A 144,179-nucleotide genomic window follows, 5' to 3' on the forward strand; every position below is an offset into this window, starting at 1 on the left:
CTGCCTTCACACATAAAAAGACATAATTTAAAATAGGAAGCTGTATATCTGTTGACAGCGAAAAGAAACTAGACTTTTGTGGCAAAGGTTTTTTGTACTCTACATATGACATTTAAACCATAGTGGAGGACTATATAACATTACATTTATTATAATACACCACTAAAAAGAACTCAAAGGTCAAAATATTGTATTTTAAAACAAAGTTAAATGCAAATATTTAAATCTGAATTTACACATCAAGGCATTGCAGGTGCATCACATGTGACAATTATTTCTTTAAATTATAAATGCAGAATTATGTGCTGAAGAAAATCCTAATTGTGCTCTTACATCAAGAAAATTGTAAATTGAACTAATAAAGTTTGACTAGTTTAATGTCAGATTTTTATATGTAATTTTGTTTTGGTTCTACATGCTAATGCTTTGATTTTAACAAATGTTTCTTTATAGTTATTTTTAGTAATAGTTTGGTTACGTGTAGAAGACAAAATATTACAGATGGTCATCATAGAGTGAGTTGCACTTCCATGCTTGCAGAGTGAAAGTCCTCTGGATATGTGTGGATATTAAACACAACACTACTGTTGTATTTAGTGTCTACAACATTAGTGGATATTGTATATCTTTCACAACTGTTGTGAAGTTTACTCCTATTTTCTCAGCTGAACCAGACACATGTTCTATGTGAACAGGCTGCAAGCTCTGCAATCTGCCTTATCAACTTGGACTTGTCAGTCTCTTCTAAGTCTGCTGACAGTGTGACAAACTTTTATATTTTGAGATAGGATGTCATCTGTCCAGTAGCACTGAAGCTGAAACAACCCTGTGCTTTTCCAGGTGTTTTAGTTGCTTGAAAGCTATGCCAGGTAACTTGTGATCAGCTGATTGGGTGGACTGATGCAGCCTGTAGTCTCTGCCATTATTACTTTGTGAAATAACATGGGTTTTCTTCAGCCAAGAAATCAACTACAAACTTAACAACGATCTTGTTTGATACTTTAGACGGTAATCTCAGCTAATATATAGCGTTGTTTTCGACAATATTTTCAGTTTGACTGAATCTTGATATCTAACATCAGCCAAAATGGTGGCTCTTGTCTGACCAGCTGTTAACTTCCCACCTCTTTGAGGCTTTCTGCATTTTTTACATTATTACACCAATATAACATCTGTCCACTACAGGTGAGGGAACTATTACTAGGGATGTTCCGAACAATTTTTTTGCATTGCCATCAATCAGCCAAAACTTTTTAGTTTAACACTTCATTAAAAGGTTATAAAATGTATTCCTTGTATGTGCTTGGAAATTCAGTTGCTTCAAAGTGCATTAAAATAAGAGCATTTCTTCAGTATTAAAACTCACTTACCAATGTGAGTGAGTTCTGGATGCTGCAGAGCATCCTGTTCTTTTTCAGATTCTGTTTCTCAAACACAGGTTAACTCAATTAAAAAGTTCTAGTTTCCTGACTACAACTGACCTAAAACATGCATAAGTTTTATCATTTGCTCAACACATACTGATAGAGTCTTCAGTAAACCTACATTTCACCCCTGCTGTTTAAATGCTTTAGTGCTAGGCTAATGTTAGCTTGTATACTCTTTTTTTTAAATTTTTTTTTATGTAACTTTATGATAATTCATCTCGTAACATAACGTAATATTTTAGTTCAGTTCCAGTTATTTGTGTGCAGACAACAACTACAGTAAAATATGTTCTGACTTACAAACTTAGAACTTTGCTTTGGAAATAATAAAACATGACAAATATTTCTCTCCTCTCACTGACAGCAGGAGGAGCCAGCTACATGACAGACAGCTTTTCAATTTTTTACTTAAATGTCTTAGTAAGAGGACACAAAGGCTTTGATTTTAGCAAAAATGGATTTAATCCACAAAACTAATGCGCACAAAGCCATGCACAAAAAATCAGGTCGTGATTGTTACAAACTGTCTGTGCGTCCTGCTAGGGGTGTGGCTGACATAATAACAGACAGTTATCAGCAGCTGAGGACTCCCAACCCCAATGATTTACAACTGCAGTTATTGGGATCCTGATCTGATACCTTGGATTAAGGATGCCAACCACTTCACAGAACCTCACATCAAAAACTCAGAACCACCCCTTCAAAAGTAAACGTCACAAAAGACAGTTTTTAGAGATCTGACTTGTATTTTTAGCATACTATTTGAAAATGTTTACATATATGAGTAATTATACTTTTAAATCCTGTTGAGTCCTGTTACATGGTAGGGGACATTCACTGGGCTCAAACCATATACCAAATAAATAAAATAAATTGTCCGTATATCTTTGTATACTCTTGGAATTACTTTTTCCTGGAAAAGCTTTGTTCTCACACTGACAATAACAGACTGCTGGCAGCCAGCAGCATGAGCTTTACAGATGACATGTCATGCTTTTACCTTCATGATGAGTAGCAGCATTTTACCAGTGTTTACAGGGTAGCTTCTGGCAGAGGCATTATGAAATATATAAAATATATGAATAGGTCATAAATGCACCTTTTCAATAATTTTTTTAACAATTGTGCTTATGTGTTTATTTATTTACAGGTGACAAACATCAACATGTAAGGTCCTATAAATGTGTGGTTGGTGCGGGAATCCTTTTCTCTTCCATTTAAATGTTTATTGCTCTTGGGAGAGTCATGGAGAAATAACCCCAATAAGAAATTATCGTGAGGAAGACTTTGCGAAGACTGAGAAAACACCATTGCATGTGTGCACACACACACATAAACAATGAGTGATGAATTATCCCAGTTGTCTCTAGAGTTCAGATGCAAATCTACCCAAATAGTGGAGGCACGCAAGCAGCAGCCGTCTGGGCATTGTGCCATGCTGCAGAAAGGAGACAGAGTGTGCTGAGGACAAGCGAGGTCATGCTGTTTTCCTTCTCAGCAGGTTTAATGAGCGTGAATCTGAAAGGACAGGGGCATGTGGTCTCAGGAAAATCGAAATAATAAGGAGGCATAGGATAGTTCTTATATATACTGTAGTCAGTGGTGCATGTACAGCGAGAAAAGAAATAGGAGCAGTAAATTGCAAGCAGCTTTGTTAGAAAAGTTCCTGAAAAGTGGAAAACCTATAAACTGTATAAATGCAAGGCCTAAAAGTGCATCAAAACAAACAACAAAAAATAAACTGCTACAGACTGAAGGACTTTCCCGATATCCACTGATGAGCCATATAATTAATACAATGCAAATTTTAGGAAAATTGCAACAAAAGCTTTAAATCAGGGTATACTGTATGTGCAAAACACCAGTGTCAGGGTAACCTGTGTAATCTGATTTGACACACAATTATTATACCTAGGCACACCTAGAAGAATGCATTTAATGTAACTGAAGTGTTGCTGGTTGTGAAACATTTGATAGCTGACGCATTTTGTTTGCAGCAGTGACAAACCTGTAGGAAATGACCAAGACTGCAACTAAAATATCTACCTCTAGGGGGATCACCGCTGCAAGAATCTCTCGTTAATTGTACTGCTTGCAAAGAAACTGAACATGTTGTTCATGAAGTGAGTTTTAATGGGTGAACTGAACAAGAATAATAACAACATATAAATAGATAAATAGGTAATAAGTGAGGATGTATGTACATGGAACATGGAAGCTTCTGTACTGTTACCTACCTATTACCCCAATAAGACAACGTCTTACACATGGCAAAAATCAAATAGATAAACACTAACCTAAAAGGAGCAAATCATGAAAATCTCATAAAATAGATATGACTCAGTTTGAACAGAAAAATAAAACAGTTAAATGTGGTTTGTTAAACAAAAGATCTCTCTCTTCAAAGATTTTGTTAGTTACTGACTTGACTTGTACTAATCAGATTGATTGATTTTGCTTCACATAATCTAGGTTATGGCAGGAGGATTTTGTTTGTGTAAATGAGTCAACTACTTTTAATTATTCAAATTTTCACATCCCTCGAAATACCGGCCGAAGAGGAGAAACAGCAACCATCCTTCAATCAAATGTATTGATTAATCCCAACTAATACCTGCAATTCTTTTAAGTATCTAAGTGTTTGTTTTCCTCATCCAAACTGCAACTAAAAATACTTCTGTTTGTTGTTTTGTATTATCCACCAGGGCATTACTCTCAATTTCTAGATCAGTTCTCAGATTTCTTATCTGATTTACAGGTCCTTCTCAAAATATTAGCATATTGTGATAAAGTTCATTATTTTCCATAATGTCATGATGAAAATTTAACATTCATATATTTTAGATTCATTGCACACTAACTGAAATATTTCAGGTCTTTTATTGTCTTAATACGGATGATTTTGGCATACAGTTCATGAAAACCCAAAATTCCTATCTCACAAAAGTAGCATATTTAATCCGACCAATAAAAGAAAAGTGTTTTTAATACAAAAAACGTCAACCTTCAAATAATCATGTACAGTTATGCACTCAATACTTGGTCGGGAATCCTTTTGCAGAAATGACTGCTTCAATGCGGCGTGGCATGGAGGCAATCAGCCTGTGGCACAGCTGAGGTCTTATGGAGGCCCAGGATGCTTCGATAGCGGCCTTTAGCTCATCCAGAGTGTTGGGTCTTGAGTCTCTCAACGTTCTCTTCACAATATCCCACGAATTCTCTATGGGGTTCAGGTCAGGAGAGTTGGCAGGCCAATTGAGCACAGTGATACCATGGTCAGTAAACCATTTACCAGTGGTTTTGGCACTGTGAGCAGGTGCCAGGTCGTGCTGAAAAATGAAATCTTCATCTCCAAAAAGCTTTTCAGCAGATGGAAGCATGAAGTGCTCCAAAATCTCCTGATAGCTAGCTGCATTGACCCTGCCCTTGATAAAATACAGTGGACCAACACCAGCAGCTGACACAGCACCCCAGACCATCACTGACTGTGGGTACTTGACACTGGACTTCTGGCATTTTGGCATTTCCTTCTCCTAAGTCTTCCTCCATACACTGGCACCTTGATTTCCGAATGACATGCAGAATTTGCTTTCATCCGAAAAAAGTACTTTGGACCACTGAGCAACAGTCCAGTGCTGCTTCTCTGTAGCCCAGGTCTGGGGAATGCACCTGTAGCCCATTTCCTGCACACACCTGTGCACGGTGGCTCTGGATGTTTCTACTCCAGACTCAGTCCACTGTTTCCGCAGGTCCCCCAAGGTCTGGAATCGGCCCTTCTCCAAAATCTTCCTCAGGGTCTGGTCACCTCTTCTCGTTGTGCAGCGTTTTCTGCCACACTTTTTCCTTCCCACAGACTTCCCACTGAGGTGCCTTGATACAGCACTCTGGGAACAGCCTATTCGTTCAGAAATTTCTTTCTGTGTCTTACCCTCTTGCTTGAGGGTGTCAATAGTGGCCTTCTGGACAGCAGTCAGGTCGGCAGTCTTACCCATGATTGAAATATTTCAGGTCTTTTATTGTCTTAATACGGATGATTTTGGCATACAGCTCATGAAAACCCAAAATTCCTATCTCACAAAATTAGCATATCTTTAAAAGGGTCTCTAAACGAGCTATGAACCTAATCATCTGAATAAACGAGTTAACTCTAAACACTTGCAAAAGATTCCTGAGGCCTTTAAAACTCCCAGCCTGGTTCATCACTCAAAACCCCAATCATGGGTAAGACTGCCGACCTGACTGCTGTCCAGAAGGCCACTATTGACACCCTCAAGCAAGAGTTTAAGACACAGAAAGAAATTTTTGAACGAATAGGCTGTTCCCAGAGTGCTGTATCAAGGCACCTCAGTGGGAAGTCTGTGGGAAGGAAAAAGTGTGGCAGAAAACGCTGCACAACGAGAAGAGGTGACCGGACCCTGAGGAAGATTGTGGAGAAGGGCCGATTCCAGACCTTGGGGGACCTGCGGAAGCATTGGACTGAGTCTGGAGTAGAAACATCCAGAGCCATTGTGCACAGGCGTGTGCAGGAAATGGGCTACAGGTGCCGCATTCCCCAGACCTGGGCTACAGAGAAGCAGCACTAGACTGTTGCTCAGTGGTCCAAAGTACTTTTTTCGATGAAAGCAAATTCTGCATGTCATTCAGAAATCAAGGTGCCAGAGTATGGAGGAAGACTTGGGAGAAGGAAATGCCAAAATGCCAGAAGTCCAGTGTCAAGTACCCACAGTCAGTGATGGTCTGGGGTGCCATGTCAGCTGCTGGTGTTGGTCCATTGTGTTTTGTCAAGGGCAGGGTCAATGCAGCTAGCTATCAGGAGATTTTGGAGGACTTCATGCTTCCATCTGCTGAAAAGCTTTTTGGAGATGAAGATTTCATTTTTCAGCACGACCTGGCACCTGCTCACAGTGCCAAAACCACTGGTAAATGGTTTACTGACCATGGTATCACTGTGCTCAATTGGCCTGCCAACTCTCCTGACCTGAACCCCATAGAGAATCTGTGGGATATTGTGAAGAGAACGTTGAGAGACTCAAGACCCAACATTCTGGATGAGCTAAAGGCCGCTATCGAAGCATCCTGGGCCTCCATAAGACCTCAGCAGTGCCACAAGCTGATTGCCTCCATGCCACGCCGCATTGAAGCAGTCATTTCTGCAAAAGGATTCCCGACCAAGTATTGAGTGCATAACTGTACATGATTATTTGAAGGTTGACGTTTTTTGTATTAAAAACACTTTTCTTTTATTGGTCGGATGAAATATGCTAATTTTGTGAGATAGGAATTTTGGGTTTTCATGAGCTGTATGCCAAAATCATCCGTATTAAGACAATAAAAGACCTGAAATATTTCAGTTAGTGTGCCATGAATCTAAAATATATGAATGTTAAATTTTCATCATTACATTATGGAAAATAATGAACTTTATCACAATATGCTAATATTTTGAGAAGGACCTGTAGTGTTGATAAGGTCATTATATTGGGGGATTTTAATGTTCATGTTGATGCTGAGTGCAGCCTTATATGCTATCTTAGATTCCATTGGCTTTGCTCAAGACATCTGCAGACCAACTCACTGCTGTCTTCATACTCTTGTGCTGATGTATGACTTTGAGTGAGAACAATTAAGAGTATTTCCTCATAATGCTGTCCTGTCTGAGTTTAATGTAACTGCGTACCCCACCCTTTAAAGAAAATGTTATTATCTAGATAGATAGATAGATAGATAGATAGATAGATAGATAGATAGATAGATAGATAGATAGATAGATAGATAGATAGATAGATAGATAGATAGATAGATAGATAGATAGATAGATAGATAGATAGATAGATAGATAGATAGATAGATAGATAGATAGATAGATAGATAGATAGATAGATAGATAGATAGATAGATAGATAGATAGATAGATAGATAGATAGATAGATAGATAGATAGATAGATAGATAGATAGATAGATAGATAGATAGATAGATAGATAGATAGATAGATAGATAGATAGATAGATAGATAGATAGATAGATAGATAGATAGATAGATAGATAGATAGATAGATAGATAGATAGATAGATAGATAGATAGATAGATAGATAGATAGATAGATAGATAGATAGATAGATAGATAGATAGATAGATAGATAGATAGATAGATAGATAGATAGATAGATAGATATCTGCTGAATCCCTTGCCTCAGCCGCCATGAGTCATTGACCTCCACATGTGTCTCTATGTCCCTTCTGAACTTCTCTTTTGCCGTTTTGATCCCTGTTTTTCGGTCCCATCTGATTGTACTGCATAGGTCTTTGTCACCTGACTTGAAGGCAGAGTCTATGCTCTTATGAGTTCTTTCCCCTTTGAAATTGTACAAGGTTTTTTAAAGAGATAAACCCAAACCATCCTTTTCACTGTCTCAGTGTCTGTACACTTAACAGAATTAAGCAATGTACAGCGCTCAAATAGAATTTCAAATTCCCCTTTTCACATATAAAGCCATTAACAACCAAGCTCCATCATACATCAGAAATCTGATTGTTCCATTATATCCTATTAGTCTTTGACTGGATGCATTCTGCTTAGATAAAAAACATTTTAACCAATTTAAAAATAAACTAATAACAAACTAGTTTTCAATATATGTATCTGATGTGGAATCTTTATGCATGGTTATACTGAGTTTACATTTTATTGTGAAGTGTGTTTTGAAGTGGTGCTAGATAAATTGAATGGTATTAAATGATATGGTGTCTTTTATAGGAACCTCACATTTTAAGGCTGTGCTGGTTCTAAATCTTTAAGGCTATTCAGTGTCTGTTAACAAAAAAAAATGTGATAAAAGTGTAATACAAGGGCATAACATTTCTAATTGCTCTCCTGGTGCTTTGTGGTCACCTGAAAGTGTAACTGCTTAAACTTTAGGCCTGCAGGGGGCCTACTAACATTACCCTGTTATCTGTGTCTGTTCAGTGATGCAACACCAGATGAATCTGTTCTCTAAAAAGTTGAAAGGTTGCATCTGATTTCTTGACTGATGTAAGGCATCTGATTTTGTCACACAGTGTGCCTGCTTGTGTTTTAACTTATTTTCTTGGGGCCAGCTTTGCTGAGAAATATGCTTTCCACTTTTGCTCACCAGCAGTATAAAATGTCAAAGACCAGGTGTGAAAATTAATGAACGAAAGTAAGGTGCTGCTGGCAAACGCATGCATCCTTGTGAGATTTTCTTGTAGGAAAAGGTTGGGAAAGCAATTATGGCTACTGCTGATGTGGTGCTAAAAAGTAGTGACATTTAATCAGTGTTAGTTGGAAGCAGACTTGGGGCAGGCGGCAGCTCTTGCAACCTACTTCCCATGTTCTGGAAAGTTTCAGCTCAGCCAAGTTTCATGCTTTTGCTTTGTGCCCCAAGGATGGCCATTAAACATTTACGTTCAATAGATGTCATTTGAATTTTGTCGGTAAAGATGTGATCACTTTTACACTTTTTTTACACAACTTCAACAGGTTTAGGTTTGTAAATAAGGATTGCATACAAAGACTGCCAGAAGAAGTTGTATTAACTGTGATTTAAAATGTGTTTTTTTCGTTTTTCAGGTCCTCATCTCGTTCAGTGATTTGATTATTTTGTCTTTTGCCGCTCAAAGTAACTACCTCAACCTCCTTGGCCTGCAAAAAAAACTCTGGTACCAAACTTGTTATTAATGCTCGATTGTCTGCATGAGGCAAAACCTTTTCCCAGAAATGCATTCATGCAAGTAATACCTTTGACTTGTGAACTCAGAGTTGCTGGAAAACCCCATGGATTTAGTTTCACTTTAGTACCCAGCTTGGTTGTCATGTGATTAGTGCAACACCACAGTGGAAACGATTTACTGCAAGTGGACATCATTTTAGGAATTGTTTTAAAAAGCTCTCCTTGTCTCAAGCCTATTAATGTTTATCAGCTTCAGTAATGCTGTTAGACAAAAAGATTAAATATATGAAATAGTAAACTATTCCTTTCACCATTTGGTTTGAACTGGCTGTTGTTAAATCTACCAGTAAAAAATCTAGATTAAAACAAAATCTATTTTTTTACATACACCCAAACCTATGTTTTGGTTAACTTGTGCCTAGCAATCTGCAGTGGCACCTTATAACAGCATTTTAATCACTCAGCTAAACCTGTGCCACTGGTGGTATTTTCATCACAGGAAGAAGAGCCACCCTAAGGCTGGGTCCCTTTTTGTTGGGGTCATTTCGCCACTGCTCCCTCAGAAAAGGGGAAGTTTACGGTCGCAGAAAATGTACCTTAGTTCCTCAACCCTGTACATCACATCTGCGGGGCGTGATGGGAAAGCATCTACAGATGTCACCTCATTGTCACGTGGTGAACTTCTGCATTTCGTGGCACTATATAAGCACAGCAAGTTATTCTTGTGCTTAGTTTTCAGTGCATGCCTGAGTCTCATCATAACAGCAGAATGAGTGTGGGTGAAACTGATTGAAGTGCTTAACAAATAATTGCAACATTATAATTTAACAACTTTAGTAGGACTTTAACAAACAGTGTACATATTCATTTTTATGGGGGATTTATCAATTCAATAATCTTTTACTTTAAGAAAATGAAGGTGAAGTTCTGAGGTGTATTGTGCTTTTTTCATCGAAATGCACTGTAACTTAAATGTTCATATTGTGGCACCTTCCAATTACAAATATGTTAATATTTTTTATTGGGATTTCATGCGCCAGACCAACACAAAGTACTGCATATTTGTGAAGATGAAGCAAAAAGGTTAAATAGGCATCTGAATACTTATGCACAACAGTTTTTTATACAGTGCCTTGCGAAAGTATTCGGCCCCCTTGAACTTTTCAACCTTTTGCCATATTTCAGGCTTCAAACATAAAGATATAAAATTCTAATGTTTTGTGACGAATCAACAACAAGTGGGACACAATCGTGAAGTGGAATGAAATTTATTGGATGTGTCAAACTTTTTTAACAAATAACAAACTGAAAAGTGGGGCGTGCAATATTATTTGGCCCCTTTACTTTCAGTGCAGCAAACTCACTCCAGAAGTTCAGTGAGGATCTCTGAATGATCCAATGTTGTCCCAAATGGCTGATGATGATAAATAGAATCCATCTGTGTGTAATCAAGTCTCCATATAAATGCACCTGCTCTGTGATAGTCTCAGGGTTCTGTTCAGAGCGCAGAGAGCATCATGAAGACCAAGGAACACACCAGGCAGGTCAGAGATACTGTTGTGGAGAAGTTTAAAGCCAGATTTAGATACAAAAAGATTTCCCAAGCTTTAAACATCAAAAGGAGCACTGTGCAAGCAATCATATTGAAATGGAAGGAGTATCAGACCACTGCAAATCTACCAAGACCCGGCTGTTCCTCTAAACGTTCATCTCGAACAAGGAGAAGACTGATCAGAGATGCAGCCAAGAGGCCCATGATCACTCTGGATGAACTGCAGAGATCTACAGCTGAGGTGGGAGAGTCTGTCCATAGGACAGCAATCAGTCGTACACTGCACAAATCTGGCCTTTATGGAAGAGTGGTAAGAAGAAAGCCAATTCTCAAAGATATCCATAAAAAGTCTTGTTTAAAGTTTACCACAAGCCACCTGGGAGACACACCAAACATGTGGAAGAAGGTGCTCTGGTCAGAAGAAACCAAAATCCAACTGTTTTGCCACAATGCAAAACAATATGTTTGGTGTAAAAGCAACACAGCTCATCACCCTGAACACACCATCCCCACTGTCAAACATGGTGGTGGCAGCATCATGTTTTGGGCCTGCTTTTCTTCAGCAGGGACAGGGAAGATGGTCACAATTGATGGGAAGATGGATGGGGCCAAATACAGGACCATTCTGGAAGACAACCTGTTGGAGTCTGCAAGAGACCTGAGACTGGGACGGAGATTTATCTTCCAACAAGACAATGATCCAAAATATAAAGTCAAATCTACAATGGAATGGTTCACAAATAAACGTATCCAGGTGTTGGAATGGCCAAGTCAAAGTCCAGACCTGAATCCAATTGACAATCTGTTGAAAGAGCTGAAGACTGCTGTTCACGAACGCTCTCCATCCAACCTCACTGAGCTCCAGTTGATTTGCAAGGAAGAATGGGCAAGAATTTCAGTCTCTTGATGTGCAAAACTGATAGAGACATACCCATAGCGACTTGCAGCTGTAATTGCAGCAAAGGGTGGCGCTACAAAGTATTAACGCAAGGGGGCCGAATAATATTGCAAGCCCCACTTTTCAGCTTTTTATTTGTTAAAAAAGTTTGACACATCCAATAAATTTCATTTTGGGTGTATGTAAATACATTTTCAGTGTCCCACGTCTTGTTGATTCTTCACAAAAAATTTGAATTTTATATCTTTATGTTTGAAGCCTGAACTGTGGCAAAAGGTTGAAAAGTTCAAGGGGGCCGAATACTTTCGCAAAGCACTGTATGTAAAAAAAATCTGCTGAGTCAATACTTTGAAGAACCACTTTCTTCTGGAGTGCCTCCTCCAGCTTTGCTCATCTAGAGACTGAACCTCTTGCTTATTCTTCTTTGCAAAAAAGCTCATGCCCAGAAATGCTGGATGGATAGTATCTATGAATAGTCAGAGTCAAAGTTTTAAAAGTTTGACTGTGACTGGGCCATTCTGACAGACACATGTGTTAAAGTACTCCTTTGTAACTTGGCAGTAGGTTAGCTAATTTTCCAAAAAAGTGGACATCTGCCCCATTTATGTCTTTTGTGGCCTCTATCAGGTTTTCACCCAGGATTGCCATGTATTTCACTCCACTCATCTTCTGTTTAATTCTGACCTTCTTCCCTTACCTTGCTGAAGAAGAACATCACTTTTTAACCTCTGAAATTCAATAACGGGAAGACTCCTGAGGGCAATTTGTCGCACTGGACTTTATTTAGGTATTTCAGAGTAAACGGTAAATTATATACATATGCAGGCCACACAAATTTGTATTTTTTAAGTGTTGAAAATCATGTGTAATTTTAATTCTACTTCACAAATATACGTTACTTTGCATTGGTCGATCACATAATATTGAATATTCAGTATTAAATATGACTCTTTTTGTAGGAGGGGGCAGCTGCATCAGGTGTACAGAACATCTGGGTGTTTAAAGATAGTATAGGTATGGTGATGCCTATGAGTATATGAATGTATCTGTTCATGTTTTTGCCTTTCCATATGTTTAGTGTCTCACCTCGTTGAAATTTATTGGCAATATATGTTTCAATACCCACCCAGATATAATAACAGAGCTACAGCAGCTACAGAACTACAGATAAAAACAGTTGTTAACATTTTGACCTATAACAATTCCCTAACCGAGCTCCTCAAATCAAAACCTTTCTCCTTTGATTTCTTCTATCTCTCTGTAGATTGCAGATTGTATGATCCCCCTCATTTACTGGCCTCCAGAGAGCCCAATTAAGACTTCTGCAGAAAGAAAATGTCCTTCGTCCGCTGCCATATAAAATGTTTTTGTTACTGTGTTTGTGGCAGAACAACCACTGGGGAAGTAAAAGGGTATAATTTGTCAAAGAGGCACTTGGCATGCAGGTAAAAAACACAGTGTATGCTGTTTGTAGTAGTACATCATAAAACAGAATAAACACAGTATAAAAGGAATAGAGATTATTCTTTTTTTAGCAACACTTTAAAGGTTAATAAGATATGGCTTTAAATTTCCCTTTTGTGCCACATAAGTAACTAATTTGGACTTACCAGCTAGTACAAAAAGTTTAATTTACATACTGAAATCTGGCTAGGGATGTATAAATGCCTACATTCCTTAAATTAACTGTCTTGTATAATGTCTCTATAACAGATGAGGTGTTTTTGGAAAATCATTTCCATAAAACAATGTGGCCCACAAGCCTTGACCATACCATGTTTTCCAACAAGTCTTGTTAATCGTGAATATTGCTAACAGCTCATGCTCATGTTATTTTATGTGACTTCATCTCCACTTGAAACTGTGCAAACAAAGTGTCCTCTGCATGGCTGTGCGACTGCAGACTCGGATGTCATCACCTGAGGATTACCCCTCCCTGAACTGGCTGTCGGCTCAACACAGCAGGCAGCACAAAGGAGGCACATAAATGTGCACACACCCGCAGGGGAACACCCCAGGAAACAAACAGGTGTGCGCACATCAAGGAACAAGCGAGAAGTGTAAATTAGGCTACAGTACTTCAGATTTGTGTCAATGTTATTAAAAATTAAACTTTCTTAGTCCCTAAATGTTGAAAGATGATTGTCTTTTCAGTAAATGTTATTCATTCATGCTTTATAAATTGTTTTCATCTGTTAAACTAAGTTAAACTACTTACAACTTCAAAATAATCCGTTAATAATTAAATAAAATGTATGCATGGCTGCATATAGTATAAACATGTTCAAAGGTGAATAGTATACATTCCTAGAGCAAACCTTCCTGAAGTCATCGGTTCTGCAAAAACATACGGGACGGACAAGCCACCTGTGCTCTCACCTGCATTTGCACGAGTCTTTCCTGGAACCACGTTTTTTTTGCTTTCTGGTAATTGGTCATTTGTTTTTTTAACCTGTCTGGGGGACGTTATGTAACTTCAGCAATTTCACACCAGGGCAAACAGAAGTCCCTAATCTATCAAATGTGCTTATGAGACTGTCTCCTTAACTTTGCTGTGACTCTATAAAAATAACTTTGATGATATTTGTTAGATATAGAGTGTTTAGCGAGAGTATTTGTACCTTTAAATTATTATTATTTAATTATTATTGTTATTATTATTAGATTAGTCATATTAGAACCACAAACTCAGATATATTTATTGTGATTTTATTTGACAGACTAAAACAAAGTCCCCTCCTTGAACCGTCACCTTAACGTGGTGGAGGGGTTTGAGTGCTCAAATTATCCTAGAGGCTATGTTGTCTGGGGCCTAAATGCCCCTGGTAGGGTCTCCCATGGCAAACAGGCTCTAGGTGATGGGTCAGACAAAGAGTGGTTCAAGAACCCCTCATGAAGAACAAAATATCGAGGCACGTGACGTCGCCCGGTACGGCGAAGCCGGGGTCCCACCCTGGAGCCAGGCCTGGGGTCGGGACTCGTCGGAGAGCGCCTGGTGGCCGGGTTGCTCCTCGCGAGACCCGGCTGGGCCAATCCCGAACGAGAGACGCGAGGCCATCCCCCAGTGGGCCCACCACCTGCAGGGGGAACCGTGAGGGACCGGTGCAAAGAGGATTGGGTGGCGGACGAAGGTGGAGACCTCAGCGACCCGATCCCCGGATGCTTAGGCTGGCTCTAGGGACGTGGAATGTCACCTCGCTGGGGGGGAAGGAGCTTGAGCTTGTGCAGGAGGGCGAGAGATATCGACTAGAAATAGTCGGGCTCGCCTCCACGCACAGCGTGGGCTCTGGAACCCATCTCCTTGAGAGGGGTTGGACTCTCTTCTACTCTGGAGTGGCCCACGGGGAGAGGCGGCGGGCTGGTGTGGGTTTGCTTGTTGCCCCCCAGCTCAGCCGTCTCGTGTTGGGGTTTACCCCAGTGGATGAGAGGGTCGTATCCCTGCGCCTTCGGGTTGGGGAGAGGTCTCTGACTATCATTTCAGCCTACGGGCCGAGTGGTAGTGCAGAGTACCCAGCCTTCTTGGCGTCCCTGTCGGGGGTGCTGGATAGTGCCCCTCCCGGGGACTCCATTATTCTGCTGGGGGACTTCAACGCCCACGTGGGGAACGACAGTGATACCTGGAGAGGCGTGATTGGGAGGAATGGCCTTCCCGATCTGAATCCGAGTGGTGTTTTGTTATTGGACTTCTGTGCTAGTCACGGTCCATAACGAACACCATGTTCAAACATAAGGGTGTCCATCAGTGCACTTGGCACCAGGACACCCTAGGCAGGAGGTCGATGATCAACTTTGTTGTTGTATCATCAGACCTTCGGCCGCATGTTTTGGACACTCGGGTGAAGAGAGGGGCTGAGCTGTCCACTGATTATCACCTGGTGGTGAGTTGGATCTGCTGGAGGAGGAGAAAGCCAGACAGACTTGGCAGGCCCAAGCGCATAGTGAGGGTCTGCTGGGAATGCCTGGCGGAGCCCTCGGCCAGGGATGTATTCAACTCCCACCTCCGGGAGAGCTTCGACCAGATCCCGGGGAATGTTGGAGACATAGAGTCCGAGTGGACCATGTTCTCCGCATCTATTCTCGATGCTGCTGCCCATAGCTGCGGCCGTAAGGTCTGCGGTGCCTGTCGTGGCGGCAATCCCAGAACTCGGTGGTGGACACTGGCAGTAAGGGATGCTGTTAAGCTGAAGAAGGAGTCCTATCGGCTGTGGTTGGCTTGTGGGACTCCTGAGGTGGCTGACGGGTACCGTGAGGCCAAGCGTGCTGCGGCCCGGGCTGTGGCAGAGGCAAAAACTCGGGCCTGAGAAGAGTTCGGTGAGGCCATGGAGAAGGACTACCGGTTGGCCTCGAAGCGATTCTGGCAAACCGTCCGGCGCCTCAGGAGGAGGAAGCAGTGCTTTGCCAACACTGTTTATAGTGGGGGCGGGAGACTGCTGACCTCGACTGAGGACATTATCGGGCAGTGGAAGGAGTACTTCGAGGATCTCCTCAATCCTGCCATCACGCATTCCGTGGTGGAAACAGAGGCTGGGGACTCGGGGTTGGACTCTTTCATCACCCAGGCTGAAGTCACCGAGGTGGTTAAAAAGCTCCGCGGTGGAAAGGCTTCGGGGGTGGATGAGATCCGCCCTGAGTATCGCAAGTCTCTGGATGTTGTAGGGCTGTCATGGTTGACACGCCTCTTCAACATTGCGTGGCGGTCGGGGACAGTGCCTCTGGACTGGCAGACTGGGGTGGTGGTCCCCCTTTATAAGAAGGGGGACCGGAGGGTGTGTTCCAACTACAGGGGGATCACACTCCTCAGCCTCCCTGCCGTGGAATACTGGACCAGCTCTATACCCTCTACAGGGTGCTCGAGGGTTCATGGGAGTTTGCCCAACCGGTTCACATGTGTTTTGTGGACCTGGAGAAGGCATTCGACTGTGTCCCTCGTGATGCCCTGTGGGGGGTGCTCCAGGAGTATGGAATCGGGGGCCCTTTATTAGGGGCCATCCGGTCCCTGTACGAGCGGAGCAGGAGTTTGGTCCACATTGCCGGCACTAAGTCGGACCTGTTCCCGGTGCATGTTGGACTCCGGCAGGGCTGCCCTTTGTCGCCGGTCCTGTTCATAACTTTTATGGACAGGATTTCTAGACGCAGCCAAGGGCCGGAGGGGGTCTGGTTTGGGGACCAGTGGATTTCGTCTCTTCTTTTTGCGGATGACGTGGTCCTGCTGGCCCCCTCTAGCCAAGACCTACAGCATGCGCTGTGGCGGTTCGCAGCCGAGTGTGAAGCGGCTGGGATGAGGATCAGCTCCTCCAAGTCCAAGGCCATGGTACTCGACCGGAAAAGGGTGGCTTGTCCTCTTCAGGTTGGAGGGGAGTTCCTGCCTCAAGTGGAGGAGTTTAAGTATCTCGGGGTCTTGTTCACGAGTGAGGGAAGAATGGAGCGGGAGATCGACAGACGGATCGGTGCGGCTGCCACAGTAATGGGGTCGCTGTGCCGGTCCATTGTGGTGAAGAGAGAGCTGAGCCGAAAAGCAAAGCTCTCAATTTACTGGTCGGTCTACGTTCCTACCCTCACCTATGGGCATGAACTTTGGGTCATGACCGAAAGAACGAGATCGCGGATACAAGCGGCTGAAATGAGCTTCCTCCGTAGGGTGGCCGGGCACTCCCTTAGAGATAGGGTGAGGAGCTCGGCCATCCGGGAGGGGCTCGGAGTAGAGCCGCTGCTCCTCCACATCGAGAGGAGCCAGTTGAGGTGGCTCGGGCATCTATACTGGACGCCTTCCTCGGGAGGTGTTCCAGGCACGTCCCACCGGGAGGAGGCCCGGGGGACGGCCCAGGACACGCTGGAGGGACTATGTCTCTCGGCTGGCCTGGGAACGCCTTGGGCTCCCCCTGGAGGAACTGGAGAAGGTGTCTGGAGAGAGGGACGTCTGGGCGTCTCTGCTGAGTCTGCTGCCCCCGCGACCCGGTCCTGGATAAGCGGAAGACGACGAACGAACGAACTAAAACAAAGTAATGTGTATTTGTGACGTGAAAGAAAAATTAAAGGTTTTTAAAAAAGTTTACAAAGAAAATCAGAAAATTATGGCATGCAATTATATTTAGCCTCCTTTAAAAAAAAAACTTGAATAATAGTTTAGATGGATGGCCTTTTCGTGGTATATTTTTTACAGTTTCGCTATAATCTTTCTGATTCCACTGGATATTATTTAGGAGTATTACAGTAAAAGGAACTTGATATGTATGCACAAGACACCTTTTAGAATTTTATTCTACAAATTCATATAACCATGCATCATTTTGTTTTCCACCCCACAGTTTGTACTACTTTGCTTTTGGCTATCTCATACAATCCCTGTGTGTCCTATGTAGATCTGTTTTACATTTGTTGTTAACTGAGCTATCCTGAAGAACTGGGTTGGGTTGAGCATTTATCTGTGAAATCATAGTAAATTTTCTCAAGATTTAAGGTGGACCCAAACGTTACCTCTTTCCTGGAAAACGGATGATTTCCTTCAGATTTTTTGACATCTTGTACAAGTGCATCTGTAGCAAAAGGGTTTACCACATGCAATCTTAATGCAACCACTGACTGAAATCACTATTCCCCATTGTGTAAGAGTTTTTGAATTTCCGCACACCCAAAATAGCTTGCAAAATAGTTTTTGAGTGTGAATGTATTTATGCAACTACCATTTCATCTCTAGATGCTTTCATAAATAATATAATATAATATAATATAATATAATATAATTGCCAAGGTATATAGGAATAAAGAAATTACTTTTAACTCTTCATAATCTGTTTGCAACTCTTAAATGTCTTTACTAGAATCCCTGATCCTTTCTAAAGTTAAATCTTAAGAAATTCTTTGGATTTAACTTCTCAAGAGTGCTTTGGTCATATTTGAAATACTGTGTTGCTAAACCGGAGAGAAGAAGAGAGCAGCTGAGCTCAGGACTCCTAATAAAACGCCAATATGTCAGTACAATGTCTGTTTTCCATTGTTTTCTAATGTCTGTTTCCTCATTGTTTCATTTCTATTTCTTGGATCATATGTCAGGCTTCCACTTTGTCAATAATTATTATTCCAAAATTCACATACTGCATTGTAAAACCTCATATGAACAAAGATGCAGTGTACCATAACAGTCTTATTACCCCATCTTCTTCAAGTGTTGGAATTATACACCTAGTTCCACTCTCTCCATCTCGTTCTGTCTGTACAAGCTAAGCAATTATTTAGCAAATGTCCCCCTACAGGAGTTTGTGGAGGAAGGCCATGAGTAGTGGCCTGCCATAAAGTGTTGTGAATGGCTGAGCAGATTTTGCCAGACACATCAAGGGTTGTTAGCTGTCTGTATCCGCGACTTAATCCATGAGCGGGTCAGACTTAATAAGGGTTTAGAGGTAGGAGACTGTCTATTAAGCCAGGGCTTGTTTATTCCTGTCAGAGTGATGTGACAGAATGTCTTTCTCCAATCAAATAGAAATGGGCACATTGTCAGGATCTGCCATTTTGGACTTTGTTCTGGTTTTGTGTTTGTTTACTTTCAGTTAGGAGTTTCTATTCCTTTGGGCTTAGTAGTTATGTTTGTTTATTCCTTCTGTTATCCTGATGTTAGTTTTGTTCTCTCTCCTGCCCCCTAGTTTTAGTAGTTCTTTCTCCCCTCACCCATAGTTTCCTTGGTGGTCGCATTCTCGTTTATTTATTCCTTAGAATTGTTTACAATTCTCTTTGGTTATTTTTCTTCTTTGGTTTTTCTTTTTAGTTTCTCAGTTAGTGTTTCTGTGCTTGTTTACTGTTAGTTAGGTTTATTTATTCTTGCTGCATTCTTCTTCTAGTTTATTAGTTATTTTTCCCCTTTGGCCTTAGACCCCTTTGTTGTTACTCGGTTGGTTATTCCCTGAGTCTAGCTTTTCCCCATGTCCTCTGGTTTAGTTCCTCCTAGAGTTTTTTATTTATATTTTTCCTTTCTAGCTTCTAGATTTATTACCCTCGAGTGTGTTTTCATTTGTATGTTATGTCTAGTTTAGTTTCACCCATGCCTCTGTCTCACATTAGTTACCATAGCAACCTAATTCCTCAATTCCCTTCACCTGGCCTGTGCACCTGTTACCACTTCCATCTGATTACCTGCCTTCCTCCCTCATTGGTCCATACTCCAACTACCTCTGTCTATTAACTGGTTTGTTTGCAATACCCCTCGCTGGTTCCTTATGTTATGTCACGTCGCTTCCCTAGTTGTCTTCCCAAATTTCCTCCTTGTGGTTCTGTTTCTGTTTGCCTCCTGAACTAATGTTTGGATTACCTGCCTGAACTTTGTACTCTGCATACCTAACTGTGAATCAGTTACCTTCATATTAAAAATAAACTGCATCTACTAACATGCGACCTACTCACCATGTTCTGCATTTTGGTCCTGCCACCAAACCCACAACCCTGACACACATGTTGACACAGCAGGATTTCTGTATTTGGCCTATCAAAAAAGTCTTTACTCTTGCGTATCGGTTCCTTTAATTCTTCTTTTTTCATGTAGATAATAATGGTACTTCATTCTCTTACAAATCCAGCATTACCTTAAGTTTACTTCACATAAAAACCCAGAAAACATTGTTTCATTAAGCATCCCAGCCCATTGTTCCATTCTGGGTAAGCCTACAATGCAAGACGATAAAATGTGGGGGAAAACTTCCATATTTCGATCCCCATGAGACCTCCTGTAGAACGCTGGCAGGTGTAATCATGAAGCCTTTTATAGCTGACTGCCCAAAGCTGAGGACAGGAAGTTGGATGGTTTTGCTGCCAAAATCCCAGCATCAGCAGGAAAAGGCCCGGGAATGGCACTGGAACGACTCCTTCCTGAGCCAAAGGCGCATCATGCACACTACATGCAGTCACACAATCACACTATGCAGGCTGACCTCTCACACACACATATGCACAACGCAGCATGGGGCTGTTAATCTGATAAGCAGAAATATGACTCACTGTACCTCTTCAGCTCCCTTTGAGCTAGGCTGGGAAACACAGTGCGTCATGCACAGTAAGAAGCCCTATGCATTTTCCTCTCATAAGGGCGTGTTGTGTTTCAGCACTAACTGTTCATTCCAAAATATATTTTATAATCACACAAAATGAAACTTTATTTTTGCTTCTTTAAAGTCATAAATTCTGCAGCACAATTTTGTCACTTTTGTAACAAGACCTTCAACAATATTCACATCTTTTGATTCTATTTCACATTTTGTCGCATTGTAAACACAGACTTCAATAAATATTATTATTGGAAATTTACATTACGGACCAACATAAGGTTGTAGTAATCTTGAAGTGGAAGTAAAAGAATGCATGGTTTGAAGATTGTTTATTTTTTTTTACATATAAATATTTACAAGTTATTAGGTGCATTTTTATTCAGCCCCCTTTACTCCCATGTGTTCTTGCTGTAAAACATGGTGGCAGCATAATGCTGGGAGAGATACTTATTTCACCAAGGACAGGGTAGCTGGTTAGAGCAGATGATTAGATGGCTGGACCTAAACGCAGGGCAATCCAGACAGAAAACCTGTTAGAGGCTGCAAAAGACTTGAGACAGTTTCCAACAGGACAACAACTCTAAGCATACAGTCAGAACATAAACTCCTCCAAAAACAAATTAAGGTTTGTGTTTGTGAAAATTAAAGCAAAGCATATTAAACCTTTGCAAGGCATTCTGCATTGACCATGTTCTGCTAGATGGTTCTCAAGCTTTACCTTTTTTGGTTGTAATGCTTGAGAAGCATGATTTTAGCCCGTTGTATGTTTGATGTTTTTCTGGATTATAATGTTGCAAAACTATATTCTATACACAGTTAATCTTGATCATCTTGGCACTCATATGCTGTTCTGTTTGTACAGCAGCTTTTTGATGGTGCTGTTGCTAATCAGATCATTTCTATTCAAGGAAGTGAAAGGGCAGGTCCCAGTTATTATTTCCTTGTACTTTGAACATTTGCTTCTTTTGTGCAACACTTAGTGGGTTTGTTCACACTTAGAAACCCCACAATATGAACAATATATGAGAAGACACATTTATGAAAGAAGTTGATCATTATGTCTATAACCGAGTCAGTGTTGTGAGATAAAAAATGATCTCAGAATTAATTAAGTAGAAAACTTGGAGCTCTGTCAGAGGGTGTTGTTCATTGCAAAAGGCAGGTATTAGACAATTAAATATGTGGATGTAATTCTCATTGACAGCATTAACCGAGGTGTTCATGGTCATTTCACACATCGTATTGCATGATGCCTAATAACTATTCATCTGTAACTGTACAACCATGCTCATTTGGATTGCAGGTATGTTGTATCAACTGACCTCAAAGCAAGTGGTGGGGTGCATTAAAAGCTTCACTGATGTGGAAATAAAAAAACAACAAAAATCTTTTTCTTTTTTTTTGTGTAATCAGATCAGATAGCTCACATGGTAAAAGCATGATAAAAACAATTTTGCTTTGCTGAATTGTATTGTGAAAATAACATAGAAGACATTGAAAATTGAAATTCTATACCACTTATACTTTTCTGCATTTTCTAATGTTATTACCACAAACCTTAATGTAAGTCATGAGGTTTGATAGACCAATAAAAAGTTATCCCTAATAATGAGTGGAACTATACATGTTTTAATTTTTGTTTTTTCTTTTACAAATAAATATCTAAAAAATGTGATTAGTCCCTAAGAGAAAAAACCTTTGTAGAACACTGACGGCTGTAAGTTATTTTCAGTATGTCGCCACCAAGTTTTCACATTTTGATCATTCGTCTTAGCATTCTTCATAGCTCAAACCCCGTCAGAAGTGTCTGTGAACAGTAACCCACACATGAAGGTGATTGAATTGTGAGCCATTCCACTCCATTGTAGCTCTGGCTGTATGTTTATGTGTAGTGTCATTGTGGTGCTGGAAGGTTAAATTCTATCCCACTCGCATGTCTTTTACAGTCTCTGAGACATTTTCGTTCAAGTTGCCATCAACTCTTACCAGTCCTGTTCTGCATGCCCACAGCATCATGCTGTCACCACTGCTTTTCGCAGTAGAAATAGCTATTTCAGTTCGATGCAGTGTTTGTTTTCTGCCAACCACATAATGTTCAAATTTGTCTAATTTGATCATAGCACCTTCTTGCACATCTTTGTTGTGTCCCTTACATAACCTCTGGCACACTTTAATCAGTGCTTGTTATGGTTTTCTTTTTGGGGGGGAGTGCATGACTGATAATCACCCTTTCGACAGATTCTCCCACCAAGCTATGGATTTCTGTAGCCCCTCCAGAGGTACCATGGCCATCTTTGTTGCTCCTTTGATAAATGCTTTCCCTACTTGGCTTGTCGGTTTAGGTGGATGGTAATATCTTGATAGGATTACAGTTGTGCTGTGCTCTCTCCATTTTTAGATGACTGACTGAATAGCTCTTTAAACATCTCCACAGAGTAATTTCTGATTATATTTTTTTCTGGTGTGTACCTTGGTCTGCCTGATGTTGTTTGTTCACTAATGTTTTCTAACAGACATATACTGCCTTATCAGGACAATTTGATGACATCTACAGACAATTGGTTGCACTTCAATTTTATTTAGAGGTATCAAATTAAACAGGACTTAATACAAATGTGTACCTCACTTTTCAGTGTTTTATTTGTCAAATACTTTCAAAATAGTATCCAATTTTTCTCCTCTTCACAGTTTTGAGCAACTTTGTGACATTCTCCCTAAAAGTGGGACTGACACTCTTTGAAGGAGAAATCCAAGCCAAGTTTTAAGTTTCTAATGACTGAAATTAACATTTTCTAATCAGCTGAATGACATCTAGAGCTGTATACTGTAGGTTAGGATTTTCTTTAGTGTCTTGTTTGTCCCTAGACCTAATTCAACACATTGGCATTTAACAATAAATTTTTTTTATATTATCAGCAATTAACCTTTTTCTTTTACCATTTAATTTAGCATGCAAAACAAAACGTTAAAGGTTGCCTTATATCATTTGAAAATGTATAAAGTGCATTATTTATTCTATTAGAAATGTTGATAGGTATTCATCTTTGGATAAAAATAACAATGTTGAATTTCAAAATAAATAAAACAAAGTACTTTTTATTTTCCCATATAACTTAACTGACATCTCTTAATCCCTGTGTTTATATTATTCACTCCTCAATATACAGCACTATCAAAGCTTTGGAGGAATAGAATTTCTAAAAATATTGATAAACTAGGCTTTAGATCTACATTTAAACCTTTTGTTGTTAAGTCTAAATAGTGAAGATGTTCAAATGTACTACAAATTACACCATAATGAGTAAGGTGCAGTGTGGGGAGCAAAAAAGTGAGAATGGCTAAATTCTTAATGAACATAACAGGAAGAGCTGCAATTTGGATATCATCTTGTAATGTTGCTGTTGCTTCCCTACAATAGAAAGGCAGAGATTAGTTAATAAGGGTTTTGAGAGCAAACTAAAGTAATCTAACAAGAGGTTCAGTTTAAGAGATGTCTCTAAGGCAGATGTAAAGCTGCAGTGTCCCTGTGAACATTTCCAGCTAATAGTTAATCAAATCCTTGCACAACAAAATATGTGCAGAAACGTACATACTGGCTTGTTTTCCCTCCTGATTGCATATGATAAAGATTGTTTGTCCTATGCAAAGAGTCACATCTCCGACCACAAGTCTAAGTCAAGTCACAGGTCTTTAGAGCACAGATCTGACTCAAATCTAAAGTTGTTGTTTGTTTGTTTGTTTTGTGACCTAACTGAAACTCAACTTCGAGTCTCAACCTAGGGTTAGCATCTCTGCTTTGTGTTTATTTGTGGCGGAACATTTTTATAAAAACACTATAATTTTTGGTGGAAATGTGACAACCGTTGGTGACCCAATTTTGCTGAAGAATCTAAACACTTAATTAGGGGTATGAAATGCACTGTTTGATGCATAATTCAAGTAGTTCAGCATTTCCAATGAACAACCTCCTCTTCAGGGAAAGCTAAGCAAACGAAGAGAATGCAGCTAGCTTATGACGTTATTTGGCTATAATTAACAAGCACAGCTTTGCTTCTGTGGACCTCAGCTATTAATCAAGATTGAAAGGGTTGCTGCAGGAAGCAGGTCTCACACCCAGGAGTGAAAGTGAGCCGGTACCAGTGTTGCCAGGTGAGAAATGTAGGATTATCGTACTAGAGACATAAAATTATCGTATTTTGAAGGAAATTATCGTACACTCGTCATAACCAAAATAACAAGTCTGTTGATGTGTTGAATAGCGTCTAACAGGCACTCGCAGCTTTGTGGCGTCAGTACAGAATGGATTTATCAACAGCTGCAGCCCTACAGTGCCGGGCTCTGCTTCTTCTTTTCTTTCTTTCTTTTCCTCAATCATGGGCGGGCGCAGTGGACTATTCAGCCAATCATGGCCGTTGTTCTGAGGCCAACGCATCACGTCACACGTAGGTCACATTTAGAAAAGCACGATTGGCTGGAATTTCCAGCATTTGTTTCCGAATCTGGATGCAGATGCCTTCAAGGTTCACAAAAAAACTCTGACAGACTTTGGCGATAGGCTGATGACAACTGATTACAACCACACATTCACGGAATGGTCAAATTATCGTACATTTGGCCTTGTTTTTTTTTTGGCCTTTTTTACAGAGAGCAAAATTATCGTACAAACACGATAATTATTGTACACCTGGCAACACTGGCCGGTACGGTCCGGTACTGCATACCACTAAAAGATTCTGCGCCGGTACGCAGTGCCGGGAAGAGGAGAGAACGGCTGTCTGCTTTGAGGCCGTCATCCAGAACCAGTTACGGCTGCAAAAATTCACGAGCACACAAAAAAGATCAGATCCTCTTCCAATAAGCAGTTGAAAACACGACTTAATCTGTTTATAAATATAGTTATTTTCCCCTCATTCCAAATAGTTTCTGAACTGTTCTGCTATGCTGGAGCTTCAATGCTCTTGCTTTGCTTCTCTCCCCTCAGACCTCGAGGTTTTAGTGAACGGCCAGCCTCTAAAACGAGCACCGCTACATTTAATGTCTGTCTGCTCGCTGCAAAATACCCCAGTTAAAAGCAAAGAGGGAATAACTAGTTGTGTTTCATGTTATTTTGCTGAATTACAACAACACAAGTACTGCTGGAAAACACAGCTTATGACCAGAGATTTCATATACACTACACGAGAGCGCACGTGCGCTTACCTCCAAAACAGAGCGGTTGCCAAGGAGATTGGTGCCTTTGATTTAATGGACTGGGAGATTTTACACAGGTGGTGCACAGACATAAATAAAATGCCGCTTGCATTAGGACGAACAATAAATCACTTACCATCTACAGACTTTTAAATAAAATCTGCAAAAACAACCGAACTTTCAATTTTTTTAATTTAAATAAAATCAAAACTTGACCACAATGCAGAGAACAATAACTTATTTGTTCAAAAGAAAAGACAGAAACTGAAGATGAAAAGTTATGCATCAGAAAATGGTTTATCATTGTTTCATACATGGCAGTTCTTTAACAATTGAAATATATATATATATATATATATATATATACAGGTCCTTCTCAAAAAATTAGCATATTGTGATAAAGTTCATTATTTTCTATAATGTAATGATGAAAATTTAACATTCATATATTTTAGATTCATTGCACACTAACTGAAATATTTCAGGTCTTTTATTGTCTTAATACGGATGATTTTGGCATACAGCTCATGAAAACCCAAAATTCCTATCTCACAAAATTAGCATAGTTCATCCGACCAATAAAAGAAAAGTGTTTTTAATACAAAAAACGTCAACCTTCAAATAATCATGTACAGTTATGCACTCAATACTTGGTCGGGAATCCTTTTGCAGAAATGACTGCTTCAATGCGGTGTGGCATGGAGGCAATCAGCCTGTGGCACTGAGGTCTTATGGAGGCATGGATGCTTCGATAGCGGCCTTTAGCTCATCCAGAGTGTTGGGTCTTTAGTCTCTCAACGTTCTCTTCACAATATCCCACAGATTCTCTATGGGGTTCAGGTCAGGGGAGTTGGCAGGCCAATTGAGCACAGTGATACAATGGTCAGTAAACCATTTACCAGTGGTTTTGGCACTGTGAGCAGGTGCCAGGTCGTGCTGAAAAATGAAATCTTCATCTCCGTAAAGCTTTTCAGCAGATGGAAGCATGAAGTGCTCCAAAATCTCCTGATAGCTAGCTGCATTGACCCTGCCCTTGATAAAACACAGTGGACCAACACCAGCAGCTGACACGGCACCCCGGACCATCACTGACTGTGGGTACTTGACACTGGACTTCTGGCATTTTGGCATTTCCTTCTCCCCAGTCTTCCTCCAGACTCTGGCACCTTGATTTCCGAATGACATGCAGAATTTGCTTTCATCCGAAAAAAGTACTTTGGACCACTGAGCAACAGTCCAGTGCTGCTTCTCTGTAGCCCAGGACTGGGGAATGCGGCACCTGTAGCCCATTTCCTGCACACACCTGTGCACGGTGGCTCTGGATGTTTCTACTCCAGACTCAGTCCACTGTTTCCGCAGGTCCCCCAAGGTCTGGAATCGGCACTTCTCCACAATCTTCCTCAGGGTCCGGTCACCTCTTCTCATTGTGCAGCGTTTTCTGCCACACTTTTTCCTTCCCACAGACTTCCCACTGAGGTGCCTTGATACAGCACTCTGGGAACAGCCTATTCATTCAGAAATGTCTTTCTGTGTCTTACCCTCTTGCTTGAGGGTGTCAATAGTGGCCTTCTGGACAGCAGTCAGGTCGGCAGTCTTACCCATGATTGGGGTTTTGAGTGATGAACCAGGCTGGGAGTTTTAAAGGCCTCAGGAATCTTTTGCAGGTGTTTAGAGTTAACTCGTTGATTCAGATGATGAGGTTCATAGCTCGTTTAGAGAGCCTTTTAATGATATGCTAATTTTGTGAGATAGGAATTTTGGGTTTTCATGAGCTGTATGCCACAATCATCCGTATTAAGACAATAAAAGACCTGAAATATTTCAGTTAGTGTGCAATGAATCTAAAATATATGAATGTTAAATTTTCATCATGACATTATGGAAAATAATGAACTTCATCACAATATGCTAATTTTTTGAGAAGGACCTGTATATATATATATATGTGTGCATGCATATATAGCTCCGCCCCTAAGTACCAGCAAGAATTTAAAACTACTTTACCCATGGTAAAACTCCAGTATCACATCTCTCTTTGGTTCAATCCACCCTCATCAGTCTTCATCTACTGACTGCCACACCCTAAAACCAGCATTAACCTGCTCCTGATGTCTAATTTTCCTCATCTCAACAGTCTCCAAGGAACTAAACAGTACACTGTATCAGAGCTGGCCTGGAGATGACAAACAATACCAGCAGCTAGAAGGGCACAGTCACGTTCAGGGTCTTAGAGTGTAAGTCCTTACAAGGTAATTGCCACACTTGGATAAATGTGTGTATACTGTTCAGCTCACAAGGCTGTCTGCACACCTTCAGAGGACACATGGATGGTTGAACATGCACTTCACACTCTATAAACACATGCTTGTTCTGTATTGAACAAAATCTAATATAGATGCAAACCTGTACATTTTGATTTCCAAAATATTTTTTGAAATTTGAAATGATACTTTGTAGTGCAATTAAGCATTTTTCCTGAGTGATGTTTAATTCATGGCTTTCCATGTGTTGTCTGTTTCTTGCATTTGCTGCAGATTTGACTGATAGGATGTAGCTTATACCTCAGACAAAACAAAATACCTTCTTACAGCAGCACGTTCTTTACTGCAAGCTTCATTGTGATTAACTTGTTCCTTACTCCATGCTGTCAAAATAAACATTAGCAACACCCTCCCTCTGCTCATCACTTTAATTTGAGTTAGATATTGTGGCTACTTTGATGTCCAAGCTTTGTGATGCTGAGTTCGAGCCTGAGACTCTGATTTGTGCCAAAGACATTCTGTTTCTTTTTCACTTCCCTCCGCATATGAAGCGGTTGTGTGAGTGTTTTTCACAGCCTTTTGGCTGGTTCTCTGCCAGTGACCGTACTTTGAACCAGCAACAGCTGGGGCGCGAGCACAGCCAAAGATAGATGACTTGCTGGTGCTGAAACCAGCCCCTCTCTCTCAGTCTGTTTGCTTTTCGTCTATCTCACCCCTCCTCTTTCCCTCTGCACCTTCCTTTCATCCTCCACGTCACTTTAGTAAATCTGCCAAACTGACATCCTCCTTCAAGCAGCTTTTCAGCCCCCTGAACTACAGACGTGTGATGCCACTGTGCCAAGCACATTTTCCTGTGACCTATTTTATTCTGTTTTGCTTCAAATTTTCAAATTCATAAAAACTAATAAATCAAATTATCAAAACTTAACTGTCTTAGCTTTACAATGACATATGACAAAAACATCGAGGTTTTTTCTTAAAACCTGTCTCTGATCATTCTGGGTTTTTAATATGTTAAAATAGTCTTTTCATATTTGTATTTCACTAGAACTCTAATCTGAGTTACTCTGACAAATTTTCAAAGATATCTTTATTTCTTTATTTGCTGATGGTGTCGGTCATGACGGCTGTTTCTTAATCTTAGAACCTGTTTTTAATATTTTAGGCACTGGTGCCTGTACAGCACACTTTATTTATTGGCACCCATCATAAATGTGTAAAAGGCTTTAAAAAATACATGTTTTTTAAGTAGCATAATCTCTCACAATAAACACACTGAGTGTCTATCAGCTGTCCTACATAAAATCTTTCATAGTAAAAGGAAGTCTCTAGTTGTGAGCTTGAACTGGTGGTTGGTCGTCAACCACTGATTTAACACTACCCCCGACTAAAGGGAAACTTTGACAAGTGTTGTTAGAAATTTTCCGCTGCCACTGCTCTCTGATTTTTGTCCACTTTGCCCAGCTGGGAACTTTTTCACGCCTGTCTCCTTTTCCTCAACCTCATCTCCTTCTTTTCAGTGCATTAACACCCATAATTGCTGGCCATTTATGTTTGTTGCCTGTTGAATCTGTCTGAGAACAGAAACTAGTCGTACAGTCTAGCATCTTCCATTACTCAGTGTGACAGGAGTTACTAGCACACTATAGAAAAAGCTGAAGTCCTGTTTGATATTTGATGTCTCACAATGTGCAATGGATTCAAGGCAGATGATCTTCAAATGCTAGAAAAATTAAGAAATTTGACCATTTATGTGGTCAGAACAATGATTAAAAAGTGAAAAAATGGAACTGTGACAAAGAAGGCTGCATGAAGAGCCTGGTTTATCTCACCAACACGCACAATGAAGAGTTTGGTAAGAGAGTTAAAAAACTTTCCAAAGCTCATTCTTGGAGGAAAACAGCAATGAATGGCATCTGGGGCTCACATGGCTTTCACAACAACAAACTATTTTAATACTTTTGTAAACATCTTTACCAGGGGCACCAACGTGGGCAACAGAAACTCATACAGAAGGATCAAGAATATGATAAAGTATGGAGGAAAAAAAACATTAATTGAATGGCAATATTGACGTTATGTTTTTGGATATGTCCTGTTTGCAACAATTCTTTTAAATGCCAATGCTGTTATTTCCTTGGACATTTTTCTAATAATAGCTTGTGCCTCTTCCCCTAAATAAAATTCCCACTGATGAAAAACAGATTTCCTCCTTGCCTACTCCCATACATCTTGTTCACCGCTTGTTTTGTGCATTGGGTCCTGCTGAGTCAGACAGAATGGGTGGGCTGCTTCTCTAAACAGTTGTATTTGCCATTTACCTAAAGAGGATCACTGAACACATTTTGAACTAGAGATTAAAAATCTTAAATATTACAGGCTTCCTGCAGACTAACTATGGAGATGCTGAACAGATTGCTAGTCGATGATTCAAAGCCCTTTTTATCTAGATGATAAAGGACGGAAGTGGACAGGTTCCTTTGATATCTATCAGCATTTCTTCATCTCTTCTGTAAATATACTTTGAGGCTCACTTTCAATGAGCCCAGCTATTGTTAATTCTTGTCTTGAAAGCTTTGACTTTTCTAGTCAACATACAAACATCTTTTTAATTTTACTTTATTTTTCTCACATTTATTCCTATTCACATAAGCATCACGACTGTTATTTCAGTCTTTCTCGTCTCACAACATTGGGCCACAAATAAGGGCATGAAATGTTTCAGAAGACAGAGCTTCAAGCTCATACAAAAGATTTTTGTGTCTTAAGGGATTTAGCCCTCAGAGGAAGATGAAGCATAGCTTTGGTATAGTGCCTCAAATCCTGACAGACTTGTTCATCTTGAACTATATGAATAATGGCTTCATTTGAACACAGGGTTTAAAACTAACATCAGAGAGGGCTTCCACAGCAAAAATATGCTTTGCGTGCAAGTCTCAGTGGCTAGTGTGGTGAATGTAAAATTCAATTCAGTCAGTCATTTTCTACTGCTTATTCCATAGTGGGTCGCGGGGAAGCTGGTGCCTATCTCCAGCGGTCTACGGGTGAGAAAAATTCAATTCAGTTTATTTATATAGCGGCAATTCACAACACATGTCATCTCAAGGCACTTCACAACAGTCAGGTACATACATTCCAATTAATCCTAATCATTGAACAGTGCAGTCAGATTCAGTTATTTATTCAAATTGGGTGAAAAGTTTTTCTGTATAAGGAAACCCAGCAGATTGCATCCAGTCAGTGACTTGCAGCATTCCCTCCTCCCGGATGAGCATGTAGAGACAGTGGACAGTCACTGGCATTGACTTTGCAGCAATCCCTCATACTGAGCATGCATGAAGCGACGGTGGAGAGGAAAATCTCCCCTTTAACAGGAAGAAACCTCCAGCATAACCAGGCTCAGTGTGAGCGGCCTTCTGCCACGACCGACTGGGGGTTTGAGAGAACAGCGCAGAAACACAAAGAGAACAAAGAAGCACTGATCCAGGAGTACTTTCTATGGGAAGGAAAAGTAAATGTTAATGGATGTAGCTCCTTTAGTTGTTTCATCTAGAAAGAAAGGACAGATAAACTCTGAGCCAGTTTTCCAGGTTAGTCTGAAAGAGAGCACATAGAGTTAGTCACAGTAAAAGCTCAGTCAATTGCCATGTCTAGGAGAGAAAGGGTTAAACACTGAAAGACAGGGCCATGTGGATCATCGGTAGAGGGTGAGTATTAAGCTGTTGCCAGCAGAAGCTTGGACGATGCCCCTCTCCAGAAAGGTGTCACAGGTAGACACAGAGTCAGGCCAGGTGTAGCTTCTAGGAAGAGAAAAGAGAGAGAACAAAGTTAAAAGCTGAAATAACAGCAAATAATGCAAAATTGGAGAGTAGTGTGAGAATGTAGCAAAGAGGGTGAAAGTGGTCATTATGTCCTCCAGCAGCCTTAGCCTATAGCAGCATAACTACAGAGATAGCTCAGGATAACCTAAGCCACTCTAACTATAAGCTTTATTAAAAAGGAAAGTTTTAAGCCTAGCCTTAAAAGTAGACGTTTGTCCATCTAGAGCCCACTGATGGCCATTGTTATACTAAAAACCACAACGACTGGGATACCTCTCTCTGTCAGATTGACCATAACCATTGGAAAAGAGAGTGGGTCATACATGTAGCAGAAATGGAGGGTGTGTTTGCACCTCAACTATAACTGTGCTGGTTTAGGCTAAACCTGACTCCCCCTTACTCCATCCAACAGGGAGGGAAGAAGACGGAGGTAAAAAATAAGGAAGATAGCTCAGGATAAACTAAGCAACTCTAACTATAAGCTTTATCTAAAAGGAAAGTTTTAAGCCTAGCCTTAAAAGTAGACAGGGTGTCTGCCTCACTGACCAAAACCAGGAGCTGGTTCCACAGGAGAGGAGCCTGATAACTAAAAGATCTGCCTCCCATTCTACTTCTAGAGACTCTAGGAACCACCAGTAAACCTGCAGTCTGAGAACGAAGTGCTCTGTTAGGAACGTATGGAACAATCAGATCTCTGATTTTTGATGGAGCTTGATCATTAAGGGCTTTATATGTGAGGAGGAGAATTTTAAATTCTATTCTGGATTTAACAGGGAGCCAATGAAGGGAATCTAAAATTGGGGAAATATGATCTATCTTTTTAATTTTCATCAGAACTCTTGCTGCAGCATTTTGAATGAGCTGAAGGCTTTTAACTGCATTTTGTGGACATCCTGAGAGTAAAGAATTACAATAGTCCAGCCTTGAAGTAACAAATGCATGGACTAGTTTTTCAGCGTCACTCCAGGATAGGATATTTCTAATTTTGGCAATGTTCTTGAGATGAAAGAAGGAAATCCTAGAAACCCGTTTAATATGGGATTTAAATTACATGTCCTGGTCAAAAATAACACCAAGGTTTTTTACTTTATTATCGGAGGTCAATTTAATGCCATCCAGGTTAATTGATTGACTAAGCAGTTTCTTTTTTAAAGACTCCAATCCAAAGACAAGAACTTCTGTCTTGTCTGAATTTAGAAGCTGAAAATGTAAAGTCATCCAAGTTTTTATGTCTTCAAGACATGCTTGTAGTCTATCTACAGTGCCTTGGGAAAGTATTCGGCCCCCGGGAACTTTTCAACCTTTTGCCACAGTTCAGGCTTCAAAAATAAAGATATCAAATTCAAATTTTTTGTAAAGAATCAACAACAAGTGGGACACAATTGTGAAGTGAAATGAAATTTATTGGATGTGTCAAACGTTTTTAACAAATAAAAAACTGAAAAGTGGGGCGTGCAATATTATTCGGCCCCTTTACTTTCAGTGCAGCAAACTCACTCCAGAGGTTCAGTGAGGATCTCTGAATGATCCAATGTTGTCCCAAATGACTGATGATGATAAATAGAATCCACCTGTGTGTAATCAAGTCTCTGCATAAATGCACCTGCTCTGTGATAGTCTCAAGGTTCTGTTCAAAGCGCAGAGAGCATCATGAAGACCAAGGAACACACCAGGCAGGTCCGAGATACTGTGGAGACGTTTAAAGCTGGATTTGGATACAAAAAGATTTCCCAAGCTTTAAACATCCCAAGGAGCACTGTGCAAGCAATCATATTGAAATGGAAGGAGTATCAGACCACAGCAACTCTACCAAGACCCAGCCGTCCCTCTAAACTTTCATCTCGAACAAGGAGAAGACTGATCAGAGATGCAGCCAAGAGGCCCATGATCACTCTGGATGAGCACCAGAGATCTACAGCTGAGGTGGGAGAGTCTGTCCATAGGACAACAATCAGTCATACATTGCACAAATCTGGCCTTTATGGAAGAGTGGCAAGAAGAAAGCCATTTCTCAAAGATATCCATAAAAAGTCTTGTTTAAAGTTTGCCACAAGCCACCTGGGAGACACACCAAACATGTGGAAGAAGGTGCTCTGGTCAGATGAAACCAAAATCGAACTGTTTGGCCACAATGTAAAATGATATGTTTGGCGTAAAAACAGCACAGCTCATCACCCTGAACACACCATCCCCACTGTCAAACATGGTGGTGGCAGCATCATGATTTGGGCCTGCTTTTCGTCAGTAGGGACAGGGAAGATGGTGAATATTGATGGGAAGATAGATGGGGCCAAATACTGGACCATTCTGGAAGACAACCTGTTGGAGTCTGCAAGAGACCTGAGACTGGGCCGGAGATGTATCTTCCAACAAGACAATGATCTAAAACATAAAGCCAAATCTACAATGGAATGGTTCACAAATAAACGTATCCAGGTGTTGGAATGGCCAAGTCAAAGTCCAGACCTGAATCCAATCGAGAATCTGTGGAAAGAGCTGAACACTACTGTTCACGTACGCTCTCCATTCAACCTCACTGAGCTCGAGCTGTTTTGCAAGGAAGAATGGGCAAGAATTTCAGTCTCTCGATGTGCAAAACTGATAGAGACATACCCATAGCGACTTGCAGCTGTAATTGCAGCAAAGGGTGGCGCTACAAAGTATTAACACAAGGGGGCCGAATAATATTGCACGCCCCACTTTTCAGTTTTTTATTTGTTAAAAAGGTTTGACACATCCAATAAATTTCATTCAACTTCACGATTGTGTCCCACTTGTTGTTGATTCTTCACAAAAAAGTTGAATTTTATATCTTTATGTTTGAAGCCTGAACTATAGCAAAAGGTTGAAAAGTTCAAGGGGGCCGAATACTTTCGCAAGGCTCTGTAACTGGCTGGTCATGATTCTTGGATAAGTAAGGCAAAGTAAAGTAAAGAGTGTCAGCAGTGTAACTGTGAAAATGTATTCTATGCTGCCTGATAATTTTACCTATTGGAAGCATATATATATAGTAAAGAGAATTGGCCCAAGTACTGAACCCTGTGGTACTCCACAATTAACCCTGGAGTTTAAAGATGATTTATCATTTACATGAACAAACTGGAATCTGTCAGACAAATCAGATTTAAACCAGCCTAGCACTGTTCCCCTGGTCCCTACAGCATATTCCAGCCTTTCTAAGAGAATGTTGTGATCGACTGTATTAAATGCAGCACTGAGATCTAACAGGACAAGAACAGACACAAGTCCATTATCTGAGGCCATAAGAATATCATTAGTGACTTTCAACAGAGCTGTTTCAGTGCTATGATGAGCTCGGAATCCTGACTGAAACTCTTCAAACAGGTCATTGCTGTGTAAATGCTCACACATTTGATCAGCAACTATTTTCTCAAGAATTTTTGATAAGAATGGAAGATTGAATATACGTCTGTAATTTTTCAAGTCATCTTGATCAAGCGAAGGTTTCTTAAGCAAAGATTTAATTACAGCTACCTTAAAAGCTTGTGGTACATATCCAATTACTAAGGATAAATGAATCATATCTAAAATGGGGCTGGTAATCAGAGGGAACACTTCCTTAAATAATTTGGTTGGGATTGGGTCTAACATACAAGTTGAAGGTTTAGATGAAGCCAATATTTCTGATAACTCAGGAAGCTCCACAGGATCAAAACAGTCCAAACACAAATCAGGTTCTACAGTTACTTCCAATGTTGTCTCACTTGCTGAGGATGAAGTAATCATCTTCGGGAGTATGTCAAAGATTTTATTTTTAATAGAATCAATTTTATTTATGAAGAATCCCATAAAGTCATGACTGCTGAGAGCTAAGGGAATGGATGGCTCAACAGAGCTATGACTTTGTGTAAGTTAAGCAACTGTACTAAAGATAAACCTAGGATTATTCTTGTTCTCTTCTATTAATGATGAGAAATAAGCTGTTCTTGCATGGCGAAGTGTCTTTTTATACAACAGTAGGCTATTTTTCCAGATTAAGTAGGAATCCTCTAGGTGTGTAGAGTGCCATTTTCTCTCCAATTTTCTAACATTGTGCTTTAAAGTACGCAGCTCTAAATTAAACCAGGGAGCCAGCCTCCTATGAATAATTACCTTCTTTTTCAAGGGGGCTGCATTGTCTACTGCACCACGCAATGATGAAGTAACACTATGAACAAGAGAATCAATTTGTGAAGGGGAAGAAACAAAATTATTGCCCTCCACGGTGTTTTTCCATGATAATGAGGAAATCAAAAGAGGAAAAGATTCTTTAAAGGTTGTTACAGCATTGTCTGATAATGATCTACTATAATGAAATTTTCTTTCAGGTGTGGAGCACTCTGTTAAATTAAACTCAAAGGTTATTAGAAAATGGTCAGACAGAACAGGGTTATGAGAAAATATTGTTATGTCTTTACACCCAATGCCATATATCAGCACAAGGTCCAGAGAATGAAGACAAAGGTGGGTAGGTTTGTTAATGTTTTGAGCAAAGCCAATTGAGTCTAAGATACCATTAAAGGCTATATTTAAGGTATCACTTTCAGTGTCAACATGAATGTTAAAATCCCCCACTATAATAACCTTATCTGTACTTAACACTAAATCAGATAAAAGGTCTGAAAACTGATCTAAAAATTTTGAGTAAGGGCGTGGTGGACGGTACAAAACAACAAACAGAAGTGGTTTTAGTGCTTTGCAATTTGGATGAGGAAAACTAAGGATTAAATATTCAAAAGAGTTGTAGCTATTAATTGGTCTGGGACTAATCAATAAATCAGACTGAAAGATGGTTGCTACTCCTCCTCGCCCAGTATTTCGAGGAATGTGAAAACTTAAATAATTAGTAGGAGTTGACTCATTTATAGTAACATGATCCTCTTGCTGCAGCCAGGTCTCTGTGAAGCAAAATAAATCAATCTGATTGTCACAAATCAGGTTACTAACTAGCAGTCTTTGAAGAGAGAAATCTTATGTTCAGTAAGCCACATATAATTGTTTTTTTTTCTTTTTAGAGTTGTGTTTAATTTATGAGATTTTCCTGATTTCCTCCTTTTAGATTATTTATTAATCTATTCAATTTTGGCCGTGGGCGAGACACTGTCTTAATAGGGTGATGGGTGGGTAGCAGTACAGAAGCTGCAGAGAGGAGTGTTAAACTACAACCCTGCTTCCTGGTCTGAACCCTGAGTTGTCAGAGGTTTGGAGAACTAATAAATTCGGCCAGATTCCTAGAAAGAAGAGCTGCTCCATCCAAAGTGGGATGGATGCCGTCTCTCCAGATCAGACCAGGTTTTCCCCAAAATGTTCGCCAATTATCAATGAAGCCCACATCGTTTTCTGGACACCACCTAGACAGCCAGCGGTTGAATGACAGCATGCGGCTAAACATGTCATCACTGGTCAGATCGGGGAGGGTACCAGAGAAAATTACGGAGTCCGACATTGTTTTGGCAAAATTACACACCGAAGCAACACTAACTTTGGTGACCTCCGATTGACGGAACCGGGTGTCATTACCGCCAGCGTGAATCACAATCTTACTGTATTAACGCTTAGCCTTAGCCAGCAGTTTCAGGTAGGATTTGATGTTGCCCATTCTGGCCCCTGGCAGGTATTTGACTATGGTCGCTGGTGTCTCTAGTGCCACGTTTCTGACTATGGAGCTGCCAATTACCAGAGTTGGCTTTTCAGCGACTGTGTCGCTGAGTGGGGAAAGTCTGTTATAAACGCAGACAGGTTAGTAGTGACCCGTGGGCTGGGATCTAGGACTATGCTTTCTACGTACCGTCACCCAGCCGGCCCGAGGCCCCGGCTGCGTGGGCTCTGCTGAAGGACTGCTACGGGGAGCTACCCTCGGTGGCTCTGTGCTGGCTAAGGGGCCTCGGCTATCTGCTGGTTTTTCAACAGCGCGGAGCCGGGCCTCCAATTCCGACACCTCGCCTCCAAAGCTACAAAAATGCTATATTTATTACACGTACCGTTATCACTAAAGGAGGCAGAGGAGTAACTGAACATCTGACACAGAGAGCAGGAGAGAGGAGGAGACTCAGAGAGAGAAACAGCAGAACGGGTAGCCATGTTGGAGCTAAAGCTAACAATAAGCTAGCAACCCCTTACCACTACTAGAAAAAAACGTGTAAGACACAGAGAGTCCCCAAACGTTAAAAGCAGCAACAGAAAGTATGTGTTTTAATGTGCTTAAGTATTAGAACAAGTAAGAGGTATCACAGTAGAGAGAAATAAGATCAAGCGAGAGAGCCTTCATTCACCAAACAATCCATCGAGTGCAACAGCGACAACAGGAAGTGATGAATACGCCTTACCACGCCTGTCCAGCAGAGGCAAAGAAAAAGGACAGACCAAAATAACCTTCAGATAAACGAATATTGATAACTACAAGAGTTTCTTTCAATAAGCAGTGGTGAGCAATGAAGTTTTCAACCCAAACAGTTTAGAAAATATTTCGCTGAATTTCTGATGCTGCTTGGGGCTGCAAATCTGATCAGGTGTGTGTGTTATGCCTTTATTTATCAAAGTGTAAAAATTACATGTATGTTTAAAAGGATCAAAAACACGAGTCAGCTCGTACTCGTCCTTTTGTTAAACTTCTGTATAAGAACCTTTACTGTATTTTATATATTAAAGTTGTTTTCAACAACTTTTTCTTGTTATCAAATGTTTTTTGCTACAAAATGTTAGCAAGTATTTGCATCTTGTTTTTAAACAACCACCTGCTCCTTGTTCAGAAATCATCCTCCCCAGTATTTAAGTCCTTCAGTTTCTGTCATTCGCTGTTGGATTCTACTGCTGCTTTTGACCCGGTTCCTGTGTTTCCTCTAGTTTTTTTTTCTCATTAAATCTTCCCTCAGCCATGCGTATCCCTTTGTCTTACTGCAATTTGGGTCCTCAAAAACCAGCTGTCTTTACAGCAATTGGAATATAAGCAGTTTAAGTGGGCCTATTTGAACTCTGTTTTTGCATAGCAAAAAAACAATCATTCTTAACCCTGTCACATTTTTAAAGCTTGTGGCTTCTTTAAGATGATTAGCACAAAAATACCCAAACCTTTTTGCTTTCGACCACCCACTTAAAAAGGAGCAACAGCAAAGCGCAGTTACTGGTCTTTTCACCTCTTTGCTATCTCTTACTTTTGAATTTGTGGTCATTTTGTACCGGTGAAAATTCTAGAGTTGTCTTGTATTTTTAAAGGGTAATAGGTTCATATTTTTGGAATTATTCTCTGCAGCTGTTCAAATGGAAAATGTGTTGACTCTTGAAACCAGCAGTTAAGATGCTACCTGCTCAACCTATTCAGGAAAATAAATAAGTAAACAAACATTGTTTATATACAATAATTAGTTTGGGTGGTTAGCATGTGTTATGTCATCTATCAATGGGCATTAATGTTTGTGTTTGTATGCTATAACATCCCGTGAGGGAAAAAGGAGCACAACTTCAGCATTACTTCATTCAGAGCTCTGCTAGCAGGATTGGGGCTAGTCCAGCTCTGATTTTGTCAGCCAGCAACCATCTGTCAAGATGATTCAACTGCCAAGTTGCCATGTCATAAACATAACATAAACCTTGGTAAAGTCAGTTTCACAAAGAAACATTGGTCAGAATAACAAATGCTACCATAACTGACAAAATGGAGAGTTTGGAAAATAAACAATTTAGTGCTATTTTCACTTCTGAACCAACAGAAATTAATTGGATGTAAGTCAGTGTAAGTCTTCCCCTGTGCTTTATCTTTGTTTTATAAATCTGGCAAATGATAATGACTGCAAACTGTTAGAAATATGCTGTCTCCAGTTAATGTCAAGTCATCAACCTTAAACAATAAGCGTTTGTCTCATGAGTTTGGGTTTTTTCCAGCATTTTAACTGCCACCAAGCAGTGTAAAAAAATATCTACTCCTACAAGCATCCATAGCAGATTTAATGAATCCTGTCCTTTCATTCACAAGGTGTTGAGTTTGACCCACATTTTCAGCCGTGGCTTGGCATTTAAACACCCTGGCAGCTACAAGTAAGCAAATTGAATCCAGACTGTAAACTTTGAGTAAACTCTGTGTTCTTGCCACAGTAGCAAACGTTTTTAAATAACTATGCTTTAACTAGAATATAGGCCACCAAAAATCATGCCGTGCATTGGTACAGTACTTCTTTTTTCCTTTTTCCATATTAACAAGCTCACATATACACAGATGTCTGCAAGCTGGTAAATTGGTGGAAATAGGGGCCCAAAAATAGAAGTGCTTGAATGTCATAATTGGGTGATTCAAGTAATTGAAGGAAATGTTGATACCAAGGGTAAGACAAGGCCATACTGTTGAGGTGAAGTCACCACTGGAAAAATAAATTACAGAGACCCAAATACTCCTTGTCCTTCAACAAACATTTTTTCTCGTCCTCCTTAAGATAAAATTAACACGGACTGTGCTATAGATGGAAAAGGTTGTACGAAAATAATCTATTATATATCATACAACATAACTCAAATGACAGCAATTAATCTTATATTTATATTCACCATTCTAAATTTTTTAAATACGCAACTGATATTTATAGCAGTTTATTTTTACACCTTTGTGAAACAGCATTTACATTTGCATTTCAATGTAAATAAAAACATCAAAGTTAATTTTCTAGATCGGGTGTTTTTGCAACAGGAGTCTAAATTTTCCTCAGGGGTAAAGTCGTACACCTTAAATGCACCGTTGAACATTCTTGCAGTGTGTGCTGATGAAAAGGGTCATTTTAGGTCTGAAGAGTGTGTGTGGAGCAAGCTCATGAATGAAACTCTTTTCCCACCTACTTGCATTAACAGGGTCATTAACAACCCAGTTGTGTTTCTTTAATCGCCAAATATAGACGTGGTATACATGACATAATGCATCCAGTTTAGAAACTGCACTTCTGGCTTACCCGCAGTGACGACAGGGTGGTATGACATCTTCAACAGCAAATCATTTTACACGGCTTTTGTTTTTCTACCGAGTTTGGTCAATGTGAGAAGGGCAGGGCTCAGCACTTTTCATTCCAGTGTGCACTGGGTAAAAGAGGATCCTTGTCTTGTTCTGAGCAAGTCATTTCCTGCAAAATAACTTGATGCATTTGATGGAAATAAAAGACAGGGAGCTTCCTCACTATTTTATAACTTTTACACTATGCCTGTTTTGTCTGTCAGTTTAGAAAGTCACATCTTGTCTCTGAAGGACTTATTTGTGTCATTTCCTCTTCTTGCCCTGTTTCTATAAACTGAATGTTACCCTGGCAACAGTGTACCACAGCAAAGAACAACAAACAAACAGCTTATGAGTGAGATAAGTGTGTTTTAATAGAGAGGAAATATCCCAGGTTGCATTCAACGAGTCAGACTGAAAACAAAACTGGTTTGTAAATAAATGTTTCCATTAGTTTTTCACATCTCTACAAAATCCACTAAACATTTTAACTTTTTAGTGCCTAGACAGTCAGAATATATTTAAGAGTACAGGGGAGGGGCTGTGGAGGATTGAAGCTCAAAAGGCTGTCTGGCTCCCTTCCTGATGGTGACTCAGACTGAGGGGGGTTTCCTCTGTTTACCCACCATGTGACTGCTGTTTTGCGAGTTTTTCCCCATTTATGCACACGCCACTTTTCTTTACCAATTTAATCCTGCCTGTGTCTGTCCTTGTTTTTTCCTCTAACCTTCTGTATTTCTGTTATCCTTTCACATCAGGGTGGAGAGGCAAAATGAGTATGGCCTTATAAGGTCAGGTTAGAGCCACTGTGACAATAGGTGTGCTGCTAACAGTTCCCACTGTGACCGTCCGCTCCTGCGGAGCAGAGGGGTAGGTGTTTCCAGAAGCTTCCATGGCTAGATATCAAATATGAAGAGAAAGTAAACAGGATGTAGATGAAAAACAGCTGCTGAGCTCCGTGGGTTGTCATAATCTTTAGCTTTCAAATTGTCTTCTGAGATTAAACAATTGCCAAGACATTTTGTCTGGCAGAACAGAAAGAGGAAGCTTGTTGAAGAAAAATATTCCCTCTCTCAGCAGGATAGACCTGTGATTTTTAACAAATATATATCGTCCTTTGATTTTATCTCTGTCATGTTTGGCTAGTGTTTCTTCAGACTGATTCCTGCAGCAAAGTTTATTGTCCAAACATAACTCTGTTTTCACCTTACACAACACAAAAAAATCATATTTCTCTGACTTAAGTAATTACAGACCTGTTATGTTAGCATCTAACATCATTACAGCCCTGCTTTTGGCCTACCTAATCAAGTAAGTAGCTTTTAGGTCCCACTGCTATTTGTGATTTGCCTGATGGTTGGAGGTGATTGAGGTCATTGTTCTCAGACTTCTTCAGTAAGTCTAGGAGGGGTGTACTGACACAACATTTTGCCAAAGATTAAAAATGCCATGGTATTTCTCAACAAAGATTCACAAAGTTCAAGCTATTATGTGGTTTGGAAAAGTAGGTGAATGCTTTAAGCTTGACACGCTGTATCAGTCTTTGAGACTCTTGTTTTGAATTAAGACATGTCAAACTTGTCGAGTTGTTTACCTGTTGCTTTGAGAGTTGGCTAACAAAGGCTGCACTTCAGGTTTAGCAATAACAGTTGAATAAGCATCAAAGTAGCCCTGAGTACTTTTAAATTGTTTCTGTGGCTGTGCTTCAGATTCCAAATAGACAAAGTCAAAAGGGATGGATGGATGGATGGATGGATGGATGGATGGATGGATAGATATACACTGCTCAAAAAAATAAAGGGAACACTCAAATAACACATCCTAGATCTGAATGACTGAAATATTCCCATTGAATACTTTGTTCTGTACAAAGTTGAATGTGCTGACAACAAAATCCCGCATAAATCATCAATGGAAATCAAATTTATTAACCAGTGGAGGCCTGGATTTGGAGTCACACACAAAATTAAAGTGGAAAAACACAGTGCAGGCTGATCCAACTTTGATGTAACGTCCTTAAAACAAGTCAATATGAGGCTCAGTGTGTGGCCTCCACGTGCCTGTAAGACCTCCCTACAACGCCTGGGCATGCTCCTGATGAGACGGTGGATGGTCTCGTGAGGGATCTCCTCCCAGACCTGGACTAAAGCATCTGCCAACTCCTGGACAGTCTGTGGTGCAACATGACGTTGGTGGATGGAGCGAGACATGATGTCCCAGATGTGCTCAATCAGATTCAGGTCTGCGGAACGGGCGGGCCAGTCCATAGCTTCAATGTCTTCATCTTGCAGGAACTGCTGACACACTCCAGCCACATGAGGTGTAGTATTGTCCTGCATTAGGAGGAACACAGGGCCAACCGCACCAGCATATGGTCTCACAAGGGGTCTGAGGATCTCATCTCGGTACCTAATGGCAGTCAGGCTACCTCTGGCGAGCACATGGAGGGCCATGCAGCCCTCCAAGAAATGCCAACCCACACCATTACTGACCCACTGCCTAACCGGTCGTGCTGAAGGATGTTGCAGGCAGCAGATCGCTCTCCACGGTGTCTCCAGACTCTGTTACATCTGTCACATGTGCTCAGTGTGAAGCTGCTTTCATCTGTGAAGTGCACAGGGCGCCAGTGGTGAATTTGCCAATCCTGGTGTTCTATGGCAAATGTCAAGCTTCCTGCACGGCGTTGGGCTGTGAGCACAACCCCCATTTGTGGACGTCAGGCCCTCATACCATCCTGATGGAGTCGGTTTCTAACCGTTTGTGCAGACACATGCACATTGGTGGCCTGCTGGAGGTCATTTTGCAGGGCTCTGGCGGTGCTCCTCCTGTTCCTCCTTGCACAAAGGCACAGGTAGCGATCCTACTGCTGGGTTGTTGCCCTCCAATGGCCTCCTCCCCGTCTCCTGGTGTACTGGTCTGTCTCCTGGTAGCGCCTCCAGGCTCTGGACACTACGCTGACAGACACAGCAAACCTTCTTGCCACAGCTCACATTGATGTGCCATCCTGGATGAGCTGCACTACCTGAGCCACTTGTGTGGGTTGTAGAGTCCGTCTCATGCTACCACGAGTGTGAAAGCACCACCAACATTCAAAAATGACCAAAACATCAGCCAGAAAGCTTAGGTACTGAGAAGTGGTCTTTGGTCCCCACCTGCAGAACTACTCCTTAATTGAGTGTCTTGCTAATCGCCAAAGATTTCCCCCTGTTGTCTATTTCATTTGAACAACAGCATGTGAAATTGATTGTCAATCAGTGTTGCTTCACAGAAGTTTGATTTACTTGAAGTTATATTGTGTTGTTTAAGTGTTTATTTTTTGAGCAGTGTATTTTCTTTAGAGTTTCTTGTTTTTAAACCCATTTTATGTAAAAGCAAAAATCATTTGGATTCTTAACTTTCCCAAAACTTTTTTCAAATCTGTTGTTTTGTTTTTGCCAGAACACAGTGGTTGTTGTATCCACTGAAGAGCTGATTGTATCGCTATACTTCTAGTGATCTTTAGACTGCCATATCTATGGGAATATTCAGAACATGCAATTGTAATATTGACTACCTTAATGGCAGATTCTCTTGTTTTGTGTATGCTGTCCAACAGCAGCTTTGGAGTACAGATGGCACATTGGCATGAAGGTGCAAACACCTTTGTCGAGCCACCACTAAGATGTGGTCAAACTTGGACTGACACTTTGACTGAAGTGTGCTGTGAAGCTTGTTTGGGCATCCCAAAAAACACAGGATATCTGTCCAACTGCTCCCAATAAAGCAGAAAGTTGCCAGTCGAGGTGTAAACAGAGGTTGTTCACAAACCCCACACTGTTCTCTGGATTGTAGTTTTTCTAATTTGTTTATCTACCTGACTCAATACCAGGGATAGCTATCAATGATGTTGAACATGAGACCAATACATCTTATTACCAGTAGCACTGAAATTTGGCACATAAAACTTCTCCATTCTAGCTTCATATTTACAAAGCTTTGCTTCCTTGGTGCTGTACTTCTTAATACCCTGGTATGGAAAACGTGGTTCACCACTTACTCCCTCAGTGAGCTCAACACATGCCACTTTCTGCCTTAAGGCCACATAAATGTTGAGATCCAATCCAATACCCATTTGTCATCAATCCATACAAGATTAAGTTGGTATGGAAAATGGATGGATGGAACTATAGCAAATGTAGGGATCTGAGGAGGTGATCAGAAACACTGAAAGGGACTGCACTCTAAAAGTTTATTCACCTCAAACTTACCCTACAGTTTAGAATGTGCAGGTGTGTCAGTGACAGAATCTAGGTTAGGTAAGAAAGACATACCACAGAATACAACTAGCTCCCAGATAAAGATAAATACATTTTTTTGAACACTGTTTCTGAAATCAGTGGGAGGGAACCAGGAGATGACTAATACCTGCTTCTTCACCTTGACAACAGAAAGGCAACAAGGTGCTTTAAAAGGAGGGACAAAAGTTTTTTTGAGAAAACTTACATGAGCAAAGCATTCCACATAAATCTGAAATAGAAGGAGCAACTTTTGTGAAATCATGTATTGAGGGGAATCAAACAAACTGAACTGAGAGACTTAGAAAGGTTTCTATGTGTAGATCATGGAACAGATTGTGGGAAGAAGAAAATTTATTCAGTTCTTCAACACACTGGAAACATCTATCTACAGTCAGACTAATTTAGCTTTTCTACAATAAAGGCTGCAGGTGATCTCTGAGCCCTTCTGTCAGTAGTCTTATATAGGTTGAAAATGTTTTGTACCATTAGTTTTCACCTTTAAGCCTCAATAAATAACAACACTTAAAGGTACATATGTTTACATTTTCTGTTCATCTACTAGTTTCTCTTTTGCCAGTTTGAGAGGCAGAAAATTGAAATTACAGAGAAACCTGTAATGTAGAGTCTTGTCATTAATCTCTTATCAAACAAAACATCTATTAGAAAGCTCCTGTTAAAGCGTGACAGCATGGTTTTCTTGATTCCCATCTGTCGTTAAGTATTTTTAGGTATTTAAAAAAAAAACGGGAATGCAAAAAGCAAATTAGATTATTGGCCAACAAAATCTGACATTTCATAGTACAGAGCCTCTTGTGGGGCCTTCTTTGTTCAAACATAAAACAATCTATCTTACTCCAAACATGTTACAAACTATTCCACATATGGAGCTCTGTAGTTCCCCTCGGGACATGTCTCGTTTCTCTTTAAGCATCTTTCATCCGCTACTTAGGGGCAATTTGAGTTGCTACGATTTTAGCAGTGTGGATAAAAGGCGGTCTTACTCTTTTGTTATAAATAGAAAAACCACTGAGCAGGTGTAACCTTCTCAGATGGATTGCTGTTTGTAGACCATGATGATAGCACCATCTTCAACAGCTGATGAAGGCAACTTTCACGCTGTTCGATTCTGGATTGTGTAAAATGAGTGTTACCATAGTTTGCCAGGTAAAGTCCTATAGATAACAAAATTATGCCACCATGGGCAGTAAAATAAATCAGTATCTGTTAGATGTCAAATATATTGATTAATAAACTTATCAAATTTCATATGTTTGAAAGCCTTTTCTTAGGCTGTTAAAAGTAACTTTTTCTCTAAATAGGACTGAATAGGTAGAGGGCACATTTGTCAACTCAATAAAAGACAACGTGTTAGATATTCAGAGTGCATTTGAAAAGCTGTTCTGTAGGGAAACTTTTAAAGAAAAGAAGCATATGAATAAAAAGAATGCAAGGGGCAAAAAGCAATGTGTGGCACTGAAGAACAATCAAGAAAGCCAAAGCAACAAGACAGGTGAGATTCAAAAAACATAAAAACACACAAAGTTCATTGCACCAGAGACTGGTGGAGTTTGGGAACAGAGATAAGCGTAGGAATAACAGTCCTGTGAATTTCTATCTCAGGATGTGGAAGTGGTATGATAATCAGATGCTACATTCACAGGAAGAGAGCTAGTTTCTTGGAGGTCGTCTACCTTGTACTCTTTCTTAGTAAACAAAGGTGTCTCCTTCTATTTGCGCTGTCACCCCAGGCTGCCTTGTGTTTATGCAGTTACCATAGAGTAATGTAATGTGGTGTCATTGCTGTTGGTTATCAGGCTATGTATGACTAATGCTGAAAGCAGCTCAGCCTTTCTCTGCATACTAACAGAACAAGTATGAAAACAACTGATCCATCCTCATTCTCATTGTGTCACTGTTTCTAGTGTAACCACTGTTACTTAGCTACAGTTACACTGTGTGGTTCTATGTGCAAATACTGTGGTTTGCCTAAACTATGACAAGGTCTATGGATGATTCAGTTTTTCTGGTATTTCATCATAAAGTAAAGAGTGATTCCTGAACCGGCATAACAGTGACCAAATAACTGACAAATACCAAACAACACAAGAACCATAGATACGCAATGTTGCAAATGCAAACTTAGCACTGAATATCAGTCAGCAGAGCTGAATGGGGTAAACATTTTCAGATGGAGTTGAAAACACATCATCAGTGACTAGCACTAGGAACACTTTCAACAACATTAGACATGACTGGGGAGCACGCTCTTAAATACACAGGTCAACAAATCACATTTTGTTCTTGCTCTTGCAAAGCTGCTTCTGCGAGACTTGAAACACATACTGCTGAACTCTGCCAGCATGAGTCCCCTTTTTCCCTAAGACACCGCTCTGTGTTTACCATAAGCACTTGTTGGACTGTCACTGTGCCTCATGTAGAGGCAGAGGCCATGTGGTGTCTCATGAGTAAAACAAGTAGAAACACAGCAGGTGGTCTATCTGATTTTATCCTCAATACTGTCACTGGGAATTTGCTCAAAGGGAGGCTTTGGTGCTTTATAATCATAAGATCTTTGCCTGATAAAGCACCCCGAGATGACTCATGCTGTTTTTTGGTGTTACATAGATAAAAAGTGGATCAAACTGGTGACAAATAGCAGGCAATTCCAAGGGAGCTCCTAGGCAGTTTTGGGAAATATTTTATCTTACACAAAATAATTTGGTTTTGTTGTCTAGTAAGCTTGTCTGAACAGTGTAGTCTAACTTGGTTGAGGAAGTTATTCTTTGATGTTTCACATATTTTTTTTTTCACATATTTACATCCCAAGACATGTGTAGCTGCATTGTTTGTACTTTGATTACAAAAAGCATTTTTGCTAAAGAAAATGCCACAACCTATTTTAAACACACAACAATCCAGACCTTCAACCCCAAACAATAAAAGCTGATTCTTGACAATTAATGTTTGATTACCTTCTCTCTATTCTGCCATTTCTTTCTAAAGTTCAAGAGAACATGTTTTTTTTCACAAGTTCTGTCTTATTGAAACAACATCAATATTATGGAGAAATTCCAGGCAGGGTTCAGGGCCCATTGTAGTACCAAATCTGCTTTATAAATGCTCTGCAGTGACATGCTGCTCTCTGTAAAGAGTAGAAAGTGTGGTATTTATATTTTGTTAGATTTTGGTGTATCTATTATACGATTCACTACAATATCCTCTTACATCAACCCAAGTATCTGGTTGGGATAAGGGCTGTTCATCTTCAGTGATTATATCTTAATTATCTGGAAGATCTTTCACTGTTGAAACTGGAAATTTCTTTTCCTCAACCACCCCAGTTAGTTCCTCAAGGATCCATCATAGGTTCAATTTTGTTCAAAATGTACATGTTTCACTTGGGCCTTATCTTAATGTCATCTTGTTTTTTGTTTTTTTTTACTGACTTTTTATATTGTATGTATTTATATGTATTGGATATACTTTCCTGATGGTTTTAATGTCTTTTATTTTTTTATTGTTTTTTTTTTTTTTTTTGCACAACACTTGGTTCAGCCTTGGTTGTTTTCAAACTTGCTTTTTAAATTTAAATTGATTTGATTTGTCCTTTTTACATCTTTGAGCTTTAAATTATGTACCAGCTTGCTTTGTTTGCTTTCTGCTGCCGCCTTACTTATTCCACACATTGCATTACTTCATTACAGTAATCATTGTGCATGATGGAGAACCGGATAAAAAAAAGGTAGCACTTTCTGGAAGGTGACCATTTAGCAGTCATCTTTCAGTTTGTTTTGGTGCCATTACCTAACAACGCACCTTTTCCTCCAAATCTGAAAGCACTTTTAAGTGCAGCCTCCCTTCAAAGCTTGTATTTTCTCCAGCCAAATTATCCCGTTGTGTGTTTAGGGCAGGAGATCATCCTGGCATGTTTGCTTTGCCATCTGTTTGCAGTCAGACAAGCAGTCAAACACACTGGAAAAAGCCTGCCCAAGGCCATGCCCTTTGACAAGTGTGCCCATTGCATAACTAAGGTAACCACCAAAGATATTTTTATTTAGTTAATAAAATGCCATTTTGCTTTGTTTGGGGCCAATTTCTGCTGTCATTTCGCAAACTTAAATTGACAACTTATGAAGCTGTTACTCAACATATAAAACATTTCATGCTGCTCTGCATCTACTAACTCTTGTTTGAGCTAAACAGTGAGCTGCCTCGTAATATAATACTCTTAACCTAATGGCTGAATCAAAAACATTTTTGCTTTACTTGTATGTGCTGACGATTTCTATGGTCCAACACATCTGAATCAAATGGCTAATATATCTTATCAGCATGTAGTTAAATTTTAGAGATCTTTCCTACCCCATGAGTAAATTCAGATGTGTTGAACCACAGATACACTTAAAAAGTGCAGGACACCTGCCCCTAAGAACTGCAGTTTCACACCTGTGACATACAAAAAGAAATACACGTTCTTGGCCAAGATGCCAGAGTTTTATTTAACTTTTTACAATACAATATCAGCTGTATGGGCTTTAATATTTCAGATTTGCTTGCAGGTCACGCCTTGTTATTACACCAGCTGCATGATGAAAACTAATTATGGGATCCAATCTGCAAATAAACATTTTGATTAACAAAACATTTGCTTATCAAAGTGCTAATGTGCTGAGACTAATTTACACAAGCAGATTGTGTAGATGTTTAGATGGTGTAACTGAGGCATGGATAGGACAGTGAACTGATTGGTTTCTTGGTTGATTTATAGATTAAAATCACATATTGATGCTGGTCATTACATTACCAGCGTCATTACATTATTCTGCATGATTAGGGCTGTAATTACTCCAAAATAGTGTGCCCATTAAACATACTTACAGATGGAAGAAGGGCAGGAAGGTTTGTGTCTATGAGTGAATTTGATCTTGGTTCTAACATCTATTTTACCTCACACAGGTACTAAATCATGCTAGGAACTGTGGTAAAGCAAAGGGGGGTTGAGGGCTTGGATTCATTTCAAACCCATTGTGTATTTATGAATCAAGTACGTGCTTCAACAGTCACAGTTTTTGCAGCTCACTTGCTGCTGTATTCAGCCTTCCAGATCTAACATTTAACATCATGTAGGCGGAATCTGCATAAACCACACAAGAACTTAAGCTTATTACCTTTACAATCCAAAGAGCCATCTTACCTCTTGCTCCAGTAAATAAAATTTGTCAAGATCCATGTTATGTATAAAATTGTTTTTTATAGGTAAAGAACAACAATTTTATTTCTATTTTTAGGTTTTACATTTAGAAATCCAACCAAACCTTTACAAAAGAGAATAAATAAATTTTTCAAATCGAACATTCGATGTTTACAGAGTTTTAAAAAAGCACAATTGCCAGTCGAATGTCAAAAAATATATATTTTTCCATTAGTGCCAATCTAGTGCAGAAACTCTATGCAGATAATGCATGAATACACAAAAACTACCAAAACTAGCCCATTTAAAGTACCTTTATATTAAAAAACACTGCTCAGTTCTATATAAGTTTTTTAATTGAAATTGTGATGAGCCACCCTGGATAACATAAAGAGGCACATGTGGCTCTCGATCTACAGATTGCAGAGTGTTGGATTAGGGACTGAACTTAAAAATTCACTCACAAATATGAAATAGTTTTCAGTTAACATGTCTTGAATGGAAAACAAATAATTTTTATTTATAGTTTGGAGTGTTACAATATACCACATTGGTATCACTGATAACTATTATTTATCACAAATACAATTTGCCATCACGACAGTCATTTTATTATGTAGCTTATTATGTAGTAATTTTCAGTTTTTCTAAATATTAAAAAGGGAAAATGATTGTATATTATATGTTTTTAAATATATGATAACATAAACACAAACACCACTTTAACGTCTAGTTTGACATACTCTGATGTAGTATTATCTTAGGCTGAAAATATCCTAAGTATATAACAAAATGTTGACACGCTACTGTACTCGTATTCAAACTATTCATCAGCATACATCAGTATACTTAAAAATACAATTAAAAGTCTACTATTTTGTGATGGACTGGTGATTTGTCCAGGGTGTGCCCCACCTCTCACCCAATGATCACTGGACACTGGCACCAGCCCGTCCCCCAACAAGGACAAGCACGTATAGATGACGAGTGAATGGATGGATGAAGTGTACTATTTTGGAGGAACCACATACAATATAATATATTTTTTGTTATATTGGCAACACATGATAAAACATTTAAAGCAGATTTATGTTCACCAGGATACATTTGGTATGTTTTTGTTTTTCCTGAAAAGGCATAGACAGCTGTGGATGGTGATACCTGTTGCAGGAGTGATAACTGTTTGGACAACACATGCTAAGATGAATAAATCTCATTTGTTTACATACAAAGAATTAGTAAGAACTGCTGATGCATCAGGTTTTTAAAGGAGGTTCCTTTTTCTCAGTGGGATATTTTTAACCATTACCTGTACAAAGTGCCAAGGGATAGGGGGAGGGGTCCAACCATTGTGTATTTTAGAGGGTGAATTTTGTATTTGCAAAAGCCCTGTAATAGTGATAGTCCTCTTTAGAGCCATGTGTAATTGATGCTTTTGCCTTAGATCATTCTTGGTTAAGGTTATGTAGTTTGATCATTTCTACATTTTTCTGCTGTCAAGAGGACAAAAAGGAGAAGGAAACACGGTGAGGGAAAAGCATCATGGGACAAAACACGCCCATGGTGCTGTTTTATTCCTGCTTCATCCACACCCAGTTTTAGCGTGAGACACTAAAACACCAGATCTTTCCTAGGGTTGGCTATTAAGAGAATCCTGTCTAAAAATGGGATGAGTCCTTGTTTCCTTTCATTTCTCACATTACTGTCGCCGACAGTGTTTGTGAGAGAGTTTGCTTTCAACTCTATGGAAACAGCGACAGAGGGAAACCCATAATCAGCAGACAAAATGTGACGAAGAAATTCCTCCCCTGCTCATGACAGCAACACAGTGTTGTCCCAGAATAGATGTTCTTGAGCCTTGGGGCTTGGTTTGTTACTTCATGGGCTGAGAGGGTAGGAGGTTTTAGCTGCTGTATGGTATACCACGGATTTATGTGGATTTATTCTACAGTTTTTTCCCAGGCGTTTAATAGAGAAACAAAGAAGTAAATGGAGAAAATGGGTCATGACCTGGTCAGCCATAGAAATCCAACTCAGCACAGATGTGTCATTAGGAGTCCTGGCACAGCTTCTTTCAACAGAAAAGCTGCTAAAAGTCCATTCGCACAGAGTGCATGGTGGCTATTGTCCCAAGTACGTGGGAAAAAAAAAAAACTCACTTTGGCAAGAAACTGTAATTTCATTTAGGCTCATTGAAAGATTATCTTTATTACTACACTTGAGCTATTATAAATAAAACTTGGTTTAAATTGTGTTTATGCTCATGTACGTGTTATGCAATAGGATTTGGGTTTATTTAATCTAATATAACCCTAAAGTATAGTTAAGAGCAGGATGATGTGTGCAGCTGTCTAAATACAGAGAGGGGCCTGGAAGGAGTCTGCCTGTGTGCTGTTGCAGGGAATCTGCATGTGGTCTGCATGGGAAATGATGAATGAACTGGACAAAATAAAAATTGTACATTCTGTATCACTTGAAACCAGTTGTGCATCAATCAGTTGATCTTTGGTGAATATTAAATACATTATAGCTTATTTTCCTCATTTCAAAAACACTGTTTCAATTCCACTTCTGATTTTAGCCTTCCTAATCCAGTATTATCACTACTGTTTTGTTTTACAAACATTGAAGAAACATCTTACAGAACAGGTTATAAAAATCGTCTGTGGGGGTTTGCCCCTGTGGGGAGAGGATACGTGGCATTTGGGCCCGGGGGAATGTGTTCGATATCTGTGTCCTGGTTGGGGGTGGCCTTGTGGGGAAATTCATGTTGGGGTTCATTGGGGTTGGGGGGTCTCATGGGATTGAGATCTGAATTAATTGGGGGTTGGGACTGCTTTGTCCTGGGGTGGCTCTGGTTGGCAGGCTCGTTTGGACTGGGCAGGCCCCTTTTTTCTGCATGACCACCTCTCCAGATGGGGACAGGGGTCTTTGGGGGCTAGGGTCGGGGTCTGGGTCACCCTCTCCTGGATCAGCTTAAGCCCTTCATCAAACATAGGACCTATTTCCTCCCCGCCACACTCCCCGCCAGTGGCTGGTGTCTCTGCCCGCTGGTGTATTGGTGGTGTTTGGTGTCCGGGTCTAGATGCTTTGGTGTGTGCCAGCTCACTCCCATAGGGCTGCTTCCCGGGGCCTTGGTCCCCTGGCTCTGTTGGGCCTCTGCTTGAGGGGTAATATGCTCCGGGGTCTCAGGTGTCTGGATCCATGGCTGGATCTGCTACAGTGTAGACGGCTGCCTGTGGGGCCTGTGGGCCCGTTGCTGCAGCTCCCTGGGGCTTCCCTCTGCTTTTCTCTGGGAGGGTTGCGGTAGTCCTGGCAGTGGTCCTCCCGGGGTTCCTGTGCTTTGGAGGGCCTTTGGATGTCTGTGTCTCAGATCTCCTTCATGTCTGTCTTGGCTCCAGGGCACAGGTCTGTGGCTCCTCACACTTGCTATTGCATATTTTTATGGAGAAACCTTACACAAGCATGTTCACACTTACACCCACAGGTGTTTGGATTCAGGTGTTAACAGATACACAGATTTTCTATACTGAGCCATAATCACTACCACATGCAACTTGCATTCATTGGTACGGTGCACTTTTCAGTAACATTGCTGTTGTTATATATGTTTCTGCAGGTGTAGAAGCTGTCTTGTATGGTGTTATCTTATTCTCTTGACCCTTCTTTCTGTCCTCTATTCTTTTCTCTTTCTCTCCCCTTTTCCGTTTTCCTCGACTTCCCTCTCTTTCTTGCTTTTTTGCTTTCCTTTTCATTCATGTCTCTATATACTTGTGAAAGTAAATCTGTGGGGCTTTTCTTGGCACTCAGACAGCAATTCTGTTGAGTGCTACTCTGCTGAACAGGACACGTAAATACAAAATAATGAGGAGTAGAATTAACTTGAAGAACTTCCAAAAATTACAGACTGTTGTTTTTCCCTAAAGATTGTTGATTCTGCCTTACTTAACAGATCTGCTCCCCGGCAGGATGTTTTGGATGCTCTCCTCTGCCATGAATGGATTTTCCGTTCGTCAGGTGTTGCATCACAATGAAAAACGTGTTCAACACACAGCACTGAATATATTGTTACTGAATAATTTTGTTTTGGAAAATATGAAGCAAAAATAACACACTGACTTGTTTCTAAAGACACATGAGACCAACAGTGTTTTTCTTTCTTTCATTGTCATCATTTTTTTTTTCACAATCTGATTCCTGAAACCTCCTGAGGAGAAATGAAATGAAAGCACAGCAAGACAGCCAAATGTTATACTGTTATTATTAGCGTATCGGGTATAATAGCTGTATTATTTTAAGTGTCTCTGCAACCCAAACAGAGAAGTAAAGTTGTTTGAAACTTTAGGCTGACTTGCTTTATTCTAGAAATGATACTGTCACAGTTGTTTAGACATACAACTAACAGTCGCTTTAATATGTACCATGCTTGTAGTTGGTTGTACTCCACTTTTCATTCAGAAGTACGTTCTTCAAAGCAGGAATTGTGTTGGAAACTTTCCTCATTGTCACATTCATCAATCTAGTTTGAGTTGATTGGAGTTTTGTGACATGGTGAATTTTTCTGCTCAAAGTAGCCATCAGAAGATGGGTGAACCTTTGTCCTGAAGATATGGACATGGACTACAAAAATACTCATTTAAGTTGTGGCTTTTAAACAAAGCTCAGTTGGTACTAAAGGGCCCAAAGTGTCCAAAGAAATGTCCCTCACACTATTACACGACTAACACCAGCCTGTACTGTTATTCAAGACAGGATGGATCCATCATGGGACTTATTATTACAGGCAATGTTTTTCCAATCTATTAGTGTCCAGTTTTAGTGACCCTGTGGGAATTGGAACCTCAGTTTTCTTTTCTTAGCTGACGATGTTGCATTCAGTGTGGTTTTCTGCTGTTGTAGCCCAACAGCTTCTAAGTTCAACTTGTTATTCAAAGGTGGTATACCAGCAGTGGTGAATGCTCCAAGATGGCAAGGGAAGCTCAGCTTCCCCTAAAATGTCAAAAAATAAGTGATCAAATATAAACTGTTGTGTGTACATGTCATTGACTAAATATGCGCTACAACGCGCTCAACTTTTGTTCAGAATCAGCTTCCTAACACTGGTAACGACGCGGCTTTCCTCTCACTCATTCCCGCAGCTTCACAGTACTTTAAACAGTGTGTTCAATGGCGAAGCAAAAATGCTGGGCTTTGTCCCGCCCATCGGACGCTCAGCGTCTCTGGGGGTCTACGGGGCAGTGGGCTGGCCTCGGCTGGCCCGGACGCTCAGCTTCTGCATGATGATTGGATGATCTGTCTGAGGCTCAATCCCTTTTTGATTGATAGCCAAATGAGCGAATCAGCAATCTTGAAATTGAGCTTCCCATCCTTGAAAGACCAGCATTCGCCACTGTATTACACATACTTTAGTAGTGCATTTTCATTCACACAACTACCAGACACTGGATGTTTTCTGTTTTTTCGGACCATGCTTTTCAGATCAGTAGTTAAGAACAACTTGTATTGGCACCAACAACCACGCCATGTTCATCACACCTAAGTGCCTAAATGCACAAAATTATGCACATTATTAATGAAAAGGAAATGCAAATTTTGGCTGATTTGCTATTTGTGTGAACAAGCAACTGAACAGGTGATTTTGGTGAAGAGGCTATTGTGTTTCTATTGACAGCTTTACCATTATTCATATTTGTTGAATGTGACTTTTCCATTTGCAATGTGCTTTTCATTGATTCAGCACACTTGTGTCTGCTTATACAGCTTATCCAGAGCTGGTACTTGTTAGATCATCCTAGGCAGTGACTGCCCACTGATATAATCAAACTTCTCAAAAGGCGGCAGATCAGAGGGTAAACACCAGAATGACTGGCTGACTGATATCAACAAGGTTTGTCAAATGGAATCAATTATTAAAGAGAACTTATTTTGGGAAGCCACCTCCACCTAATCCCACCAGCCACCACAGCACCACTGACCACTGTGTCCAAACTCAATCATGTTTGTAGTTTGCATATGATACAACGTGTTTACAGTTAACCACTGAGCAAATAATGAATTAAATTGACTGTGTGACTAAATGTATTTTGCTTGGCAATCACATCAGTATAGGTAAGTATATTATTAAAATAAATAGCAATTAGAAATAAAGAGCACATTTAAATATATCAGCCCAAATATGATAAGACAGGAAAAATATACAGGTCCTTCTCAAAAAATTAGCATATTGTGATAAAGTTAATTATTTTCTATAATGTAATGATGAAAATTTAACATTCATATATTTTAGATTCAATGCACACTAACTGAAATATTTCAGGTCTTTTATTGTCTTAATACGGATGATTTTGGCATACAGCTCATGAAAACCCAAAATTCCTATCTCACAAAATTAGCATATTTCATCCGACCAATAAAAGAAAAGTGTTTTTAATACAAAAAACGTCAACCTTCAAATAATCATGTACAGTTATGCACTCAATACTTGGTCGGGAATCCTTTTGCAGAAATGACTGCTTATATGCGGCGTGGCATGGAGGCAATCAGCCTGTGGCACTAAGGTCTTATGGAGGCCCAGGATGCTTCGATAGCGGCCTTTAGCTCATCCAGAGTGTTGGGTCTTGAGTCTCTCAACGTTCTCTTCACAATATCCCACAGATTCTGTATGGGGTTCAGGTCAGGAGAGTTGGCAGGCCAATTGAGCACAGTGATACCATGGTCAGTAAACCATATACCAGTGGTTTTGGCACTGTGAGCAGGTGCCAGGTCATGCTGAAAAATGAAATCTTCATCTCCATAAAGCTTTTCAGCAGATGGAAGCATGAAGTGCTCTAAAATCTCCTGATAGCTAGCTGCATTGACCCTGCCCTTGATAAAACACAGTGGACCAACACCAGCAGCTGACACGGCACCCCAGACCATCACTGACTGTGGGTACTTGACACTGGACTTCTGGCATTTTGGCATTTCCTTCTCCCCAGTCTTCCTCCAGACTCTGGCACCTTGATTTCCGAATGACATGCAGAATTTGCTTTCATCCGAAAAAAGTACTTTGGACCACTGAGCAACAGTCCAGTGCTGCTTCTCTGTAGCCCAGGACTGGGGAATGCGGCACCTGTAGCCCATTTCCTGCACACGCCTGTGCACAGTGGCTCTGGATGTTTCTACTCCAGACTCAGTCCACTGCTTCCGCAGGTCCCCCAAGGTCTGGAATCGGCCCTTCTCCACAATCTTCCTCAGGGTCCGGTCACCTCTTCTCGTTGTGCAGCGTTTTCTGCCACACTTTTTCCTTCCCACAGACTTCCCACTTAGGTGCCTTGATACAGCACTCTGGGAACAGCCTATTTGTTCAGAAATTTCTTTCTGTGTCTTACCCTCTTGCTTGAGGGTGTCAATAGTGGCCTTCTGGACAGCAGTCAGGTCAGCAGTCTTACCCATGATTGGGGTTTTGAGTGATGAACCAGGCTGGGAGTTTTAAAGGCCTCAGGAATCTTTTGCAGGTGTTTAGAGTTAACTCGTTGATTCAGATGATTAGGTTCATAGCTCGTTTAGAGACCCTTTTAATGATATGCTAATTTTGTGAGATAGGAATTTTGGGTTTTCATGAGCTGTATGCCAAAATCATCCGTATTAAGACAATAAAAGACCTGAAATATTTCAGTTAGTGTGCAATGAATCTAAAATATATGAATGTTAAATTTTCATCATGACATTATGGAAAATAATGAACTTTATCACAATATGCTAATTTTTTGAGAAGGACCTGTAGATAAGCCATCACCACAGTATGAGTTGTTTTTACCAGTTTCACCTCATTTGCCCACAGTAGCAAAATAATTATGAAACTTGCATTTACAGAGCTGCTAGACAAACTATTTAAAACGGAAAAACGTTATTATATAGAGGGTATGTTTAATGTTTTAGAAGGCTATGGTGGGCAAACAAGGTTTTATTTTGTATTTATATGTCAATATGTAATGTCCAGTGTGCACAAGCAGGAAAAATAACAATCATTTACTTACTAACTGTGTACATGATATGATTTCCAGGCAAACAAAAGTGAAAAAATTAATTTTAAATTAAGTCAGTTAACATTACTTTGTATCTCTGAAGGTTCTTATAAGTGTATAACTGGTGCATTTTCAACCTGTCCTGTTTGAACTTTGCAGCTTCTTATGGTCCCTGTTGACCTGGGGGTTCAAAGGAAACTTGAATTCACTTACAACTGAGGCTGGCCCTCAGCACAACCCGTGTTACTTGAACACATAAGACCTATGAATAAAGACAATGTTTCTTGTAGCAAATAAAGTAGTTTATGGCCTCTCTGAACAGGATAAAAATAAAGTTTTTACTGAATTCCACTGACCTAAATCAGTTATTTTTTTTAATTTCCTCTGATCTAAAATTGATTTCAATTAGTTTCCCACAGTGGTTTTGCAACAGAATCTCTTTTGATTTTATAATGTTCAAAGCATTTCTTTTAGTTTGCGCGTTGTTCCCTTTTTTAATCCGTTTGTCAAAACAAAGCAGTGTTAGACCCTTTATTCGTCTGTGACTCATTTTTCTTACACATTTGGACTGTTTCACCAGAATTTGACATCAGTAGCGCATCCCAATGATGCAGTTGCATTAAACAATGACACCACTGTTGTTTTATGAAAGCACTCTTACATAGACTGAATTGGTAACATGCAATGTCATTTTCTTGAAGGATGAGATTGTCTGTTTGTGCACACTGTGAGTGCAGTAGTTTGGACAATGCATCAAACTGAAGCTCCCAGACCAGCAGTTCTCATGAGGATTTCTTTCTCACAGCTATGTGTGTGTGTTTAAATCCAACTCTTAATTTAGATTAGTTATTGGTGACTTGTAAAACGGCTTTAAAGTGGATTAGAAATTGCAGCTTCAGTAAGGCTGAGATTTAAGCTGCAAACAAATCCACCCTGCTCACGCTGGATCCGAGGCTCATTAAAACAGCTTTCTTTCAGTAACCAGCTGCTTTCATTGACTGGTTTTATGGGTATATAAATGGAATGCCTGTCAGTGTGTTTAGCGCTTTCAAACTTTGATAGCTGGGGGTGTCATCTGTTAGCATCTGTTGTTTTACTCTCCATAGCCAGTAAAATAATTTAAAGAGAAATATAAAACTCTCCAAGGATTTTCTCTCAAATTAAAACCGTAATGTTTCTGCTTTTTATGGTGACATTTGTTATGCATCTACCACAGTAAATTTACTGCAGATGTCTTTTGAGAATACCTTTGAAATTAAGTTATTTTTTGGATCTTTCTCCAATTAAAAACAAAGAGAGAAGCTGTCCTTATATGGGCACAAAATAAAGAGTACTCCTCTGTAAACATGTTTATCTTGCTTTCATATTTGTGCACTGGTGAAGTTTGCAACATTTGGCAATAATTGTGTAGGGTTTAGCTCAGGTAAACGTTGCTCCAATCCTCAGGAATACAAATATCAGGAATAAAGTTGTTTAAGCATGTACAACATCAACCACAATGAAGCTCAAGCCATAAAAGTTGTCTGACTAAGGTGTTAGTCATTAATTATCAGACACACCAAAAGTGAATATGTTGTGTATTTGTACGTCAAAATACTTCATCCACCACCAGTTGCTAGAGACGTTAGCTCTGTTTTAGCACAAGGTCTCTGAAACTGAATTCCTCACCTGAAAAGCCAACATCTCAAACTGAGTTAATGCCAAAGAGAAATTGTATTTTAAGAGAAGATTTAAAAACAGGAAAGGATTCGGCCTGCCTGATTTGCAAACAAAAGATTCACTCTGTTTAAGCCCACATACATATCGTAAAGCTTTACCTTTAAGAAAATGAAGAGTATTAAATGTATGTCCGCACTCTGTACAACTGCCCAGACAAGGTCTCATGAGACAAGAGACAAGCTGACATCTGCTCCGGACAGATTATGGTTGTCTGAGAGGGCACTATTGGCCAAGCAGCAAGTCTTAATCCAACTCCTGCTAAAGTTTAACAAGAACAAAAGGATAAAGGACATAAGAAATTGTAATGAGACAAATAATAATAAATCTTGTTCTTCCTTCTTTTTTAGTGAAAATGTTTAGTGAATAAAAAAAATTAGCACCTTAACCACATTGTATGTGTAACATATTTAACCCAATGAAGGTCACTAAAAAGATCTGCTCTCTGTAGTTCACATGACCCAGAAAAACAAACCAAATAAGATTAGATAGATGTTAACATGCAACATGTGAATGTAGGTCAGTTGATTTAACACCACAGACTCACACGTGCCATGAACCCAAACCAGAAGGTTTAAAATTCATCCAGGGCTTCGGTTTGGATTCATAATTTCTAGTATGTATATATTTATAATATCAAGTGCAGAGTAATTTAGTGTTATATAATAAGACAGCAATATAGTTGAAAGACAACAAGATATCCACTTGGAAAGGACAAAAAATGGGGCGCAAAGGGAAATATGTCTAATGTTTGGAAAAACCTGCATAATAATTGGAATTTGATGGAAGAAAATACCACAGGCCAAACCCTCAATGTGTAATCCTGAAGTTATCCATCAGTACTTAACATTGTGTTTGCAAATATTATTTCTAATTAATCATATATACTCTTTATGTTTACTCTTGAATTTTGTTAGTATAGTTAGGCAAGTTAGTAAACACTGTCCTTCAAAAGGCTGAATGGGGATAATTCCTGTGGATTCTCTGAATCTGAAACAACCAACTGACTGAATGATCTAACTGTTAGTAAGCAAATAACTCTTTTCTCTATAATGATCAAGAATTCCCGGAAAACATTCAAGGAATGAAACAAACAAGCAGGACACATTGTGACACACCTTTTATCTCTCTCCCATTTACCTTTAGACAGCTCTATTGCATCATATACTCTTTGTATGGTAATCAAAGCTCAAAATCTTTTGATTTTAACATCATATCACTTCTAAAGATGTAACACTTCTTCAGAGGAGAACACAATATTTAACAAACACCACTATTACCTAACATACCCAACATTCTTTTAACTGAAGGAACAGTCAATAAATGGAGTAAAAGTCAATTTCAGCTGCAAAAACGTGATTCTGGATAGAAACACCTAAAAATAAATGTGTTTCATTGTGTACAGTAATTTCCTCTAGCTAGTCTTTCATGAGTGTGGACCTTTACAGCTCCTCCAGAGTTACCATGAGAATCCTGGCTGCTTCACAGATTAATGCTGTCCTTGCTCAGCTAGTAAATTTAGCTGGAGTGCACTCACTTGTTAGGTTTGTAATTGTGCCATTACTGTCTCGATTTTCAGATGAAAGATTGAATATGGCTTTGTGAGATGACCACAACTGACGACATTGTTTCATAACCCCATCCTGCTTTAGAGATTCTCCACAGTTTTATCTCTGACCTGTCTGCTGTCTTTTTGGTCTTCATGAGGCTGTTCCCTAATGTTCTTCAACAAACCTGTTAGAAGACAGAACAGTTGTAGTTATACTGAGATCCCAAAATTTAATCCTATATTTAGTTGGTAGATCTGAAGTATTTTTCTAAGAGAATAGGATGATGAATTCAAATGCAAAAAAAGCTTTTTCCATTATTTGCTAAATAAATTTGAAAATCATGTGTCTTTTTTTAGTTCCGCTTCACAATTATGCACTACTTTGTGCTGGTGTATTACATAAGATCCCAATAAAATACATTGCGATTTGTGGTTATAATGTAATACCATGTGAATAAGGTCAAGGGCTGTGGATATTTTTGCAAGACACTTCTATACAGAAGGCTGACAAGTTTACATGAGTCTTGCATTTTTTTACATTATTACCTACTTTTGCTGAGATGAAGTTAAAGGTAATTTGTTCAATTTTCTTCTTATTCAGCAAACAGCTGAGCCCTAAGCCCATTGAGGCCTTTTTCCAGTGATATAGGGAATGTAACCCATTCTTTAGAACCCTAGCAGTGCTTTGACAGCTGAGAGGAAATGACAGTGAAGTAGGTCAGTGATCCTTCCTTTCTGAGTTTCAGGCCCACAAGTCCCTGTGGCTGAAGAAGAGAGAGTGAGCGTGTTTGTCTTGTCCGTGAGCCAGGATGCAGCTTTCCCTCAGGAAACTCCTGAAAAACGCAGCGTCAGACCTGAATAGTGCTTTGTGAATCACACACTGCAGCTGAGGCAGCAGCAGGAAAAGCTAGAAGGATTTCAAGACATTTCCTTGGTTTATTTGAATCTCTGCGACATTGAGAAAAAACATTTTTAGTAGACGGCTCAGGTAATAGGATATGACAGGGATATGGAGCAACTGAAGTTTGATGAGCACTGTGATCTCATAACTCTATAAAGTGTCCTGGTGTGCACTTTTATTACAGCACCTTATGTATTTATGTTGAATAAGCCAGTAAATTTAGGAAATTTCTTGCAGCTACTTCAGTTTATGCAACCAACTCGAAGTCAGTCACACATTTGCATTAATTTACATATGTTTAAATATTCTAGGTTAAAACTGGATTGAAGGATAAAAGTTTTCCTTGACTATTAAGGGCCTCGGGGACAAAGAAGTAGGAGCAATGACTTTTCCTTGACCTTTTTGGCCATGTAAACCTTGCCCCATAGAGAACGACCATTGTATTTTTCCATATGTTGTTTTCTCTGCACAGCCAACCGCTTCCTGTGTTTTTACTCCAAACCTGACATGGTCTTTGCTTTGTTTTTTGGGGGTGAAACAATCAGCCTGGAAAACCATCAACAAGAAAACAAATTGTTCTCTAAGGTCCAGGCTTAGATTCCTCACAGAAATTGTAAAGAGTTAAAACATTTTTTGAAATCTTGTTGTTATTTTTATATCTCTATCATCACACTGTGTTGCAAGAAAAGGATTGAAATGTCAGCAGTATTTTTTTAAACTGTATTTTCTCTTCATCTTGATGGTCTGACTAGAAGTTCATTCTTATACTATGGAATTTACATGTATTCCTGGAGGTAACACAATGTTCCCTGTATCTGCCTTCAGCATCCATGGATTTAACCTCTACCATGAATAAATTACAAATAACTGATTGTTATTGTTTGATAAAGCAGCTCATCATGTGTATAAGTATGTAAAGTCACACACATTATATGTATTTCACAAGAGTAATCAGTTAAGAAGGCATCCCGTATAACTCAGTTCGTAGAAGTGCAGATTATATGAAGGACAAGAAAACTGATCTTTGTGGATTTCACACAAAGCCATCTCTCGAGGTTTATAAAGAATAGTCTGAAAAAGAGAAAATATCCAGTAAGTTGGGGTTCTGCAGATGAAAATGCACCACTAAGGTATGCAAAATACCATCTCTTAATGCCCAACACCTTTTACCTTGAAGCAGATGGGCTACAGGAGCAGAAGACCCCACTGAGTGTAACTCCTGTCAGCTAAGAACAGGAAACTAAAGCTCACCAATATCAGACAGATTGAAAAAACATTGGTTGGTCAGATGTGTCTCAAATTCAGCTGTGACATTCAGATATTAGGTTCAGAATTTGCCCTAAGCAACATGAAATGTATGCATCGTTCCTTGAATAAGTGGTTAAGATTGGTGTGGATGGTGGTGTGATGATGCGAGGATATTTTCTTGGAATGCTTTCGGTCCTTTAGTACCAATTAAGCTTCATTTAAATGCAACAGCCTATCTGAGGATTGTTGCTGACCATGTCTATCCCTTCATGACACTGGTGTACCCATCCTCTGATGGTAGTGGTGTCCAGATCTTTTGTCACATGGGCCAAAATCATCATGTCAAAAGTACTCATGGTCCAAACAAATATAATAATAAAAAAATGTGGTCCATTGTGGTCTCAACAGTAAAAGCAGAAGCACTTGCTGTATTTAGCCAGGTTTAATAAGTTCATTAAAAGCACATTTTGCCTTAATTAATAATAAAAAAGTCTTCATATGCATCAACCACCTGTGCTGGGGGGCCAAATTTGCCTCACTGGCCAGTAAGCAACATAAACCATTTTTTAAAGTTTTTTACCTTTATAGAGTCCTAAGATAACTTTATCCATATGTCAATAAACTAAAAAGTTAGACACCGCCAGCTTAAAAATATTTTTTAAAACAAAATTATTTATTACGAGTAGTTGATGAAATCAGGGCGATCAGGGCAAAGTCAGCCCACAAACTTTAGCACACACACACATGTTGCGTGTGTACATAAACCTGTGGCTGGAGAGTGTTGCGTGTGAAGACTGTTGAGTCTGCAAAGCGAGACAGTCCCTGCACTGATCTTGGTCTGCCTCAGAGTTATGCAACAGAGGCTTGGCCGCACCACATGTTGACTTCTGATTGGCTCTATAAGAGTTGCTGATTTCAAAGTCCTGCCCCCAAAATGTTTTCTCTCTGGAGTCACTGACTGTGTGTAGGGCTGTTTTGAATGCTTTTCTCTATTTCAGAGCAGTCATGGTGGCATTTTGGCAGCTGGATCAAAGACGTTGGGCCAATAAGCAAAAAGGATATTTTATGTTTTTGCAGAAGGGAAGAAAATGGGTGAGATGTTAGAACAACAAAACACATTAGAAAGAAATATCTCTACTTTTAGACATATGAGACAAAGACTAAATCATCAAAGCCTCAGCTGATGTAATAAGCTATAATAATGTAATCTCATTATTATAGTTTATAAAATACATGAGACCCCCAGACTATTTCATGCTACTTTTGTCTCACGGGTGAACAAGTAGCATTTTTTTCCCAGTAGAACTGGTGGTTCTGATTTTTAGATCCTAAAGCTGATCCTAAAGTTCAATCATGCAGTGCTTTCAAATAATCGGTTGTCACATCTGAAGGAGTCCCCTCAAGCATAATTTGATATTTGATCAAGTTGTCTACAATCTGACAGGTGGCTGTTCATGTGAAAACATGTCAGTGCTGCAGGATTTTAGCTGTGGTGTTTAACTAACGCACTTAAAATATGACCCCAATAATTACCATAAAACTATGATGAAAAGTTTTTTTCTCTCTAAGTAAGATTTATATCACTTGTTTACATGCTCTGTAACACAATCCTGGATCTTTGTTACTAATTAAAGCATATAAGTAATTTTGAGCTGCTCCTCTTTATTGTGGCAGTGCTTTGTATGATTTGTGTTCGACAAGCTAAACTACACTGCTGTGTTGTTGGTAATATCACATGATGTGAGATGACTGTGATTCTAAATAAAGACCACAGCCTTCATTCTGTCTTGCGGGGCTGTTAAATGTGGTTCATATGCTAAATACCGTATGTGCAGCTTAGCACCTTGTCCAATCTGAAAACCATGAATGAAGCTACAGGGAACACAAGCATCTCACGTCTTAGGGACTGAATGTTGTCACTTCAAATGCACAGCCACCCCAAGGTATTTCTGTCTTTTTCTTGCGGAATAAATCAGTAGAAATCATGTAAAACAAAACCTGTGATGCTGAATAAACTAGTGCTTTAGAAGTACCCTAGCTGTTTTTACAGTCTTTATATGCCTAAGCTAAGCTGCAAAAGCAAGGACAAACTTCAATGCTAATCAAAATATTAAATGTATAATACACAAGTGTTTCGAAAATGGAAGATATTAAGGGGATATTAGTTGATCGACAGTAGTGCTAACCGGATGGACCACAAATCAAAGTCCGCTGAGTGCCACAAACATATCCCAGGTTTATTCATTTTGCTTATTATTATTTATTGGTTTATTTACCAGGGAAAAACAATCAGATGATTGTAAAAGGTATTACCAATATTACCAATTTGTTGACAGTGTCGGAATTGCAACCCTTGTCCTTGGTTAGGCTTTTTACTCACAATACGATGCAGCAATAATTATAAGATAACAACATTATAAAATACCTTGATTAAAACAAGTAAAATATAAAAGAAAAAGAAAAAAATCCAAATGTATAAACAATATGTAAACTATAATAGTAGAAGGATGAGGAATAATTCTGTCTGATTGTTCGGGCCACAGTTACCGTTTAAAATAAATGCAATCCTGCTCATCTTGGCACCGGCTTAATCCAAGCACATGATAAACACCGAGGCCAGTGACCCACCTGGCAACAGCCACTGGGCAGTCTGTCTGTGCAAATGAGGCTGTGTTCTTAGAAACAGGTTCATGTATTAAACTTCAGTCCTTCACAAAAAATCTACCTGTCGATGTCTCACAAATCATGTGTAATTGTTTTTTTTATAATGTTTCTTGTTTCCCCCTTTGAATCTGTTTAAATGCAGATCTCTCCTTCTATTTTGAACATCTAATCTGCCCTGTTTTAATGAACATAATCTGAATGGTTGTAGTAGAAAAGATTTGACAGAAACACTCATGCAAGAAAAATATGTCCACTGCCTGAGGTATAGATGCAAAATAACTCGTTGTCTCGGCCCATTTTGATGGCTGATTGGATGTAACATATGACTTCATAACTTTGGAGTCACTGAATATGCTGATGTGGCATTTTGCAGGCTCAGAGAGGTTAAATGAGACCTCTGGGTTAAAAGGCTCAGTGATTATGCAGAAAGGTAAACATGTGTTTGGACAGCTAATCCACACAGGGTCATCCAGATCCAACTTGTTCCCAGCAAACACAGAGCTCTCTCAGGTGGCAGAGATTCTGTATTAAACCAAATATTAGCAATCTTATTTCAAGCTTTACCTGGAGTTTGTTTTTGTTTTCATAGTTTCTCATGAAGGATGCACATAATTGGATGTGATTTATTATGCTTTTCATTTCACCGTCCACCATATTTCTGCAGACTAAAAGCCTGTGAACTCGTTTTTGTCCCTGACTGGCTATCAGGGAGTGTGTTTGTTTGATCTGAATGTTTCTTTCACCCGAGAACATGCAAACTACATATAGAAAACAAGTTCTGGCCTGTCACTGTTTGCCTGGTGCATTATATCTAACACAACAGTTCATGGTGCAAGAACTTAATTTTAACATTTATATAATGTTGTCTGGTGAAAATGCACCTATGACAACTCATAAATAGGCAATCCATTTTCTAAATTATAATTTTCATGTCTTTTTAGTTCTTTACATTCACAGTGGCATGAATAAGCAAGAAAAGTCAAAATGTTTTGACTCCTTGGTCAAAATTATACATACAGGCTCAAATATTTAATTAAGCTTACAGAAAACCTACTTATTTTTTGCGGCATTCAACAAGGTCTTTGCATAACTGCTACTTCATTGCTCTGCTTATCATAATTAGTTAAGTTCACTTAAACTGGTTTTCTCCTATGTATATGAGTTTGAAATTGTCTAAAAATTGCATTAGTGTTGACGTTGTTGCCATTTCAGAACTTTGTTTCCTTTATCCATTTCAAAACCAGTTTGAAGTGCGTTTGAGATCATTACCCTGTTGCAACACCCATGCTCAGCTTGAGCCTTAGTTGTTCTCTGGTTCTTTCTGAACATATAAACCAAATTAATGACATTAAGGTTTTAGAAAGCCTTGGACTCAATTATGTGAAAAACCTGGGCATTACGCTCAAATCTGGATCCATAGAAATAAATTAATGTATTTAAATGAACCAACAAGTGAGAAAAAATACCCAATAAATCTTAATGTGTCTTTTCAATTGTTTAGAGTTGTTGAACTTATTTGTTACTTGTTCTCCAGATGTAAACAGAAGGTTAAAGTAGAGTTGACTGAGGAAAAAATCAACAGAATACTATAAGAATGAAATTTTCTATTTTTTGTTTTTTTTATATCAAATCAGCAAAACTAGTCTATCTGGATTAAAAGGAGTGGAAAGTGCAAGCCAAGGTTAGTGCACATAACTAGCCTTTTGTGCATTAATCACAACAATTTGAAGACAAAAGTAAAACTGAACTACAAATGAATGAATCAGATAAATAAATATGGAAACTAGACTCATACAAATACCAAACTTTTTATTTTAAGTAACAACAAAATCAGTATTTTGGAACTCTGTCAGTACTGTTTTGGTTGGTTTGGTTTCAAATAAATATCTATCGTTATTGTGTTTAGGAGCTACTTAAAACAAAATTGTAAAGCATTGTAAAAGAAATTATCCTCAATGTGGAATTGACAGTCAATTCCTCATTGAGACGCAATAACGCACAATCACATCAGCAGTGCTTCTATTGTCTCCTTTCAAAGAGGTATGTTTTTACCAGATAAAGCTATAAAGAAGTTGCTCCTCACATGTTTGCTTTGTGCGATGCCTACATACCACCTAAAGCACATGTTAGAAAAATCTCATTTTGCAGGGAAAGGCTGTATTTTACTATATTTGGACTGTACAATGAAGTACAGCATGTACTTACTTCATGCATTAAGATGTAGGTCTGATGTCTACAAACCTGTCAGTGTCCTCATAAACTGGGTATTGAATGTCTCACATGTTGACAAGCTGTCAGGAGTACGGCCTTCTTTCTGTCAGGGTGTCAGTTATCTGAAACCAAGCAGCTGGAATGGTGTTTATAGATATGTCTCCTCTGCAAATTGAAGTTCAAAACAAATGATTTACAGACCGAAAAGGCGGTACACATCTGATTCTGACAGGTAAATGATTTTGTTAAACTTTATTTAATTTTATGTGCTTAAAACACTGAAAACCCAATGGACATTTGCAAAAGTAAAGTTTTCCCACAGTTTGTCACATTACAAAAACAAACATCAGTCTGTTTTATTTTGGATTTTATATTATACACAAACACAAAGTTGTGCGTAATTGTAAAGTGGAAGTAAAATGAAACATGTTTTATCTATGTTTTACAAATAAAAATCTTAAAAGTGTGGCATGCATATGTATTAAGTACCCGTCTCACATAAAATTCTCATAATTTATTACAGTTTCCGATTTTAAATGTGCAAAAGTTCAATACTTTTGCAAGGCACTGTTTTTCTTGCTTAGTATACACTTATACAATCACCAGACAAGCTTATCACCTGATAAGGGACTTTATATCAATGATATTTTTTGTTTCTGAGGACCACAGGTTCTCAGCTGTGTTTGGCAGTAAAATAACACTTTAATTGCTGTTAAGGATCATGTGAAACACAGAACCAGAGGGAGCATTATGTGTTTTCGTGCACGTGGTGTTGCGTGTGACTGGTTTTACTTGTGGATCTGACCGTAAAATGTGTCATGATTTAACAGTAACGTAACTGCTTTTCATTGCATAAGGTTGCTCAGATTTGTATATCCATCTGACATTTTACTAATCCACAGTAGATTACTGTTAATATACCTAAACAAAGTGATGTAAGTGATGTTAGTGATTTAACATAGAAAGAAAAGGAGGTCCAAAAGTGAATATAACAGCCTCCATAAAATTAACTAATCCACTAATCTAGCAATAATCCAGGGCTTTTTTCTTAATGTCTATCTTACTGTATCTATAATTCTAGGAATTTCACAGTCAATTACAGTGACTCATTTCTCTAACATTACACATTCTCTAACGTCTAAAGAATCCATTTTAAAGCATTAATTTTTGACGCAAATGCATAATTATGCTCATCAAAAAAGGGCAGTGCTCCCTGTTGTAAAATACAACACTGGGCAGGATGGAGTTGCCCAGATCAGCACACAATGGAGGTCTGAGAGACAAAAGAAGCTCATTGGCAAAAGAGGGTTTTTGCCTGTTAGTCATCCTGTTTGAGGAAGACTGAACTAAATACACAAATAATCCTCCCAAACAAGAGATGTTTAAATGTCAGTTAAATGCAAAGTTAAAGGGACTTTTTTTTAAGTTTTGAGAAAAATATCACTAATAGTTCACTTATCTTTAGTACACATATACTATAATGTCTTATCAAGTATGAGTATGCAGAAATATAAAGAAATTCTCAGAGCTCGGTGAGCTAGTTATCTCATTTAAACAATTTCAAATAACTCAAACTGAAAAAATGTTCATATCTAAGAAATACAATGCTTTGTTAGCAGATATGAAGCACATACACTTTTAAAAGAGGCCACTGTTAAATATTATGCTGTTTTCTCAGCCAAAAGCTTTAATGGTACCAGTTAATTTAGTTTATGCTGCCAGCTGTATCAACTTGCCTGATGAGCTGTGACTTGTCAATCTAAGTCCACCAAGCGCAGTGTTAAATTGTGAAATCTCTGACAAGCTGTTCATCAACAAAAAAAGTGATACATTTTGTGTTTTTCTAGGTCTACAACAAATTACCCCAGCATACTCAGAATCAGCTATTGAATATCATCAGTGGACGGCTTGATGCTGAATCAAACTTTAGAACAGTCTCTTGTAAAAATGAAGACAGCTAAGGCCTTAACATACCTCTCCCCACATCATTGAAGGTTAGACTTTCAGACGTTGCCGATGGTTATAGCCCACCCATATTCATACAGTTTTTTATTTCAGTTGAACCACAGAGTTTCACTCAGAGATATATAGTTTTCAGTACAGGCTCATAGGTGTAATATTATACAGTCAGTACGGTATTGTACACTCAGAAGACACGAGAAGACAAGAACCGAAAAGAAAGAATAAAGTACTCGTACTTGTTGAGGGCCTCTTCAACATTGCGTGGTGGTCGGGGACAGTGCCTCTGGACTGGCAGACTGGGGTGGGGTCCCCCTTCATAAGAAGATAGAAGAAAGTGATCTTTCAAAAGGATGTCAATATAGTTTTTGTACCCATGTGTTTGCTGAGAGATAAGTTATCAAAAAAAGGAAATCTCACCACTCTGTATCTCTTGAAAACAAGCATTGTTGTTGTTGGTGTTTTTCTTCTTCTGCTCATGATCCGACTCTCTGACTGTTATATGTTTGGCACCACCCTTTCAAAGGAAATATTTTCTCAGCAGAGTCACAATAATCCGGCCATTGAGAGTCCTTGTGGACCTTAGTGTCCAGATAAAGACAAAGAAATATACACCACAGGTAATTTGCAGTTGAACGAACAGTAGAGCAGGCTGAGAGGTATGAATTAGGCCCTAATATCTCCTGAAATATTGTGGTAACTAATGGATATGAATCTGTTCAGTCTGAGGTTGAAATAGTTAAAATCAGCTAAACTGGGGTCTAACATTCCACCGCTTGTTATTGCCACACTTTTCTACATACTGACTGCAATATGGTATCTATCTACTACAAGTACAAGAACTATAACTAAAAATACCTTCACAGAACCTCACTTCAAAAACTTTAACTATCCTTTAAACAATCCAAAAGCTCAGCAAAGCAGATCTCCTTCTGTCTTATATTGTCATTCAGTCAGCAGGGCAAAAGCTTCATTTGTGTCTCATTGGGTCAATGTTTGAAGCAGCTGGGCTTCAGATATACATAAGGTTGTGTTATTTTTAAATCTGAAGATACTATAATCTTAAGTTTGGGAACTGAAAAATAAACAGCATGTACCTGATAAGGGCCTTCCCCGAGAAATAAGAAACCCCTAATTCTGACTGTTCTAAAACAGTTACATAAGGTAGAGTCGCCAAACCTATTCCTTTTCTTTCGTCTTCTGTAACAGCCAGTGAATTCCAGCAACAGTGCAAAGCACGCAAGTTTATGGGGTGGCCTCTGTTGGAATTGAAGGAAAACATAGCCGAGGAGTTTATCTGCCAATTAAGAAGCACATAGATTTGGCTCATTGACAATCTTTTCTGGTCTGCAATTGCTTTGTGCAACTGGGAATGGGTTAAATGGCTGTTAAGCAATCCTCATAAAGTTCACAAACCTGGAAAACCACAGGAAGGCAATAAACCACTGAAGAACATGATGTTCTGCCATCCAAAAGGTGCTCAAAGCAGGTGACCTCCCAACACAGTAGCAAGATCAGGTGTGAGTATTAGGCCTCATTTAAGAGGTATTCAGATAAATGTTGCTGTTATTGTCTTTAATCAGTGACGTTGGCTCCTCTTACCTGGATTTAACGTTGTTAAGTTAAACAAAGTTAAACATGCAGTTAATACACTAAGCTAAAATACTGTTATTTTTAAAGTCAGACCTATTTAAATATGGACGATTTATCTGTTACCATGCCAGTGTCTGCTGCTTTGTTTGGGTGTAAGAATAAAGTAGCAAAAATGCAACCGAACTGTGTTATAAGTTGTAAAAACGGTCTTAGCTTAGGCATGCCAGGCTACCTGTGCGTTTGTTTTATAATACCACATATTTCTGTGAGGAATTGTCCGACTGTGTAAGGCTTTGGCATCAGGCAAGCTGCCTCCTGTTCCAAAGGACATGAACTTGTCAAACGCGTCAGTGATGAGACCCAAAGGTGCAAAGAGACATGTTTGTTTCTGTACAAGGTGTTGTCTGACTGCAGCCTGTTGAACCACTTTCTGTCTGGCACAGATCTGTAACAGTAGCTCAGGCCTGTTTTGAAACATATTTGAGTAAGTTAAGGTGACTCGGCTTTTTTTTTAAGAAAGCTGCCTGGAGTCAGTTATGTAAAATACAGTTATGTAAAAACAAAAAACAAAGTGTATCTTGTATAAAATCAATGTATTTTTTTATCTGGCTGTGCTTCACTGAATTCTGCAGCTTTTCTTATTAATAAGAAGGGGAAAATGTGTGACTTTGATAAAGAGTAACACTAATTGTTTCTTCAGTGACTTTTTCGAGCTTCACCGTGGTTTGTTGCATAAAAATGTTTGCAGACATTGGCTAAATAACAAGACAGAACCGTCATTCCGCTTTATAGACTGTGTTTTGTTTCCCAGCTCCTCCTGATTCAGACCAAGACTCTAAATCTTGCAAAAAGAAAGCCTCTGCAAGGTTAGTGCTTCAACATCCTAAACATCTTCATCAGTGAGCTTATTAAAACTTCTCAGAATTGTGACATGACCCAGCAGCAAACATAAAGGTGCAGTTCAAGATGAATGGAAAATGACTTAATTGCAGTTATGTAAGCCACTTCAGGACCCTAATATTTTGCATAACTGCCATTTAATAAGTCCAAGTCATTATTAGTCACACCTTAACTTCTCATGCTTTGACAAAATTAAAGTGTCAAATGTTTGTTAAAGCAATCTTTTCCTTGTACCTGCCTTATCATTAACATGTTAGCATTGCATCTGATCAGTCTTACTGTTAGCCTTCAGGTGCATTCACCATTTATGACATTTTGCAGGATAGAAGGATAGATAGGATAGAAGTATTAAATTAAAATCTGCAGATTTTTCATCAAAACATTTTACACAGAGGCTTGCATATACTAACCAAAATACCGATATTTATCTTGATATAATGCAAAGTGAAAGGTTGGTAGAGCTCACCGAAAAGTCACCGAAGAACTTTAGCACACCATCTTGGAGTCACAAAGTCTTCATAACAAGTATGAGATGCAATTTACACAGCTACAAGTTGTTTGCGAGTGATGCCAGAAATAGGCCTCTACTGTCCCACCATCACAAATGTAAACACGTGGAGCTTACAAACCTCTTTTGGGATTGAAACTGAAGCCATGCACTTTGGTGAAATAGAACAAAGTTTTAGCTTTTTGGCAACAAACACACACGGCTGGTTTGGTATGAAACAAAGGATGTACTGTATATGGAGAAGCTACTCACATCCATTGCTGGGTAAGGTGGAAGTGATAATGTGGCCCTTTTTCTTTTTCCTGAAAATGTTGTAAGAGTGTGTGATGTAATAGATTGTATTAAATAGCAGGATATTTTAGGTAAAAATCTAGTGGACCTTAAGAGTAAACTGAAGACGGATCTTTAACAGGATACTGCTCCAAACCTTAACGCCAAATCAACACAAAGTCAGCCTTCTTGTATGGTCTTCTCAGACCACAGGTGTAACTTCTAGTGGAAACCCCTGGGTTGAGCTAAAGGTAAATGAACAATAGAGAGGACCCAAGACTCCGGATGTGCTTAACATGACATTTTCCTCACTAAGTAAATGTACTCAAATTAAATGCAGGATTTAAAACAATCTGTGTGAGATATGCTACTGCCATGAAAGCAGAAATTATTTTAACACATTTTGTAAAGGATTCCAACAAATTTTCCCATGTGTAAATGTGTGGAAATTGTCAATGAGACAAGTTATTGTAAACTATCTATCTAAACTTAACTTCCACTTTATCTTTATCTAAAACAAGCAGATCATCCCCAAATAAGCAAATTACCAGCATTAATTAGTACAGTAAACTGATGCCATTATTTGCTTCAGTGTGGCAATTCTCAAAAAAATCGGTTTATTATTGTTTTTGTTTTTGTTTTTTTTTCCATCGCATGTTGATGGTTTGAAATATATTTTGCTTCTACGTCTGTGTCAAAATTAAATCCTATTTAATTTCTATAATTTTTAAGGAACACGGTGACCTGGAATCATCTTTTCCTATCTACAGGATAACTTTAAAGCATTTTAATTAATAACAGTTAGCATTACTGTTTGAGAAATTACTCTTCCTCCTCTTGAAAAACATGTCTAACTGCTAACTTTTCCCAAAATTCAGCCCTGTTTACTTACTTCCAGCCCATTGGAAGCTTTGCTAGGCACAAAACTGGAGCAGCAATTAAAAAAATGCTTACCAGAGAAGTCCCATACTTGGTGCACAGCCGGGGGTGAGTTACATAACGCTTCACAACCCATGCCTCACAGTCTATATGCACTGAGTTCATTTCTGATGCTCATATTGTGCCATCATCAAGTTTGACAAGTGTTCCATCTTCAAAAATTGCATCTTTTTTCACATCTGAAATATATACCTACTCTGTATCAGTCATGTTATGTAACCATCTCTTCTATGATCTTAAACGTGTCACATGTTAGAGGCGAGTGTCTGTGGGGGCTTTAAATTATCCGAGGAATCTTGCTGAGCAGCCGTGCCATGAACCGAGGCATCAGTTTAAATCCGAAACCAATGGCTCAGGACCTTTTGTCTATTCGACTATTATGTCCTGACCTGACAGAATTCCTGCAGTGGCTTTGATCAGTGTGGATACAAATGACAGAGTTTGAAAAAAACAAATAACTTCATAATAATTGTTTGAAACAAAAGCACAACACACATATTATTTAATAGCACACTATAAGGTTGAGAATATAATTCAAAACCATTCATGCCCTTTGCAATTTTCACAATATGTCAAGCTACAACCACAAACTTCAATATTTTTGCTGTAAAATTGTTTGGAAACCATGTATCATTTTCATTCCACATCACAATTATTTGTGTTGCTCAGTGACATAAATATCTTACAAAATACATTGATGTTTGTAGTTGTACTTGGACAAAATGTGTAAAAAATATCAAGGGATGTGAATACATTATCAAAACTCCTAAAATCCCTAAATTAGATCAGTGTACGACATTCCACATTCACATGGCTCTTAAGCACATATTTGTTAAAGGGACCTCATTCAGCCAGAAAAATCCGAACACAACTAATTCTTTTGTGACAATATATTTATTTTGGTTTCCATATCTTTGAAGCCATTCAGCCCTTTCAGTGGTATATTGTGTATATGTAACATCTTAGATTCAATTTATGTTTCAATCACTTTATATCTTTATATAACATTTATTTGGTTGTTGCATAAAAGTGAAACATTGCACCTTAACTGTGAAGGGCAACCTGCATCACATTGTGCCCCTTAGGTTTTTGAGCCTAGGTTTTACCAGGCCTGTTCAGGATTCTCATGGTGAGAATCTTTTCATCATTCCACAGAAATGATGAAGATAATGTTTATGGAAATCCAGCCACAAATCTGACCTTTAGCCCTCTCATTCTCAAAATAGATATTACAAAGCACTGGGTTAATTTAAATATGTGTGATTCAAGACTACCAGCCTACTTGCTTTTTTGCTGTTCGACTTTTCTTTCATGAGAAACCGTTAGTGACACACAGGCACGCAGAAAAAGATTGCATAAATAAACAAAGCTGGGTAAACACTTCTATGACTCTCATACCTACACAAAATGGGAACCATTTGGAACAAATCTCTGAATAAATTTGTTCATCATTTGTTTTCTATTTCTGTTTTTCAGGATCGGCCATGACGGCCACTTTGACGAGAGGTGTCAATAAAGTTGTTTGCTTTGTATAAGCTGTTGCATCCTTGACGTTTTTTGTGTAGCAGATCGAAAACCAGTTTTAGTTTTTTTCCATATTACACAACCATGTTCAATCTCTTCTGAGCTACTTTTTCGGGAATGGCTTATTCATCTTGCCTGGAATAGACTGCACATTTTCAGGTGGAGGAAGTGTAACAATAACTATTTAACAATTGTTTAGTTTACTCTTGATGTTAACATTTTCATGCTGGATAAGTTGATGTTTGCATAGCACGCATATTGTGCATGGAAAACAGTTTGACCAAATGATTCCCCTGCATGCAAACCCAATCACAGTGAGGCAGTTTGCCTTTCCCTGCACCTACCCTAAATTTCTTCTGAAGCAGATGTGTATTCAGAATGCATGTGTGTGTGTGTGTGTGTGTGTTGCATAACTTCAGTAATTCAGCAAAAAAGTACTGTTTTGGCTGCCTGGTTTAATGTGGTCTAAAGCTCAAGTTAACAGAGCTTTTAAATTTAAACTTTATGTAATGAAGACTTAGGTTTCTGCATTCTTTTAAAATGAGTTTAAGCTGTAATAACAAAAGAATACGATGTCTTGCAAAAGTATTCATAGCCCTTTTCTCACATTTTTACACATACCAGCAAGAAACATCAATGTATTGTTTGTATTCAGCTATCCTGAGTCAATAAATGATGGAATCCCCTTTTGCTGCAGGTATAGAAAGCAGTCTTTTGGGGTATGCCTCTCCAGGTTTTTTACATCTAGAGTCAGTCAGAGTGAGTGGAAAGCTTCTTTATACAAAACCTTTTAAGCCTTCATCTAAACCAACCTGTCCTTGTCCCCTGGAAGTAGAACCTCTGCCCCAGTTTCAAGACTTTTGAAGTCTCAGATGTTTTTACAGGATTACCCTGTATTTAGCTTCATTCATCTTCCCATCAACTCTGAACCTCATAAAAGAGTCCCCATAGCATGATGGTGCTACCACAATGTTTTACTGCTGGCATTGTATGTTTAGGGTGATGCCATTTGACCATAGCAACTTCTTCCAGGTTTCCTTTTCGCCTGCACAGCTTAGCCGGAACTGTAAACGGCACTTCTTATGGCTTTTTTCTTGTCAGTCTTCTATAAAGGCTAGATTTGTAAAGTAATCAACTAGTAGTTTTTCTGTTAAAAGATTCTTCCACCTGAGCAGTGGATCTCTGCAGCTCCTCCAGAGTTCCCATGAGCTTCTATTGGTGTCTTTTCTGACTAGTGCTCTCTTTAACTGGCCTGCCATTTTAGGAGAATGGACATTTCTCTACAGCTTTGCAGTTGTGTCATACTTATTGTTTGCATACCCCACTTTTCAGATTTCATAAAATTAAAAACCATCTATTATGTATCTTCCACTTCACAGTTATTTGTTACTCTATGTTGGTCTGTAACAGAATCGCCAAATAATTCATTGAAGTTTGTGCTTGTATTGTGACACATGTGCGCACATGATGCAATGCCCTGTTATCACGATGTTATAACCTGGTATGATCTATACAAGAGTGAGTAAACATTTGATATTTTGGAAAGCTCTATTTAATTTTGAGTATTGTGGTAAGAGTTAAGGCTGGCCAGATTTCTAGGGATTTCTTCAAAGTATTTTTGCACATCTGTCTGAACCTGTTTCTGAGAAGTTAAAATGAGCTGTTTCAGAACCAGTCCTAAAATTGAAGAAGTGAGCAAACAAAGTACTAGCTGAAGCCACAGTCCTAATTGTCTTCAGGCTTTTCCTAGGCCTCTACTTTTATTGGCATGCTGGACCTACAGCCAGATTGAATTTTTACCTTTGTGGTGGAAGGTTGTTTTTGCTATTAAAATGAATGTGATTAAACTGGAGCACTGCTTTCTGTAAATAACCCAAAAGCCTTTTTTATTGATAGACTGACCAGAATAATTTTGTGTGAAACAGCCAATAAAGACCTGACCATTTCCTCTTTGTTAAATTATTAATTTAGCTGTCATTTAAAACTGCACACCTATCTTGCCTCTAATGAAATTCAGAAAACGGCTAAAGGACACATCGATCTGGACCATCAGCTCAACGCTCAGTTATTCTGTCACAGAACACCTGGAGGGAAGCACAGATTTTAACCGGAGGTGATGAATTTCAGGCCAGAGCTGAGATGACTTGTTTTCAGCAATAGATGGATGTGAGTCCAGTCTTCACATCAGGGAAGCCACAACATATCTGGTTACACACAGGCTGCCAGCTCGTCTGAAGGGAAAATGCTACTAGTACAAAGTGTTTTTTCCCTCCTCTGGCAGATTCCAGGCCGAAGGCAAACTAGCTATTATTACTTCACTATCATTAGTGGTTGTGCTGTTTTTGAGTTTGGGGCGGGGAAACACTTAATGATTATAAACAAGGACTAAGAGTACAAGATCCATCTTCTCCAAATATGAGGAGACTACTTTGAATTGCTTATTTGTGCAGCCGGAGCCTTGTGCCTAACTGCTAACTGCGCTACAGTGCCCAGTAAAAGTATTCATAGCCCTTGAACCTTTTCATATACTGTCACAAATCCAAACTTCAGTGTATTTTGTTAAGATGTTATGTGGAAAAAAAAACAGAAAATTGTGCTTTGAGTTGAATATACACTGAATATACCTGGTTCTCAAATCTTTTTAAAGAAAATATTCAGAAAGGATGGCATTTCTCTTTTAATCTGATATCCCCAAATAAAGTCCAGTGCAACTGTCTTCTAAAGTTACATAAAGTTAATCCGTGTATGATTTAAAATCAGCATAAATACATTTGTTCGGCTTGTCAGAGAACATTAGTAAGCAAACGGTAACAAGACGACCAAAGAAGACAGCAGACCTCTCAGGGATGAAGGTGTCGAGAAGTTTAAAGCAGGGTTAGTTTATAAAAAACTGTTATAGGCTGTGAAAGATTTAAAACTGGGAAAGGTTCACCTTTCAGCAGATCTTTAAGAGAAAAACCTTCTGGGATGACTGCTTACAAATTTCGAAGGACACTGTTAGAATATTTAAAATGTTTACTCAGACATAAAGGTTAGGGGGATTTTAGTGGATTTAATGTCTTACCCTATTAGAATAAATTAATAGAAAACATAAGTAAATAGATAAATCTTTAAATGTAACCTTATAAAAACTGAAATTTAAACCCATTTAGTTTTTATGACAATGAATTTGTTAGCAGTTCATAAGTTTATCATATCATTGTGACATTCTGCCAGAATTATGAGCCAAAGACCAATAGGATTTATTATGTAAACATAAGGTTTATTGCAAGTGTGCAGTCGTATCCAAAAACCACAGCGGTCAACTGTGAGGATACTTTACATCAACAACATAGTCAATTTTACAAAAACAAAAAAAAACAGAATTTAGCACTAGCTACAAAGAAGACTTCTTCCTGTGAAGTTTTACACATGGTCCTCATTTGGTTTGCTTTCGTTGCCGTGTGAAAAACAGTCTTTGGTAGCTGGAAAAAACGACAACAACTGAAGCCTCGTCAGAAATGCGATCGTCACATACAGGCACTGTTGTCGTGCCATTGTTTTCAAGTTGCCATCTGAATAATGAAATAGGCCAGATACTGGACGGCACTACTTACAAAAAAATAAAAATAAAAAGACAAAAAAATAAAAATCAGGAGTGCATAGGCTGCTAGAAACGCAGCTGTCTGCCTGCAAACTATCCTAACAGTGTTTACCTGAAAGACATTTCATCTCCATTTACATTGCAGTTTTCCTGCGAGTAAGGAAAACAAAAATAGCAGATATGGACGGACCTGTAACAAAGAAAGTTTCTGAAAGCCTAGTACACTGCTCCTATTGTACAAAACAACTGATTTTTGTTCTGAATGACACAAAAAAACAAAAAAAAAAGAAGATATAGCAGAATTAGTTGTCCCCCATAAGCAGCAAGCCCCGACAGCAAACAATACAAGTCTACACGTTTTATGAGATATTACAGTATACTGGTTAGTTTACTGCTGCAGTTCATCAGCTCTGATGGAGTACACTGCATTGACCTCCACCTCTTTAGCCTTAGCTTATCCTGTGTATTTTTCTTGTCATGCTCAAGATGGATAGGAACACGGCAGAGATACACGGTAGGTAGATCAAAGGTCCTTATGTGTCTGAAGTGTGTGGCTGGAAGTCCTTTAAAGTATTTTTGAGATAAGTTGAATCCACACAAATAATGCTGTTGTTGTTGAGACTTGGAGGACTGCCCCGGATCGGTCTCCTCTGGGTCATGAGGGAGCAAAGTCCCAGCACTTTCCAGGTTAGCGCCTGCAGGGCAAGCCCAATCAACACCTCCTCACCCCCTCTTCCCCCACAGCGGAAAAAAAGGACGGTGTTTCGTTGGAAGAGTTTGGCCAGGGAGGGAAATCCCCCACCCTCTGTCTAGGCTAGTCTGCACTCTCTATGCTTAACACTCATGCCTACCAAGAGAGACTATGACAAAGAGCTGGACGGTACACAGGATGGGCCTGACATGGCACCAGTTTTAGAGAGTCTCTAATTCTGGTTTTGTGCTTATCAGTATCAACAGTTCATTTGTGTCCCATCAATCATTTACAGCACCGATGATTCTTCTTCACTGTCCCGAAGGAGTCTCGCTGGCGGCGATTTAGTAACGCTTACGTTCAAAAACGAGGTCCACGACTGGAAAAGAGAAAGTGGCTCTGCCCGCCCCAAGACAGAGCCACTTACACAGCAGAGCCAGTGCTGGGGCTACAGCTCTGCTGCTGGTTCTGTTGCTGTGGCTCTGGGGTCACCTGGACATTCTGATTGTCCAAAAGCACATCTGTCGGGATGCGGGACTGGAACGTCTCCAACTGCTCCGGACTGGCCAGGTTCTTGAGCAGGTAGTTCTCCCTCTCAAGCTGGTTGTTCTTCTCCGCCAGCTCCTTGATCTGCTCCTTGAGGATCTCCACCTCCTCACGCACCGCATACATCAGGTGGTTCTTGACAAGATCCTGTCATTTCAAAAAACAGGAAACGGATCAGTCTCAAAATATCCGAAAAAAAGTTCATCTTGTAAGACTAATCTGTTGCAAAACTGATGCATGCAATTCAGGTGCACCAGCCGCAAAGTGACAGGCAAAGTTTACAACTCAGCTTTTAATGCAGGGTATAATTACAGTTGAGTTTGCATGCTACAAAACTTTTTTTTTTTTTTTTCCTTTGAATTGTTTTGCGCCTACCACTTGTTTTTAACTCCGAGATGTAACGCAAACATGCAGCAGCTTGTGCCTGTTGCTCACAGCAGGGGGCTTCCCACTGCTTTTACCCATAATTAGTTTTGGAAATGGCTTCATACAGATGCCAGGGATTCCAACTGTTCCAGGAATCATTCTAGCAAAAAAGGTCTCAAGCTTACTCACAGGCACAAACAACCCATCCGATGTGATGGATGAATTCTCCATTTACAAGTCATACAGAGGTCACACTGAATGCATTGTTATGCCGTGCCGTGTATAGGCCTGCCACTATGGTTTGAGCTAAAAGATGCATGAGCCCACTGTATAACCTTTGTTGCATGCATTAGTTGTGTTTGGTGTGCTTTCTCTGCTTACCATAGCCTGCTCGATCTTGTTGTCAATGGCCACCACGCTAGCACCAGAGGCACTGCAAACAAGAAGAAAGAACCATAAATTAACAGCCCATAAACACATACACTGTTGACTTTCACATGCACTGCTCCCTCCAGACGTCACACCTATCAGACAGCGAAACAAAACGCCGACAGAACAGAAAGGAAAAGAGATCGCTGTTGTTATATGAGAAGGCTTGAAGTTTGTAGCCCTTTGCAAACGGATCGCAATGCAATAAGCGCACAGCAGAATAAACAACGCCAGCTGATGGGAACATGTAAATAGAAGCCAAGCTGGTCGTTAAAAAGCTAATGTTTGCAACCATAAACAGAGTTCGGTCAGTAAGCTCTCCTCGGTTTGGTTTAGAAACGCCACATTCAAGCACAAAGCTGCCTAATCGACAAGTATACCTGTTGTCAAGTTTGACCGAAACGACGTCTCCTCCGAGCAGCGAGGAGAAGAAAGAGATGGAGAAGTTGTGCAGCTGGTAGACAGCCACCTCCATCGGCGTCTTAGCGAACATCTCCGTGCTCATGTTGAAGACCACACTCGTTTGGATGATCCTTCTCGCCACGATTGCGACTTGGTCGGTCACCGAAGTGAGTCAGTAAGTAAGGATTCGGTTTGGTTCGTCGAGTTAGTAGCGATGCACTGACTCCTCTTGCTCTTGCTAAAGCCTAAGAGCTCAGTGCTGTGTCAAGGGTTAAATGTCAAGCTTCGCCGGTTCGTACGAGCGACTGTCTGTTGCTATTTCTGCCCCCGGCCTGTATTTATAAGGCTGATTTCGTGACGCTCGCATATATTATTCTAATTGGTTGAGAGCCGGAGGGAGGGGGAGGAGGAGGAGGAGCCAGAGCTGCTGTTGCCTTCTAGGGCTATCAGGGGAATAAAAATCACTAATGAGCAATATTTTTGGGTTCTGATAAATACACCCCCTGCTCTGCTTTTATCTAATGCAACATGGTACAGTTTGTTCTGTACAGTGTCTAATTCACCGTGGTGTCTTTTGATTTGTATATAGCTGTTTATGAGGATGTTTACAGTAATGATCTTTTCTAATGATTAGTTGTCAAGTTTACAATAGAAAAAGAAACTAAATGAGAACTCTTTATGCAGTGTGAAAAGGTTCAATGTCACATAAAGATACGTTATAAGCATTTTGCATGTTACTCGTGGATTTGTAGCATTTGTCTGTTTTTAATGTTTTCAGAAACTTTTCAGATGTTATTGATTCGAGTGCCAAATGAAAGACATAATCGCAGTTTGCAGCGAAATTCGGGATATGCATCCAATGCGTAATCACGTTTATTATGTAACACTTCAGAATCAGAATCAGCTTTATTGCCAAGTTCGTACATACAAACAAGGAATTTGCCTCCGGTACACTTTGCTCTTTTGTTCTGTTTTTGCATTACAGAATATACAAATTTACAATTTACAATGTACAATATACACATATCTAAGCAGTCATTTAGAAGCACGGCTTTCACTAGAAGTCAAAACAACCTCCAGAGGAACGACTGTTGAAATTAGTCTTTGAACGCACCATCGCAAGTGCCCCGCTTCTGAACTTCTGTCCTTTTTCGAGTGCAGATGCAGTTAAGCCACAGACCGATATGTGCACCATTTCTAACCAACCCACTGTTACAAGATAAAGTTTTGCATATACGTAAACACGGTGCTCTTACGCTTGTTTTGATCAAATGTCGCATGCATTATGTTTTTTTTTTTTATTCTAATCGAATTTTTACGTGAATTGTAAATCAGATCCTGGTCTTTATTGGAAAGAGGTTTATATTTTACTTCATTAGATTTACACTGATTTGCTCTTGTAAGCTTCTTGTTATCATGTTATTGACTCACATTGTGCAGGTTTCTGTTATCAGTGGGTCCCTGACAACTTGATATCTTGGGGCACAAGAATGAAAATAACATATTGTTCCCAGAATTAGTCCTATAAATCACAGACGTCCAAGGTATAACGGAATGTCATACACTATCTGAGCACTTGAACAAGTACACTTTATTTAGGTATTTTTCCATCCTATAGTTTGGTAAATTTCCTATGTGTCTGATCTCGAACACCCTCTAGTGGTGAGAAAGTAGGTTACACAGTAAATCCATAACAAAGCTTGCTTTTCTTTTTTTTTTTGCTTGTGGGTTTTTCCAATCACCATTTTGCAATGAATTCCAACTTGTTTTTCATTCTTACATACTATTAATAGATTCATTTTATCAGGTTTTTGTGTCATGCTCCTGGAATTATGTTTCTAATGTGCACAACAAGAATATTTAAGTAATGTAGGTCATTATGTCTGCAGCCAACACCCCTATAATGGTGTAAAGTATAAATAACCAATCACTGATCGTATAAAAAATCACTCAATGACCCCTGCTTTCTATTGCATGACCTTTTGCACTGCTGGAAGCATTTTGAATCCGTTACCACATGTGATGCAATTGTACTAAGTCTTTTCTGTAATAAACAGATTGTGGGCAGCAGCACATGCCGGTAAAGCACACAAAATGTCAGCATATTTCTTTACATCAAGCTGCACCCGAATGTGTTATTAGATGTTTATACTCTATGCAAAGTTTAACATCTTTAATGTCATTGCCTAACACCTCTCAGCTATCACTGTGTACTCGTTTGTAAGTGCAGTTTACTGATACTGTACCACTGAGTAGCCGGAAACATTTTTTTTTTTTTTGGAACAGCACTGGGCAAAACATTCTCTTCTATTCCACAAGGTACCAGAACATTCCAAGTTATTCAGTAACCTCTATGGAATTTTTCCTTGGAGCAGGTTCTTCATCCAACTCTGGGAGTCTTCCATTTTGATTCGTATACGATCACACCCCATCAGGTACTTTTTTATATAGTTTAATTTGATATTTGGTTAAATGAATCAGTAGTAAAGCCAAAGAAAATAAAATACATTCCCAGAAATATTCATACCCCTTGAACTTTAATCTATCTTAGAGGGATAAACCAACACAAAATAATGCATAATTGTGAAGTAGAAAGCAAACGAACTATGCTCTTATTTTTTTTACAAATACAATTCTGAAAAGGGTGTTGTGCATATGCATTCAGCTTTCTGAATCAGTACTTTGTTCAACCCACCTTTTGCTCAATTATGGCTGCAGGTCTTTTGGGGTATGTCTCTCCCAACTCTAGACGTCAAGAGACTGACATTTTTGCCCCTTTCTCTTTACAAAACAGCTCAAACTCGGTCAGATTTGATGGAGAGTTACTGTGAACATCATATTTTCAGTCTTGTGACAGGTTCTCAGTTGTATTTATGTCTAGGCTTTGACTGTGAGCCATTTTAACACTGTATGTTCAGCTCCATCCACTTTCCTATCAACTCTGACCAGTTTCCTTGTCATGCTAAAGAAAAGTATCTCTACAGTTTGATCCTGCCACCACCATATTCCACAATGTGGATGATGCGTTCAGGATGATGCGGTGTTTTTTTGTAAGCACACATAGCATTTGCATGCATGGCAACCAATTGGGTTTTGGTCTTATCAGACCACCTTAAAGTGCTTGTTGTGCCCCTCACCTAAATTGCGGCAAACTGCGAACTGCTACACTCTTCCATAAAAGCCGGCTTTGTGAAGTTGACCTATCAGCAAATTCTTCTATTTGAGCAGTAAACCTCTGTAGCTCCTCCAGAGTTACATGGACCTCTTGACTACTTCTCTGATTAATGTTCTCCTTGCCTGGCCTGTAAGTTCATGTGACCGGCCACATCCGGGCCTTCTTTTAACTTCTCCACAACTCCCATACCAGTCTTTTGTGTTCCTTGGTTTTTGTAACGTTTTACTCACAAATATTATAACAAGCCTCTGTGTCCTTCACAGGACAGCTGTATTTATGGCCAGAATAAATTACAAACAGGTTGACTCTATTAATGCTTAGACTACGTCTTAAAGCAGTCAACTGCATGAGATTTTATTTAGGGGGAACAGAATAAAAGAAATGGAACATAAATGTAGACAACACTTTTCAGATTTGTATTTATGAAAAACATCTTAAACCATATAATATTTTACTTCTGCTTCAAAATTATGATCTACTTTGTTTCGGTCGAAAAGCAAATACATTTAATTAAAGTGTTTGGTTGTAACATGACAAAACTGAGAAAGTTCAAAGAACATGAATTCATGTGTAAGGCCTTTTTGGCAGGAGTCACAGTGAATGCCTCTAGCTGGGCTGAGAGTCAGTCAACGGGAAGCACTCTAAATCATGTAATATACATATTGCATACGTTGTGAGCAATAAGAAGAGTGCATAAACAAATTTCCTTGCTTTGCCAAGTTTCAGAACAGTACTGAAACAAATATTGACAAGAATATGTTTTTCAACATATAAACAGCTTAATTTAGTTTTCCAGCAGCCTGTTTCTAAACAGTTTATTTCCCACATAGACATAAGTTTGTTCTCGTCTTAAAAGCTGAAATGGCTCATATTTCCGATGAACGCTTGGTGCCTGTTCATGTTTGATGCATGCCAGTTTTATTTAGTGAGTCACACTACAGCCAGACCACAGTTCCCATCAAATGTCCAGAGCCAAACATGTTATATAATACTGTTCATCTGCAATAATGGCTGAAAAAGAAATAGAATAAATCATGCTGCCAACGCTCTTGCTACAAGCAACTGGGTTTTGACACATACATTTCAAGATGTACGCATCAGTAAGTGCCAGAAATGCAAACTGTTAAATCAACAGAGGATATAAGCAAATAAATAAAAACAGGCACATTGTTTCAGTCTTGCTTTTTGGTTATTTTCCTCTCCGTTTCTATGAGTTTGCAATGTGTGGTCTTGTAAAAGTGTGATTCACTAATGTGCATAACCACCACAGGTTGCAGCCAGAGGCTATCTCAAAGGAAGTCGATCTCAAAGGTAGCTGTCCATGTGGGCAACAACACTGGCTACAAACAGTGAATACTAAATGGTCTCCACACACCAGGACACCCAGAGGCAGACATTACATCTCCTTCTGTCTCCTGAGCAACGAATAACAAGAAGGCTTGTAGTTTGAGTCTTTCTAATGAGATGTTTTATTAAATTGAACAAACTGTCAATATTTTCAATTCCATTAGAAATAATATTCCCTTGTGTAATGTGTTGTGTGGAAAATGCAAGGTATTTGGTGAATTATGATAGTACAGGCTTTGCGATTCAATGTCCTTTGCTAACAATGCTGCATAGATAAAAACACATGATGTGCATGTCTGTTTTTTTAATGCAGCATGAGTGGAAATTTGGAAATGATTAAGGACTTTGTACAGGATTCAACGTTCATTAGTATCCTTAAAACCTGTTTAAGAAATGTGTGTTACGTGGGTCCAAATGTGAGGCAAATGAAGCAGATTTTGTGGAACATCACATCCAGTCACCTATTTGAACTACTGTATGTATAATTCTTTTGATGCACTCACGTTCTGAATAGTGCATCTGTGCTGAAATCAAGGGCCCTACAATTAACAGTGTTTTGCAAATACAGGACTGGGTTTGTTTTGTCTTTATATCACCGTTATTTTAACTCATTATTTCATATTATACTGTTATTTAGTCATAGATGCAATATTCAGGTTGCAATTGCATTGATTCTCTAGCAATGTCGTACATTTGCTATATGCATGGTGCGTGAGAGCTGTATCACTATTGTGGTGGAATATTTCAGCTGTCCCACAAAATGTATGACAGCTTGGCTTATCTGGTGATCAAATTGGGAGTTCCACTGGGTTAAGTAATAAGACAAAGTAATATTGTGCTTTGGCATTGTGTTTTCAGGTCTCATTGAAACAAAAAGTACGTACCCAATAGTGTGACAGGGTACAACAATGTACCTGGTATTAGATATGCAATAACACTGGAAGACTTTACATCAGCGATATGACTACACACAATTAAACTGTGCTAATGTTTTTCTGCTTTGGGTTCACAACAAACATAGACCCCAGAAAATGAGTAATCTATTTAACTGGACAAAATCCATGTTGTTTTAGGGAAAATAAGACAACAAACATCTATCCACAACTCAAGATCTTTCAGCCAATGACAAATTCCCTGTCTTCCGCAGTTCATCTGTCTTTGAACTGCACTCTTTCACTGTTATGGAACCAAATCTCCTGTTAGATACAAGACAAATTTTTTCCCCATCCTCTGCTACACTCACTTACCGGCGATCAGGCCTCTTGAAGAGACTCGGTGAGTATGGGGGCGAGTAGCTTACAGTTCTGTCTGGAAAGCTGAAAGGAAAATGCGGATGGTAGTAAAAGAATCTCTGAGGTGGCTCGATCACCTGAAGAGGCGTCACAATCCTAGGAGAGGGTGGCCTTGCTCCAGAAGAGCTAACTCCAGTGGGACACGTCTGAGACTGTCCCATCGTGGTGTCAGAATAAAGTGGTTGTTAAGGCTGCAAGAGAATGTTGACTTTTTTCACACAGTTCCGCAAGTGTTTGTACCCAGCAACTTTGTTCTCAGGGCACAAAGAGGCAATTGAGCAATGACGATACTGCTGGCTCTGCAGCCATGACTGTGAGTGCCATGCTCAGACTGATACTTGCATGATTTGACCCAAGTATAGAGGAATACAATAGTCCTAGCGTCACAACGAAAATTACAGTTTCCAAAAATGGGGACAGTTGTTTTACGTGTGCTATCCTGAAATGTCTCTTCCAGGCAGACAAAGGAAATTACTTTCTCAAATTGCACCTTCAGAAAGCAATGGTCATGCCAGTGTCTGTAATGTATTTTAATAGTGGTATTACAGGTCACCCAAAATGCTTATAAACATTGGAAGCGTCTTGAGAGCCTTCTGAGATTCCGGAATTGGTCAAACAACGGCTGACATATTGAAATCTGTTAGCTTGCAAAAGCAAGCCGAGACAGATAAATGAGTCTAATTGTTCCTTATGTAACATTTCTTATTATGAATGCTGTGTTAAAGAAATCCCTCAAAATTCTGGGTTTGCCTCATACATTAATCCTCTTTTGTCACCAGGGATATATTTGTTTGGAGAGTCACTGCTTTTGGAAAAAAAGGTACGAACAGCATAACTAAGCTACTCTTAACTTGACAAATTGCATGCCTCTTTCCAGTTTGACAGCTCTGCATAAACATCTCACATCTCATTTTAAGCTTAATCCTGTCTGCTGGCAAGAATGTTTTGACATTTGACATCTACAGCGCAGAGACGTCTGGTGTTAATGGTTGTCACGTACTGTAAAACCGGATTTTCTGTCGACCGTCACGCAAATCTCACAGATTTCCAGAAGCATCAAATAGAAATGTTTTAATCTATACCTAATAAATAAAGAAATCATTATTAAAAAAAACATAGATCATCCTACATTCAGACACCAGGGCTTCATAGATACAAAAGCTTCACATAGTGTGTACACTCATGTAAGCAGAGCGAAATTGTTTACTTCCTTGTACTTGCTGAATTTCAGGTTCTCTCAGTTCAGAGTGAAACTATTATTAATTGTTTTTTGTCTTTGTTTTTGTAGAGTAACCAATCATATTGAACTTTAGTTAATATTTATTATATCAAAAACAATTAAATACAACTAGACAGAATTTGAAACTTTTGAATTCAGTTTAGTCTTTTAATAAGAGTGGTGAACTCCCGTTGATTTGTTCAGTTATTTGCAGTACAGAAATCATTAAGATCAGATTTTAATGGGAGGGACGAAGGAGACAAAAGGCATTTCTACTATTTAGGCAAGCTTAGTGAATGGTAGCGGTTTCCCATGACTAGAGGCCCGTTCTCTGGTCACTAAAGGACCTATCAACTCAACAACTTAAAACAAGCAGTGGCAAAATGTGTTCTTTTCTTCATTAAAATAAATCGTAACAAAATTTGTAAATGTATTGCTGTTGTAGAGGATAAGAGAAAAAATAACATGGCTATAACAGTCTACATACAGTTAGCAAACGTTGAAGTTTAAAACTCTGCAGGACCTTTGCTATGAAAGTTGTGTGATAGTTCTAGTCATTATTTTATTTGCTATAAGGCAACCATTTAGCCATATACATAGTGCATTTTTTAATATCTGATGTTGCTTACGGTATATTAATAATTAATGTCCACTAAAGTAAAGGGTTTAACACTGTGAAAATAGTATGTATAGATGTATAAGTTACATCAGGTACTTTTTGTGTTAAGTGTTATTCTTATATTCCTCACAGCACCGTGTGGAACAGCCTATGTGCATTTCTGGTAATTTTCTAACCAATATTCATATCATTTCCAATAGCAGTTTATACCTAATTCAGTTGTCCTTTAATTCCACATTATTGCCTGGCTTACCATGCATTAATGTAATTTATTATTACCTTTAGCAAAAAGGAAGTTTTTCTGGAACTAAAAGAAGGGACAAGCAGAAAATGTGCCAAATGGTGCTGTGCTCAGTAGATTGGAGCTAACAAGCCTGGGGCATTTTAGCATCGGGCATCAGGGTACGATTCAGCAGAAGTCAAGCGTTTTTAGGCCATAACATAAAGATTTACCTTGTGTCCTATCGGGCACAATACTCCAGTTAAATTTACTCCAGTTAAATTTACCGTGACATTTTCGATGTGGGGCTAAGCCCTTAGGTAAAGAATTCTTGTCTTAAACTTATCAAGCAACATTCATAACCAAAGTTGAAATTGTCCCCAAAAGATAAGCTATTATGTTCTCTTATGTATAGCTCATAGGATCCCCCTCTGTCTTTTAATGGGGACATATGAACATGAAAGCACACAAACACACATACACACACGCACACACATACACATATACAACCTTAAAACTTGGTGATGAAACCCAGTATAGTTCCAGTCCAGTTAAGTGAACTCAAATTGCTCAATAGGGGGTCTGTCTTTTAACTTATCATGGATTATTTCTTGTAAGACTAAGTTTTAAACAGTATGGGTCCAATTCTCCTTTCTACTCTAAAGCTGCATTGAAAAAAATCGCAAAATAACAATAAAATTTAGTTTTATACCTAAATTTAATGCAAGAGTGTGTATCCGAAATTACATTGGGTTCTGAACATCTTGAGGTTCAAAGGCTGACACTTTGCATGTCCGACTCACTTCCCAAAATAAAACGGTACTGAGTTCAGAGACATCTGTTTATTTATCTGTCCATGGATACTTTGTGTACTGTACACCTCTGCTGTCAGAGTTGGTGTAGAGGTATCTACATCCTGTTTAAGCAATGTTGACATTAGACAACACACACTGCATGCATCTATCATTGGAGCAATGGTTCTTTTAAACTGAATAATGTACAAAAACTAATTAAGAAGAAAACCAATCGGCTACATGCTGCCAACTCCTAACCACCAGGTCCTCTATTGCAAATTCTATCATTGGTTGGATATCACAGAGTAATTACAAGTAAAGCCGGGAGCTGCATTTTGTTTTTTTTACTAAAATTTGGAATCCTGATGCATATACTAGCTTTTAAAGTATATTTAACCAAATGCCTTCAACAAAAAAGATCTCTTGATGATGTTTTTTAAACAAAAGCTATTTTTTCTCTCTCCCGCATGTATTTTCCTATATATCTTTTCTTGGGCTATTTTTTTTCCCATCATGTCTGTTCTTAATTTTTTTTCTTGTCATGTATTTGGCTGAGTTTGCAGCTGTGTGACCCAAGTCACCAACAACTGGAACAACACTGGAGGAACTCAGGCCCTCGATGAGCTGCACCCTGGCGTGCGATTATGTGCTTAGTTCTGTTTTTGTTTTCCAGTGTGGACGCTGATGCACGGTGCTTGCCGTAAGCTTGTATGCCTGCGTGGCCTGCTCATGCACGTCCCACTTTGTCAGCAAGATCTGGAGTTAACTGGATGATAGGCACCCTGCAAACTCTCGCTGTCAGTGTCATCCAAACACTGAGTCGTTCCCACAGACTCCTGCAGGCACCTCCGCTGGGCCTTGAAGCTAATCCATTGTCACCTGTGAGATGACGATGAAGTGGCGACTAAGTTCCCATGGATAATTTGACACGAGTCACTAGCGGTCATCCTAGGTTGAACAAGCTCACATTTTTGAAAATAACGAATGTAATTGGAGGTTTTGAATTTTTTTAGATTTTCTATAAAATCTTTTTGCATGAGTTTCATTCAGCTGGTGCTCAAAATCTTGTCCATTTTGTCTTGCAAGTCAGCTATAAGACAAGTGACATGCCTGTGTAGGACAAGTCACTGGTATCAGTAAACAGTTATGGCTCCTTCTACCGTTACACATATTGGCCTGAGGATGTTTCATCAGACAGATCTTTACAAGCCACACAAAATGTGTTACAAGACCGCAGGAATATCTCAGATCAAACAAGTGGAGCTCTAAATCTCAATAAAGATGACAGGTCAACATATAATTTATCAAGTGAATGTATGGAGAGGATTTTCATTAAAAAGATCACATCATGTTATAGAAAGCTAAAATACTCAGAAGTGGATATCAGAGGTTTGCTAAAGCGAAAACAAAACTTTATACATGTTGAAATTAATTGTATTACCTCTTAAACTTTACATTTTAAATTCCAATGACAAAGCAAAAGCAGATTCTAGGTCGTTTTGTAAACTGTTTGTAAAGTTATTTAGCAGTGACAGCCTGATGAGGACTGATCCTACCTGCTTATAAACTTATCTTATTTGTTTTAGGGAATTGTTCCAGAAAATGTTGTTGTTGGTCCAAATATCCTTATTTTATACATGTGTTGCTAATTTTTAAAATTTTGCAAGTCAATTTAAATCCGCTCTTTTACTGTTGTCCCTGCAACAATCCAATCTACAATTCTCTAAATGCCATCATGGCTTGTTTCTTATTGACATTCACCATCAGACTTTATCTAAGCTTCTGTTCTTTCCTAATTAATTATCTTAATTTATTCAATAAAAGTCAATTAGGTCCAGGGGCCTGGATGCAGAAGCATTCCAGGCAGAATCTTTTTTGATGCAATTATTTTCACTCTGTGCACTGGTCCCTTTATTTGTGAGTACAAAACCGAAAGATTTTCAATTTGGAAAATTACCCTTTAATATGTAGTGATGGACCGTTTTATGTATTCTTTGGGAGATCGGACCACTTATTTGCGTTTAATCTTGAAGCTATGTACTAAACCCATAAATAAAGCTAAGCTGGTTTTGCATAAACAAGCATTCATTAACTCAGGCAAGCCATAAAGTGTTTTTGAAACTATTCACCATGAAAAGACATTTTTGCTTTCTGTCACCAGGGACCCTGATAATAACATAGTGTCGCTGTGAGGTAGTACAAAGGCCCAAGCCTATTCAGCACCTCTCTCCTTCTCAGCGAACAGCAAAGATTAAAAACCGTCGGGCTGATCGGATCTGAACGCAGAGGTGCAGTGAGGATTTCACTTAGACAGAGAGGAAAGCTGAGGCCTGGGAGAACATGATGATTGCAATATTTCCTCAGCCTGTCTGCATGGTGAGAGTTCCCCACTGGCAGGGGACAGCGTGAGACAAACAGGGACAGGGACAGATGTGCAGACTCTTAGAAGGAAACATGTTTATTTAGAGCAGTCTTCTTTAAAAGACAAACTTAAATGTGTGTCCAGCTGTCGCCCACCTAGGTGCGGTTTCTAAATCATATGAATGTGGCTACAAATGCATTTACTTATTATTTTAAAAACTAGCTGGAGAGAAATAATATCCGTCTTAATGGAGATGCTTATTATTTATGAAAACGTGACTAGAGCTCATGTTCTTTTTGTCTAAAAGACATAACTTTGTGGATTATGATGAATTGACAATCATAAGGCTTTTATTATTTTGCTCCATATGTTATACAGACCGTACTAGTCATTTAATCAAGCCTTCTTTTGTAACATGCTAAGCTGCAAATAGAATGAATGTACCAATAATCTACTGCCTCGCTCTGTTTCTGAATTATATTATCTACATTGTTTAGGTGAATATCTGATTACAGTTTGTTCGTTTTACAACAGTTTCTTTTGTAAAACAAACTCATGCAAGTCACTTTTCAGACAGTTCTTCGAACTCGGACTTAACAGTGGGAGTCAGTCAATTATAATCATTGATTTAATCAACTTGTTGCCTCCATTTTGATATGCTATTGAGCTGATAGTCCCAAACAATCTGCACACGTCAATGAGAAGTTCAGGTTTGCTCAGCATGAATCCTTGAAGCACATTTTAGGATTTGCACAATTTCAGGATGAGACTGGAAAACAATATTTGAACCTGCCGCAGCAACAAATCAAGCAGTCTGATATATTGTGTCATACTGTGTGACAGGAGTGACTACCAAGATTTTATAGTACTAAATACGTACTAAGACAGCAGATTATGGCAAAAAGCAGGGTTCCTGCACAGCTTGAAAAGTCTGAATTTGCTCTTATCATTTTCCAGGTCTAAAAAAGCATGAGAAAAAAGAAAACCAAGTAGGGAAAGATTTTTGATTTTCCAGGCTTTTTTCGTTCTTTCATTTTCTAAAGGATAAACATCTAAAAATATGTAGTAAATGCAGTGTTTTTACATTTATTTATAAATTAATTACATGCTTTCCTTTTGAATGCCATGTCGAACCCTGATTTTGAACATTTTACCCAGCAGACTGACTGAATGCTCACTCAAAAGCAAACCACACTAGACAACTTTATATTCAGGTTGAACTCGACCCGTTGTTCTTACAAGCCGTCTGGTTAAATGCTAAACAAACCACTAAACCAATATACCAAAGTTAAAAAATTGTGCTATAGAGAACCTAATTATAGTTTATGATATTCTGGGTTTTATTTGTCAAGTCATAGAACACTGATTTTGAAATAGAGCTGAACTAAGTTGGTTCAGAGGTCACAGAAACAGTAAAAAGGCTCTATACTAAGTTTTAAACATTAAAAGCCATTTTCAGCAGTGTGTATGATGATTTAAGGAACACACAGATCCTAAGACTAGTAATACCGGACTACTATTCAGTTTCAGGGTTCATATTTTGTACTCGTCTGAGTATGAAATTTTGAAATTAAAAATGTTTTGGCAACCTGAGTGTGAACCGAGCCTCAGATTCATCTGAATAATATTTTTCCCAGTAATTCTAGACTCCAACGTATGAAACCTTCTTGTTTTTCCTGTTTTGAACTTACTTCATTCAGACAGGAAGATGGCTGAAGGTGGTCACTCACTTTAAATGTGGAATCATGTATTTATTGCATCCTCATCAGAATCAGCTCTGAGCCATTAGGCCAAAGCACGTTAGTTTTTTCATGCGGCATCTTTACTAACAAATAGGATATAGTTGTAACTGTAGATAGCATTAGTGTTGGGACAAGTTTCTCCATTGAACACGGTAGTAATATTTTTAGCTGATGGAAAACCTTTGATCTATGAAGAACAATTATACAACAACTTTCAACTTGTATTCTGTCATTTATTTGAGTCTAATTTGCAATTCTTTAAACTTCTCTTTCTTTGACCATACAGGAAATACCTGCACTTGAAGTAGCACCTGAGCTCACAATCGCTCACAACACACAGGACAAACTCTGTAGATATATCTTGGCTCATCTAAAACCCACAGAGAACCGAGTAAACATGCTCCACCATCCCGGTCATTGTAGGCTCAGGCTAAATCGGTTCACCTCCACCGTGTACACAGAGGGTGCAAAGTTCACTTTTGAAACAGGGAACACTCTTCTGTGAGTTCTGCACGCACACGTCGTACAGGTACACTAATCAGTCAAAGCTCAGTGGAAGTGAAGGTGTGCATCCATGCGTGGATGTCAGCAAGAGATTCCCCACAATTCACGCAGGCAAAAGGACAAGGACACATTACGACACAAAGACATACATGCGTGCAAGGAAAGGAACATACACATGAATGGATATTAAAGATCAGTGATACATAGTGATACAAAGCTCAGACATACATATGAATGCAAACACGCACACCACATTCTGCTTCATCTCTGCTTAAAAACAGTTTTCACTCTTCCCAAAACCGAGCTTTTTTTGTATTGCAATAAACATCCCAAAAATATATTATTGGAGATATAATGATTAAAAGCACTAGAAGTGTGAATAAAGGAAAATGGCTTCTGGAAATGTTTTTCTCTCATGTCAGTCAATTTAAAAACAATTACAAAAAAACAACAAGACAGTAGTCATACTTGAAAAATCAGTTGCAGTGAAAGCTGTGTCTGACGTAAAATTCTTATCAGATTTGGCCCTCGAGTTAAAAAATTTGCGTAAGCGTCTCTTATTGTTTTGAAGACTGGCAGTTCCTCACGTAAGCAGCATTTGGGAGCCAAAAAGCTGTCGCCTTATCTCCATGCAGAAATCACAGAGATCTTTGCTTTGATGTATGAGCGTCAAATCATGATGGCAGCATCTTGGTTTGACGCTGACACATCGAGGTGAATAAAAACATCAGGAAATCACAAGAAATGCAACTGTTTGTTAATGGTGAAGGAACATACAGGGGTTGGACAATGAAACTGAAACACCTGGTTTTAGACCACAATAATTTATTAGTATGGTGTAGGGCCTCCTTTTGCGGTCAATACAGCGTCAATTCATCTTGGGAATGACATATACAAGTCCTGCACAGAGGTCAGAGGGATTTTAAGCCATTCTTCTTGCAGGATAGTGGCCAGGTCACTACGTGATACTGGTGGAGGAAAACGTTTCCTGACTCGCTCCTCCAAAACACCCCAAAGTAGCTCAATAATATTTAGATCTGGTGACTGTGCAGGCCATGGGAGATGTTCAACTTCACTTTCATGTTCATCAAACCAATCTTTCACCAGTCTTGCTGTGTGTATTGGTGCATTGTCATCCTGATACACGGCACCGCCTTCAGGATACAATGTTTGAACCATTGGATGCACATGGTCCTCAAGAATGGTTCGGTAGTCCTTGGCAGTGACGCGCCCATCTAGCACAAGTATTGGGCCAAGGGAATGCCATGATATGGCAGCCAAAACCATCACTGATCCACCCCCATGCTTCACTCTGGGCATGCAACAGTCTGGGTGGTACGCTTCTTTGGGGCTTCTCCACACCGTAACTCTCCCAGATGTGGGGAAAACAATAAAGGTGGACTCATCAGAGAACAATACATGTTTCACATTGTCCACAGCCCAAGATTTGCGCTCCTTGCACCATTGAAACCGACGTTTGGCATTGGCATGAGTGACCAAAGGTTTGGCTATAGCAGCCCGGCCGTGTATATTGACCCTGTGGAGCTCCTGACGGACAGTTCTGGTGGAAACAGGAGAGTTGAGGTGCACATTTAATTCTGCTGTGATTTGGGCAGCCGTGGTTTTATGTTTTTTGGATACAATCCGGGTTAGCACCCGAACATCCCTTTCAGACAGCTTCCTCTTGTGTCCACAGTTAATCCTGTTGGATGTGGTTCGTCCTTCTTGGTGGTATGCTGACATTACCCTGGATACCGTGGCTCTTGATACATCACAAAGACTTGCTGTCTTGGTCACAGATGCGCCAGCTAGACGTGCACCAAGAATTTGTCCTCTTTTGAACTCTGGTATGTCACCCATAATGTTGTGTGCATTTCAATATTTTGAGCAAAACTGTGCTCTTACCCTGCTAATTGAACCTTCACACTCTGCTCTTACTGGTGCAATGTGCAATCAATGAAGACTGGCTACCAGGCTGGTCCAATTTAGCCATGAAACCTCCCACACTAAAATGACAGGTGTTTCAGTTTCATTATCCAACCCCTGTATATACTGTGCAGCACTAAAATGTGGAAATTACAAATATGGAGAACATAGGAGTGGGAGAAGCCCACAAGGTCAGGCATGCACTGCACACCAGAATATATGCTCATCCAGGGTTGTTCTTGGCTTCGACACTGAAATAGTTCAAGCGCATGTTGCAAAAGAAACATGCCAGGCTTAAACACTACATGCAATTACTGCACCCAATAAAACAAAATATGTGACAGCCTTTTTGTTAGCCACTAATCAATCATTCCTTCCTCCAACCTAAATGGTGTTGCACTTTAATCATGTAATAAATATTTATATTGGTGATCATTTAAAAACATAAATACATTAAAATACATAAATACATAATTTTAAAAATATTTTAAAAAATGAAGTCCTTAAACTCGTATCTTTTAAATGTAAAAGCACGATTATTTAAATACTAATTTTTATTTAATTCTTTTTATGATCCTTTGTTGCATCATATCATAAACAGATCTTATCTATTACATTTGCCCTTCAAAAACAATGGGTGTTGCTATCATTGCTGTAGAGTTGATTGGTTTGAATTTGACTGTTTACTCTGTTTGAGAAACCCAAGTTTATTTATTATTTAATGATGAACTACAGCACAGGTATAGTCCATCACAGAAATATGAAATAATTAAATCAATATTGATCTAACCTGTAATATCTTAACATTTACTTCTTTAGTCATATATTTAATAAATGATTATTTAAATAAATATACATAGTTTGTATGGATTATTTTTTTTTATTATGATGAACTGATGACATGCATAACTGTTTAAACAATTATTTATTTACTAGATTATTGAAACCCCCCAAATGATTTGCATGAAATTTATTAAATCAAATAATATAGAGCCTTTTAAAAAGGTTGGTTCACATCAGCCTCTCTTTGTCAATATAATTGATGTGCTCATGAACTTAAACCAAACCAAAGTCAGTTAGGCTGTTTTGGGGAACTATATCAAAATTTAAGGAACTAAAACAAAATCACACCTTTGACATGTTCTTTAGTAACTCCCGAATTATCCACATACACACAGATATGCATGCATGTGTGCAATCATAAGTCACAGTCTTTGCTTTCTTGCCTATATGTTACTAGCTGTCTTTAATGGCAGGGTTTTCTTTGTTGTTAGACTGTAATTACAGTCTGGTTACAGAGGTGGAAAAACAATGCAATGCCTGGAAGGAAGCCACCAACCTTTCCAAAGCAAACTCTTGTAGATTAGTACGAAGTGTGCTCCTCTTGTTCTTTTCAATATTATTTACTTTCAAACATCTTTTAATCAATTTGAAAATGTGCTGCTTCTGATTGCCATTCAGCTGTGCCTTGCCTGCCACCTTGTGCACAGCCATTTGTCCAGCTGTCTCAACTGTGCTGCTCTTTTGTCAAGTCTGTCTCACTGCTCCTCTCTCCTTTCTCTCTGTCTGCACGACTGTCCTCGTTGTCACTGTGCAATAAAGCCTCTCTGAGAGGCACGCTTCAGGAACCCTGACTGTGTCTCTAGATAATTATCCTGTTTCTGACCTGTCTCGTCATATTCCTAATTGCTGCTCGCCGTTCAATCCCCGCCTATTTTTGGCACAGGTGTTGCTATTGTGCCATGGAAAATACTCAAAAGTGTTAGGCTTGTGCATGAGCGAACACAAGGTAGGAGGGGTTAGGGTGAAACAGAAAGGCCTTGTGGACAATGAACTTAGATATTTGTACAGTATTTACTCTGCAAGTGTACCATGTCGGGGCTGTGTTCCAGATTTAAGGTAAACACGCAACGAGGCTGCCCGGTCATGCCCTGCTACCCTGGTGTTAGAAAGTAAGAGAGGAGCAACTTTGTGTTCCCAAAGGCATGCATGAACTTGTAGTTGTTTGTCCAATCTAGTGGATAAAAAAAATCAAATGTAGATAATGAAGTCTGTATGTACATCTGTGCATGTGTTAATTAGTGAATTACATAAATTGCTTATATTTTTAACACACAGCTTGATTGCAAATAAATGTTGCAAGCTTTGCAAGCTTTTCATCACATCCAGCGCCACTCTGAGCATATATTTCCTGTATTTGCTAATAAGAACACCGTTCAACTGCAGGCCAACACAACCATTAATGTGTATTTCTTAACGTTTGCTTAGATCTCGAATCATCTCTCAAGTCAAGAGAAGCGAACACTTGCATGGGGCAGACAACAGACGTCAATCCAGTGTATCACTTCTCTTCAGAGCACAGTTCACCCAACTGAGGAGAGCTGTCTGAGCATAGCATGACCAAACACCAAAACAGGAAAAAGCAAAAAATGAGGAAGAGAAAAGATGAGGAGGAGACAGAAGGAGGGAGGGGGTAAGGGCTTTTACAGTTGTTGTTAGACAGTGTTTCCTCTGATACAAGATGTTGGCTGTACTCCCAGTTCTTTAGGTAAGCTACCAAAAAAAAAAAAAAAAAAAATCGGTTACCTTGAGGGTGAAAGGGGTCATGCTGCTTGGTTGACATAAAAATGAAAAGATATAGGCTCTTGAAATATGAATTTTGACATGGAGTCAGCACAATCAGCAAAAAATATCTTAGCAGTTCTTCTCTTCAGGAAGAAAATGTGTGCAGTGGCACAATTTTATTACATCCTATCCTATCTTTTGGCTGGTCCAGAATTAAAACACTTAAATCCGGAGGGGCACAATAATTTTACCGCATGACAACTATGTTCCATTTGTACCAAGCAAGCATTCTTGAGCATGCTTGATAATGATACTTTAGAGTAACTGTGCAGACATCTGCAAAACATGTTAGCCTCTTATCCTGGGATCAAGATGATAAGAGGAATCTAAGTCTTTAATCTGTCCCGCTGGATGTCTCAATGTGTTTTGTGGAAACAGGTGTCACAGACAGTTTAGACTATCACTGGAGGCCAAGAGTTTGAACAATTACTCCATTTTATTCCCATTAATTACCATTATAATTGTAGACAATGTGGGAAACTCACAAGTGGCCCCGCTGGGAAACAAACAAGTGACATAACTGAGATTCTGCAGCGCTGACGTATACTTTCTTCAAAAAGTAATTTATAATAAAAATATATACGGTGGCTTAAAAAGTACTCACACTGCTAAAACTATGCAACATTACAATCACCAACATCAGTGTAGATTTTGTAGATTTTAAGTGAAGGCAAATATGCAGGAGTGCATACTTGTGAAGTGGAAGGAAAATTATATTTTGTTTTCAAAGGTTTTTACAATTAATAATCTGAAAAGCATGACATGCATTTGTTTTCAGCCACCTAAGTGACTATTTTGAAGTTATATGCAAGTCTTGTGCAATATGTGTCTACTAACTTTACACATCTAGAGATTGAAATTTGTCTCATTCTTCTGTGTAAAATACAGGGGTTGGACAATGAAACTGAAACACCGTGCACCAACAATTTGTCCTCTTTTGAACTCTGGTATGTCACCCATAATGTTGTGTGCATTTCAATATTTTGAGCAAAACTGTGCTCTTACCCTGCTAATTGAACCTTCACACTCTGTTCTTACTGGTGCATTGTGCAATCAATGAAGACTAGCTACCAGGCTGGTCCAATTTAGCCATGAAACCTCCCACACTAAAATGACAGTCTTGCTGGCGCATCTGTGACCAAGACAGCAAGTCTTTGTGATGTATCAAGAGCCACGGTATCCAGGGTAATGTCAACATACCATCAAGAAGGACGAACCACATCCAACAGGATTAACTGTGGACACAAGAGGAAGCTGTCTGAAAGGGATGTTCGGGTGCTAACCTGGATTGTATCCAAAAAACATAAAACCACAGCTGCCCAAATCACGGCAGAATTAAATGTTCACCTCAACTCTCCTGTTTCCACCAGAACTGTCCGTCGGGAGCTCCACAGGGTTAATATACACGGCCGGATTGCTATAGCCAAACCTTTGGTCACTCATGTCAATGCCAAACGTTGGTTTCAATGGTGCAAGGAGCGCAATTCTTGGGCTGTGGACAATGTGAAACATGTATTGTTCTCTGATGAGTCCACCTTTATTGTTTTCCCCACATCTGGGAGAGTTACGGTGTGGAGAAGCCCCAAAGAAGCGTACCACCCAGACTGTTGCATGCCCAGAGTGAAGCATGGGGGTGGATCAGTGATGGTTTTGGCTGCCATATCATGGCATTCCCTTGGCCCAATACTTGTGCTAGATGGGCGCGTCACTGCCAAGGACTACCGAACCATTCTTGAGGACCATGTGCATCCAATGGTTCAAACATTGTATCCTGAAGGCGGTGCCGTGTATCAGGATGACAATGCACCAATACACACAGCAAGACTGGTGAAAGATTGGTTTGATGAACATGAAAGTGAAGTTGAACATCTCCCATGGCCTGCACAGTCACCAGATTATCTTTTAGATTTTTTAGATCTTTTATTATTGAGCCACTTTCGGGTGTTTTGGAGGAGCAAGTCAGGAAACGTTTTCCTCCACCAGTATCACGTAATGACCTGGCCACTATCCTGCAAGAAGAATGGCTTAAAATCCCTCTGACCACTGTGCAGGACTTGTATATGTCATTCTCAAGACGAATTGACGCTGTATTGGCTGCAAAAAGAGGCCCTACACCATACTAATAAATTATTGTGGTCTAAAACCAGGTGTTTCAGTTTCATTGTCCAACCCCTGTAGCTCCAGCTCAGTCAACGTACATCTAAAGCATCTATGAATGTCAATTGTCATGTCCTGCCAGAGGCTCTCATTCGGATTTAGGCGTATCCATATGTCTAACATATGAATGCACTTTGATCCAAACCTTTCCATTGTAGCTCTGTCTGTATGTAAAAGGTCACTGTCCTGCTGGAAGCTGCTGCAACCTCTTCCAAAGTCTCAAGTCTTATGCAGTCTCTAACAGGTGTTCTTCCAGCATTGCCTTGTATTTAGCACATCTAGTACATCTATTTTCCCATCAACCATGAATAACTTTCTTGTCCCCTGCTGAAGAAAAGCATCTCCAAAGCATAATGATGCCACCAGTAGCATTTTAAATGCTAACGCCCAGCTGAGTGTCTAATTTGACCAGTTACATTAGTCTCAATTTGTTTCAATAAAATGTTTTGCATGAAGATGATGCTAATGCAAGAAGGAAAGGAAAGGCTCTCCGAAAATGAATTGCCTCTCAAGAGGTGCTTAAAGAGGCTCTTTTGGGTACAAAAAACTTAAATTTTCTGTCACTAATTACTGTAAGAAAAACTCTCAGAGGACAAGAAATGCATTGTCTACATCTGATGTCTCCTCCTTATGAAACATTTAAATTTGAGCAGGTTTTCTGTTTTATGCTTCTTAACTGATAAGGAATTAGAAATACTTTTTTCCTATTGATATGAGCTACAATAAGTCCTCCAAACCACCAGAAAGTGAGCCTGAGAACAAAAACAGAAGAAACACCAAAAAGCCTTTGTAAAAAACATGGTTCAAATAACAAAACTTTCATTCAAGCTGGCTCCTCAATAGACAATATCATAAACAAAACTAAGGAAGCGTTGTTTTGCAAACACATTCGGCATGTTTTTATGTGCATTTGTTGTGTAACCTCAGGTGAGAACAGGACAGCCTTGGGAACACTTGGCCATTGCAGCACACCTACAGATCATTCACGGTTGGAGGGTCAGAACATTTAACCATGGGTCGTCCTAATCCAATACAATCCTCATAGAGTGATTGCTGAAGCAGTAGGGTTTTTTTGTGTGCCCACATTTGATTTCTTTTAACATCAGTTTATCAACAAAAAGATTGAAAAAGGCTGTGCATTATTAATAATAACTTCAGAAGCAGCATAACAACCAGAATATTCAAAGTAAGGGTCAGGCCGATTCATTGGGTGTTTAGTTTGCCCGAAATGTCTTAGAAATATGTGGAGTGCATTTGTATGAAGTACCCTGAGCCAATATCTTTTAGCTTTGGTGATTCCTGGATGTATGCCACCCAGGGCAAGCCTCTTCTTCTGCACTGTCACATAATTTAATGAGAAATGTAGGTATTTAACTTTTTATTTAACTAAAGTTTCTCCAAATGTTTCACAAGCCCCAATGATGTTTTGAAGAATCTGGGATAAGTGTTGAATAATTGAGTCCAGGTTGGACCTGTGTTTATAGTGTTTACATGCTTGTCTCAATCTGAGGTTGTCTTGATGCCAAAATGAGAGGACTTTTTGTGTGTGTGTTTACAGTTTAAACTGTTGATGCGCAAGTTCAGTCCAAATTCCTTAAGAAAACTGTGAAATGACCCTCTAAGCACTGATGTAAAAACATATGGGCCATATCAGAACCCAGTATTGTTTTGTTGAACCACCTTTCTTTGTGATTACAGCTGTGATGTTTATGGAGTATGTTTCTACCAGGTTTACACATCTATAGAGCACATATTTTCAGATTTGTTTTTAAATAAAATATCTTAAGCTAATTCTAATTAGACAGGAAAGCATCAAAGCATCAGCAATTTTCCACCTTTGCCATAGATGCTCGATTTTAGGTCATTGTCTAGTCTAGACTTTGTCTAGACCATTCTCAATAAATGTATATAGAATTAAAAACTTTATTTATTTCAGGTATTCAGTTCAAAAAGTGAAACATGCATGTTAAACAATTTATTAACCTTATGGTCTTTTCTAAGAGACTGAATTTAGCCTTTTCTTCTGTTGTTGTTTTTTTTTCCACACTTAAATGTTTCAGATCATCGATCCAATGTTCCTGACAGATAAGGATAACCCAAGTAAATACAAAAATCAGTGGAAATGATGATGTAATCTATTACAGGAAAAAAAGTCATCTAAACCAATTCGGCTCTACTTGAGAAAATATCACCCCCAAAATTGTTAAATAATCAATTAACTGTCAATTGACTATGTGTTGATCTAAACCTTTCCATTAAACCTCTATCTGTACGTTTAGAGTTGCTGTCCTGCTGGAGAAAAGCATCCCTACAGCATGATACTGCCACCACCATGTCTCACCATAGTGATGGAATTTTTAGGTTTTATTTGCTGTGTCCAACTACATCACATTTCAATGAAGGTTACATTTGTGGAGTGTTTTCCTGTCCAGAGGAAACGCATGACAAAAGTCTAAGGGGTATGAGAACATTTGTAAAGCACTGTTTCCATCGATATTTGCTTTCTTCAGGTTTGGTTTTAAAGCCCATCTTTCAGGTTATTTTTGCCATCTTGAGCTTTGTGCAGCTCAACAATGCAACTCATATTCCTACACTGATATTCAAAGGGCTTCAAGCTAAACATGTTTTTTCTCTGCACTTTGACTGAACATTTCAGAATTTTTGTAAACGTTGAACACAAAAAGCAGAGTTTAGTAACCTCCTCTTCGGTATGTGTACTGTTTTACTCCCACACCATGACCTGGCATACGAGAGCAGCTTGCAGAACAGTATTGCTCAGATGAAAGTTAAACAAGCCTAAGGATGATGGATCAGTTTGGACTCAAAGGTCAGATGAAGCAAGTGTGTGGAACTAACATGTAAATAGATGGTGGAGGGGAAAGAGGGAAAGACTTCAGCAGCATATGATCATGATTTCCTGCTGGATTCCTATAAACATAAGGGGCTTTGACAGTCCGGGAAAATTACTGAAACACTGAATATAAACTGCTGGTTATTATAAATATGGAACCTGTTCTTCTGACAGTTCTTCTGACATGTTGTGATTGACTTGTGCTAGACATACAGCTGTGATCATGCAGTTTCAGTAAGACAAGGGTGTAGATGCTGGTCTTCCTGTTTGGCTCAGGCTCTTCCACAGCATAAGATCCTCCCACTGACACACGGAAACCACTTGACCACAACCAACTTCAACAAGTACTGAAAGGTTGCAACCTTACGTGTTACATAAACGACCTTCGCTCACTCTTTCTCTGTCTCTCCTTCCTTCCGAGGCATCCCGTTATGCGACACCTTACATTCAGGCTGGTAATAAATAGGTCTTTGTGTGCATTGTAGGCCCCTGAAAGCCTTGTGTCAGGGATGTGGGTGGCAGCCTAGATGGAATCTGGGTCCATGTGAGAAAAAGTAGTGTAAAGTAAGAGCGAAATAGCCAACCTTCCCCTCTTTACAACAGCCTGGCTACATCCGACCTTCTTTGTTCAAGAAGCATCGACATGCCCTATGCAAGACTTCTGTTTCGCCTAATCCCAGATTGTGCACACAACAAAGCGTGCAAACATAACGATGAATCCCTGAGTCACTCATTTCCGTGACACCATACTGGAAAGAATGCAGAAGGAGGGCATTTAATGTTGCTGGTGCTAATTGTCCCTGATGGTGGCAGAATGGCAGAAAGGGCCAGGAGAGGGAGTCCCATCAGATCCAACCAGTCTAAACCGCTCCTTGCTGGAGAGTGAAACAGACAAAAGTGAGGTCATGGACAGGATGCTTCTTGTTATTTTCGCTCATTTGACTTGGCTGGTGCCTCCCACTCTCTTTCACTCTTATTTCTTCCTCTGTCAAACAGCCAGAAACAATCACAGACTCTCTCAAACTTGGCAAATATGTTCCTTCACAGCATTCTGTTTCCCAGAAAGGCTCCCAGAAAAAAATAAAGCTGGGCTAGACTTAACAGGCCTACCTGTCAACTAATATTTTCTCACCTTTACCCTGCACAAACTTCCCCTCTATTTTATTCTAGTTTTTCCTTTTTTCTTGGTGAGAAACCTTTTCAGGAGTGCAGGAACTCATACACAACAGATTTTGGATATTTGGAATTACCAAAGCAAAACAGGAAACTCTATTGTTTAAACCCAGAGTTTGATGGTTCATGGAGATCTGCTAGCCAGTTTTAATAAAGGGCATGCATACTGTAACCTTAACTGGCAATGTCAGCTAAATGTTATTCAACATCTGCCAAGTTTGTGGTGTATAAAACAGGGTAACGAGCTTTCTTGAATAAGAAAAAGAAATGTATTGCCGGCTTAATGAAACAAACCAATTGCACCACAGAGGAAGCAGATTGCAGAACATGTTCCCCAGTTTCCCAGCTTCACACCTGGGTGAGGTGCATAGGTTGTTTACCTTTTTCTCAATCTATCAGCATTACGCAATTTAATGAAGAGTTTTCCCAGAAGTTCTGTGTATGCTGCATGTCAGATGTGAGATATTTCAACATAAATCCTGTTTACTTTTGCTTTCAAACATCCTTTGTATATAGCTATTTATTCTTCAGGAAGAAAAATGAAAACAACACTTGTGCCTATTTAACTTTGTGATGCTTAACTTAAGCAGAGGTGGGCTCCCTGCCCAAAATGATGTTCTCCATTTTATTACCAAACGCATTACTGTTTTAGGCATTGCACCACAGGAAAAGTCTTGTTTGGGTAAACTCAGGATTCCCTGAATTGAACCTCCACCTCAAGAATTTAAAGCTGTTTACCAACACAGAAATTTCGTCAGAGTTGCCAAACTGCAGACGCCCTGTAACCTTAAAAATAGAACATGGGACTGGGTTTGGTGTGGCAAATTCTGAGTCCTGGAAAAAAGGTTCAAAACCTGATGAAGTTCCGAGATGTGCTGTTATTCTAAGAAATGAGTTGTGGCATCAGCAGAGATGGCTCAACAATGTAGGAGGCCCTAAGATAAATTTCATTTAAAGGGGCAAACTACAATTTGCACTACTGACATCCATTCAACCCTTTTTGCATTCTGCATTAATACAAATGGTTTCAAAATGTGGACTTTATTGTGTTTTATCGGTCAACATCACATTACTGTATCAATTAATAGCTCTTGGAAAAGAGTGCATATTTTAAATATTTTCAAAATGTTATTGTCAGATTTATTCTTTAAAACTCTCTTTGAAAGCAGGTCCATAAAATAGTTGACAATTGAATTTTATCTCCACAAATTGAAGCCTATCAGCAACAAGGTATTTGACTCACAACAAATGTGCTGTTATATTATACCGTTAAGCCAAAATTCTACATACCCCTCCAATTTGTTTGGAGTGGCCCAGCCAGAATTCCAAATTGAATCTCTAATCAGAACTAAAGTTTAAGATGATAGTAAGATCTTCTAACCTCAAAGACTTGGAGCTCATAACCAAAGACAAATAGTCAAAATACAAGTGAAAACAGCAAAAGCAAAAAACAGGTCAGCAATTATAAAAAGGGATTTTGGATGTAACTTTATGCTAAAGAACATAATGTCATTCTTTTAATTAGGTTAAAACATGACAAACACTTGTGCTTGGGCTTCTAACTAGGAGTGAAACAGTAATGTAGGACAATTACTGACTGATTTATTTGCAAACAGCTGCAGGGTGCATAAGGTTTTTTTTTTTTTTCAGCTCCAATAAACTAGCTATATTGTCATGTTAACTAGATATGTAGTCATATTATGACTATATTTACATAAATTTCAAACTATAAGGTTTTTCTCAAGATCTGTACAATTAGTGAATTTGTCAACTGGTTTTGTGTAAATTTAAGTGTTTTTGTAGCTCCAATGCTAGGAGGGGGTCCTAAGAAGCTGCAAAGGTTACTTATATTTTGGGGTGACATTGCTTTAATTTGCCTAATTGCTGGCTACAAGGTCCTAAAGGCAAAAAATTATATTGGAACAGGTTGTTTTCTGTTTATGTCGTTATTTTTATTTCTTAATGAAGCCACATGAATTTCTGTGGTCTTTCATGTAGTTAATCTAAACATAGCTACAGTGGGTCTTTATTTGCTAAGCATTTGTACCTCTCTCTCCCTCTTTCTCTCCCTCTTTGTGTGTGTGTGTCTGTTTGTGTGCACTGAGAGTACATCATGTACCCAAACCTGCATGCGAATAAAACCCAGGGAGAATATGATAGGCTAATGATAGGCCTGGCTCAGACCTGCTCCACAAAAGCACCGTCTGGGTGCATTGTGTAGAGCTGGCTACTGTGGTTAAACAAAAAAAAAAAAAAACTGATGCAATGCGGGATGAAAACACTTGGGATTATAAAACAGACGTCCAACAGAAAGAAAAACAGACGGAGCACGCATCGGAATTATTCTCAAAGTCTGGGAATGCCAGTGTTTCAACAACAAAAAAAGCATAGTTATCACAGTATTTAGAAACACATTTTTTAGTGGACAATATTGACTGCATTACCTTAACTAGGTGCACAAAGAATTCAAGCTTTTACAGAAGATTTTCAAGGTTTCCTTCTACTGTAAAAGCAACATATTTATGTGTTCCTTATGTACCTGCTGAAGCGCTCAATGCTCATAAGAAGACATTTTATCCCACTGTTGAGCGACTGTTCTACACTTCAGCCTTTCTTTAGGTTGGCAAACAGTACCCAGGAAAGTGAATAGATCACTAATAATACAAAGTCAGAAAACAACTGGGATACCCCTGCTAATAAAAGCAATACATGAGCCTGTTATGCAGATATCATTTAAAAGTGCTTTGTCACATTATAAGCACAAACTTGAATGTATTATGTTGTGATTTCACATGATAAACCAGCATAATGTAAGGCGTAAATGTTTTGAGGAAGAAAAATTATATACAGTATTTATAATTTTTTTTTTTTTTTGGAAACTGTGGCAAGCATTTAATATTTAGTCCCCTAAATAAGCCCCTAAATAAAATTCAGTACAACAAGTACCTTTTGAAAGTTAGCTAATTTGTAAATAGTCCAACTGTAAGTAATTCATTCTCAGATTACATACAGCTGATTGGCAAAAGCATAATTTTAATTGAAAATCTTAATCTTTAAAAATCGTCTATCTTTCCAATTCACAATTATGAGCTACTTCATTGTGGTCTATAACTAGAAATTCTAATAGAATATATTGAAGTTTGTGGTTGTAATGTGAGAAAATGTGAAAAGGTTCAAGGGGTGTGAATATTTCTGCACAGCACTGTATGTTCTGCAATATGAGAGGCCATCCCTTCTTATTTTCTAAACTAAACACAGTATATCCATATAAATAGAAACAGGATGACTACACTGACTTGTGTTGGGCTGCATGTGAAGGAGTGTTTGTTGACAGGCTCGCTTATTATCTAATTAGGTGCCACAGTCATGGTCCAGAAAGATAAAGCAGGGAGCACCAGCCACGGTCGCTCCACCCCACCACATCACCACCTCCTCTCTGCACACTTACATAATTCCAACAACTGCCAACTGGAACTTAGATAAAGAGATGCAGACTAGAGCAAAACATGAGAGGGAAAAGGGCATGATATTTGGCAATGATAAGCACAGGTGTAGAAACATTGTGGATAAAAAATATCTCTATGAATCAGAGAATTATGTCTTATTTCAAAGACTAAGTAGATTTTTTTATCTCTAATTATCTACTTCTATTTACCAGTGCTTACAAATTGGACTTTTTAAAACTAATACAAGAATTGCTTTCAGTACAGATACTCATTCTTATTTTCTCTTCCTGAAGGATTTCCCAACATTTTTATTAGAGGTGATAATTATGCAGCAAATATACAGCTTCAGTGGTTACATTAAATAAATGTTGGCAATCTCTTTAGGTTACGGACAACTGATATTTATTACAACAATATTTCATCACAAGCATTATTAACATTGTTATTGTTTTTTTTGTTTGTTTGTTTGTTTTTTGCACAATCAGTCAAGTGAGTCATGGGAATTTCCAGTATAGATTACCAAGACAAAGACACTTACTATAAAACCCACGGACATATTCTTAATGCATGTTTTCTTTGTCAAACTTATTCATTTAGAGATGCACTAAAAAATCTGCTGGTGACCAACTTTCAGCTTGATGGGTCCTGTCTCAATAACGGCCAGTTGGAAACCAAAAATCCAATCTTTTTCAGATCAGCGAACCCACCATACTGAATCGCTACCAGGTCACACTAGCGACCACTGACACAGATATGCTAAGTATATGATAGAAACACTCTTCAGTGTAGTAGCTGTTATGGAGGTAAGAAGACTCAAATCTAGCTATTTTCAGTATTTTCATGAGGTTTTTAAAAATGACGTCAGGACATGTCTGAAGTCCGTTCAGGCTGTTAAAAAGAGAGAAAGATGTTCAGCAATAACATGAAGCCTTAACTGCTCTGTTTTTTTTTTAGCTTTCATTCTGTCTGTAATGGATTATGCTGTATTTGCAGATGTTGGCAGCATTTTGTATATCTCAGTCTCTTTGTCTTTATTTAACAACAATAATAGTAAAACCATGTATTGCAGGGACATACTGTGTAATATAGGTGTTGAAGAGAAATTTTAATTTGCTATAGTTAGTATTGGCAGGTCACAAAAACAGGAAATTTTGAACACACAACACACAACTCGGATTGGGGGATCTCGAATTTCATTCTGTCACAAACTTTAATGTTACCCATTTAACTGTGTAGGCAGAGGCGGGCTAAAATGTTCTGGCCTATATTCTGCAGAACCTATTATATTCATGCCTGCATATGTCCCCATATATCACCAAAATTCATATTCCAGGTTAAAACAGGCTTTGTTTGCAGTTGACAGAGTTCTATAAACCGTTCTAGAGTTGGCAGTAAGCAGGAAGCATACTTCTGGGAGCCTCAAGGGAATCCTGCTCCTTACATTACACAACAAAATACCAGAGAGTCAGTGCCTACGAACAATGTCACATTTCTGATGCAGTGGATGCCCAATTTCTTTTGTCCTACAACCTCATATCTTGTTCTCCTTAATGCCTCCCTTTGTGTTTGAACCTGGTTGGTTGTGTCTGCTCAGTCATGGAGAATTGACCTGGACATGGTGAGCTTTTGAGAAATTACAGCTTGTAGCTCCATTTAAAGTTGAGCTTTGATGCATTTAAATTTAACGGTTTGGAAAGAGGCTGTCATCGACTACTTCTCATAGTTCCTAATCGCTTCTCTGCGCAAACTGATCTTGAGGATGTGATTTCAATGACTAATGTGTTACTTATAGATGTCTAATCCACCTCTGGTACATTCAGTATCTTCGCCCGGGACAAAAGAGCTTAGATGGAATCTGTTGTTGTGATGTGCCAATAATGCTTCAGGTCAGCTCTGCATAAGGTAGATGTATTCAGGAGTGTCTCTATGCTATGTTTCAAATCATCTCAACAATTTGATTCCCGCTATCGGGCCAACTTTTGGAAGGACGTTTGTCATATTTACTTGGAAGCCCTGAAATATGGTAATTGCACTAAACCTTAACTGATCCATACACAGAGAACACACTAACAGATATTTATTTAAAAAAACAAGATTTTATTATTCTTACAGCACAAGCTGTCCAAGTCTTGTCTTACATTTGAGGCAAAGAAAATACTTGCATCTATATTTTTTATGTATTTGCTAGGATACATAGAAATAATATATACAGTGCCTTGCAAAAGTATTCGGCCCCCTTGAACTTTTCAACCTCTTGCCACATTTCAGGCTTCAAACATAAAGATATAAAATTCTAATTTTGTTGTGAAGAATCAACAACAAGTGGGACACAATCGTGAAGTGGAATGAAATTTATTGGATGTGTCAAACTTGTTTAACAAATAAAAAACTGAAAAGTGTGGCGTGCAATATTATTTGGCCCCTTTAATTTCAGTGCAGCAAACTCACTCCAGAATTTCAGTGAGGATCTCTGAATGATCCAATGTTGTCCCAAATGACTGATGATGATAAATAGAATACACCTGTGTGTAATCAAGTCTCCGTATAAATGCACCTGCTCTGTGATAGTCTCAGGGTTCTGTTCAAAGCGCATAGAGCATCATGAAGACCAAGGAACACACCAGGCAGGTCCGAGATACTGTTGTGGAGACGTTTAAAGCCGGATTTGGATACAAAAAGATTTCCCAAGCTTTAAACATCCCAAGGAGCACTGTGCAAGTAATCATATTGAAATGGAAGGAGTATCAGACCACTGCAAATCTACCAAGACCCGGCCGTCCCTCTAAACTTTCATCTCGAACAAGGAGAAGACTGATCAGAGATGCAGCCAAGAGGCCCATGATCACTCTGGATGAACTGCAGAGATCTACAGCTGAGGTGGGAGAGTCTGTCCATAGGACAACAATCAGTCGTACACTGAACAAATCTGGCCTTTATGGAAGAGTGGCAAGAAGAAAGCCATTTCTCAAAGATATCCATAAAAAGTCTCGTTTAAAGTTTGCCACAAGCCACCTGGGAGACACACCAAACATGTGGAAGAAGGTGCTCTGGTCAGATGAAACCAAAATCAAACTGTTTGGCCACAAAACAATATGTTTGGCGTAAAAGCAACACAGCTCATCACCCTGAACACACCATCCCCACTGTCAAACATGGTGGTGGCAGCATCATGGTTTGGGCCTGCTTTTCGTCAGCAGGGACACTGAAGATGGTCAAAATTGATGGGAAGATGGATGGGGCCAAATACAGGACCATTCTGAAAGAAAACCTGTTGGAGTCTGCAAGAGACCTGAGACTGGGACGGAGATTTATCTTCCAACAAGACAATGATCCAAAACATAAAGCCAAATCTACAATGGAATGGTTCACAAATAAATGTATCCAGGTGTTGGAAGGGCCAAGTCAAAGTTCAGACCTGAATCCAATCGAGAATCTGTGAAAAGAGCTGAAGACGAACACTCTCCATCCAACCTCACTGAGCTCGAGCTGTTTTGCAAGGAAGAATGGGCAAGAATTTCAGTCTCTCGATGTGAAAAACTGATAGAGACATTCCCCAAGCAACTTGCAGCTGTAATTGCAGCAAAGGGTGGCGCTACAAAGTATTAACGCAAGGGGGCTGAATAATATTGCACGCCCCACTTTTCAGTTTTTTATTTGTTAAAAAAGTTTGACACATCCAATAAATTTCATTCCACTTCACGATTGTTTCCCACTTGTTGCTTATTCTTCACAAAAAAATAGAATTTTATATCTTTATGTTTGAAGTCTGAAATGTGGCAAGAAGTTGAAAAGTTCAAGGGGGCCGAATACTTTCGCAAGGCACTGTATATATGTTTTTACACTGCTCATATGCTCTTGATAGAGTCTAACACAGAGCCTTGAGATTTATCACACACTGTTTGTTCAGAGTTATTTTGGTTTGACAAGGGGTGATAATCTGTCAAGAGTCCGCTGGTGCAAGTGTAGATATGAACGAAAACAAAATTGGAATAGAGTGCAATACAAGGGTTTTAGATAATATAAAATGAAATTAAAATATAGGTGAGATCTCAGCAGTTTTATGAAAATGTATTTCCATGACGCATAGAAAGTCTTAAAATAAATGAACAACAAACCTATTTGCCATGGTTTCAGTTATAAGGGTAGTATTGTAAAGCAGCAAGGGAGGAAATGGCAAAGTTACTCAAAGGGATGAATTAAACCAATTATAAATCTTGATCTCGTTTCCTGATTAAATAATACAGAAAGAGAAACATCCCCAAAAAATAAAAATAAATTTTAAATTAATTATTTCTTTTTTTTTTCTTTTACAAGGATCAATGTAGCTTCCAGTTGATCAAGAAGAAGAGTGTGGATATAGGTGACCACTGTCATGTGTTAATTTATTATGCAAGAGAAAATATAAGATAAGATACAAAGCATAAAAAAACACAAAAAAAACCTTAATAAGAATCCTCAACCACACAACAAATGGGCCCAATAATCTGCTGTGTAACTATCCTAAATAACAATCCAAACAAAGTGCACAAAAAGAAGGAATATATATCTAACAGCAATCTACTACATTTCTAATGTTTGTAATGTTGCTAGGACCAACTGAACATGAAGCAGCAGTAGTGTTGTTTAAGAAAGGGCTGCACAGTGCAGATTGCATGAACTTGTGGTTCAGGGCGTGACAGTCCATTTTACGTGTTGACACACACACTCTTCTCTGTCTGCACAAGAGGATCACAATTAAGGATTTCATTAAAGTAATCACAGACAGTCTAAAACACTTACAAACTGGTGTACCGACTTTGTGAAGGTGGCTCCTGGAATCCTCTGGCAGTACACCAAGGACATGTTCTTCACAAAGTCAGAGCACAACAAGGCAATAAAATCCCCATTAAAAAGTAATTATTGTTCATTCATTTTTAAACTGATCCTCCAGTAACAAGCTAAATGTTTCAATGTGTTTCAAAGGCATACAGATATACACTAAGGTGTTAATGTAGTCTTTTATACTTGGAAGTGGTCCCTGAATGTGTCTTCTTTAGCACAAAAAGTTTATTCTAGAGGAAAGTCAGGAAGGAGAGAACAAAAAACCTTTCATGAGTTTTCACTTCCTGACATCACAAAGAAAGGGACTTCCTTTCACTTTGGCACTCCGTTTGATTTATACCACAAACATCAGCAGTCTGTCTCTATCTTAGCTCAGCTTACTATCAACACCACACTATTTTTAGTGAGTCCGGACTATGTTTTGTCTTATTTCCAGCCTCTTGTCTGACAGCCTGACTCGTTTTGAATCTCTAACTCTCCATCCTGGCATTACTCTTCGTGGCTTTTATTTGTCTTTCACCCTGATATATTTGGCCTTATTACCCTCTACAAGTGTTTTTCAGACATGGATGCTCCAACAACTAGAACTTTTCCTCAACAAGCGCAAAAAAATAAAGTGTAAAAAGGACCAGAATGTACTTGCACTCAGCTCCAGGCATCAACTCAAAAGCCAGGTGTCATTAAAGACTTCAATTTAGACTTTAATGCCTCAGCCCAGAATGTGACTAAATCTGTTTTTATTGGCTGAAGGTACCTTTTATTCCAACCCAATACCCAATGAACAAAATGAAACTAGCTGTATGTCATGCAGGACCAGGAAAATAGCAGACTTTTTACTTTTTGTAGGTTCTGTATCTGGGGATTCAGACATTTAACAGGATGTATAAGAGAAGGCCATCAAAGATGTGCAATTTACATATTGTATACATTTAAGAGGGTGTGGGTTAAAATACTGAGGTTATGTGACCTCACGTGAGCATAAATGTATCAGTTATATCAACTCAAAAGGAGCAGGATTTATGTACAAAGGCACATGTGAGGTAAGATGGCTATTTTTTTATGCATAAGATATTAGAGGAATTATTTTTAGAAAATGCTGTAACTTAAGTATTATTTTACATGTTTTCTTATTACTATTTAAATAAACATTAACATTGTATGTTTTCAGGGAATTTCTGCGTGCCATTTCTGGGGTCCACAGAAGAGAGAGGTGGTTGTACTTTTACTACCTGATGATGGTGAAAACTAATGTTTCATATAATATACCATTTCATATTTTTTCACAAGAATAATAATTCTTTAAAAACAGATTTTAATGTTGAAATTTTCTCATAAAATTTGGGCCGACATTGATATCTGATTTTAATATTGGTGTTATGGTGTTTTATTAATACCGTCACAGCTTCACTTATCACAATGATAAGTAAAAAATGATTTAAAAAAATGTCAAACATTGACCAATTCCGATAGTGATGGCACTATGTGGTGCATTCCTGATGATAATATGTATGAAGAATATCAACTGTGGGGCTGCATTGTGGTGCAGTTGGTAAGCACCTTTGGGTGCTGCTGAGTGTGTGGATAATTATTTATCCTGTGTGTCTCTGTGTTGCCCTGCAATGGACTGGCAACCTGTCCAGGGTGTACCCCGCCTCTCATCCATATACCGCTGGAAATAGGCACCAGCTGTCTAGAAAATGGATGGATGGAATATCAACTGTTATCTCACTGCAATGGAAAACTAAAAAAAGGCTTAGGTAATGCACAATGGGTAATATAAATCATATTTAATCGTTTGTCAGTAATTTAATTTAATAATCCTTCAGTCTTGCCACCCACAAGTCATAATAATGCTGTCAATTTCTCTTTAGACTGTTATGAAAGAAACTTTTTTTCTTTGTCTTACAAGTAATGCATTTTCTTTGCGGTTTTTCTTTCACAACAAAGCACAGATCAAAATATGTAATTGGGAATCTTTTATGGGTTATTATGTTTTGCAAATAAGCCTTTCATGCGGGCAATCCAGGGGTAGTTAATTACAGTCCTGGGAAAAGCATTTCCCCTCCCAGACACTGCATTGCGCTGTGTCTTTGCAGGATTCATGATTACATCGCTCTTGCACAAGAATGTTTTTGTAATATTGGAAAAAGGGATTTGATTTTCAAATGCTTTAAGTGGTGCAATAGTTATGCTCTGATCTTTCTGCATGTTTCAGCGTGCAATACATGTCGTTTGTTTTGGATGAGGATATGCATGTGCCTGGAAATGTATTTTGCATTATGTAGGCATGATCTGGAATGGGATTCTGGACTGTTTTGAGATTTTCAACAAGGTGATCTGCAAAAGAAGGCGCCGTGGGCACAATTAACAAATGTTTAGTTTTTACTAGTTAATATATAAGCTAAATTCAAATAATGGCCCGTGAAGCAGCCACACTGTACAAACCATGGGAAAGTACACAGTGAGCCCTGCATGGGTTTTCCATATGTCAGTTTCAGCATCCATGCAAATTATAACCCCTGAATGCAGACAGAGGAGTCATAGTGGGGTCAAGTTTCACTGATAAGAGACATTTTCAGATGTGACTTGTGTATAAATTACCTAAACTGGCCACTGTTTGGGCACACCTTTGATTAAGAAGGTATTTACAGCAATGTAATAGCAATGGGGAAGTATTGTTTACTGAAAAATATAATAAAGATTGGATACACGGACACTGTGCTGGTGGTGTAGGGGTTAAGCGCGCGACCACCAGGTTTGAGTCCTGGACCCAGCCACCTTTGCCTAATGTCTCCCCCTCTCTCTGCCCCTCTTTCCTGTCTGCCTAGTGTTGAAAAATAAAAAATAAAGGCCTCTAGTGGCAGAAAAAATATCTTTAAAGATTGGATACACTTCAATTTCAGGATGTCACAGATTGCTTAATGGGAAATGATATGAACGTTTTGGATGGATAAATTACCCACGACTTTCAGCCTCCTCCACATTTATTGGCACACCTGATAAAGACGTATAAAAAGTCTTAAAATAAAGGAATCTTTACTTGCAGTAACACAAGCTCCGATTGAACAAAATACTGTCTAATACTGAGCTCTGGAAATTGTTTTCAACTCCTTCTTCACCATGCATGGTGGCAAAATAAACTGGGGATCTCATCCAGGCTTGTTTATCACAGTTGTTCCAGTTGTTTTAGGCTTTATTGCTCTGACTGTAGAAACAGGCGGGTTTAAACCAGTAACTTCTCCTTGTAGCCATGTCCTTACTTGAGAATAAATCTGCTTTATGGGAATGGCATCTTCTCTTGTCTTTCCCATCTTGAACAGTGGGTGAGATAAATCATTGCTGTGTTTTATTTGTTTTATTTATAAGGACATCAATGATTAGAAAAAATCCTCAGTGCAGCTTTACTTAAAAAGTATGCATAAAATTGCTTTTGGTATGTTTATTTTATACAGTTTAAAGCGAGTTGATTTTGTGTTGAGTGTTTGCCAATAAACATAGAGGGCACTGCAAGCCCATCATCCCAAAAACTTTGTTTGCGTAGTTTATATTTGAAGCACAAAGTGTTGTCCTAAAGCCTGAGAGGAAATCTGAAATAGACTGATCATGTCCTTACTCCTCTGTGAGATGGTTAGGTCATGCTCTGATGTTACCTGACCAAACCCAGCAGTAAACTCAAGCTAAAGGGGAAAACGGTTCCCTGTTCAAAGAGATTGTGATTTTACTTTAACAGTAAACAGAGAAATTGTTTCATCATAACTAAGACTCAAACCCAATCAGAAATGATGACTCTCCTATTCCCTCTTCTGCTGTTTTCTGAGCAATTTTAAATACAAAGAACACAATCTGTGTCTGTGACTCCCAACCCTCTCCTAAAGACGTAAAAGCCATTTATCCCCATTTTCCCAACAGTGCTGGAAAATTCAGTCAGTGGACCAGCAGGAGATTAAAGTTATATTTCATCCTCATGTAAATTATGCACCATTTTGCCTGCTCTGTTCGAACAGCTCATTGTTATTTCAAACCCATCACTACCAAACATTTTCACACATAGTTCAGGTTTTCCCTCCTTACAATGACAAAGTTTGAGACTGGAAAGTGGAATTCCTCATACCTTTGCATTACATAATATGCTGATGACAGACTGCTGTCCTATTTCTCTGTAAGTGCTGTGTGAAGGGAGTAAATTCCTGTTTGGAGCGTTCATGAGGAGACTTTCATGAAGTCTTTGACACACAGTGCTGCTGTTTTGGAAGTTTTCCCTCCTTTGTGGTTTTACTGTTTATTAAAGAAAAAAATCCCATAGTCAGTCTCTATATCATTCCTGCAGCACTACAGCTTGTCACATGATGGAACTTTAGTCCATCAAAATGCCTTGTTATTGCAGCCAGCAGTAGTCCTAAGATAAATGACAAATTTAGTTTGGCTCTGTTGTGTTGAATCACAAATCTAGGTCCAATCTGGACTTCTTGGCTTTCCCTCAAACACCAAACATGCAAACATGTCCTCCCAGCAAATTCCTGTAAGTGTTGTTTTATTTATGTCTGAAGGTTTTCTGACTGCTGCAACTACCACTTGCTCATATTCAATAAGTGCAAACATTATCCAGGTTTTGCTGAAGTATAACTATCAATATTGTTATTTGTGACTCCCTTAGCATGTAGTAAATGAAAATGGTGACTGCTAGAGACTAAGACAAACTGTAATATTAATAAACGTACAGCCCAATAAATGCTCAATAAAAGCTCAGTACAATAAATGGTTACATGTCTTCTGTGTGGTCTGTACTCATGCAATATAGATCATAAACCAAAGACATAAGGACAAGCCTACAATATATAGGACAGTAAAGGCTGGTTAAAGTTTAATTTGCATGGATAATCTGCAGTTATGGCTTTGGCTCTTAGCCAGAGAACATAACTGTTATGTTATGTTATGTTAACACCTCCTAACAACTGAATTAATGACAGTAAATGTTTTCCATAGTCAAGTCAAAATGTTTGATCAGAAGACACATTTTTATAGATTTAATCTGACCAGTCAAGACGAACAAATCAGGGTTGATATGATATCTTATTATGATAAAAAGAAGTTATTTTCTTTTGTTTTTGTGTTTTTAATACATTTTCTATAGATTTATTTGTTATTATATTAGTTATTAGTTGTGACTCGGGAAAACAATGCAATATTAGCCTCTCTGTTAATTGTACACCCAGAGTAAATGTTCATTCATGTAAGTCATGTCCCTAAAACAACATCCAATGTTAATTGGTTATTTAGAGGTGCAATAAAGACAATAAAAACACCATTCATTGTTTAATAATCGCCCCTAATGAGTTTGTGTCTCACATGCTGATTTATGCATGTTGTTTATATGAGGTGTCAGATGGTTCCTGCACATACTGGTTTTCCTCTCTGAAATTACATCAGTCTGACTTTAAGGATAAACACTGAAACAACACCGAAAATTCTAGCACATTAGAAAAAAACTGAAATAACATTTGCTTTATTCTCTGATCTAATCAAACTTTAAATTGCTAAGACTTAGTAGGACAATTCCCTTCGAACAATTCAATTATGAGGTTTAATAAATGTGTAATAAACATGGTCTAGGAGGGAGATGAGACAGTTTTAATTGACGTCAAGCAATAAAATATTGTTTAAATGAATTCATGGCAACTAATTGCTTGTCTCAGCAAATGGGTTTCTTTTTGAGGTAGTGTAAGCAACATTAATGCCATGTAAACATGTGAAGTTCAAAGTAAAATCCCAGATTTGTCAGCCTTGTTCATATATGTTTCCATGTGGATGTGCAATGGCAGGAAAGAAGTTCAGCAGGCATTCAAGTCGGATCTTTTTTCATATTTATTATTTTAGATGTTATGTAAAATGTGTTTAGTAAATCTGAATATTAGGAATTGACTGCAGCTTAGTTTTAATATTCTGATTTGATTTGATGCACAAATCAACAGATGACGAGGCTAACTTTTTAAAAACTTTTCTCTTGAAGGACCATAAAGAATGAATTTTAGTACAAATTTAAATGTTCTATTGTGAAAAAAGATTGAGATACAGTCGCTGACTTATTGGTTAAGTATGTTTCTGTCATATCAGATGATTAAACATACCTGTGAAAGAAGAGTAAAATGGACAGCATAGTCTGGTCAATGTTGCTGTTGCAGATGCCCTCATTGAGCAGAAAGCAAGGGTCCCTCACCACCGACTCCAGGGAGTCCTGCCTCATGATGTTGTTCAGCTTGTCCGTGTTTAAGTTCTGGTACATCAGCTGGTTGCGGAGCTGGCGGAAGTGGTTCACGCTGGGGCTGGTCGGGCTTGGTGGCAGAGCCCCCGCGGACAGAGACGGGCTGCCGGACAGGGAGTCATCGCAGCCGTGGGCCAGGTCCAGGCAACAGCTGCAGCAGTCCAGACCTATGGGCGAGCGGCAGTCTTCATCTGACATCTTGGTGGGCAGGTGAGTGAGAAAAGGAAGCAGGTGCAGGAATGACAGAAACTGATGTGAGGACAAAGTGGAAGACGTTCAGGGATGCTCTAGTGTGTCACCCTGGCCCCACACCTGGGCCGGTGAGGCTGAATGTGAGGATGAGCTCCTCCTGAGAAGTTCAGTCACGCTGTGCCACTCTGCCTGCTTCTGTCCCTGAGACTCCCCTCCTGTGGTGCTCCAGTGTTATAGCTTATTTCTTCAGGGCCGACGCTGCTGCAATGTTTTGCTTACAGTGGCAGAAAAATAGGCAAACACTCTTCGCACCGATTCAGCGGGAGTCCTCTTGTAAGCAAAACCCAGAAGCTGCTTGCTGCTTATCAAAGTGTTCCCTGAACTTTTTTTTTTTTTTTTTTTTTTTTTTTTTTTGCTTTGGTTGGCGTGCCGAGAGATACGAAGGAGGGAGCGAAAAGGGGAGGGAGGGAGACCGAGGGGGTGTGAAAAGCCCTGTTATTGGTAAAAAATCGTCACTGTTTGCAGAAACTGGTCCCGCCTTCTTTCTCCTCCAGCTTATCAGAGTGAGTGCAAGAGACAGAGAGGGAGGGAAGCTTGCAGAGCATGCTTGAAACATGTGCCGCCGTCCAAGCTCCACCTTGTCGTGCTGACAGCCCAAGGAGTGGCTGAGAGAGAAAGTTGTGCACCAACTCTGAACTGTGATAAGATGTGCTAATTTGTGGAAACAAAAGCGCATCCGGGTTGCTTCTGCTAAGGTTGGCACGGTTTATTTAAATGCCTGCTTGTGGTTCTGACTATACTGTCCGGTTCGGTTTTGTCACGTTGCAATCCCATAATTAAATGTATTTAGAACACAAAGTTTGATCTAAAAGGTTCCAATGTAGATCTGGCTATGTTTTTAGGGTGATTGTCCTGCTGGAAGGCGAATTTCTGACCCCAGTCTTGGATCCTTTGCGGCTTCTAACAGTTTGTTTTCTTTCCCAGGGCTTGCCTGTATTTTGTTCTATCAAACTTCCAATCAACTGTGACCAGCTTCCATTTCGTTGCTGAAGAAAAGCATTCAATTGGAAAGATGGTGCCACCACCGTGTTTTACAGTAGGAACAAAAAAAAAAAAGTTTAACTGTAGTGTCATCTGACTAGAAAATGTAAAAAGGTTCAAGACTGTGAACACCGTTGCATATATCTGAACATGCAGACGTGTGTTTCAGCATTTGTTTTGTATTTGCTTCCAACTTTATCTACATAAGTTTAAAGCAGTAAATATGATGGCCGTTATTGTGCTTGTTTACCAAAACAGACATCATTCGTTGGTCATTTTGCATGTGTGTGACTGTGCGTGTCAGTGAGAGCAGGAGACTCTGTGTTTTCAACTCATACAGTAGACACAGCCATAATCTTATCAAGCCCCCACTGTGTTTGATAGCAGTTTGTCAATTTCTATATCTCTTTCAAAACCATTTGGGATTGGGCCGCTGTGTGTGCCGTGTTCTTGCCCTGCATAAGCATGTTTCCCAAGCTCTGGTGCAAACCAACACAGTGTCATTACCACCACGCTGATGCTCCGGAATGATGCCACCGCTGACCTCGGCCACCGACCAACAAGTGTACTGCTTGCTGTGAACAGATGGATGGTAACGCAAGAACACGGCAACAAGATAATTGTACTCAGAAGTGTAGGGCTGTTTCTGCTGCAGAAAAAATATATCACAGCACATATTGTAGGGGAGCAGAGGGATCAATTTAGCAGAGAAAATGACTTACTATTGCTTTATTGAGTGTGTAATGATGTCCTCAGGCAGCAAAGGCTGCCACAGTTTGGTTGGGTGAAGCACAGAATTGCATACTATGTTGGGAGTAGTCTGCCATCTGGTGGAAAATATGAAGTATTGCACTAATTGAAACCTCTGCATGCCTTACAAACTAAAAGGACACATAATAAAAAGAGTAACAAAATAAATTTACCAACCCCATTTAGTAACAACATTAAAATTAAGAAAACATGACTAGCCCTCAAGGGTTAGTTAATTTTAATACCCTTTAAAGTCATTGTAGACAAAAATATCCACTACCAAAAAATGGTACAGGAACTGGCATAAGAACCATCCATTCATTTTCGATACATGCTTTGCCTTGCAGGACAAATTTGGGGCTTTATGGTATGATGATGACATGTGCCCTTAAAATTAAACCTGTAGTAGTGTAATGTTGAAGTAGGAGCAAATCAGAGCAATATAGTCAGAGAACACTGAAGTGTTCTCTGGCTTAACAAAAATCTAATAAAGAAACAATATATATATATTTTTAATATTTAGAGTTCCCTTTTTTAAGTTTAGATTTGGATGGTCGAATCTTCAATATTGCAATGAAGATGATAAAGAAATATTGAAGTTAACAAGCATGTTTTCTTATGAATACATACACAATACAAGCCTAGAAAGGAAACAAACAAGTCATTTAAGAAATGTATTGGCGCTAATTTTGTCATGTGACATAAGTCAGATTTTTAAACACCAATCAATGCGTGCCACTTCTTTCAGCAGTTCTTAAAAGCTATTTTCTAAATCAGTTTGCCTGTTAACCTTTAATAAATGAGGCATTTATTTAATACGTTTAAAAACATTTTAGGATACTCGTACTCGTCGTCTTCCGCTTTATCTGGGACCGGGTCGCGGGGGCAGCAGACTCAGCAGAGACGCCCAGACGTCCCTCTCCCCAGACACCCCCTCCAGCACCGGGGGGAGCCCAAGGCGTTCCCAGGCCAGCCGAGAGACATAGTCCCTCCAGCGTGTCCTGGGCCGACCCCTGGGCCTCCTCCCGGTGGGACGTGCCTGGAACACCTCCCGAGGAAGGCGTCCAGGAGGCATCCGGTACAGATGCCCGAGCCACCTCAACTGGCTCCTCTTGATGTGGAGGAGCAGCGGCTCTACTCCGAGCCCCTCCCGGATGGCCGAGCTCTTCACCCTATCTCTAAGGGAGTGCCCGGCCACCCTACGGAGGAAGCTCATTTCAGCTGCTTGTATCCGGGATCTCGTTCTTTCGGTCATGACCCAAAGTTCATGACCATAGTTGAGGGTAGGAACGTAGACCGACCGGTAAATTGAGAGCTTCGCTTTTCGGCTCAGCTCTCTCTTCACCACAACGGACCGGCACAGCGCCCCCATTACTGTGGCACCCGCACTGATCCGTCTGTCGATTTCCCGCTCCATTCTTCCCTCACTTGTGAACAATACTTAAACTCCTCCACCTGAGGCAGGAACTCCCCTCCAACCTGAAGTGGACCATGTTCTCCGCATCTATTGTCACTTCTGCCGCCCGTAGCTGTGGCCGTAAGGTCTGTGGTGCCTGTCGCGGCGGCAATCCCCGAACCCGGTGGTGGACACCGGCAGTAAGGTGTCAATCTGAAGAAGGAGTCCTAACGGCTGTGGTTGGCTTGTGGGACTCCTGCACAGCAAATTCATCAGTGTTAAAATGCTGGTGTTAGGCTTTTTCAGAGTGAAGTGTTGATGTATTGGTGTTAATTTTGGTAGTATCAACTCTCCACTAATGAAACATAAGAGTGTTGGTGTCAAATCACGGAGTTGACGGTATTTAACACTAATGAGTGACACTTTGAACATCCGGGTACTTGGACAGGTACCCCCCGTGAAGGAATTTGTCAGCAGCCATTTTCTCACACTCACATGGCATGGCGCATGAGATGGAGAGACTGGTGAGTAAAATTTCACAAATTAGTCATTGTGCCATTGCTACTTTTATTAAAATGTGTTTATGCTGACTCGTTTCTAAATATGGGGACAGATTAAAATTTATTGGCATTTATAACAAGTTTTTGTTGCCGTTTTTTGCTAACTTTAAGCAGACCTACCCGAACGTTAGCGTTTATTTCATGTCATGTTAAGACATCGTGGGTCAACGTTAAACTAAATTTCTCTCTAAAATATAGTTTTGAACAATTTAGGTTATGTAGCCAATTAATTTTAAATGTTTTTTCTAAACATCCTCGGTCGTGTAGCGGGTGTTAGGTTTAGGGTTAGGGGTTAGGGGTTAGGGTGAGTTTAGGGTTAATATTTAACACTGTAAGAGTTTATTTGACAACACTGTCACAGTGTTAATAATTTTAAGTCATCCTGTAGTGTTAATATTTAACACTGTAAGAGTTTGTTAAGCAACACTGCCTAGTGTTAATAATTTTAACTAAATAAAAAGTGTTAATTTAACACTTTGCCAGTGGTTCCCATATAAACCCTGGGAAAGTGTTCATTTTAACTTTGAGGGTGTTAAATTTGCGGTATTTAACACTCATTAGTGTTAAATACCGTCAACTCCGTGATTTGACACCAACACAATGGTTCATTAGTGGAGAGTTGATACTACCAAAATCAACACCAATACATCAACGCTTCACTCTGAAAAAGCCTAACACCAGCATTTTAACACTGATGAATCGGGGGCCGGCTGCACGGTGGCGCAGTTGGTAGCACTGTTGCCTTGCAGCAAGAAGGTCCTGGGTTCGATTTCCGGCTGGGGGTCTTTCTGCATGGAGTTTGCATGTTCTCCCCGTGCATGCGTGGGTTCTCACCGGGTACTCTGGCTTCCTCCCACAGTCCAAAGACATGCCAGTTAGGTTAATTGGTCACTCTAAATTGTCCTTAGGTGTATGAATGAGTTTGTGTATGGTTGTATATGTGTTGCCCTGCGATGGACCGGCGACCTGTCCAGGGTGTACCCTGCCTCTTGCCCATAGACTGCTGGAGACAGGCACCAGCTTCCCCACGACCCACTATGGAATAAGTGGTAGAAAATGACTGACTGACTGAATCGGGGGCCCTTTACTAGGGGCCATCCGGTCTCTGTACAAGCGGAGCAGGAGTTTGGTTCGCATTGCTGGCACTAAGTCGGACCTGTTCCCGGTGCATGTTGGACTCCGGCAGGGCTGCCCTTTGTCACCGGTCCTGTTCATAACTTTTATGGACAGGATTTCTAGGTGCAGCCAAGGGCCGGAGGGGGTCTGGTGTGGGGACCAGAGGATTTCGTCTCTTCTTTTTGCAGATGATGTGGTCCTGCTGGCCCCCTCTAGCCAAGACCTACAGCATGCACTGGGGCGGTTCGCAGCTGAGTGTGAAGCGGCTGGGATGAAGATCAGCTCCTCCAAGTCCGAGGCCATGGTTCTCGACCGGAAAAGGGTGGCTTGTCCTCTTTTTAGGATAGTTTCAGCAAAAGTTAAAATCTTCAGGTTTGAAGAAAGATTTGTCTGTGTAACCGTCCTTATTGCACAGCTGGTTTTGCAATATAATGCAGCTCAGACTTCTGCACAGACGCATTGACCGCAGCAGTGACTACTGCTACTTTGTCATTTTGCACACAATTTGATTTACCAAAGTTGTCAAACCGATTCAAGGATCATTGTCTAATATAACAAAAAATGTAAAGAATTACATTGGGAAACTTTTTTGTCAATTACTACAACATCGGGTTACTTTCACAAATCCTACATCAATACTTTGCAACAGAAAATAAACGTAGAGCTTTTCTGGATACAGGGACTCCATAGATGTACCATAACAGAGTGAAAATGTGGTTCTGGTTGTGATCTGATATTCCAGACTTTTTGGGATGAAATTGACAGGGTTTTTTCAACTCACACTGAAACCAGCAACAAAACTGTTGCTTTTATAAAGTTTTGTATCAGGGCCCTTGGCAAAGTTCAGTTACACTTCTGTGAAGGCAGTATAAAAAATTACAGGGAAAACTCAGAAGTAAAGAAATCTCAATGTATTGTTCAGCATTCAGAACAAAGCAAATCTTCATTCTGTACACATTACTAAGGCCAGTCAAGGTTATGGTTCTGAAAGAAGAGAACACAAACACTGACAGGGCCTGGTATTAGTCCTAATATGTTGGCATTAGAGAGTGTAGAAAGAATTTGAAATGAAAAATGTAAGAAAACGACACAATGTGGATACACACTTTAGGATGTGTTTGAAGAAGGAATGGAAAAAACACCTGGCAGGCTTTGTTGCTTTGAATCTTTAGTGGAAAAAACATCTTTTATGTTTTGTGAGAAGGAACTGTGACATTACCAGGCGGTGAAAGTTTTGTCATCTTAATTTTTGGGTGCTTTGCCTGCAGGACTGGTATGTATAATGTATGCATCAATGTATGCATCAATGTATGTTTAAAAGGAAAAAGAATCTGATAAGAAAATGGAAACTATCCTGAGTTTTTATTGCCTGCAAAAAGTTAATTAATTCCTAAAAGCTGATCTTTGTTACTGGTTTTCATCATTGAAACCTTTTTCTTTTCCTGTTAGTGTTTGCAAACCAAAGAGAAATTAAGCGAGTTTATCCAAATAAGTTAGAACCAAATGAATAAAATACAATAAAAATTACTCCTCATTCTATCAACATTTTAGCTGCAAAAAATACAAATAGCTGCAATTAATTAAATACACATGTTCAACAGCTACTCAAACAGCAATTTAGCCTATCATTTGGCAACAACTCAGTGCATTTGGCCATCTTTAAGCAGTAAACACAACTTGCTGAAGTTCAACTAAGCATCAAAATGGGGAAGAAAGAGGATTTAAGTTAGTTTTAACATGGCATGGTTACTGGTGCCAGATGTGCTGACGTGTGTGTTTCAGAAACTGCTGATCTCCTGGGATGTTCACCCATAATAATGTCTTGGCTTTACAGTGAATAGTCTGAAAAAAGATAAAATATCCAGTGATTTGCAGCTGTGTGGATGATGCCTTGTTGATGTCAGACATCAGAGAAGAATAGACGGACTATGGCACAAAGATATAGGGCAGCAAGGTGTATATAACAAAGTGGCCGATGAGTGTGTCTCTAACAGCCAGTGAATAGAGACATTTAAAGGACTTTTCAGGAATTCAAAAAAAAAATCCTTTATAAAATATGGTGCAACCATCAGTTATCCGGTTATCTCACTTTAAAGCTCTAAAAATAAATGTTTACTTTATTGATCAGCTGTTTCTGCAGATAATTTCAGTTTAAAGTAGACTGGAGGGTATCCCACATAGCTTAAAGCAGAGACACACTGTATATACTGGAAAAGGGTATTACTTAGTATAATAATAGGTGAAGCTTAAATCACAAACTGATTCCAGGTAATGAATACATGTTGAGAGTTTTAACTTTGGCAGCTCTACTTTTTTAGATGATAAACCAGGTTCTGTTTTAACTTGTTCTGGCAGAAATTAAGTCTTTGGGCATGAAGATTGCACCATGCCAAATGATGCAGGCAGTTTATAAAACATTGATTAGAGGGGAATTGCTTTTTACAGACAGAGTCCCACAGCTGACTAAACTAGGTCACTGAAAGTAGGATAGTGGATGTTTTGTGTTACGAGTGGCATGTTTTCAAAATCTGCCACAATGTGAAACATGTGCCCACATTTTATTTTAAGCTGCAAAATGGTAAAGGCTCAGCTTAAATGGCTTGAATTAAGTGTAACATATTTGTTACGATTTAAAACTCTAAGCAACTAACACCCAACATTAGGGCCAAATGTTATTTATTGATTTGAATCTATGAGTAAGCAAACTTGAGAAAAGCTGTACTTTTCTATAGAGACCCATTTAGTTAATGACAGGTGTTCAACATGAAACCCAGAATGTGCTCAAATGTAATAATTTGGATGAAACTTAAGTCTAAGTCATTTTTAAAGGTTATTTCACCATGCCAAACTCTGAGATGTTGAAGGACATTTAGGAAAGTGGTTATTTTTGGAAAGGTTCCAATATATAGAATCTGTATGAAAAATTGAGAAGATTCATAATTTAACCGGGCAGTTCTACTTGTATTTGACTGATCTCCAAAGGATAAGTTATGAGAAGAGTCCTCAGAATGACCAAATACAAACCCTACCTTTGTCCATCACAGAAAATGCAGCCATTTTTAATGAACTTGAACAAAAATACTGTATGAAACACCATTTTAAAATATTATAATATGGGTGAGAGTGGAGGCTTTGCTGCCAATGTAATACCTTCCAAGGAAGGCATTGCCCAACAAAAAGTTGGGCAAACTTATGTCTCAACTGTAAAAGGATGTATAAGTAAACAAATAAACTGAACTAGTTGAAACCAGATTTCTACATAAAAAACAAAAAACCTTTTTCCCTTTTTGTCTGACATTAAAAGAGACCAAACATTTGTTTTTTCTGTTTTAGGTCAATTAGTAATTGCCACAGTTATCCTTAGAGTGTTGAAGGCCTTTGCAGAGCAGCTCTGTGGGATTCTGCAGCACCTCTTCAACCTTAGCCTGGCCCAGAAGAAGGTTCCGGTGTTGTGGAAGACCTCCTGTCTTGTTCCGGTACCAAAGAAAACTCACCCATCAGTCCTCAATGACTATAGACCTGTTGCCCTGACATCTCACATCATGAAGGTCCTAGAGAGACTCCTGTTGGCCCACCTGAGTAAGCAAACAGTAAACCATCAGGACCCCCTTCAGTTTGCTTATCGCTGTGGAGTTGGAGTTGAAGATGCCATCATACACCTGCTTCAACAAACCCACTGTCATCTGGACAAAGCCAGCAGCACTGTGAGGATCATGTTCTTTGATTTCTCCAGTGCATTTAATACAATCCAACCTCATTTGCTTTGTCAGAAACTCCAGAAGACTCAGGTGGAGGCCTCAACAATCTCCTGGATCAAAGACTACCTGACAAACAGACCACAGTTTGTGAGACTGAAGGGTTATGAGTCTAACCAGGTAGTCAGCAGCACAGGAGCACCACAGGGGACGGTACTCTCACCATTCCTTTTCACTCTGTACACCTCAGACTTCCAGGACAAGACAGACTCCTGTCATCTGCAGAAATACTCAGATGATTCTGCAGTCGTGGGGTGGATCAGAGATGGACAAGAAGCTGAGTACAGGGTGTGGAAACAATCATCTCATTTTGAACGTGACTAAAACAAAGTAGATGATTGTAGATTTTAAGAGAAACAGGAATAAGTCAAAAACTATTTCCATCATGGGAGAAGAAGTGGAGGTCGTGGAGGAGTATAAATACCTCGGTGTTCACCTGGACAACAGACTAGAGTGGAGATGCAACTGTGAAGCCATCTACAAGAAGGGACAGAGCAGACTGTACTTCTTGAGGAAGCTTAGGTCCTTTGGTGTTTGCAGCAAGATGCTGCATATCTTCTATAAGTCTGTTGTGGAGAGTGTGATCTCTTCTGCCACCATCTGCTGGGGAAGCAGCATCCGAGCCGGGGACTTAAAAAAGCTCAACAAGCTGATAAAAAAGGCTGCCTCTGTTCTGGGGACTCCTCTGGAACCTCTGGAGATCATTGTGGAAAGAAGGATTCTTCATAAAATGAAGAACATTATGGAGAACTCTGAGCATCCTCTTCATGAGACTGTCCTACAACAACAGAGTGTCTTCAGTCAGAGGCTTCTTCAGATCTGCTGTAAGACGGAGCGCTACAGGAGATCCTTCCTGCCCAGAGCCATCAGCATCTACAACGGCTCTTTGAAGAAACCTTCATAATGAGCTACAACAACATTTAATTTCCCTTTGGGATTAATAAAGTATTTTTGAATTGAATTGAATTGAGTTATTGCTATTTGCCTCCAGATTAATGAGAATGAGTGTATTTTGTGTAGATTGTTTGACTTATTTAATTTTTTTATTTATTTGTCCATTTAAATTTACATACAATAAAATTATTCTGCATTTAAACAATTTTGGAAAGCCCAGATGATGGTATATTTTCTTTAATCACTCTTCAGAAAAAAATACAAATTATGAAGGAATGTTAATCACTATCAGCCTTCCATCCACAGTGTTTTACTTTGCATCCACAGATTCCTACTTGTGGTTTAAAGAGCTGTGTTGTTTTCTCCCTCAGTAAATCTTATCCTTGGCAAGGAACTTCTAAAAAGGATTTGGATTTGGTGAGCAAAAGGGTTAATTTACTGTATAGCCTTCAAAGTATTTCCTGACAAATTTATGTTTTGGCGACACAAGCCTCACTTGTGGTACTTGGATTGCCACCAGTGGTACAAAGAGGAAATTTTGATGAACAAAGAGCGTTGCTTCAGACAGAACCAACGCCAAGAAGTCCAACTTCAAGCTAAAATGGAAAACATTAAACTATCAAAAAGTGCTGGCGGCTACTCACTTATCTCTGAATTCATAACATAGATCTGGTAGTGACATCAAACCCAACTCAGCCATTTCTGAGTTTTAGGTCAGAAAACCACTAAATTATCTTCTCAGAGACAAGCTAACTATTAGAAATGCTTGCTAATACCAGAGCATTTCTTTGCGTTTTGTGTTTTTAAGCTGTGAAGGAGTGTGTTCACTAACTTAGGCTCTACTACAGTATCATGTGGGTGAAAGGTTTCATGAGAAATAGTCAGAAATTGTCAGAGTTGCAAATAGACAGTTTACTGCAGCTACTTTCACAGTGTTTTAAACGTTGCACCCATATTGGATTTTGAGGTTGGATTTTGTGAGAAACCTTTGATTTTTAAAGTTGCAACAACCTGAGAATTTGGAACATTTTAACTTTTTAATAAAAATGGAATACACAGTACAACTCCAGCTTTAAACCAAACATGCAGTGTGACTAAATAAGAAGTTCTTTCAACAACAATCCAACACTTCTTATCTCTGTCTAAAAAGCCACTTGCTTCAGGATTTGCTCTTTCATTATAAATCAGGACCAACTTCAATGGACCAAAAAAAAGGCAGAACAACTGTAGAAGACTTGTGGGGTTGTTATGCAAGTAAATGTAGGGGGAAAAATGAGAGAATCACAAAAAGGGGGTGAAATAATCTGAATGATGTTAGCTAAAAAAAAAAAAAAGAATCAGCTATAATCAACAAACCAACATCTAATGGGAAGGTTTAAACATTTTAAGACTGAATACATGAGTTAGCACTGCTAACACTGCTACTGCTGCTAACACTGCTGCTGCTGAAGGCCTCTACTGCTGACGAACTCCTGCTGAAAGCTGCTGCTGCTAATTCTGCTTGAAGTTACCTGCCTGTTTGGAGGCTACACCATGGCAACTCACAGTAAGAGTAGAAACAGAGTAACCAACAATGAGGAGCAGGTGTATGTCACAATGGAGACTGTAAAGGAGATGTTGGATCATCAAAAGGAGGTCTATGAGGACCTGCTTAAGAGGCAGGAGAGTGCCTTCAGTAAGTTTTGTCAAATGGTTCTGGACTCTGTCAGTAAGAGAGTGGACTCCTTTGAGGGAGAGTTAAAAGAGCTTAAGGTGAGTTTAAATTACTCACAGAAATATATTGACAACTTACAGAAACAAATGCTGACACAGCAGGCTGATTTAAGTGATATTAACAAACAAGTCAATGATCACAGACCTCTTGTGTCTATGAATGGATGTGATGAGCAACTAGACTACTTGGAAAATCAGTCTAGAAGAAATAACTTTGTGGTCAATGGACTTGGTCCGGATAAGGCAGAAGAAACTTGGGAGGAGACTGAAGTTCAAGTAAGAGAGCTGATTACTAAAAAGCTCAAAGTAGATGCTCCAGTGGAGATTGAACGTACCCACAGAAATGGGAAGTTTAAAAGTAAAAATGATAGACCAAGATCTTTTGTTGTAAAACTGCTGCACTTTAAAGACAAATAACTGATCCTGAGCCATGCTAGATCTCAGCTGAAGAGCTCCCCTATCTACATCAGCGAGGACTTCTCTAAAAGAGTAAGAAGAAGAAGAGCAGAGCTTTTACTTGCACTAAAGGAGGCGAGAGCATGGAGAGACTATGCTGTGATCAGCTACGACCGCTTGATTGGGAAGCATAGAAGCAGAGATTAAGAGGAATGTGATCCATATGTGGTCAGAGTTTGTATGTTTTAAACATGCAGCCAAAGCTACCAAAAAAGGGGATTAGAATTGCCCATATAAATATCCAAAATTTGAGAAACAAAGTTCATGAAATTGCTACTTTTAGTTGTAATGAAAAAATAAACGTTTTGGCTATGTCAGAGACACATTTGGACCAATTAGTTATGGATAAGTTTGTAGCAATGACAGATTATAATATTTTTAGATGTGATTAATATCTGTTCAGGGGTGGTGTGGCTATTTACATACAAAGCCACATACCAGCTAAGGTTAGAGCTGACCTAATGGATTTTGATATTGAATTCCTGTGTTTGGAGGTTCATATTTCTCATATTAGACCAATAATTGTAGGCTATATTTATAGGCCACCAGCTTCAAATGCACTATATGTAGATGCATTGTACTCTTTGCTTACAAAGATATCAGAATTGAGCAATGAAATGTAAATATTAAATATAAACAACTTATTTTAGTAACTTTTTTGCTAATAAAATTGATAGGTTTGACAAGAAATTGAAAATTACAGGAGTTATGGCACCTCATCTAAAATAATCAAGGACTCAATAACGAGGGGTAAAAATTGTAATTTCAAGTGTCATCTGTTGAGTCCTGGAGAAATGGAAAAAATTATTTATAATCTGAATGATTACAAACCATCAGGAGTAGATGAGGTGGATGGTAGATTACTGAAATTAGCAGCAAGTAACATGGCTGTTCCAGTGTGTCACATATTCACCCTAAATATGACAAAAGGAATCTTTTCACTGGCATGGAAATCTGCCAAAAATAATTCCTCTCCTGAAGAATAAAAGTGATGGCTTCTCAGCAGTAAATAGTAGGCCAATTAGTATCCTTCCCATCCTGAGCAAACTAATAGAAAAAGAAGTTTTCGTACAGATCTTCAAATATTTAAACGTAAATGAATTAAATTTTGAATCACAGCATGGATATAAGGAAAATCACTCAACTAGTACTGCATTGGCAGAGATGATTGATCGGTGGCAGAATGACAGTGGGTGCAGTTTTTCTAGATTTTAGTGCTGCTTTTGACTTAGTAGATAATGACCTGTTACTAGAGAAACTGCCTGCATATAGTTTCTCTTACACACCACTAAACTGGATAAGAAGTTACTTAACCTGTAGATGTCAGTCTGTATTTTTCAATGGGAGTTCTTCTTCTCCTAAAGTGCAGGAGGTAAAACTCCTCGGAGTAATAGTTGATGAACAGCTGTCATGGGAGAAGCACATCAGTTCAATTGTATAGAAAATGGGTAGAAATGTGTCTTGTATAAAGAGATGTAGCTCACTTCTGACCCCTGCTTCCAGAGTCCTGGTGGTTCAGTCGTTGGTATTATCCCACCTGGATTACTGTTCTGTGGTGTGGTCTGGGTCATCCAAAACACCTGTTTAAACTTCAGACTACACAGAATAAAGCTGCTAGATTGGCACTGGGTTGTTGTCCATTTGACTGGAGACAGAGCTCAGCTGCTCTTCATGAACATCTCTCATGGTTCAGGGTAGAAGAAAGACTCAAGTATAATTTATTATGCTTCTTTAGAAATATATGCCATAGCAGACAAATTTCTTATTTACATGGGTGCTTACGTTATGTAAGTGATCAACACATTTATTCCACAAGACAAGCCTTTCATGGGCCATTTGGTCCGTCTAAGACCCAGGACTGAAGCAGTTTGTAGATCAATTTTCTTTAGAGCTGTAACTATATGGAATAAATTATCCCTGGCAGTTATTGAAGCATCTGGAAAAGTCTCTTTTAAGAAATTCCTTAGAAAGTTTTTGTTTTCATAGTCTTAGGTGATGTTTGTAAAATGATTGCTTTTTGGTTTAGTTCATTTGAATTTTGAGTTGGTTCTAATTTGGTTTTATCATACATATGTATTGATATTGTATTATGTAAACGGTCTGTAGAAAGGACCACAGGAAGAGAAGCTGTCAAGCTTATGACAGCTAATGGGGATCCAAAAAAATAAATAAATACGTGCAAACAGAACAAAACAAGAAAGGAAACAAACTAAACACAAAATAGGAGTTAGGTTAATGGCAATGAGCATTAAATGACTAAAGCAGACCTAAAAGACTGGCCAGGATGGGTACAGGCTGAAAAGGATGACATCGAGAGCTAAAGTTCGTTATGTAAATGGTCGAAGGTAGTCACAGTGGTAGATTAGTAATAGCAGCAGTTCATACCACACTCTGCTGTATTGGAGTTGAAATCTTCATGCATTAAATTTAGAAAAAATGTCAGCATGGCTGTGCCAACGAATTACAGACCCATTCATAAAATTAGAATATTACTGAAAACTTTATTTATTTCAGTAACTCAATTGACTAAGTGAAACACATAATATGGATCATTTACACACTGACTGATGTTTTCAAGCCTTTATTTCTGTTAATTATGATGGTTTTTTGCTTAGAGCAGAAGAAAACCCAACATCTAAGATTATAATTTTACACCAGAACAATAAAAACTCATTTTAATGCAGAAATGTGGGTTTAATGAAAAGTATCTTTAATACCTGCTTAAACGTTATTATTTTCAAAAGGTACTTCAACCAAATGAGCCTCATTGGCATGTATATTCTAATTTACTGAATATAACTGTACATTTGTCAATTTCACGCAACACATGAAAATGACTTAATCTCATTATAAATACAGTTGTTCTGTGAAGGCCTCAGAGTGGTTTGTTAAGAACAATAGTGAACAAACAGCATCATGGGACCAGGTAGCACAGTAGACAGGTCAGGGATAAGGTCTTGGAGACGTTTAAATCAGAATTAGAATCTCACAGAGCACAGGACAGGAATAAATACAGGACTGGAATAAAATTTGTTGAAGGTTGTAGAGGTTTGGGACTGGGGTGCAGGTTCACCTTCCAAAAGGAAAACAACCCTAAAAATAGAGAAAGAACAATGGAATGGACTAGATGCAAGCATATTCCTGTGCTAAAATGATTCAGTTAATGTCTATATCAAAATCTAGTTAATAATCTTTGGCAAGACTTAAAAGCAGCTGTTAACAAATGCTCTTCACACAATCTGACTGAGCTTGAACTAATGTGCAAAGAAGAATGTGCACAACTTGTAGAGACATACCCCAAAAGACTTGCAGTTGTACATGCCGCAAAATAATGATTCAAGGAGGCTGAATTCAAATGCATGCCATCATTTTCAGATTTTTTTTTTTTATACTTTTGGTTGCACTGTACATATTGTGCATGATAAAAACAAAGCTAATCCCTTTAACATTCCAGAGTTTTGCAACATTTGTACATATTAGTTTCTCACAAATTTTCCCATTTGACTTTATTTGCTAACTAATGAGATGGTGTGGTTTTATACACTTGAATCTAAATTTAAGTAGTTTTAGAATCTGTTAAAGATCAGAAGATTTATACATTAAAGTCTCAAAACTGACTCGGGGTGTACTTTCTCTTAATGATAAATATGTGGTCCCCAAACCTGTTTCTCAGGGCTCACTGTTCTACATGTTTTAGATGTGTCTCTGCTTCAGCACAACTGATCCAGTGATTGCATTATCTCCTCAGCATGCCAACAAGTGCTGCAGAAGCATGTGAATTATCCATTCATTTGGGTCAGGCAGCCGGGTAACACCTAAAACATGCCGACCAGAGTTGCAGACCTCTGAGACAGAGCATTGCATGAACATTCTCCTACTTTACAGCCAACAGGAACACGATTTTCACAAAATAACTTAAACACTAGAGGGCAGTAAAATCCAACTAGACACATCTGCTTCTTTTGTGTTCTACTGATTATGTTGCTAAAGGGCAGTTTCTGTTACATTGAATATGTTTTTTTTTCTGCTTAACATTTCACAAGCTGCAGAATGTGCTGATAGCTGGAGCTGGCATTTTCAATTCAACACTTCTATTTACATGCCGCTAGTTTTGTACTCTTGGGCTGTTTATTAGATGAATGAGCAAAGTCAGGATCAAAGAGTATGAATAAGAAAAGAATAAGAAAATGATGCTGTATTGGTGTTTAGGTGTCCTCTGTGCATTTGATCCTCTGCCTTGGGCTGTGATTGGTCAAGACGTCAAACCCAGACAGGCTCATATCCTTGGTTGATATGGCACATAATCTTAAGCTTCTCACCCCGTCTGAGGATTAAATTTGCTGTCCAGTCATCTTTAAGAAATGCGGCCCCTCTGGTTAGCCTTGGACTGTAAAAAAAAAAAAAAAGCAAAGCAGGCAATCTCTCATCACAGGAACATGCAGCAAAGAGCTCAAGCAGTGAGCATGTGCTTGCCATAAAGTAGATTTAGGCCATGTGTTAAATTGGAGAAGTAATTGTCAGGGAACCTACATCTGACCTCATTGCCCAACGTGCCTAAAGCTTGGTTAAACTTTCACAGTGCTCTGCTCAACCACCTTCCTCACTATTCAACTTCAGTAATAGTTTTCTTTTTCTTTTAATTAATCTTTTGTTCCACTCTCCACCAGTTTGTCTTCCTCCCTACGAAAACCTATAATCTACCTTCCACATCCTCTGCCTTGTTTTCTGGACATTTTAAATGTAAAATCATGGTCTTAGTCTTTGTGATTTGGTTTTATTAGTGAAACCTATCTTTCACTTCAGTGTTTTTTGTGTATATGGAGCTGCAAAATCTAGTGTGTTATTGTGAATTGAAAGGAAAATGTTGGTTCACTTCAGGTTAGTAGAAACTGTTGAATAGTAAGATACTTCAAAAATCCAACCTTTATAGAAGACTGGCAAAAGAAACATATTCTTAAGAACAAACAAATGACAAGATATTACATTTGCTACAAACAATGTTGGGAACACAGCAAAGATGTAGATGAATGGACACCAGAAGTAAAGTTTTTAGCCTACATGCAAAACTCTGTCTTGCAAGTTGACCACAAAGACAATGAAACATGGTGGTGGCTGCATCATGCTGCATACTGACGTTTTTGCAGGGAGAGAAGCTGGTCAGAAATAGTATAGATGTTGTATGTATTTTAAAGAAAGAGCCCAATAGACTTGCAGCTGTAATTGCAATTCAATGTGTTTTTGCAAATAATACGTTTTTTTATTTAAAATTTATTTGAGCACAGGCAAAACATAAAACAATGTTGCATTTATATGAAACCGTTGTCGTTTCTATAGGTCCCCTATGTCAGGTTTCAGGTTGTGCAGTCTTGTTTTGCTGCTCTTTTCTCCTAGCAGGTTCATTTGAAGGGTGGACAGAGCAGCTGCGCTCTCTCACACCTGGTGAGCAATCAGGCTCATCTGGAAACTTAAAAGAAGGAGGCTGCAGATCAGTCGATCAGCTGGTTCCAATCAGGGTTAAGTGTCAGCTGAGTGTCAACCTTAGTGGTACCTCCTGTGAAAACATCTCTAACTTGACTTTTAAGGTGCCTCGGTTACCTGAATGCTGTTCTCGGGCCGTCTTCCTCCATGGCCAAGCTCAGGTTGAAACCTCCCCGGATTCCATGTCTCCGGATCTGAGTCACACTCCAAGCTTCCGAGCCCAAGCCAAAAACCCTGTCCGCCCTCTAACGAACCACACCTAAATCAACAAGAAAAACAAGTCGCCTCCTGGACCTGACACCTTCCTGGACCTAAACTCCATTCTCACCATAAGCAACCATTCACTCTTTCAATTCTGCTCTGCTTCTGGCCAACTATCTCACCACTACTTCTCTTTCCTAGAAGGCGGGGCTGACCCGGTCCCTGAGAGTTTCTGCCATAACCGAATAGCATTGCTGCACAAAAATAAAAACCCTTTAAACGATCAGCTGTCTCAAAAAAATAAAAAAAACTGACACTCTAGCCAAATGCTCATGCACAGGCCCAGTCCCTGGATAGGCTTTTAAAGGTTAACCTCTAAAAAATAATGCGTAAGATTTCAATATAATCAAGAAGTGAAACTGTAAACCTGTGTTGATTTATCACATAAAATCCCAACAAAACACATTGAGGTTTGTGGTTTTAATGTGAAAAAAGTTTAATAGTTCTATTTTTTTTTTTCAAAGCATTCAATAATGCACAGCAAATGTAAGAAGATCCACACTGAGATCCTAGATAGAATAACATGTATCATAACAAGATATGTGTTAAGTGATAAAAAATGTAGAAGGACATTTTTAAACAAACTTGGGATATTCCTTTATAAGATTATGCTTTCCCATAATTAATTTGTCCCTGCAGCCAGTTTTTGAAGTCTCGTTACTTTGATTCAAATGTTTGATCTCCTCTGTACGTTTCTGCTGATTATTTGAAGTTGAAATGGGTTTTTTCGCTCAGCAGGCAGTGTCCTTTCAACAGCAGCATGTACAGTAGATTTGACTTCCAAAACTCCTTTGAAGGAATGATTTGTTATGCTTTTGGATTTCGTGTTGCAGCTCGTGTAATGGTAAATTCTGATGCTGAGACTTGAAAAAGAGTCTGTTAGCCTTGATAATGTTTCTGGTTTCAATTGAGGTGAGACATTTCTTTTGTAAGGAAAGAGGCCTATTGGAAAATACAACAAGTGTGGGAAGAAAGGTTATTGCTGAATACTCACCAGGTTTTTAGCAATAACTGAATGACTCCAGGTTTTTTTGTATGCGACACAAAAAAACTTGGTTTTGGGACTGAAATTTAATTATTTAACAGAAAGTAAAAGTAGTCAAACAGAATTTTTAATAAAATAAAATAAAGCAATTAAGTTTAATACCACTAAATTCAGTTTCAATTTAATGACATCAATTTTCAAACCAATGCATTTAATTTCACATTACAGAAATACAGATTCAATTCAATTCAGTTTATTTATATAGTGCCAATTCACAACACATGTTGTCTCAAGGCACTTCACAAAAGTCAGGTACATACATTCCAATTAGTCCTAACCATTGAACAGTGCAGTCAGAGTTAGTTATTTATTCAAATTAGAAAAAAAGTTTTTTTTCCAATTTGAGCGGCCATCTGCCACGACCGACTGGGATTTAGAGAGAACAGAGCAGAGACACAAAGAGAACAAAGAAGCACTGATCCAGGAGTACTTTCTATGGGAAGGAAAAGTAAATGTTAATGGATGTAGCTCCTTTAGTCGTTTCACCTAGAAAGAAAGAGCAGATAAACTCTGAGCCAGTTTTCAAGGTTAGAGTCTGAAAGAGAGCACATATAATTAGTTTCAGTATTTCTCAGTCAATCGCCATGTCTAGGAGAGAGAAAGGGTTAAACACTAAAAGACAGGGTGAGCATTAAGTTGTTGCCAGCAGAAGCTTGGACGATGCCCCCCTCCAGAAAGGTGTCACTGGTAGACACAGTCAGGCCAGGTGTAGATTCTAGGAAGAGAAAAGAGAGAACAAAGTTAAAAGCTAAAATAACAGCAAATAATGCAAAATTGGAGAGTAGTGTGAGAATGTAGCGAAGAGGGTGAAAGTGGTCATTATGTCCTCCAGCAGCCTAAGCCTATAGCAGCATAACTACACAGATAGTTTCAGTTCAGATTATTTAATTAAACGGCGCTTATTTACAACAATGTCGTCTCAAGGAACCCCACAAAGGGTCCCACTGATGGTCATTGTTATACTAAAAACCACAATGATTGGGATACCTCTCTCTGTCAGACTGATTATAACTACTGGAAAAGAGAAGGGGTCATACAGGTAGCAGAAATGGAGGGTGTGTTTGCACCACAACCATAACTGAGCCAGTTTAGGCTAAACCTGACTCCCCCTTACTCCATCCAACAGGGAGGGAGGAAGGCTCCTTCCCTGATAAACTAAGCCACTCTAACTATAAGCTTTATCAAAAAGGAAAGTTTTAAGCCTAGCCTTAAAAGTAGACAGGGTGTCTGCCTCACGGACCAAAACCAGGAGCTGGTTCCACAGGAGAGGAGCCTGATAACTAAAAGATCTGCCTTCCATTCTACTTCTAGAGACTCTAGCAACCACCAGTAAACCTGCAGTCTGAGAACGAAGTGCTCTGTTAGGAACATATGGAACAATCAGCTCTGATGTATGACGGAGCTAGATCATTAAGGGTTTTATATGTGAGGAGGAGAATTTTTAATTATATTCTAAATTTAAGCCAATGAAGGGAAGCTAAAATAGGAGAAATATGATCTCTCTTTTTAATTTTCATCAGAACTCTTGCTGCAGCATTTTGAATCAGCTGAAGGCTTTTAACTGCATTTTGTGGACATCCTGATAGTAACGAATTACAATAGTCCAGCCTTGAAGTAACAAATGCATGGACTAGTTTTTCAGCGTCACTCCTGGACGGGATATTTCTAATTTTGTCAATGTTCCAGAGATGAAAGAAGGAAATCCTAGAAACCTGTTTAATATGGGATTTAAATGACATGTCCTGGTCAAAAGTAACACCAAGGTTTTTTTACTTTATTACCGGAGGTCAATTTAATGCCATCCAGGTTAAGTGATTGACTAAGCAGTTTCTTTTTTAAAGACTCCGGTCCAAAGATGACAACTTCAGTCTTGTCTGAATTTGGAAGCAAAAAATTTAAAGTCATCCAACCTTTTATATCTTCAAGACATGCTTGTAGTCTAACTGGTTGGGCTCATCAGGATTTATGGAAGTAAAGCTGAGTATCATCAGCGTAACAGTGAAAATGTATCCTATGCTGCCTGATAATTTGACCTATTGGAAGCATATATATAGTAAAGAGAATCGGCCCAAGTACTGAGCCCTGTGGTACTCCACAATTAACCCTGGAGTTTAAAGATGATTTATCATTTACATGAACAAACTGGAATCTGTCAGACAAATAAGATTTAAACCAGCCTAGCGCTGTTCCCCTGATCCCTACAGCATATTACAGCCTTTTTAAGAGAATATTATGGTCGACTGTATCAAATGCAGCACTGAGATCTAACAGAACCAGTACAGACACAAGTCCATTATCTGAGGCCATAAGAATATCATTAGTGACTTTCAGCAGAGCTGTTTCAGTGCTATGATGAGCTCTGAAGCCTGACTGAAACTCTTCATACAGGTCATTGCTGTGTAAATGCTCACACATTTGATTAGCAACTATTTTCTCAAGAGTTTTAGATAAGAATAAGATTATGTTAGGGCTCTGGACACCCCAGTCAAGCTCTTCCACACCAAACTCACTTATTTGTGGTCTTGTGTGGAGTCATACTGATACATTGCAGGGTGTTTAGTTTCCATAGTGTTGAGCATAAAATTGTCTAAAAAAAGAACACCTTTGGGATGAATTAGAGTAGAGACTGTGAGCCAAGCCTTCTTGTCCAACATCACCGTCTCATTACACAGATGTGCTTTTGGAAGAATTACCAAAGATTGCCATGAGAAACCCTTTCGTCAGTCTTTCCAGAAGAATTAAAGTTGTTAGTGCTGCAAAGGGTGAGCTTATATCATACCATTTTTTGTTATTAAGAATGGACTGTAATTAAAGTCCATTTGTATGTAAAAGTAAGGAATATATTTTCCTTTACTGATTACAGGAAGATTAAATCATCACCGATGATGTCCTGTCAGTCTCTAAATCGGCCTCTTTCTTGGTTTATCTCTAATTTAAAACTTTAAAAATGTTTCCTAAAAATATAGAAGACTGATGAAATTCTATAAAATGTTACAAAACAGAATGAAGATCAAGTAGCTACAAGCACTATTTGGTCAAATGCTGTTTATGTAAGACAGGTTTGGTCCCTAACAGATCATAGCATTCTCCTCTGTGTTTAATATAAGAGCAATGATTTTGACTTCCAGGTCTTTCAAACCCCAGCTCCATCCATTTTCTATACCTACATGCACAGGGAGAACATGCAAACTCCATGCAGAAAGACCCCCGGACGGGAGTTGAACCCAGGACCTTCTTGCTACCAATACGGCCATCAACTGCGCCACAGTGCAGCCCGCCCCAGCTCTTCTTGTTTAATTAAAAGCATGATCTGACAAGACTAGAGTTTCAAGTTGTATGTATGCTTACTGTATGTTGTCATGAAACACTTGGGGAAAAATTGGTTTATAAAAAGATCTGAAGCTGGGTGGGAGTTGATGTGAGGGTGGATGTGCTGTTTTGGTTTGATTTGCATTTATTTAATCCTGAGGTTTATAGTGACAGCATTTGGTCAAGTGTTTGTCTGACCTGCCAGACAGAGACATGTCCTAAAGCTTGTGTGTTTCTATAGTTAGACTGGGAGTAAACACACTAGTGTCCTCAGACACAGCCTTTAAAACTTACATATAGCATAAAAATATATTATAACCCATAAAGTGTCAATGACGGAGCCTCCACAGTGGAAAAATAAATGTATGGTTTTCAGTCACTTTCTACAAAACTTAAATTGACCTTGCGGTTTTCATTATGTTACTGCTAATAAATTCATCAGAAAGGGGAAACAACATGATCCAAGTTGTTCCACTAGCCTTTTTATTTGTATTTGAACAACACTGAGAGGGTGGTGTTTTTTGCTTTCTCTGTTTCATGCCTGAGTTAAACTGAGTTCTAATAGGGAAGTTCAAAATGCCTGTAGGGTATATAACAGGCCTGTTCCTTAACTAAAAAACATTAAATGAAATGTCAGACATTTAGTTTTGCTCATTCTTGGCCAATATAAAGGGGTGGAATGTGTTTTGGTCAATATTTGTCCCCAGTTTTGAGAATAATTTGCACTTTATTGGGTTACTGCTGGGCTGCACAGTGGTGCAGTTGGTAGCACTGTTGCCTTGTAGCAAGAAGGTCCTGGGTTCGATTCCCAGCCTGGGGTCTTTCTGCATGGAGTTTGCATGTTCTCCCCATGGGTTCTGTGGCTTGACTTCTCACTTATACAAACCTAGTTTTAGTTTCTGTTACAAACACAATGGAAATTAATTCCACATGTTTTGTTTGGACAGGAGGGTGGGGGGGGGCAGGGTTCCACTGGGAGAAACATATTTGAAAGTCTTACAGACGAAACATCATGACAATTGTGACAGATTCCAGTCTGCAACTGTGAAACAGTGTCTGGGTGATGACTTACAGTAAATGAATGAGAAACTTAGTTAAATGTCACAATATCCAGTTTGCGCAGTGAATCAGCAGAAATCCAAGTGTGTTTGAGTGTGCATGAGGCTTATAGATACTGAGTTGTGTATGTACATATGGAGGAAGTGAATTGCTGCTGGGTCACTCAGTGTGACAGAGAAACTATCCGAGGCCTCTGCCTTTGATGTCTGTCCAACAGCACAGCACGATGTTCTTGTGTGAGCTGCTGGTGCCGTTGGGTTTGTTGCAAACAACCTTTCTGTGCTGGACACTGCCATTCTATCTCTGTTCATA

General features: G+C 39.1%; 1 protein-coding gene across 3 annotated transcripts; it reads right to left on the reverse strand.

The window, feature by feature from the left end:
• Positions 1-79,534: 79,534 nt before the first annotated feature.
• On the reverse strand, positions 79,535-121,421 carry tsc22d3 (TSC22 domain family, member 3). 3 transcript variants are annotated; one of them, XM_047353695.1, is made up of 3 exons: positions 120,709-121,421; positions 81,861-81,912; positions 79,535-81,260 (listed from the first exon to the last, which is right to left on the reverse strand). In XM_047353695.1, the coding sequence occupies exons 1-3, from the start codon at positions 121,038-121,040 to the stop codon at positions 80,991-80,993; spliced, it is 654 nt and encodes a 217-aa protein (XP_047209651.1). In that variant the 5' UTR covers positions 121,041-121,421; the 3' UTR covers positions 79,535-80,990. The 3 variants fall into 3 exon arrangements, with proteins under 3 accessions (XP_047209651.1, XP_047209652.1, XP_047209653.1); XM_047353696.1 differs by lacking the exon at positions 120,709-121,421 and adding an exon at positions 88,080-88,300; XM_047353697.1 differs by lacking the exon at positions 120,709-121,421 and adding an exon at positions 82,289-82,643.
• Between the last annotated feature and the right edge of the window lie 22,758 nt (positions 121,422-144,179).

This window comes from Girardinichthys multiradiatus, chromosome 23 (genome assembly GCF_021462225.1).
Source record: "Girardinichthys multiradiatus isolate DD_20200921_A chromosome 23, DD_fGirMul_XY1, whole genome shotgun sequence".
NCBI classification, from domain to species: Eukaryota; Metazoa; Chordata; class Actinopteri; order Cyprinodontiformes; family Goodeidae; genus Girardinichthys; species Girardinichthys multiradiatus.

What these genes read in the sequence shown, in the direction of transcription:
- tsc22d3 (XM_047353695.1), bottom strand. Translation starts at nt 121,040, where the DNA reads ATGTCAGATGAAGACTGCCGCTCGCCCATAGGTCTGGACTGCTGCAGC. An exon ending in ATTTTACTCTTCTTTCACAG is followed by an intron (nt 81,913 to 120,708) that starts GTATGTTTAATC and finishes TCTTGTTTGCAG; the next exon opens with TGCCTCTGGTGCTAGCGTGG. An exon ending in ACAAGATCGAGCAGGCTATG is followed by an intron (nt 81,261 to 81,860) that starts GTAAGCAGAGAA and finishes TTGAAATGACAG; the next exon opens with GATCTTGTCAAGAACCACCT.